Source organism: Leuresthes tenuis, unplaced genomic scaffold (genome assembly GCF_036924035.1).
Source record: "Leuresthes tenuis unplaced genomic scaffold, fLeuTen1.0.hap1 SCAF_23, whole genome shotgun sequence".
Classification (NCBI taxonomy): Eukaryota; Metazoa; Chordata; class Actinopteri; order Atheriniformes; family Atherinopsidae; genus Leuresthes; species Leuresthes tenuis.
In genome coordinates, this window is record NW_027325377.1 from 9,357,248 (window position 1) to 9,469,081 (window position 111,834).

Below are 111,834 nucleotides of genomic sequence, written 5' to 3' on the forward strand. Positions count from 1 at the left end.
AATAAAAGCTGTCACTATGACATGTTTTGTTTTAACCACATTAATAAGTGCTTTACTGTGTTATTTAGCTGTCATCTGTGAGGATGATTTGCATCAGGAGAGAGGAGGTCCCACTGCGTCAGCTAAAGCTGCAGCAGGTCCTCTGTGCAGCATCAGGCCTTCATAATGAGGCTCAAAGGTAAAAACACTCCTGGTTTCCTCTTGAAGGACTGTACCCATCTTTCCAGTGCTGCAGCGAACACTGAGCAGGTACATGGAGGCAGCAGTTCAGCAGCCAGTGAAAATGAAAAAGGTCACATGGTGAGAACACTTTACATCTTCACACTGACTCTGTGCTTCTTTGACTCTTTAGTTCGCACCATCACATTCAGCAAACAGCAACCACATAAAACTGAACTGTGGACAAAATGGAGGACTCTGAGTAACAACACTCATTTATCCTGTCCATCTGTGTAAATGTGTTTATTTCATGTTTCAGAATAACGCACGAGTGTGTTTCCTCATATCTGGTCACTGTTCAGTAGAAAGTTTTACTCCTTCAGATGTCGTGTGCAACTGTACTTGTGAGCACACCAGAGAGAACTGATTCAGTCGTACCTGTAGCAGGAATAAGACAGGAGTCATTATGGAGAGCAATGTGTAATAATTGGTCACCTGATTATATTGTTGATCATGTTGCTATTTAAAAGTTGATCTTTTCTCAACTCTCCACCATATTCTAAACATTAAAAAAAATCTTCTCAATACTAAACAACTTTGAAAATGAAAATGGATGAAAACATAAACTGTTGAAGTCTGACACATGATTGTGTGAATCCTGTCTTAGTGTGGGGTATTAACTGGTATGTTGCTATCAGAAAGGCTTCCCACATTGTGCAGTTAGACCAGGCTAATACAAACCCCACATATATATATATATAAATATATATAAAAATATACAAAACAAATTCCAGTGTAAAGACATTAGTCATATATATAGACTTGAAAACTGAACCTCTTGGTGTTCACAGATGTTTTCAGAATGACCACCAGATCACACAGGCCACATGTAATGATGTGAGTGTTCCTGTGTTTGTCATTTTAGTAAAAAGGTGACTCAGATCTTTGTGAAACACTATAACATGATTAATGCACAGATTGAATCAGACTTTTAGTCAATCTGACCTGGAGTTGGACATATGAACCAGTGTGAACATCAGCCCTGGACTGAGCACCATGTGAAAAGCTTTTAGAGATACGGCTGAACAAAACTGTGAGTCATTGAAATTGTTGTATCTTTGTTTATCAGTGTTCAATAAAACACTGATAAAAAAAACATTTATTTGTGTATTTGGACAATAAGTAATAATGTAAATGATACAGGATGTTGGGGACTGTTCAGCCCTGCCTTTCAATATGATCACAGAAACCAATAATGGGAATTTAGTTTTTGTACTTATTCATTTTTCTATGTTCTTTGTATTATTTGGTTTTTCTTATTTAATATATCCAACAGTTTTAGGGTGAGACGTAAAGATATAATCTAGGAACGTGTTCACATAGAAGTACTTACAATCCAAATAACAACTTTTTATTTTATATATTTAAGTTTGTCCTTTTATATTTTCCACACGAAGAAGATCATTCCATTACTTTGACTGTTGGATACCAAACTTTACCAAATGACAGAGCTTATCCCCTCAACCCACAAACTTCTGTTTTTGTTGAAACTCACATGTTGTCTCATTCACCAAAGCTGCCGGTTTCACCATGTGTGTCTGTACATGTGAGGTTATCACTGACAGTAAGATACTGTGATCCATTCAGCAGTTTTAAATCCGAAATGAGTCATCTTACCTGTTTCACTTTATACTTATGTATGTGACTGTTTTATTTTCATGGATATTTTCTATTTTTAATATCTGTTAAAGCAGAGCATGTTTAGTTCATGTTTCAGAACAGTGTATTAGTCTTCTTTTGTTCTCCATCATTTTTCCAGTATTTTGGTTATCACTGAGAAAATGACATAGTCAAACTAAATAAACTTCTTCAGTGATCACATATAAATGTACACATGAAGTAAGTGGATAGGATGGATTTAGTAGTAATTATAGCAGGAATAAGACAGGACTCACACTCACGTTGTGTTGACTCATTATGGAGAGCATTCCTCACATTTGGGAATGCTCTCCATCATGGCTCCCTGCATTGATGATCAGGTTATTATTTAAGAAGTAAAAAAATTCTCAACTTTCCACCATATGGAAACTAATAATAGCAAAAAAGTTTATAGAACATTTTATTTGGCCATTCTAAAGACCCCAAAAAATTGCAAATGGATGAAGAAACACACTTTTGAAATGGAATTGAGTGAATCCTGTCTTAGTGTGGGGTATCAGCTGGTATTTTGCTTTGGGAATTATTTTCTATTATAATTAATGTTCATAGTAGTAGTTTTGTAAGTTTTCTTTTTTTGTAAAAAGATTAACATAAGAATATACATTTGATTAAAAATATTATTGTTGAAATATAACATAACATATCACATAATAATGGACATTTGAAATCCATAACAGACCCTTTTGTTTGTGAGGTTTTGTAATAATCTAAAAATATATCTTCTGATTAAATAGAAAGGCTGTATTGTTAATATTTTATTAAATATTTTCTTATGCTTTAAAAAACAATTATTGTGTCGCCTTCATAAAAACTGAACAATCATTAATCTTACAGGTTTTGGACTTTTGACTTATTATCTGCTTGAAACCCTTTTGTTGTTTTTAACCCTTCAGCTTTTCTTTGCTGACAGTTACTCCAGCCAACATGGCGGCCCTATTGTAAAAGCTTTATGCCAGCCTGTGTTATGTGTGCTCCTAATACAATGTAACATGACGTTTTCTGTCTCTCAGCACAAACTTCCATTATAAAGAAGCTGCACTTCTCTCCTTTAAACTGACAGTGAGGGATGTGTTAAAACTGCCATAAAACCTGTATTCTACACAGGACCTTGATGGAAATAGCTTAACTGTCTGCAGCATACCTTTCTGCTATTAACAGGTTAAATTGTCTTTCACTATGACTTAGAAATCTATTAAAGCAGCTGATTGTTCTGAAGAAGCACAACCTGTCCTCTGTGTATCTGGCTTAGGACGTCCTTCTGTGTGCTTTCCCTCATACTGGCTTGGTAAAACCTTACTGCTTTAGGCATCATGACTGTCATAGTTCATATCATGTTTCTTCTCTTTTCTGTACTCTTCTGCTTTCATAAAGCTCCATCTCCTTTCCAAAACACATTTCAGGCCTTCTGAAACTACAGCAAATCGTTTTCTGTTAAATGTTCACATTTTTCTTCAGTGTCTCTCTTTGTTCTGAATTTATTCACTTTTTTGTTTAACATTTTCTTCTCTTTCCTGTATTTTTCTGCCTTCATTTAGCTCAAGATGGCTTAAACATTCACATTTTTCTGCATTGTTTCTCATATTTCTGATTTTTTTTCCCTTTTAGTTTAGCATTTTTCTTCTCTTTCCTGTACTTTTCCAACTTTATCTAGCTCCAGGTGACTTAAATATTCACATGTTTCTCTTCTTTTTTAATTAACTTCTTGTTTTGCATTTTTCTTCTCTTTCCTTTAATTTTCTGCCTTCATACAACTCCAGGTCCTTTCAAAAACACCTTTCAAGTGCTTTGAAACTTCAGCTAATAACTTTCTGCTAAATTTTCAGCTTTTTTAGCATGGTCAGCTATCCCCATTCAGCGAATAAGCATTCTCACTGCTGTTTCGCAGGAACAGCTTTTTTCTAGTTTTTCTTTATTCTTAGTTCTTCCGTACATTTATTTATGCTTAACTAGTTCTGCTTACTTTAACAGATTTCAACCATGTTGGTATCAAAACGTTCAGCCCCTTCAGGAGATTATTGCTATGACTTTTGGTGTTTATAAATGTTATACTTTTTAAAAACTATTCAACTTTAATTCAACTTCTGTCCTTATTCAAATGAATGGAAACTGACTTCAAATCTTCAAAAACTTCCTCCTCTTTCCAACCTAACTAGTTGAGCATACATTCAGCTAGAGACACCATTCAAACTTTAAAATGTTCACAAGACAGTCAGCTATTACCAAATGATTCAGCTTTTTCAAATATTAAGCCAATTTTGAAATATGACAGTTTCAAAAACATGAACATTTTTGCTCCTTCTTGATTTTTATGCATGAAAATAGGGCAGTTTGGGGCTTGTTGAGAATGGCTTGTGTTGAGTGCTCTGTCGTGTTCAGTGCTAAATAACAATGTTGAAATTGTCAGAATGTGACTTTTACACAATACGTAGCTTGTGTTTTGTACTAAATGCTGTAAACCAATGCTGCCTTAGCTTTGTAAGCTACACTGCGAGCTCTCAGAGACATACATCAAATGTTCTCAACTGCTAAAGGGCTGGCTGAGGTGGAATCAAAGCTTTGCTAATTTACTTTTTTCCCTGATTAATCTAATTTAAATGAAGTAAGTTGTATTTTGAAATGAGCTTGCAGATTTTAGGAAAGCCATTTTAAGTGGCCTCATGATGATGTTATGTTATATCTGATTAATTAGAAAATGAACTGGCTTCGGCTCTGAAGCTATTTTAGTCTCTTCCTGTGTGGTGAACAGTTCAGGTTTTACTTTCCTCACTGACCTGTATAACGTCTGTCTTCACATTATCCATGTTCCCTCTGCTGATGAACATCTTTTTCTTTTCTTTTTATAGACTGATTTCAGTGTTGTGACGGAGCTTGTCAGATACCCTGTAAGTTGGCAACTATTGGTGAATTTTGTGTTTCCATCAATTATTATTCCTCATTCTCACTTATAGACGCTGGTGTTTGTCCTTTCATGATTTCGATTGCCCAACTGTGGTCCTGCGTCGTGGGCTCGGGCTTGTCCTGCATTAGGCGGCTACCCGTTGAACGCCGTCTGCACTCTACAGGCTCAGGCTACTTTGTGTAGCCTCTTATGGTGCGGCCCGGCTGCATGTCGTAGCGCCAGGGCAGCTGTATTGCCGTTCACCAGTCGCTTGGAAATCTGCTGTGGCCTGACGGGAATGATTTGATTTGTTGAACAACAGAAATCAACTTAGCAGTTGATATTAATATTGTTGATTATTTTGTACGTTCAAGTAATTGGACGTTGATTTATGACTTTTGATCTTTTAACTTTCTTTTGTAATTGGCACAGGGCACGGCCAGCTCCTGGTGGTGGTGGTGGATTTCCAGGGTGGTGGTCTTCTGTTGGTGTGTAGTATAATTTCTCGTCTTTCGTGCTTTTTTTTTGCTTTTTAGATTACTGCCCTGCCTGTCTCTCAACTCTGGGAGTTGAGCCAGAGAAAACTATGTCCCTCTTTCTTTGTATATGTGTGAGTAGCTGCTCGGCTTTTAATAATGATCCTTTTATTTTTATATTGTGGAATAAACTTGTTCCTTCCATGAGTTGTCTCGAGCCTCCTCTGTGGTGAACTTGTGTGCTTAAAGTGTAAACCCAGTTTGGGATGGTGGCAATAGCTTTGCTTCACCTTTTTGTCTGATCTCACTAATCCACATTTATCCCCATACTGGTACCGCCATAGTTTCTTGTTGTTAGATTGTTGTGCTCTTCCCTCCTCTCGTCTTTCTTTTCTTTTGTCTATTTTTCTCTGCAGGATGCCGAGAAAGGGAAGGAGAGCCCAGGCCGCCAAGGACCGCTGGAGGAAGTTCAACGTGCCAGACTCTGCATTTCCGGAGGTATATTTTTCTCAAATTAATTTATATGAATATATTAGACTTGATGAAAATAAATCCCTTTCTGTTTGTGCTTATCAGTCATTTGTAAAATATCCTGAGACTTCAGATTATAGATTGCCCTCACATTTTAGGTTAAATATGCAATTTGACTTAGTTTTAAAACAATATTTTTAATCACAGACCTTGCAGTGCACTGTAGAACCAACAGCTTTGCTTTGCACACATTTAGCTTACACTACTTTCATTCCTTATCTGTGCTGGAATGTAATTTTTACTGTGTCATTTCTCAATCTGTGCTGGATAATTGAAGTTATTCTTTGACCTTCAGGGCAGAGCGGTGCCAGGGACTGAGCTGGTTGCTAGCGCACGTATGTAATCTTTGTTTTTATTTCCACGTTCAGGTTCATCCATGTTGTATGACTGAAGTAAATAGTTACTTTCACTCCGTGTTACACAATTTGTTGACATATAACTAATTATTTTATCAGTAAAGGTTATTGTTTGTTGTGTTTTTCTCTTCATGGCAGATGGGACGGGGTGGCGTCACAAGGTGCGCAGGTGGCCGACCAGTCCTTTCAGCGAGAAGAGCCACAAGCATCCTGATAAGAAGGTATTTATACATATCTAAAGAACACATTTAATATAAGCGCTTATGATTGGTTACTTTCATTCCAGGTGACCTCTCTAGAAGTATTTACTGCCTCCCACTGACTGATGCCTTGGAAAGGCTCCTGCTTCTTCAGCCCTGTGTCCTTGTCCCGTCACCATGCCGGAGGGGCGCTTCTCCTTTGGTGTGATGTTCACTCCGGGGGCGTGTGCCAACCAGCTGAGGAAAGAGGTACTGTCCTGTGCTCTTCCTCAGGTTCCTGACGCAGTATGTGTCCTGGCTCCCAGCAACAACCTGATGGCCAGCAGGACTGTGGAGGAGGCGGGCGCAGCTTTTGGCCGTCACCTGGCCACCGTCTGCACCCGCTGGCCTAAGGTAAGCTCTTCAGGTTTACTTTGACATGAAGCATTGAGTTTCTCCGTTTACATCCTGGCATCATTCCTAATGACCCGTCATTGTTTTTTAAAGGTGTTCGTTGCTGACTTCGTCCTGCGGCTGACGGTGGATGAGGGCTACCAGAAACTCATTCGCCAGGAGTTTCACCGTGTGGCAGCCAGTTACGGTATGTTTTCATAAAATGAATGCATGTTCAGATGGATTTAGGAGGAGTTCTGCTTTATTAAGAAAAAACAAAGAACTTCTTATTTTTATCATATCCATTTTCCTGTTTTGAAATATGAACGAATTCTACATGTTTATCTTTATTGAAACATGTTTTCTCTGTTTGCCTTTAGGCCTTAAAGACTGCCACATGGCGGATGAGTTCCCTCTCAACCGTTTGGAGCTGTGTAAGTTTTTTGAAAATTAAAAAGACTAAAAGACTATTAGCATTTAACAGCTAAATGTGGGACGTGTACAACCCTGTTTAATCTCCTTTTTCTGTCCTGTTCTCCTTGTTTCTATAGGTCCACCTCAGTGACGACGCAGGGATGCCCATCCTTGTGCAGTTGCTGTGGCGGGCTACCTACGAGGCTCTGGAACCACCAGCAGTGAAGCCCCTCGTGCTTCACAGGGTCTCCCCACCATCACCCAGGATGCATCCTCGCATCATTAAAAGGTGAGGTGCCTGCCCCACGTCCACCTCCTTCGGAGTGGACGGTTGTGGGATCAGGTGCCAAGGTAAGAACTTGGACATTGTAGTCATGTTTTTAATGTTTTTATGTTAGATAAATGATGCTCTAATCATTCATCTTTTTTAATGTGGCATCATTTCAGTGGAACCAGGGGAAGCCGAGTTGTCTCTGCTTCACCCGACAGGAGGATGGTTCTGCATCATCTTAGTGATATTTTCTTTCATCACTTTAATCATGTAACTGCATCTGACGTTTATCTAACCTGATCTCTGTTTTCCTCCTTCCAGGTGGATACCAGTTCTGTGGTCTCAGGGGGGGAGTCCTTCTTTCCCCTGAATCCTCAGAAGTTCTCTGCTGAGATCCTGGAAGTCATGGAGCAGCTGGTTCCATCAGCCCTTGGTGCTGGTGTTCCTGCAGGCAAATGGGTACGCTGCTGCCTCCTTGTACATAATGGACGTTGTAATGCTGTGAAATTAGGTTCAGTCCTTAATCCTCAGATTAATGACAAAGTGTGACATCTTCATTAAGAGCCTGTTTCCCTGATGTTTGATCATGTCGTACATTTGCTCTCATTCGGCAGCGCCTGTGGAACATCGGAGGAAGCCCAGCCACAGGTTTGTAATGTCTTTGATCCCTTTGTGTTGCAGTTTGGTCAGACGAGTAACAGTCAAACTGACATGGATTTACTTTCATTCAAGGCTTTGTTCTTGGTTTTCAGGTGTCACCAACACCTACTGTTCCTGTGTCTGCTGGTGTGGAGGAAGGTGTGCGGATGGAGAACGTTGGTGCTGTCTGTGTTCAGAACATCCACTGAATTTTGTGTTTTCTTTTGTTTGGGGACCTCGGTTTCCTGAAGAAGTTCAGTTTGCTCTGCGCCTTCTTGCAGATGGTCTCAGTGTTGCATACGCTGAATCTTTACTAACTTATGTCATGTGTTGGCAGAGAGCTGAACGTCACACCAGACTGTTCAGGGGACACGAGACCAGACCCACCGTCTCTTCAGCTGATGAGGTAAACTTTATTCCTCCACTGAGTAAACGCAGGATATTTATAGTACAAACATGTTAATGGTGACATGTTGCTGATATCACTAAGTTATCACGAGTGTTAAGTTCTGTTTGGAATATCCAGGTTTTCATTTATAACCAAACATTGTGTCAGAATCCCTCCTGCTCCCCTCCTCCCCCTGAAAACGTATTTTCTTTTTACACTCCAGCTTTAGCTGAGTCAGCACAGCAGGCTTCAGTTTCTGATCCCTCTTTTTTTTTTTGTCCTTTTACTGTGTTTAACTGAAAAATGTGCATCTTCATGTGTAGTAATTGTTTCCTGTGTTATCTAACATCCTTTCTTCAAACAGATGGTTCACCCAGCGGCGGCAGCTCCTCCTCCTGCGGCGGCACCTCCCTCGGTGACGGCGGCTCCTTCTCCTCCAGTGGTGGCGGCTCTTCCCTTTGCGGCAGCGGCTCCCCCAGAAGGATCGGTGATGGAGGAAGCACCCTCCTGTTCCCATGTTGCTGCAGAACAGGTGTGTTTTTTTTATTTTCAAATTACACGATGAGCTTTATTTCACTGTGGGATCATGTGATTTTTCTTCAGGCGTCTCCACCTCCAAGACACTTCTGGGCAGACCATGAAGCCCCCCCCGCAGGACATACAGAGACTGAAGCCCAAAGCTCTGTAGAAGACCCAGTGCCAGAGACCAGCACTGGTGAAAATCTGGAATTCAACGTTGGAGACGTACCGAGTCTGACTGCAGAGGCAACAGGAGACGTGTCCAAGTTAAATAAACAACGGCGTCGCAAAGCAATTCGGAAAGTAAGTACACGCCAAACCCAGAAGCAAGAAACATCTGTCTTAAAACGCAAGATGAGAAGCGTGACAAACAACATTATGCCAGCCGTTTAGGATTATGGCGATGAGATCGAAATATGGTAAGGATTCTCGATTTCATAAGCAACAGCTGTCATCTTCCAAAAGCCGTTATCAACAGCTCCAGGAAAAAAAATCATGCTAAATGACCAGATGGAACTACAACAACCATCTGCAGGTGGAAGTGATGAACAGCCACAACCCACAGAGGCAGAAAAGGATGATTTACGTCCTGGTTTGGCCCTGGATTCTTGTATGGAGCCCTCTGACATAGCACAAGAAATTTAGTCCTACGGTCAAGGCATATTCAGCATCGCACAGGCCCAAGGAAACAAACCTGTTGGCTTCTTTTCAACACCCAAACTAGAAGCCAAAACCTTCCCTGTCCAATTTCCTACTGGGGGGGACACCATATGTGAGGCCAGATGTAAGGCTCTTCTCTGCAGACACTCGCTTTGCAGTTGATCAAAGTTATTTATTCTTTGCTCAGTTTGCCACAGAGACACACATAGCCACAAACAGCATGTCCATCCAGATGCGGAAAAGTAAACCCATTACCAGAGATGGACGTGTTGTCTCAAACAGGATGCTTCAGGACAAAGACTAAGTGGAAAAACTCATCAGTGACAGAGACGCAACTCGCTTCATGAGACCACTGAAAGGGACCTCGGCTTACTGGGAGAAAGCACTTAAAGATCTCCATGCCATGGTCAGACAGTTGGGCAAACCAACTTTCTTTCTCACATTTTCAGCTGCTGAAATTAGATGGCCTGAGGTTATAGAGACCATAAAGGCTCAACAAGGAGAACAGGTGGACTTTTCACAGCTGGATACAGGGTAAAGTTTCAGGCCAGAAGAAGTCCTCACATCCACATGTTGGCGTGGATCAAAGATGCCCCCAAATTTGGAGAACACCTGGAGGATCACGTGTCCAAATTTATCGACCGCTATATCACGTGCTGGATGCCTGACCCAGACACTGACCCTGAGCTTCATAAGAATGTGTCTGAGGTCCAAGTCCACAGCAGGAACCACTCCAAGTCATGCAAGAGAGGTAATGTAATCTGCAGATTTGGGTTCCCAAAATGCTTCAGTTGTTTCTTATTGTATCCTGTGTTTAACACAGGAAAATAACATTGGTTGGTTCATTATTCATACTTCATAACTCTACAGATATCCATCTGAATTTTGAGACTCATAACCATCATGTTATGTTATATGTTATGTTGTTTTTGATGTCTTTATATCCTAAGTTTATGCTACATCTTTACCCTTTATATCTTAACAAGTTATGGTGTTTTAGAATCCTCTGAACAAATGTTTATGAGACGGGGGGATGTAGGAGTCGAATTCCTCCTTGCAGGTCGCCTTACAAAATACGCCCAGGCAGACGTCACAACAGTTTCAGGCATACCATTGGCTGAAAGTGTAGCGTAGGCCTACGTCATGCCCTGCCTCCGCGAATCAAACTCCGGAAACCTTGAGGAAAAGTCAGTTATTGAACGGAATATTGACAGTTCTTGAATAGAATATGGACGGAATATTGAAAGAGAATATTGAAGGTCCAGATCAGTAGAGAAGATGAAGAGCAGAGAGCTCTAATTGATGGAATGAGAGTCTGGCGGAGAGTCTTTGAAAATGTCAGGAGAGGAAGATGAGATGGAAGAAGAAGGTCCGAACAAAGACAGAAAGGGAAGAATGTAGTGGAAAGATACGTTTTGCGTTTTTGTTCGTCCGTCATCCTGTCTCCTCTCTATAGCACGTTTTAAACTCTGCTGCTGCAGCTTCCTCACCTATTTTTGATCACCAAAAGGAGCCAGCGTTAAGCTTGTCAACCTTTTTGTCAATCTTTGGGGAATTTAAGTTCACCTCATCAGAGTTGGTCAGCAACCAAAACCAACTCGACCCTTCGGTAGTTTTATCATTATTTGCGGTGAATTCCGACACACTACCCCGTTCGTCTTCAAGTTACCAGAAGGAAGCCATTCTCCGGCGCAGGAAAGTGACCGGTCCAGTCCCTGAAAGTCAACCACAACGAAGGCCGCGAGACGCGGAACTGAGAGAGACCCAGTTGGACCTGTGGTTCGCAGCTGAACCGTAAGATCTGCCCTGTTCTTACATTTAAGACGGTATGCGGTGGGTGTCGAGAGAATTTGCTGTTAAAATGATAAATTAACCCAAGCGGTTAGTCTTTGAATTCAAATAATAACAAACCTAGACTATTTGAATGATTCTTTTCAATTCACTAAGTGTTTCTTATATAATCATCCATATTCAAAGCATTTCTCCTGTTGTCTTAAGGTTCATGTCTTTGGTCATGTCATTTTAATAAATGGTTCATTTATACATATATAAAATCAACCGGCTTTTGTGTTTTTGTGTTCTTTACGTACGTGTGAGTCCAACAAAACGAGAATTCACAAGTAGCGACTATATGAGACTGGAATTTATTAGTTATTAATCAATAATTGATTATTAATTTAACATACCAGAATCGTAAGATTCTGTCTTTTTCCTTCGATTGAAGGTGGTGCCCTAAAACGAGGTTAAATCAGGCTTATTCAGATAGTGAGAACTTTCGGATAAATCCTTATATCTTATCAGCTACGTGTGTCCGCTATAAATATATATTGTTGGTGCCTTGTGTGCTGGCAATATATAATTTGGCTACATAACACTTTAAACCAGCACAAGCTGTGAGCACAATCTGTAAGAGCAGTTATTGTTTGTGTCAAAGATGCAGTGAAAGTTAAAATACCTTAAGGAGTTTAAGTTTAAATACCAAGATTCTGGTCACCTTGCTTCTTTCTGGTACCAAGAAAATCACACCCATCTGCCCATTTTGCCCTCGAGGACTGTTGATCTGTTACCCTAAAAACTAAATCTTGAAAGTCCTGGAGAGGTACTTATTGGCCCACCCTAGATAACAATCTTTCAGGATTCACTGCAGTTTCCTTACCATTCTTGGGTTGGAGTTCATGATGATATAGCACTGGATGATGTTCTCTGATTCCTCCCGTGGGTTTAACACAATTTAGCCAACACTACTATTTTAAAAGCTCCAAAAATAGTGATGGATCCCTCCAAAACTGCATAGATCATTTATTGATAGATAACAGACAATTCTACTTGTAACAATCTCTTTTAGGGCCACTTGCTTACACTCTACACAACAAAGCACATATAATTGTATTTGTCATGCTAATTTTCTCATTTAAATGTTTTGTTTCTCTGGACCAGCTCAGCCAGGTCACATTATGAAAATAGTCTCCATGATCTATGTATCCAGGATCAGCAGGTAAAAACAAAGAATAGTTAGGTAGACAGTAAGGGGAATGTAACTTTATTTTTGAGTTTCAGGGCACTACAAATTATTTAAAAACTAAAACTTTTTTCATGCAGTATTAATTCATGAAAAAAGAAATCCAGTTTCTTGTAATGTTTTTTTTTCCACCATTTTTAAAAAATAGCTTATACATTAATAGCTTGGACATTACTGTGGTTTCAGGCACTATAGGGATTTGAAAATTACTTTGGAATCATTTCACTGGATTGACAAAAAGTAACAGGAAGCTCACAAGATTAACTGTAAAGCAAATGGAAAAATTACAATAAAACATTGACAAAAAAGTGGTGGATGTCTCTCAATAAAAGGCAAAATGTTGAGTTGATCATACTATCTGTGTGACAGGGCAGTCCTCAGGGTTGTCCAAGAACAGTGTCTGGAACATGTGGTTGTAGAAGTCAGGATGGTAGAAGCAAGCCCGCGTGCAGTCTGGGCTGAAGTTCAACTCCAGGATCTGAGGCTGCATGACCCGCTCACCTGACCCAGGATCAGAATTCATGTACATTTGTTAAAAAATAAAATAAAATTAAAAAAAAGTTAATAAATTACTCTCTAGAATGGAGCTGCATTAGAGGGAGCCTGTTGCAGTACTTCTGCAGCTTCTCTCCATTTGTTTATCTTTTTATTTATTTGTGAAACTTTTAAACTAATTTAAAAGACTGTATTGCAATCATTAATTGTTCTTCAAATGGTACCCTTGTGAGGATTAATAAGTTATTTAGAATTTACCACAATGCTACATAGATGAGGTGCGACTAAGTACTAATAGTGATTTTTTAATTTGATTTATGATTGCCTAATGACTTCTTCATGAGTTTGTGAATCAGTATTTTTTTGATTACTTGATCTGAAAAATATTTACCATTGATTACAACTTCACAAATTCTTTCTGAGATACAGTAGCCTATGTATGTTTTACTAAACCAGAATTATCAGCTCTTCACGCAGATAGTTTTGTGATATTTCATCTGTTCTGTCAACAAAATACCTGAATGATTCTCCAAGACTGGTAGTTCCAGTTATTTGCCAGGGGTCTGACATTGAAAAACTGGCAAGTGAAATTAATCTCACCAATTATCTCATTATAACAGATGCTACTTTGGCACCCATCATTCACCTAAACACTGTTGAAAACAAGTGCATCGTCTCAAGGCAGGAAAACTATGATCCCATATTAATACATTTGAACTTTAGAACAAATGCTTACCATTTTGCCCCTTACTCCACTTCAGCATGAGATCTACAGCATAGATTGCCCGGGATGGATGATACGGACAGATTCCATAAGGCGGCGGTCGAGAAGAAGCTGCTTGGAAGAGTTCCTTGAAAACTTCAAACAACTTTGCCTGAGAGAGTGTTTAGGGTAGATAGGTAAAATAAATCTGATTAATACAAGCATTCAACACACCCTAAGTTCATGTTTTGAGTTAGTTTCGGGACATATTTGATGATTTTCAGGGTAGTTAAGATGAGCTCATTCTGATAACACAGCTTTATAGATTAACAAATTATTATTTGCATCTCTAAAGGTCATTAACGCAGTGGTAATTTTGCAACCTGAAAGTATGGACATAGTGGTCTTTGCACGTGGCCCTGTTGCAAATATATTTATGGTTGTTTCCCTTCTAATGCACAATATTCAAGAAGAGGAAGAGCACTGAAATTATTCATAATTTATTTACCAAACTATTTTATCCATCCAGCCATTATCTTTCACTTATATTCTACTTATAAGTCGGGTTGCAGAAGCAATAGGTCCAAGAGGGAAACCCAGACATCCCTCTCCCCAGCGACATTCTTTAGTTCCTCCTGGGAAATCTTGAGGTGTTCCCTAGCTGGATGGGATATAAAACCCCTCCAGGTAGTTCTGGGTCTGCCCTGGGAACTCTCAATAGAACATGCCAAAAAAAACTCCAAAGGGAGGCAACCAGGAGGCATTCTAATCAGATGTCTGTACCACCTCAGCTGACATCATCCAGATGGTCGAGCCCCTCACCCTATCTCTAAACCTGAGCCAAGCCACCCTCTGAAGGAAACTAATTTTAATTGCTTGTATCTGCAACCTCAGTCTTTCAGTCGCTGCCATGATCTCGTCAGCATAGGAGAGGGTTGAAACGTAATTGAGAGCTTTGCCTTCCAGCTCTTCACTATAACGGACTGACATTACCTACTCCCCTCCCCCATAGAATCCCTTACCCTGATTTACTGCAGTAAAATAGCATTAACTTTAGCGCCTATCATGGCTGTTGTTGTTGCTGCGACAAGAAGGTCCTGCTAAATACTGGCATGAGTATAAAGTATTTGAAGGCAGAGATTCCTTGTGTCAAATTGATATTTGGAAAGAGGAAGATGTTAGAGAATACTTGCACTGTTACTCTTTGTTAACTGGGGGAAGTCAAAGATGACCTGAAATATTTGTCAAAAAATGGTAAAAAAAATACTCTGCTTTTTGCAGCTCCTTATATTTTGTTGTTTGTTTTATTTATGTCAGTTTTTTTGCCACACTATAGATTTCAATCAATAGCTCTGAGTGTTTTTGAACTGGTTGATGCCATGTAGATAAGCATAGTTTTGACATGTCACCCACAAAACTCCATAGGAGTTATTTCTGATTTGCAACCACACAGAAATTTGCCCAGGATTGTAAATACAGGCCTTAATGTGTACTATGATAGAATAGACAAATAACTAAAGAATCCTAGATCCTGCAATAGCCTTATTCCATTAAAGCAGCTTTGGTGCTGGTTTGGAGCCAGTACCTAAATGAGAAAAGGTTTTCTATTTTTGTGCAGTTTCACCTAACTTTTCCTGTAAAGAACAACTGCCTATTATACAGGAATACACAGCATTCTTACATTAATTTTACACTGTAAGAATACTGTTCCATATACAGTTTAAATTTTCTGCAGTAGTATTTATATAATGTAACTTGACTTCTGCCGTTTAACTTCAGGGAGTAACCAACTTTTTGAAAATAGCATTTTAATGCTTAAACCTAACAAACCAACCTAAAAAAGGACAAGTATTAGCCAGTGAAAGGATGTAAAGGTCAGCTTATGCCTTTGCTTTTGGCAGCCAAAAAATAGAAAAATAAATAAATGATTGGACGACACTACTGAATGTGAAACACAAAAGAGGGGACTTGAAATTGGGTGTACTTGATGCTGACTGAAAAATGAGTATACTCCACATATCCACGTAGTGTATACCCCACATACCCATGTACTGTATACCCTGAACTACACCACCAGGTTTCCAGGGACAATAACACTTTGAGTGAAGATACACTGTCTTTCTGCACTGTGGTCCTCTAAGGAAATTCTGAATACATTAGATAGACATTAAAATGATATATTGGAAGATATGTTTAAAGAAATGCTTTGGCTCTCAAACCAGTTGTTAGACAGTTCTAAGTAGAACTTGCTCTGAACTGGGTCTTGCACCTACCCGACATCAGCACATGACACATAATAAAAAGTTAAAATGTAATAACTACAAGTAGAGCCATTTTACTGCAGCTGAAACATAAAACTTAAAGTTTATAACTGTTGCTGGCTTAGGTGACCGTCAGCCATCCCTTTAGTTTTCTGTTACTAGTTTAGGAACTCCTCTGTTCTCTCTGTATGGTGTTTGCACATTGGGATAGGCTCAAGCCCCCTTTACCCTGAATTGGACAAAGCACGAAAGAAAGATTGACCGATATTCAAATTCAAAGTTTTTGAAATTGGATGTATTAAAAATGTCCACATTTGATTCTATTAGTCCATACTTACTTCCACCTCTTTCCATGGATACTGTGGATACTGCTTCTCAAACATGGGGATAAACTCATCGTAGTGCACCTATATAAAGTGATTCAAATTCAAATGTTATTACTTGACTTAAAACCATTACCGAAAGCAGCAGGAACTAAAAATCTCCAGAGCTGTTTCCAAAAAAACATTCAATTTCACTTTAGCAAAGTAAGAAATAAAAGACAATAAGGACCAGCCCATGTCACAGGCCAATTACAAAAATGGAAAAGTATGAGAAAATGTTGTGACAGTTTCCCATCACATGGTAAAGCACAGTAGGATTGGACTTGACATGCTTTTTTAATGCCTTGTTTATCATTACATACATTATCCCTTTACTGTGGGTGGGCTCAACTGTTTATCAGCACAGTTTGTGAAACTGTGGCAACACAAACAAGACACAACTTTGCTGTGTTTATCCATTACCTTGCACCGATTTAGCAGATGCTTTAAATCAAATAACAAGTGAGGACTATAGAAGAATACATAGTACTTACTGCACTTTATGAGTTTGCAACAGTCTTAGTCAAGAAGGGCTTAAACGCCTTTTAGAAGAGCTCAAAAATGACTAACCACTACGGACTCAACTCTGTCAGTGAAGAAACAACGATTTATCTCCAAATTCATCTTAAGTGTGTCGATGTGTGTGTACTACTGTAGACATGTTGTTAATGTTCACAAGTGATTCTCTTCTTTGAACAAACAGTGCTTTGTAGTGCTTTCATGTCACCATATAGCCAGTATAGCCACGGTGCACCTGGAACCTCGGCTGAGGTAGTACCAAAAATGTATCAGGTAGTATCAGTTACATGGTACCATCTACAATGGGTAACAGAAAAATAAGTAAGCTGAGCCATATCGTACCCTACAGTACCATATATAATGGGAAAGCAGCACAAATGGCAACAATATAAGAAAAAGCTACCTGTTTAAGCTCCACCCCCTCTGTGTAGTTCATGACAGTGAAGTGCTTTTGGTAATCGTCAAAATGATCCAATGAGAAAGGTCTAAAAAGAGATACAGATCAAGTCCAGGCAGAAAAATTTATTTATTCTCTGACATAAACATGAAACATCTTGATATCACTGCAAATAAAATAGTTCGCACAATTTCATGTTGTTTAAATATGGCAACATCTGTGCTGCTGAGGAATGACATGTTGGTCAGTTAATTACTGTGGTCCAGAGCTTGCCTCAAAACTTCTGGGAACTGATCTGTGGATACGCTGACCGTTGACCTATTTTTTAACCAATTTAAAAGTATAAAACTTACTAAGTGAGCAGGGAGGCACAGAAATCAGCGCTTACTTTGAGCCAATATAAAGCTCCATCAATTTGATTTAGACTATTACAGTAGTTAAAGTCTATCAATAAATAAAGACGAGTAAATAGAGCCCTGTTGAGAGTAAAAGGTATTTTTTTATTTTGTTTTTTATTTTGTAAATACAACAGTAATTTTGTGATGAAATACTTTGTAACTGTGGTTGTTTACATGCAATATTAACTGAAAATCTGTAGAAAGAACCATAAACTAAACTTTTAGTTTAGTTTATAATCTGAGGTGTCATGTCTGAGGTGTCATGTCACGCCTTCAGCGTGGAGAAACTTATGTCGCCCTATGTTGTATAATTTACAAGACACAGTAACTATTATAACTTTTTAAAAAGACAACAAATATAGGGACAAAGTCAATAATTCACAAAAAGTTATAAAGTTCAACCTTTTAAATACTACTTATCGTTGTTTGCAGTTTTTCAATATAATAACATGAAATATTTTAGGAAACACTTAAGTTTTCCAGAAAACCCTTAAGTTTTAGAGGGCTTTTTTAAACAAAAAAAATGGTCCAAATGGATTAATGCATCTATGTATTACTTACCTATTAGCAAAGCGAAGCCAGAATATGTTATAGGCATAGAGATGCAGAGGTTGCACAGAACGTAACATCAGCATGTAGCGAATGTCAAACTTCACCATTCCCACTTCCTCCCTGTTGAATAGCACTGGATCTTCAATGTACTTACAAACCACCTAAAAAAAAGAGAAAAGTTTCTAAATATAGGCATCTTTTTCTAGACCTGATATAAATTTGAAATTGATCAATTTTGACAGAATGCAAAATGAACAGTATCCCAACTTCATTATACCTCTCAGCCACAAGTAGCAAATCCTGACTAAGGACTTCCACAGGAAAGGACTTACGTGATGTTGCCAAAACCTTCTTGAGGCCCACTTTAAGTTACTTTAATTGATTCTTCAAACTCCTCAGACAACTGTGAGATGGAAATCTATATATATATATTTTGCTGTTATAAAGTCAACTTGTTCTGTTTGTGATCATCTCAACCTGAATAACATATCGGATAAATGTTTTTTTTTTTCTTCTAGAATTTGGCTTTTTTTGGAGGCCCAGCAGCAAAGCTGCGAAGGCACCCATTGTGTTAGTAGCTTTTCTTCTTCTTCTTCTTCTTCTTCTTATTATTATTCTACTTTCCGCTGCAATTGAAGTCTATGGCAGGCCCTAGAACACTATGGTAAAAAGTTTTGAAATTTGTCATGTATTCAGGACATTCCCATGGTTAACTTCAAGAATTTTCATGACCAAAATGTGAACTCTCTAGCGCCACCTACATGTCAAAGTTTGAAGTGCATTCAGCTGTATAACTTTGGACTCATTGGTAAAAATTTCACAAATGAGGTACCGTTGGAATCCTTGGATCAAGACGAGTCCTATGACTATGACTTAGAATTAGATTTTCCGCCATTTTGAATTTTATCAAAAACATTCAAAAAGCTTTTCAGGTCACGCAGATTGTCTGATTCCACGGGACTTGACACATAGAATCTTCAGACCAAGCCTCACAAAAGTTTACATGTGCAATTTTTAATTTAGCTTCCATTTGCCCGTAGTAGCTAATCAAACTCGGTGCCAACACACCAAACAGGAAGTGAGGCCATATCTTTGCGATACATTGATGTATTGATGCCAAACTTGGTCATGGACTTACAAAACCTTTTTAGCAGCCGCCCCCATCGCTGCTTGCTGCTATTTTTGTCCTTGATCTAGCCTCTGTGCCCCCACGGGGGTCACACTGTGGAACTGACACTAATAAAACTCCTCAAACATCGTTCAGCTGAAGGACACAAAGCCACCTTGTCAACATTTCAGCTTATGCAGCAACAGGTGACTTTCTGGGAAATCTCATCACACCTGATAGTAAAAAACTCTCAAAAAATATCTCTATCCCCTCTGGGTGTCTCTGATACTTCCAAACCATTAATTACTGAAGAAGGAATGGCAGCTAACTTCTGTTATACTTTTCAACCAAACTTAATCCTGTTGCTGCTGAAAAGCTTCCTGTGACATCACAGGTTAGTCTGATTTGACTCTTCAAGTTCCTGGTGCTGCTGCATGGATTATTTTGAAGAAGAAAAAATACAGGTACAATATAGTCCTACTTGATATACATCAATGAATAGTTGTACAGTTCTGTATCCTGCTATGTTTCTTCCTATTGTAATGTAATTCCTACCATCTGAGGATGATGAGGGGCAGGGCCATGATTGTACACTTGCTCTCTCTGAAGTTGGTCCTCACAGACCTGATCTGATGGATGTGCCTCTTGAAACTTCAGACCTCATTCTTTTGTGGACGGTTCTGTTTCCAGTTGATAAGACTACTGCCTGCTCTACCTGTCTGAAAAGTTTGCTTATTATCATTATATAAATGTCACGGCCAGAGAGGCCATTTCATATCAAAACTTCTCAAGGAGAAGTTGGGAGACAAAGAGAACTGTGTTTTAAGAAGGAATGTTGTCTCCCCACTGATTGTTATCCTTATAGCTCCCCAAATAAGGAGATGCCTCCAAACTCAGGAGATATACGAGACCTGGCCACATGAAAGCACATACAGGATTGTATGTATGTGTCACCAAATAAAAGAGCAAGGGAGGCAACCAGTCGTTGGAGAACTCTTGCTAAGCTGCAGAGTAAGTAAAATACTGAGGCCTCTGAGGGATTTCTTGGTTTCATGCCGTTGTCTGTGAGTGAATTTTTCTAACACTACCTCATCCACGCCCTTGTATGCTGCTAAGGTTTTCAACTTTATGATCATGATTTTGCTAGTTAATTAGTTTCACAGATGATAGGATTTTGTAGGGGACCTCCCAAAAGTCATTCATCTGTGGATTAAACTGAAAATCCAAGGCTGCCTTTCCAGGTAGCCATACTCCCAGCTCCATTCAGTAAAACCCACCTGGCACTGCAATCTCACTCTTTTTCCTGCCAGACCTCTGAGGACAGAGATCCCACAGCGTCTCCCCCTGCAGCCCCTCCTATTTCTCCATGCTGCTATCTACAATTAGGGAGAACAAAAGGTTTGATAACCTCAGTTGAATTTGCTCTCAAAACCTTCAGGGTTGACACGGTCTGTCAGTGGCCCTGATCACTTTCTGTCTCTCTCTTTCAACGTTCACAGTTGAAAAACCTAAGTTGAGTGTACAGCTGAGAGTCCACAGAGAGATGACCCAGATTTAGGGCACTTACACACCAGGATAGTCTGGGGGACTCTGTTCAGTTGGGCAAGTAATGTAAAGAATCTCCCACATTCATTTCATTCACACTTCATTTTTGAAAAAAGTACTGACCAGGAAAGAAAAAAGCATGAAAAAAAGAAAACTTGGCTCATCTATTTACCAGGACCAAAACCAGAAATATTTCCCCTTCAGCTGGCTTGATCTAATTTGCTGACGTTTTGTCCTTGTTTTTCAATTCTTCACACAATGTATACGTGAATCCAACGAGACAGAAGGCAATACCCGGATGCTGAACCTTCCAAACAGGCAGATAAAGGACCGACTGGACCCAGTTCAGACTTGCCATATAAACAGGCCAGTGTGATTTATCCACAAGTTCTTTAAACATACACATACACATGCACATAGTCAGTGGGGTTACATGAGTGCCATCAGACGGATTAATGGCTAAATTACAATAAGACTGAGTTATTCAGTTCATGTAGACACCTTAATGTGGCAAAAAAACGGATCGGATCAGGTTACTCGCGATCGGATTAAGACTCAGCGATAACTTGTTCCAAACGTACACCAAACGTGCATGTAGACTGCAGAAGCACGCTGTGGATTGGATGAGCGTTCTGCGCATGCTCGAGATTTTTCCCGGGATCGTCACCCGGAAGTTGAACGAGACAATATTACTGTTGTTGTCGTCGCTGTCGGAAAGAAATAAACAACGCAATGAAGACTGGGCCGTTGTGCATAGAGTTTGTGCAATAACCTTGCTCATCACAAATGAAATGTAGAGGGACATAGCTTCATCTTGCTCTTTGTTCGCCATCTTTCCCGTACCTCAGTTTGTTGTTGTTGTTGGTGGTGAAGACGTCAACCGGAGGTGACTCTATTAACGATAGTTAAAATGGGTACAGCGTCACCTACCATACCGGAGTATGACATGCTTTGTGCCAGTGATTCGATTCATTCACCACCATATATCCAAAGATAATTACCCTTACTCAGATAAGCAGCATAATCTGACTATAGTTATAATCGAGTTAATCTCATCATGTAGACACACATACACCCACTGCAAGATTAAACCTTTGTGTTAATTCCAGTGACTCTGAGCCACATTGGGAGAATTTTCTTTACAACTGGGTCCTTTGAGCCAAATCTCAACATCTTTTCTGCCGTCCAGGGTTGCAGCTGAAACTGTGCACGGGGGAGTCCAGGGCTTCTAACGAAAGACCTCCAGCTGAATTTCTGTTATTTAGAGGCCAGCTTCCACTGGAAGGGGGAAAAGTGGCAAGATCGTATTTTTGAATCAGTGACCAGACTCACTGGATTCATAGTAAGAAAGATTTTTGAGTTACTAAAAATAGTGTGTATAGTGTGTAAAATAGTGTGTATTTAACTAAGACCTGTAAAACCAGTGAAGTTAAATATTAATGTGTAATATTCAACTAAGATTTGCAAGACCAGTGAAGTCCAATATAAATGTCTGTTACTTAACTAAGACCTGTAAAAAGTCAGTGCAGTTAAATACAAGGGTGTGAATAACTTTTAACTAAGATCTGTAACAAAACCGTGAAGTTAAAATGTTAATGAGTCCATAGTCTGTGTGAGAAGACTACAGGAATAAATTCCCGTGTGCACATTAAAAAGTGAGATGAGAAATCAAGACAAATGTTTTTTTGTTTGTTTGTATGTATATGAATGTTATGTGTGTATAAACTGTGTTGGGTGGTAGTTATTGAGTAGTGTCTCAGTGAAACAACAGACAGGGACAACCTTGTGGTGACAACAAAAGCAGCATTTTAATGCTTGGACCAGTTGCTTGAGTGTTCTCCACACAAACTGGTTGGCTATTTAAGGGATAGAAAATTGGGAATAATTATTTAATAGAAAACAGGGAATTAAGTGGGAATGTTAAATACATGCTTTAACGGGACCCAGATAATATTAAATACTTAGAAAGATGGGAAAAGAAGTCTGGCTTTGAAGGAAATCTCAGTGAAGAAGAATACACAAAATTAGTGAAACCAATGCCTTTCTGAACGGCTGTTTACGACAGATAAGCAGCTTTGTGACCAAGCATATGGTAGATCATCGTACTAACAAGTTATGTAATTTAATAGATTGGTTTAGACATGCAGAGCAGCATTTTAAGAACAAAAAAAAAAAAGAAGAAGAAGGGGACTGCATTCTTTTTTGTACGCTGTGTCCAGACAAGAGATCAAGAGCAATATAAGTGTATATATTAGGACCCCCCAATCTGGGTGGTTAGAGTTAAGCAACAGACTAGAAACCAAAGTTGAAAGGGTGTTTTTAGTAGTAATTAATGGTGTGAAGGCCCTGCCTATAGGCGTACTGTTTAGGTTGTCATGTGTTTGTGACGTAATGGTCTGTTTTTCCGAGGTGATCAGCTGCTTCTATCAACCTGATCGGGAGCACCTGGGTCCGGTGTTCCAGCAGAGGGCTGGTGGCTGCCTGGCGGGGGTTGCTCGGTTCCCTCGCCAGCATCCGCACCTTTGTCATAGTGCACCTCATATTTGCATTACTTTAGGTTGTGTTACTTTATTTAAATAAATATATTTTTCTATCGGCTTTGCACTGCATCTCTCCCGTTTTTGTCATCTCCTTCGAGCCAGGTCATGACAAAATGGGGGCTCCTCCGTTTGTTTTGCGCAATTTAGTTGAATGTGTGTAGATCTGGTTGACATGAGCTTGTGGTTTGGTTAGCCTGGCTGCAGTTGTGTTTTTTCACTACGGCCTTTGTAGTCTGTGCCGGTGGTGCACACGTGGAAAGTTGCTGTGGAGCGTATTTGGCGTGCCTGGTGCTTTTGTTTGTGTTTGCCTTGAGGGTAAAACATTTATTTCTCATTTATGAGTGTTTGTAGTAATTAGGTACACGTGGGCCGACTGATCAGGGAGAGTATCGGTAAGATATCACTACTTTTGAGGATTTGTGCGTTAGTAATTTTGGAGCAGTTTAAAAACATGCTGCCTGGTCAGATTGCGACCTATATTAACGTACAGTAGCCTCTGCTGTAGAAGCGGCTGTGTAAGCAGATGAGTATGTGCTGCTTCATAAGGGCGGTGTGGGAGAGCACATGCCCAGCCGCAATGATGCTGGCTGGTGCTGTAGCGGCTGACCAAACGCGTTCCAGAAAGCCTGGCTTGTTTAGATTTGAGTCGTACTCACAGAGCAATTATGACAGCAGTAGAAGCTATAATTACTTTCATGAGAAGGGGCATTGGAAGATGGATTGTTCTGTGTTGCGGTCTAAACATAGAGGGAGCGATCCTAATGTTAAGCCGCCGGCGGCTGCTGCTCTGGTAGTTACTGGCTGTGTGTCTGAAGTGTGTCCCAGATGTTCTGGAGGCATACACTCGTTTCATCAGAAGTGGTTTTGTTTCGCTTGTGTGTAGCGATGTTAAAGTCCTAGTTACAATCTTGAGGGACACGGGGGCATATGATTCCTATGTGATCCGAGTCTGTCCTGCCTTTGTCCGTGGAGATGGACAGTGGGGACCGTATCCTCAGTCAGGGGGATGGGGTTGACTGTTTTACCTGTGCCTTTGCGTAGGTTGGTTCTTGATTATGAGCAATTGCAGGGGGTGCCTATCGAGGGGGTTCATTTTATTTTGGGCAATGGCTTGGCTGGCGGCTGCATCTGGGCTGATGCTCCTCTCACACCTGGGCTAACACTCCTCCCGCACCTATTGTTACTCTCTGTCTGGTTATTACTACGTCTGACGGGAGGTTCTTTCAGCCTTTGTGGCTACACGCGCAATGAGTAAGGCTGAGCCTGGGTTATCCGATGAAGAGCTTGGTGAGTCACTAGCACAAAGCATGTCACACCCCAGTACGACAGGTGACACTGTACCCATCTCAACTATCGCTAATAGAGCCACTTCCAGTTGAGCTCTTCACCACCACCACCAACAACAACAACAACAAACTCAGGCACAACACAACAACAACAACTCAGTGGGTCTACATGATGAGATTAACTCGATTATAGCTATAGTTGGGTTATGCTCCTTATCTGAGCAAGGGTAATTATCCTTTGTTACATGGCGGTGAATGTATCGAATCACTGGCACAAAGCATGCAATACCACAGTATATAGGTGGCGCTGTACCCATTTCAACTATCGCTAATAGAGCCACTTCCGGTTGACCACCAACAACAACAAAACTAAGGCATTCGAGAAAGATGGCGAACGAAGGGCAAGATGAAGCTACGTCCCTCTACATTTGTGATGAACATGGTTATGGAACAAACACGATGCACAACGGCGCATTCTCCATTACATGAGCTGAATAACTCTTATTGTAATTTAGCCATTAATCCGATCCGATTGCCCGCATGTAACCGCACTGTGTGTAGGGCAGGGATGTCAAAGTTAAATACACAGAGGGCCAAAAAAACCAAATTTGCTAAAAGCCGCGGCCGGACTGGTTGAATGTTTATTAAAACACATTAAACAAGAACTAACACAGTGTACCGTGTATTATTTGATGATTAAATGAATAATCCAAATTTTTTTTGTTCTGTCAGTAATTTCAAGGGAAAACATTTTCAACAGGCAGACAGCAAAAAAGTAAATGTCCTTCAAACACAAAAGATGTTCCTTAATATCAAGATAAATACAAAAATGAAATGGCATGTATTATGAACTGAAAATGAAATATTGTGCTGCTCTATGATCCTACCAATTACTGCTATCAAATAGTAAAATGAGAAAATAAAGAAATAAATTAAACCAGTTGTATTCTTATGGCTCTCATCTGCAAATGCTTATTAACTGAAAAATAAATAAAATATATGGCACAAAGACAAAACAATACTTCCTTCAAAGAAAAATCACTTCTTGTACAAATTTAACTGAATTAAAAACTAAAAATACGCTAATTCTCTGGGATGCTCACTTGTCTGAGACTGTGCCTGATACTTGGTGGTGTCTCATCTTTTGTACAACTTCATGAATGTTCGGGGTCAGGCTCTGAGCTGAGGAAATCCTCAGGACTGAGTGAAGGTATCATCAGTAAGACGGCTCCTGTGTGATGTTTTGTTTAGCTTCATCAAAGAGAACAGTTGTTCACACAGGTATGTGCTGCCAAACATAGAGAGCTTGGATGCGCAGTTTAGGCATTGGGGATGTTTTTCACTTGGTTGTGCCAACTAAATTTCGCCCTCTGGTCCTTAAAGTGACACACGACGAGAGTGGGCATTTTGGTGTTAGGAGAATCTAAACATCTTAAAACATTTATTTTGGCTGCATGTAAAAAAAAGAGATTGCTGTATATATCAAAACATGTCACGTGTGTCAGTTAACGGGTAAGCCGAATCAGTGTGTTAAGTCTTTTCCTCTGCAACCGATCCCTGCCATAAGCCAACCTTTTGAGTATTTGATAGTGGACTGTGTCGGCCTGTTGTCGTACGCTAAATAGTATTTATTGACAGTTATGTGCCAAAGTACCAGGTATCCAGCTGCGTACCTGCTAAGGTCCCTTACAAGTAAAGCCGTGGTGAGGGCACTGACTATTTCAGTTTTTGGCATCCCGAAGGTTATCCAAAGTGACCAAGGGTCAAATTTTTCTTCTCACGTTTGGTGAAGTGTTGAATTCTTTGCGCATAAAACACAAAACGTCTGTTTACCACACGAAAAGTCAGGGTGTGTTGGAGAGATTTCATCGGACTCTCAAGTCTCTCCTGTGAGCTTATTGCACTGAGCTGGATTGAGACGAGTAGTTGGGGCGAGTAGTCGTATTTCAATGGACACAACTTACTCTGTTTGTCCATTCTGGTCACAAAAACGATCCATATGCCTTTGCAAAGCCACCAGCTTCTCCAAGATGTTATCCATATTGCGGTTAATAACCACAGTTTGAGCACCAATAGCTCTGCCCACTGCTTCAATCATGTCAGGTACCTTGGGGCCTTTGACCGCTGTCTCTGACTTCCAAATTTTGCGATACATCAGGGCAATGTCTAATCCAAACAGCAGATAGCCCGTTATCATGGTTCCGAATATGTATAGATCCTCTATGTCCTCAATGGAAAGAACGGCCAGGAACACGACCCTCCACTGCTCCCAGGAGCCTCTCATGTAGCCAGCGGCAAACGTTCCATCAGGAAAAGTGGGTTCCCCTGGGCCCGAGCTTTTCATAGAAAAGATTCTGTCAATTGCGTTGAGAGACCAGTTGACCAATTCCATGATTTTAGTTTTGAGAGCAATGCGGAGAGAGGCACCAAAAGTTTGAGACAGGACAGGACAAGACAAAGAAGAGAAGCAAAGAAGATAAGAGAGACGGAAGATACAGGAGAGCAGAAAAATGCGACCGCATTCGTTGAGAGCCGGAAGACAATAAAATGTCAGGAGAGTAATGAGCTGTGTGGCTGGAAGGAGATCTGTGGGCTGGCTTTACCGTAGCCGAATTTGGTCTAATTACTCAATAGATTTAGCTTATCTAGTCTAAAATAGTTCAAATAATCTGCACATAGGTACGTATATAAGATCTTAGTTCATTTGTTTCATTCTGAAATTGAGGATCTATATACAATTAGGATGTTTACCTATAGATTATGTAGAAAATGAGGCTTTTGTTGGCACAGGTCCACGGATAGGGTTCAGTCACTTGCTATGACATATTTGTGATATAATTTCATTTTTCGGGACACTAAGTAGTCCTGAGGTGAGGAAATATGTAGTATCTGATACAGGGACAGTGTGTGCCCCAGATAAGATGCACATAGTCAAACATAGACATTTTTAGAAAAACATTCCTCAGTTAGTACGTCTAGCAGAGGCTCACCAGATATGTATACATTATATTCTGGCTATGTACCTGTTGACGGGGACGCGCAGCATCTTCAGGGTTACCAAATATGGGAAGGTTTTACCCTACTTAATGGAAGAAGCACCAACAGTGAGACAGAGATTGCAATGAACTTTTGGGCTTTGAAGATCTCTCCAGATTTGATGCATCATTCTGTAATTCTGGTTAGGACTTGGTTGGTAATAAAAGGTTGCTGTGTTCGACCAAGTATGTGTCAGTAGAGTTCAGTATGAGTTCTTTCTGTACCATCTACACATAGGCTGTTTGAAGGTGACCATGCCTCATACACCACATATAGCAAGCTAAGCCCAAAGTATTTATTGCATTGATTGTGTGTATTACCGTCATATGGCACAAGTACGGGTTTTTGCACAAAACGTGCTTTTACTACTTACCTTCAAGCAGTTTCACACTATCCATGGAACTGACTTGCAACAAAGTATAATTATTTTCTAGAACCTTGAAGATGCCAAGATTAATTTTCTAAATGATTTCCGTTTCTCAGACTCCGTCATTTGACGTTGCTCTCAATTTGCAGTTAGTTCCCAAGTTTAATGAAAAGGATCCGGACATTTTTTTTGTGTTGTTTGAGCGTTTGGCAGAGGCTCGAAATTGGTCTGACATGGAACGTACTCTGTTGCTTCAGTGTGTAATTACTGACAAGGCTCAAGAGGTTTTCTCAGCATTAAGTGTTAGAGATAGTGGTAGCTATCATTTGGTTACAGCAGCAGTACTCAAAGCGTACGAGTTAGTACCAGAAGCTTATCGTCAACGACGACGACCACTGCCACTCTGCATACCCGTTTACTTCTGCTTTCTGTTGCAGGTACGGGGAGTGGTTAGAGGGTAGAGTGGGAGGGTCATAATTATACCTGTTCATGTGGGCTGGGCTCTCCAGAGGGCATAAAAGACAGACTTCTGCATAACTTCTCTCTCTCTCAGCAGGCTCCAGACCCGCCATGGTTGCTTCTTTGTTTGGTTTGTTGCACCATACAACACGCATCTCACTATATATAGCCACACACCGCTGACATGACTGACTCCTATCTTACCTACATGCCACCTTCATTTGCAAATAAGTTAATTCAATTATATTAAATAAAATGACTTTCTGAGCTCTATCTGTGTGTGTGCCTCCCTCCTTGTTGCCACCTTAGAGCCAGGTGGTGACAATGAAGATATATTGTCTATACTATATAATATATGTATGCTAGAAATGGTATTTCTAGTGTATCAAATTATTACATTTCCTGGAGCATTTTTGCGTAGAGTGAGGCACATTTTTCAAGGAATTTGGGGGAAAGTAAATTACAAAAATGTTATATGAATTGATACATTTTGATGCTTGTCAGTTATCTTAGTGTGAACATGGAAATCTGATTAGATTGTGTATATATATTTGTCGATACCTTTGGTGTACTCTCCCTCTGCCTGATTATGTAGGCAAGGTTGTTAGTAATGTGTATGTCCAGTCCACGTGCCAAATTCCAGGGCTTACAGATCCAGTGGTTATCTTCTCCCCTAAAGCATACAGAAAACGTTTATGCAGCCTGTACAATCTTAAACTCAAGATACCTCTCTGGGCCTGAGGCAAGAGAACATTGAGTTTAAAGGTTAATGCAACACCACTTGTCGATAGTGTCACAATAACTCTGAATTCTCAAACTAATTCAATTTGGTTTAGTGTTTACTGATCAGATCATTTTTTACACTTTCAAATATTACATAGTAACCTATTCGCAATAATTTTTTTTTAAAAAGTTGCCCCTAACCTGTTTTGCCTCTGCTGATAATGCTTGATGAACTGTGGCAGCTCAGTCTGCAAGTTGAAGGTCTCTGGAAGCCAGTCCGGGGATGTACCGCCTTTCATTCTGCGAGCCACAGAAGCTAGACAGTCCTTGACTGTGACAATGTTCTCACAGGGAAACTGGTTAATCATGACATGAGGTCGCTCCTCGCTCAATGTCCTGCCAGAGAAACCAGAAATGTTTTCAAATGAAAATTCACATCTTTGTCATCAATGAAGCAATTGAAACTTGTTTTTCAAATCAGATGTGTGGTCAGATCAGCTATTAGCATACCGAGAGCTGTATGTGTGCAGGAGGAACAAGTAGTTCTCTTCTTTTTATATGTACTACCTGTAAAACTGTATCTATCTAATTCTTAATTACTAATTTACTCATCCCCCATGCCCCGTGGCTTTTAACTCTACTTGGGGGAATCTATAACATCAACATTCCCGATTGTTCTCTTCTGTACCATGTGCACCATGCACCTAAATCTATACATTCTACTCTACACTGGACTTTAAATCTTTTTGTGTTGTACTGTATTTTCGATCAGCATCTATTACATGCCTTTTTACTCTGAGTTTTGTGGATACTGCTGGAACTTGTGAATTTCCCCCTGGAGATTAATAAAATACCTACCTACCTACCCACCCTGTAAATTTCAGGTAAACATCGGCTACCGCTATTGGTTTACGTTATCCTTTTTGCAGATAGGTCAATTGTAGTCAATAACGTGAATATAAGTCAATACCAATGTTAGACCAATATATCTGTGCATCTCTCATAATTACTTTGACTCTAATATTAAAAGATTAGTGTCACCACACCTCATACATGAGGAGAGCATACAACATTCTTTCAACATTTGTTTTAGTATCTTACTATGCAACACCCCTCTATGCGCTGTCCCCAGATGATCCTTGACATTATGTATGTCCTGACTGGCAGACAGAGGTGAAATCTGCTCCCTAGATGAAGGACTTCCGAAGAAAGCCTAACATGACCTTCTCTCTTTAATCAAATGCCTCTGGCAGCAGGTGCGGCTAACGGGCAAGCCAAACTGTTCACAGAGCAAGTTAATCACTCGGTTGCCGCATGCTACCTTGTGCTGCACAACTATTCTGAGTCTTAGTAGCTGGGCTGTCACCAAACACCAGCTGTTGCAGCTTGCCACCATACTAGCTGATCACTTATTCACTTTTCCACTGGAAAAAATCACCGAGCATGAACCTTCCCTCACCATGGAAATGGACAAGCTTTGTGTCTGGAGCTGCTTGACACTGTTGCTCCACTAACCGACCCCGAACAGCCTGAGTCCGGCTTGTTGGAGCTTGGTGGTGTCACAGGAGTCAAATCTGATTATGGGGACTAGTCCATCAGCCTCGGGTCTGAATAAGAAGAGGTTGGTGAGCCCTTTGTTTTTCCACCAGCTGCAAAGCCAACGGCTACTTGGTCCCAGAGGAATTTAATCTCCACCAAAAATCTCAAGGGAGGGTCAGTGTTGGACTGGGTTAACATTGAGGGATATGGTTTCTGACACCTGCCTCTCCTGGTATCTCACCTCCACCCTACACAGAGGTCAACCATGACTTTGTCAGGCCATGCCTTTCCATCAAAAGTTTTCAATCATCCCTGACTGAAAAAAGCTATAAAGCGGTGGCTATGTTGGTGAGAGCTCTTTGCATACCAGGCAGAATTACAGGGGATATGTCAACCATACTGACATCAGATTTGTGGGACAAGCTGTGTGTGGTGAAAGACCTCTGCCTGCATTACCACAGATGTGCTGTCCAGGCCTCCAGGAGAGCCATGATCCTGACGGTTGACCAAGAGACAGTAAGGTGGCTGAATTTAACTAGTCTATCTCACAAAGTGAAGACTCCACCTCTCAACGTGCCCGTGGAACTGAAAGTCTTATTCGGTTGAGCCGTGGCCACGACTCAGAAACACTGCAAGGTGAAGAAGAGGGAAAGTGAAGCACTACAACTGTGCCTGCCCAGAAAGGTGCCACCTCCTCCCGCCACTGCACCCCATCAGACGTGTCCCCAAGCAATAGCTCGCCCAGCCTACCACATCCCCAAGCGACAATCTCAATTGCAGTCAAGTAACCACGAGAACGGAACACCTCTGAAGTACAAAGGTATGTGAGCTAAGAAACTCTTTGTCCCTAATGTAAGGCCAGGAAACTATTCCATCCCTGCTGTCACCGTGGGTGCCAATAAGAATAGACGTGCTACCTAGGGCCCTTTCACCCAGGCAGGGAGAAGAAGATCGGCCACACACCAGTCCCCTCTCCTCCAAGAAACGTTCTGTTCCTGTCCGGTTAATGAGGGCACAATTCCAGGCCCAAGACGTGCAGAGGTTGTGTCAACAGTCACAGAAAACAGCAGGGATAAGAGGAGGAAGACAATCCTCTGTATAAAGCCTATTTTGTAGGAGGAAATGATCACACTGCAAAACAATTCAGTCAGTACGACCTGAGCGGTTTTTACTGGAGTCCCAAAGAAGGACTGGGGTTGCAGCCAATACTAGATCTGCATTCTCTGTACAGATACTTGAGACAGTACATGTTCAGAATGCCAACACATCTCTAACAGGTGAACTTAATGTGACCTTCTGTAAACGTTTGAATGCACATGTCCAACTGTTCAATGTTTCAATACTTTTTGCACAAGTTGCTGTTCTCTAATTAGGAGCGTAACGGCAAAATTCACAACAGGTGTTTGATCCATGAATCAACCAATACATTTCCAGGTTCAATTAGAATTGGTATTTAAACAGTCCTCCTCATCATGTTGTTCACATTTTGACATCATGAGACCAAGACGATACCAAACAAATTGATCAACAGAATCTCGCCTTTGCGAGGCTTCAAACAGGATGTTCTCAGACGAATATGGCCACTGAGCTTAGAGTGTCACAGAGGGTCATCAGCAGGTTGCAACAGAGATACAGAGAGACTGGAAGAGTCACAGAAAGGCATAGAAGTGGACGTCCTTTGGCCACATCCCACTCTGATGACCGCTTCATTGTGAACAATGTTGCGGAACCCGATGAGGAATGCCACTCAGGGTACCTGACCACACCACATGGGCCAGGAAGCATTCATTCTGGATGAGGGACCAATGGGACTGTCAGCCACTGTTGTCACCAGACGAGCTATTGGTAGTGGTGGTGTTACAGTGTGGGCAGGTGTGTCTAGTCAGTACAGAACTGCCCTACACTTTGTGAATGGTAGAGTGAAAGTCCATACTACCTGAATAACATCATTAATCTAGTCATCATTCATCTTCACGGACAACAATGCTCAAGCTCATCAAGGTCGCATCATTAGGGAACGGCTGCTGGAAACTGGGATACCTCAAATGGAGTACCCTACCATTTGTCCAGGCCTGAATACCACAGAAAACTCTGTACCCAGAACCTTGATGACCTGAGGGCCGCCCTTCAAGAAGGGTGGGATGCCATGCCTGAGTAGATGATAAGTTGACTTGTGAACAGCATAAGACGTCGTTGTCAAGTTGCAATTGATGCTCAAGAGCACATGACATGTTATTGAGACATTGAAAATTTTTGTTATGGTATATCCACCACTGTTGTTGGTTTTTGTTTTTGTTTGAGATGAGGAAATCACCAGTGTATGCTTCTACTTAAATACCCTACCCTACCCTATAATGTCACTGTAGCGTGAACCTTTAACATTTTCCATAAATTTCACCCAAAAGCCAAATATCCTAACTTTCTGTGAGTTGTGTATATACATATAACATGTCATCTGTTCAGTTTGGCACACAGACTGATTGTGTGGAGAAGCTCAGTGCCTGTTTTTTTTAATCCTGGAGCACGCCACTGAGGGCCCTCCAGTACGCTTTTCCCATTAGAGCTGATCATGCCTAATGGGAGGTGTGCTACACTCTGATTCTGATTGCTCTCTGTTGGCTGGGGAAACACTGGCTGGCAGAGATCTCTCAGCTACTGTACAGCCAGGTGTGCTGGCTCCGCAGGGATCTCTTGTCACAGGCTTGCGTAGAGATTTACAACCTTCACCTGGAGCACATGGCTCCATGGACCTGGCCTGTGAGTGGTTAAATCTGGCTGGTACTGGGCTTCAGCAGAATGTCATTGACACTATCCAAAGTGCCAAAGCCCTCTCTATGCATTGCATTGATGTGAATTTGATGCATGGTGGCTCTCCAAAGCCCTTTGCCTGTCATTCTGACGTTTCTACAAGAGTTGTCGGGAAAAGGCTTTGTTTTCTCCACTGTCAAAGGTTGTGTCCGAAATCACTCACTCATTCCCTACTCCCTACATAGGGAAATAAATGTAGTGGACTATATAGTGAGCTCAACAGAAAAATCTTTCGGACACTACTCTTGGTGCCAGTAATTAATTCATCACTGTCGCACAATTAAAACGTACAACATTAATGTTGTCTCACACAATACTTATGCGTTTACTACTGCATTTTTGTTAAATTAGAGGCTTTTTATTACTGTCCTGTAATTTTTATTTTGTATTTTGTTTACTATTTAAGCATATTTTCATATTTTATTCTCTTGGCTCATTAGTAACAGCAAGTTACAGTGTAACCTACTGGAATGTTAAATTATATGCCGTTTGTTTTATACTTTTTTTTCAATGAAAGTAGGATGCCATTTAAATCGCCTTGTTTTGAAATGTGTAATAAAATAAACAATGGAATAAACTGGCTTCATGACTGTTGTACTGCTTTACAACCCATGAATTTGTTGCGCTCCTGTCATCCAACGGCTGACTACGTTTCGTTACCGAAAAAACCCCAACAACTTTTACTCACTCCCAACCGGCTGCAGAGGCGAAACATTGCATGATGGGATCTCTTGCTCCAGTTAGTGACCATTGGATGTTCAATGCATTTAGCGGTGAATTGTGGGATACATTCAGTGCACTACATTGTGAACATTAATAATCACTAAACATAGTGCACTACATAGTGGTTAGGGAGTGATTTCGGACACAGCCAAAGTGTACTTCGCTGCTATATTGGCTTGTCATATTGGTTTTCGGTACAAAACAGTAGGCCAGCGTCCACTTATCAAGGGGCATGACGCATCTGTCAAGTGACGAAGAGCTTGATCACCCCATAGGATTTACCTATGGTGCTTGAAGCACAGTCAAACCCACCCTTCGAGGCTGCTGCAGCGCATTGAGCTTAAAATGTTTTCCTTCAAAGCGGCTGTGTTGCTTGTACTGGTTTTTGTCAAGCGTGTAAGTGACAGTGTATTATAAGTTAACCTGACAAAATTCATCTCCTTTGAAAAGTTATAGCTGATTTCTAATCTTTTTACAATACTCACAACTAACATGCTGTTTAAAATGAAAAAATGTGCATACTAAATAATTCTGTACAACTACCCCCACAGATCGGTGGGGGTATCTGTTTTTGTGCTTGGAGATTTTTCAGCAGTTAAAAAGCCCCTGAGACATGAACATTCCATTCTGGTTGCCCTGACAGATGTAGAGAAAACAATCCTCTTAAATTGGAAAGACAAAAATGAAGTCTCAATATCCCTATGGCACCATATTCTCTCTGAACATATCTCTAAAGAAAGGCAAATAGAATTAAAATAAAAAATAAAAAAAAATCACTAATCAATGCTACTTACTCCTCTGTGAAAAAAAAAAATCCAACAAAATCTCAACTAAACTCTCCTCACCCCCCACTGTCAGTACCTCAAAATCCCCAACCCCTTAGTAAAATAACTGTTAAAGGTCACCCGCTAAATTTTAAAATATCTTTAAACAGTCTTAAGCACTTATTGCCTAACAAGAATGGATCTCATACTTAGCTTGCTATTACAATACGATTCTGGAACGAAGATGGCGCCGTTGTTTGTGGCTGGCCGTCAACCTCTGCTACCTTTTCTGTGTATTGTCCTGTTTTTAAATCGCTTTTATCTCGTGAAGTGGCATCTTTACTGGTGTATGATCGCCTGAGGCTCTTGGGGATCCGCGATTTTGTGGACAATTTGCGATCCAGGACTTTGGCAATCGGGCAAGACCACCGCCTCCTGTTATGGCGTCTGTACCCTCTCACCTATGGCGTCTACCTTACTTACCACGCAACAGCCGTCACAGAAGACGAGGAAAGAGAGGGAGTAATATGCCGGCTCAATTGGCTTCGTACTCCACGTACAACACTCGCCAAATGCTGTTTGGTCTCTCCAGTGATTACGCCGGATACGACATCCGAGGCTCCATGGATTACTCCTACCGATGGTTGCTGCCGGCCGTACCAGACTCCGGGTACCCACGTCCCTGTCGCCGGCCTGTGAGGATCCGCAGGTGGGGCCGATCGCGGGAGAATCTCCGTCCAGTTCATTGTGCCTACCAACAGACGGATCGCCGTTTGGTTCGCATGGCTCTCATCAACACCAGATCCGTTGCAAATAAGACATTTATCCTAAATTACTTTTTTACTTCATATTCCTTGGATTTCCTCCTGTTGACTGAAACCTGGCTTAAACCAGCACAGGATAACAGTGCGTTCTCTGAGCTTCTTCCATCCAACTGTTCTTTGTTCAGCTCCCCGAGTGTGTCGGGGCAGGAGGGGGACTTGCTGCTGTGTTCAATACCAATTTTAAATGTCGGCTTCTTCCCACAGGTACATACTCCTCGTTTGAACTGCAATTGCTTGCGGTAGAGTTTGCAAGTCCTGTGTTGTGTGGAGTTGTCTATCGCCCTCCGAAATATAATAAGGACTTTATTAATGAGTTCTCTGAGTTTCTGGCTGACATTCTCCCAAAATATGACAAGATCCTGATCTGTGGTGATTTCAATGTTCATGTTTGTTGCCCATCTGACCAATTCGCCACAGACTTCAAAAGCCTTTTGGCAACTTTTAATTTGATTCAATTCGTGGATAAACCAACACACCATCTGGGACACACATTGGACCTTGTTATTACTTCTGGACTTTCAGTTTCCTTTAAAGACATTTCTGAGACTGCAATCTCAGATCATCTCCCTATTGTTTTTGAATGGATAGCCCCCCAACCAGTGAACAAACCTCTTGCTCCATCCCATCAGCGGCATATCATCACTCCCTCCACAGCCGATGAATTTACTGCTGCTTTCAATGACTCACACTTTTTTCCCTTGAATGGCTTGGCTTCCCCTATCTGTCCTGATCATTTTCTCTCCTCCTTTCACTCCACCTGTACTGCAAATCTGGACTCTACTGCCCCTTTTAGGCAAAAATCTGTCAAGCCAAGAACAGACCCCTGGTTGAACGACACCACCCACGCTATCAGGCAGCGTTGCAGGCAGGCGGAACGCAGATTGAAGAAGGACAAACTGCATGTGTCTCTGGAAATGTTAAGGGACTGTCTCACTGATTATCAGAGAGCCATACATGAAACAAAATCTCAGTACCTCTCTAATATTATTTCTAGCAGCAGTCATTGTCAATTGCAATCTGTTGGTTTCCTTAGCTAGGATATTAATTTTTGAATTGGCTCTATATGAATTAATTGGATTATGATTACAATGAATTGCATTCCAATTGGCTTGAATTGGACTATATTACTTAAGTGCCTTGAGATGACAATTGTTGTAATCTGGCGCTGTATAAATAAAATTGAATTGAATTGTCCTAAGGTGTTATTCGATACAATTAATGCTGTTATTAACCCATGTACTTCTGCTGTGACTGATGTATCGATAGCCACTTGTGAGAATTTTCTTCTTTATTTTGTTGACAAAGTTGATTCTGTCAGAACAAACACTAATGTTATTTTGAGTACAAATAAGGATCTGCCTGTTGTCCCAACTCATTCTGCTGTGTTTGATCAGTTTGAGCTGGTTTCCCTCTCTTGTCTCTGTGATGTAGTGAAATCTCTGAAACGTACAAATTGCCTATTAGATATTGTCCCTTCCAAAGTGTTGAAAATCGTTTTTAATACTGTGGGGCCCAGTCACCTGGTTCTTATTAACTCCTGCCTTAGATTAGGAACTGTCCCAGCTGCCTTTAAATATGCTGTGGTCAGGCCCCTTCTTAAAAGGCCTAATCTTGACCCCTCAATGTTATCAAATTTTAGACCTGTTTCCAATCTACCCTTTGATTGTTTTTATACAAATACAGTCCTTTCTTGAGGATAACTTTGTTCTTGAGAAGTTCCAATCTGGATTTAGGTCTCGTCACAGCACTGAATCTGCACTGTTAAAGGTGCACAATGATATTGCTCTGTCTGTGGATGCCAAGTGCCCTGTTGCCTTAGTGCTGCTTGATGTCAATGCAGCCTTTGATACGTTGGACCATGCAGTCCTCCTATTACGTCTAAGTAATTATGTTGGCATTCATAGCACTGCATTGAAGTGGTTTACATCTTACTTATCCAGTAGAACCTTCTCCATTATGGTTGGTGACCTGTCCTCTTCCATTGCTCATTATACATGTTACCACGGGTCAATTATAGCCAGGCACAACCTTTCTTTTCACTATTATGCAGACGATTTACAAATCTATCTGCCAGTGAAGCCAAATAGTAACAGTGCACAATGTTCTTTGTTTGATTGTATTGCTGACATTAAGCAATGGTTGGCCCAAAATTTTCTACGTTTAAATGATGACAAAACTGAATGTATTATGTTTGGGGATACTGTGACGGCTGACTTTAGCACCTTGTTTTCAAAGCTCAGTTCAACCGTCAGAAATCTGGGAGTGACCTTTGACAGTCATCTGAAGTTTGACAAACAAATTAACAATGTTGTCAGGACTAGTTTTTTCCAGTTGCGTCTCCTGGCCAAAGTTAAAATGTTTTTAAGCCGTCACGATCTTGAGAAAGCCATCCATGCCCTAATAAGTTCAAGGTTAGACTACTGCAATGGACTTTATGTCGGCGTCTCCCAGACTTCTCTCAGTCGCCTTCAACTTGTGCAAAATGCTGCTGCCCGTCTTTTAACCAACACTAACAGACGTATGCATATCACTCCTGTTCTTAACTCCCTTCATTGGCTTCCTGTCCTTTATAGAATTGATTTTAAACTTTTAATGTTTGTTTTTAAAGCTCTTAACGGCCTCACCCCATCGTATTTATCTGAGCTTTTAACTGTCCGTAATCCTGGTAGAGCTCTGAGGTCAACAAATCAACTTTTGTTGGAAGTGCCCAGGTCAAAATACAAGCACTGGGGTGACCGAGCCTTTCCATTGCTGCCCCCAGGCTCTGGAATATGCTCCCCCCCGAGATGCGTCTTACTTCTGACCTGGACCTCTTTAAATCTAGACTAAAAACATACTTATTTCAGATGGCTTTTAATACCCAGTAGTATGGTGACACTTTTATATTATCTTATTCAATTTTGCTGTATTTTATTGCGTTTACTGTTATTTTATTGTTTTGTACTTATTCTTTTCTTTATTTATTATCTGCTGTAAAGCACTTTGGTACACCGAAATGGATTGTTGTAAAGGGCTGTATAAAGAAATTACATTTACATTTACAAATTGAATTACTCATTAGGATGGTAATATTTACTATTCATATTCTGATTATTACCATTTTCATTAGTTGTATTTTCATTTACATGCATTCATTAGTAATGTTATTATTGCTTAGATTGTTTGTTTATAAAAGTATGGAAGCGAATCTTGACCATAATTCAAATTAAAATGCATTTGCAGAAATGCTTTTTCAATTTAAGAATGTGGCTGCATTATTTGACTCATAAATGAAATTAGTAATCAATCATCCTATTTGCATTTAATTTTCTTCTTCAAGAGTGCTCAATCTTTCACTTAATTAAAATGAAAAAGAAATAGACATTTGAGATTTAATTTTCAAAATATGCCCCAGCAAATAGATACCAAAATTCAATTTGAAATGTCAAATTTGAAAATTAAAATGCATTTGCAGAAATGCTTTTTCATTTTAAGAATGTGGCTGCATTATTGGACTCATAAATAAAATTAGTAATCAATCATTCCATTTGCATTTTTCTTTTTTTTTTCTTTACTGCTTTTTCATTTTCATGGTCTGCCCGCAAAGTCCTGCCCATGATTCGAAATGAAAAAGCATTCTGAGCGGCGCAGCAGAGTGACGTCAGCTCTTCTTCAGCTCCCTGCTGACCGAGCTACCCATCTTGTTCGGTAGGGGGCGGTGTGCACATCTGCATTGCGTTACATCTTTAGAGGACGCATCACAGATCATGGCGCTCCCTCAAATTGTGCAAACACTGAATTAGCTGAGCAGGTAGAATCTAATAATATATCTGAGTCTGATGCCCGTGGCCGAGTAGAACAAGTCAGGGAGCTTGGCTGCATACTCTGCCGTCACAGATTTACACATTAATGAGGTTGCCATAGTAAACCTCTGTTCAGTCCTGGAACGGCTGGATGCTGTGAAGCCTCAAATGGGATGAGGATGACCAACCATCAACATCCGTTCGAGTCCATTGAAAGCTATTTATTAAATGGTTTAAAAATAAAGGAAATAGCGGAGCTGTTCGGCGTAGGCCACCAGACAATCCGTCAGAGGATGCGAAGCAAAGGATTAATGTAACAGACTCCTTATTACTATTATTTGTAAAGGGACCGTGTTCACAACTAATCTTAATTGTTGCCATTTGATGCTTTGTGCCAAAGTTATAACCTGATCATTGTTGATGTGACTGTCACTAAAACTTTTATAACGTAGATCAGCGGCTCCCAAACTAAAGGATCAGCGGCACTCCCTTCTATGTCCCAACCGGGTTGACGCACCCTCAATCCCCCAGACATTAAGAAACAGGGCGGGCGGTTACGTCCGCTGTTCATTCATGGAACGGGGATTTACATCCACTGGGCATCAAGCTGTTTTTTTTCTGCACAAAAAGGCTACGGTCACACTGCAGTTGCAAGTGACCTGAATCCGATTTTTTCACTCATATGTGACCCATATCCGATTTGCTTTTGGCAGTGTGAACAGCACAAGTCGCATTGAATCTGACATTTTCAAATCAGAATCAGGCCACTTTTAAATGTGGTACTGAATCGGATACGTATCTGATTTTTTTTAATGCAACCGCAGTCTGAACAGCCAGGTCGCATTTAATGCGACTTTAACGTCATTCTGACCCGCGCAGCACTGCTCCCGTCGATCGCCCCAGCACTCTGGGGGAAACCCCACCTCTGCCTGAAGCCTTGCAGCACCTCCTAGAGATCGTCTCCCAGGGGTAGTTTAATATAGTCAGGCATGAGGACATGGTGCACAGCTTTGCAGAGGTCATGCACAATAGCGCAAATGGAGGACAGGTCTTTTATTACTTAGATTATTATTAGTGTTGTTGTTCGTGTTGCTCTGCTCAGACTCATGGGAGACTCATGGGAGCTTGTTTCCTGCCGTTTCCATAGCGATAACCAGAGAAATGTATATGATACTTTTTTTTCAGCGTGAGAAATACCATGTATGGCGTGTGAGAACTTGTTGAAATGTGAGACTTGAGAGCCCTGATTTTTAGCATTAAGCCATACAGTCCTGCAGTACCGGGTGCCGTTGCCATACTCGCTTTTGTAAACACCATTTTGGCTTGGTCTATGGTCTATGATCAACTGCGCATGCTGGTCACTTCAGGAACATGAGCTGTTCACACAGCAATCCGTAGACAGGCCACATTTAAAGAGGTATTGTGAACAGCCAAACGAAAAAAAAATCTGATTTGAGCAGTAAATCAGAATTGTGCATTAAGACCTGCAGTGTGAACGTAGCCAAAGTGATTAAAAAAATAATATTTTTTTGTGTTAATTTGTAACTTGTGCTGCTAGAGTGGATTCTCCTTGTATTTTTGACACTTTTAAAAATCTATATGATGAAATGCAATGTAACACAAGAATTGTTTACAAGCGGAAGCAGCACCTGCTACTTTTCAGCAACTTGAAGCTTTTCAAATGTCAACAAAAGCCCAAAAGAAGACTCAAAATCCAAAAACAATTTGAAGAGGAAATGCAGTGGATAAACAAAATGGATGAATTTGTAGCGCTTATGTGCTACAAAGACAATGTGAACAAAGAGACAATAGCAGCAACGTCAAAAGCAAAGGTGGAAGTATCATAGCGCTTCTAAACAACAGATCGTGTAATCCAGGATATGTTACTGTGAAAGAGACATTCTGTGCCTGAGACATTGAACTGCTAGCTGTGAGTATACGAGTTCACCTGTTTTATTCTGGTAGTGGCGCATATATAACCTGGCACCAATGCTGACACCAGCAACTGAGACATCATCAGCTCAGTCATTGCCAGACCAGACTACAAATACAACATCCCAACACATTCACTGTGATTTCTGGAGATGTCAACCAAGTCTCCCAATTAGCTACCATTTCAACCTTTCAATAGTTTGTCGACTGGTCCATTAGAGAAAACAAAAAGTTAAAACTTATTCTATAAAAATGTAAAAAAAAAAAAAAAGCATTCTGTAGATCTTTCCTGCTCACATTAAGAAAATCGGACCACAAACTGGTTCTAGTAATCTCCAACGATACACCCATTGTTAAGTGACAACCTGTCACAGTCCAGTCTTTGAAAAAGTGGTCTCAGGAGGCTGAAAATTACCAGTGGGGATTCTTTGCATCCAAAGACCGGATTACACTCTGTGAGCCACACAGAGATTAAATAAATGCCATGACTGAGTGTGTGACAGGCTACAAAAACTTTTGTGTGGAGAGTATTATACCCACAAGGACAGTGAGGTACTTACAACTAAACTTTGGATCATGAGTGACCAAAAAAAGCTGTTGAACATCAAAAGGAAAGCCTTCACGGAGCGAGATAGTGGGTTAATGAGGACTGTTTAAAACAGCTGAAAAGTAAGATAACAGTAAGCAAGGAGGTGTACAGGGAAAAAAAAAAACTAGAAAGCAAGCTTCAGCAGAATAGCGTCAGAGATGTGTGGTCAAGGATGGAAAACACCACAGACATTAAGGTGAAAGAAGATCAAACTGCAAGCCTAAACCATGGTATGGCCTGGTACGATATGTGGCTCTGTACCCATTTCAACTAGTGGAAATAGAGCCACTTCCAGTTGAGCTCTTCACCACCAACAATAACAACAACAACAAACTCAAACATTCGAGAAAGATGGCGAACGAAGAGCAAGATGAAGCTACGTCTCTCTACATTTCGTATTTGATGAGCATGGTTATTGCTCAAACATGATGCACAACGGCGCTCTTGGTCGCAATGATTATGGAGGACAGACGCCACCGCCAATGGATACACAAGAGTTTAATACGGACCAACAGATTGTTATTGTCTCCTTCGACTTCCGACAACTCCGAGAAAAAATCTCGAGCATACGCAGAATGCAAAGTCCAATTCCCAGTCCAATTCACCGTCTACAAGCACGTTTAGTGTGACTATCAATCGCATTATCTCAGGGTCTTAATCTGTCTGCGAGGAACCCGATCCGGTCCAATTTTTAGTCAAACTGTGTATATATGAACTATATGAAGTCAGTCTTATTGTAATCTAGCCATTAATTAATAATTATAATTAGCCATTAATTAGTAAGTTCCAGGGTTGTGGAAGACATTCTCCCTTTTTCTAGTACCTTAATAAATCTCATGCATCTTCCCTAATTCTGACTACAGACCAGTTACCCTAACATCCCACATCATACAAGTCCTGGAGATACTGTGTTGACTCACCTTGGTAAGCAAGTAAACACCTTTTAGGACTCACAACAGTTTGCCTATTGTCCTGGGGTTGCTGTTGAAGATGCCATTATCTACTTGTTTAAGGAAGCCCCATCTCATCTGGCCAAATCAGGCAGCACATTTTGCAAGACTGAAGGGTTGTGTGTCTGACAAGATGGTCAGCAGCTCAACAAAAAAAACCACATGGGACTGTACTCTCACAGTTTCTCTTCGCTCTGGACACCCTTAGACATCCGGTATGGAGGTGGCTGTAAGTTCAGGAGGAAGTGATACCGGGGAAGCCACATGTTGAAGCGTCCTTGGGCAAGACACTGAACCCCACGTTGCCTACTGTATACTGGACTAAGATGAATGTGATGAATGTGGTATGAAAGTGGTCAGCTCAAAAAGCGCTGTACAAATACAGTCCATTTACAACTCAAGAGCTCATCTCTAGAGATGTTTATGTTTATGTATTTAGCAGACGCTTTTATCCAAAGCGACTTACAAATGAAGATATAACAAGCTATATAAAAAGCTAACAATAAACTACATAGAAGGAAACCACTAGTCTGACTCTGTCAGAGGTGACAGAGTAGAGATAGGGTGCAGGCATAGAAGGAAGTGCAGAAAGATAAAGTGCAGAGATAGAGAGGGTAGGTAAGTACAAGGTAAGTGCTAGGGTAGGAAATGCTCTCTGAAGAGCTGGGTTTTCAAGAGTTTCTTGAAGATAGACAGGGGCGCCCCTGTGTTCAATGAACAGAGGGGTGACGTGTGCTCTTTTAGGCTGATCGAAGAACAGACGCGCCGCCACGTTCTGGACCATCTGTAGAGGTTTCACAGCACAGGCTAGGAGACCAGTTAGGAGAGCATTGCAGTAGTGAAGGCGGGAGATGACCATGGCCTGCACCAGGAGCTGGGTGGCATATTGGGTTAAGTATGGTCTGATCTTTCTTATGTTTAGCAATGCAAAGCGGAATGAATGAGCAACCGAGGTAACCGAAACAGGTCTTTGAAACAGAGGTCTTTGAAGGTTAGTTGGTCATCAATCATGACACCCAAGTTTCAAGCTGCCTTTGATGGAGCAAGAGATAGGGATTCAGTTTGGATGCAGATGCTGTGGCGTATAGTTGGTTTGGCTGGGAAGACAAGCTGTTCAGTTTTTGAGAGGTTAAGTTGGAGGTGATGGGCTTTCATCCATGTTGATATGTCAGAGAGACAGTCAGAGATTCATGCTGAGACCGTGTGGTTGTCAGGTGGGAATGACAGATAGAGCTGGGTATCATCAGAATAACATTGGTATGAGAAGCCATGTGATCGGATGATCTGTCCCAGTGAGGTGGTAGATATGGCAAAGAGAAGAGGTCCCAGTACTGAATCTTGGGGGACCCCTGTGGTGAGGTGGTGCGCTCCAGATGTGTGACCAAGCCAGGATACTTTGAAGGACCGACCAGTGACGTATGATTCAAACCAGGAGTGTGCTCTCCCTGTGATGCCCATGCTAGAGAGTATGGACAAAAGGATACTGTGGTTGACAGTGTCAAATGCAGCCGATAAGTTTAGCGGGATAAGTACAGAGGACTTAGCTGTTGCTCTGGCTTCTTTGAAGGCTTTTGTCACAGCCAACAGAGCCGTTTCGGTGGAGTGTCCACTTTTAAACCCAGATTGGTTTGGATCAAGGAGGTTGTTATGTGAGAGGTAATCAGTGACCTGCTTAAAGACCGTCCTTTCAACGGTGTTAGACAGAAACGGGAGGAGAGAGACCAGCCGACAATTCTCCACATGAGTTGGAGGGAGGGAAGGTTTCTTGAGCAGCGGTGTAACCTTAGCTTGCTTGAATGTGGTAGGAAATGTGCCTGATGTCATTGAAGCATTAATCACGTGTGTGACTGCTGCAGTTACAGTAGGAGCAATGGATTGGAAAAGATTAGTGAGAACGGGGTCCAGCGGGCATGTAGTAGGACGGCTACATGTGAGAAGTTCAGACACACTGCTCTGAGCGAGAGGGTTGAATGAGGAAAATGATGCAGTAGGACTTCTGCATGCAGATTTTGTGGTACATGGTTCGATAAACTGTTTGCTTATTGCTGCCATTTTGTCAGTAAAAAATGAGGCAAAGGTGTCTTCTGTTAGATTGGTAGCAGGTGGCGGAGGCGGAGGATTAAGTCGAGTTTTGAAGGTGGAAAAAAGTTTCCGGGTGTCAGTAGTACTATGAATCTTGTTAATGTAGAAAGACTTTTTTGCATCAGTAACACTGGATGTGAATGATGACAGTAGCGCCTTGAGTTTAGCTAGATTTGCAGGATCTTTTGACTTGTGCCATTTCCTTTCGGCAGCTCTGAGATTGGTGTGCAATGCTCGGAGAGTATCATTAAGCCAGGGGTGAGACTGGGAGGATCGAGCGGGTTTGGTGGATAGAGGACACAGACTATTCAGAGATAAGCTCAGTGTAGAGCAAAGGGACTCTGTGGCATCATTAACCTCAAGGGAGGAGAATGTGCTGGAGGTTGGAAGAGCGGAGGCAACAACGGAGAAGCGGGTGGGCGACAGGTTGCGGAGAAAGGAACCCATAGGGGTAGAGACAGATGGTCTTCTCTGGAGACTCACTCTGAACTGAATGAAACAGTGGTCAGAAAAATGCAGAGGTGTGACAGACTCTGTGGTACACTTTCTTGTGAAAATGAGATCTAGCTCTTTACCAGCTTTATGAGTCGGAGGACTACTGAGCAGTTGTAGCTCAAACGAGTGCATTAGTGTCAGAAAATCTGAAGAGTTAGGACTGTCAAGGTGGATATTCATGTCACCAAGGACAATTATGGGACAGTCATGCTCCGGGATAGAAGAGAGTAAGGTGTCTAGTTCATCTGGAAAGTCACAGAGTTGTCCTGATGGGCGATATACGACAACCGTATAAATTTTGACCGGTGTAGTTACCAAGATGGCATGGTATTCAAAGGTATTGTATTTAGCATTAGGTAGGAGTTGGTTGTATTTCCATTTGTTGGAAATGAGCATGCCTGTTCCACCACCTCTCCCAGATGTGCGAGAGGTGTGGAAGAATGAGTGGTTGGTTGAAAGTGCAGCCGGGGTAGCTTTGTTTTCAGGCTTAATCCAGGTTTCAGTGAGAGCAAGGATGTCAAGAGATACTGAGATGACTATGCAGTTGTTGGATGTATCAGTGATGGACAAGAGGCTGAGTAACGGGAACTAGTCACTCACTGTGTGGCATGGTGTGGGAACAATCACCTTATCTTGAACACTGATTTTAGGAGGACCAGGGGTAAGGCAAGGCTGTCTCCATCCAAGGTGAAGAATTGAAGGTGGTTGAGGAATACATATACCTGGGAATCTAAATGGAAAGCAGGCCGGACTTGAAATAAAACATAAAGAACTTGTACTAAAGAACTGTACTTCTTGAGGAAACTAAGGTTGTTCAATGTCCGCACCAAAATGTTGCATATTTTCTACAAGTCTGTGGTGGATAGGGCAATATGTTTTGCAGCCATTTGTTGGGCCAGCAGCATCAGAGCAAATGACTCAAAAAAGTGAACTAACTGATAAGGAAGACTGACTCTTCACTTGAGACTGCTCTGGAGCCCTGAACCTGATTGTCAAAAGACAAATGCTGCACAAGATATTCAACATGAAAAGCAGCACTGCCCAACCTATTCACAACATTGTGTTAAGTGTGATCGAGGTGAGAATTCTTCAGCTCCACTGTAACAGAGAGAAATGCAGGAGGTTTTTCCTGCCAGCAGCAGTACTCTTCATAATAAAAGCTTATGATGATTGCTTTAAAAAGTACTGTAACATTATGATATTCCTTTGGAAAAAATCATTTTTTTAATTAATTCAATTTATTTAATCTATATTGCTGGTAGCTATTGCCACTGCTGTTGCTATCAGTATACATATCTAATGAATTTTGTGATTCCACATAAAAGCAGATACACATTTTTAGAATTATTAAGATTAGCTGTGTAATGTAGTATATGTTACGAATATAGGATATAATTGTGACAGAGTGCCTGTCCCAAAAATTTCAGGTTTCAAGGACCGCCTTCATTCATCATTGTAATACTGCCAAAATTAAGTAGAAAAACTTGTGGATGCATTCAATACTTCAATATTGGACTACTGTAATTCTTTATTATTGGTCTGTCTGAAAATAAATATCTCAAAAAGCATGCAGCTGATCCAAAATGCTGAGGCCAGAGTTTTGATGAGAATGAGCAAGAAAAATCATATTTCTCCAATTCTGGCTTCTCTTCATTGGCTGGCTCTGTGTTAAATGCAGGATAGAATTTAAAACAGTTCTCCTCACATATAAAGCTCCTGTTGATCAAGCTCTGTACCTTAAATATGTCATAGTTCGATATTTTCCCAACGGTACTTCACTCTCAGACTGCAGATTTTACTTGTGGTTTCTACAAGCAGAATGGGAGAGTAGACTTTAGTTATTGGGTTGCTCTCTTATTGAGCCATCTGCTCTAGTTAGTGATAGCTCAGGTGACAATGAAACATCCCTTAGTTAATCCAGGGGATCTCCCATTATGCACTAACACCTCTTCTCATACTACTCTCACAGTCTGTACTCTCCATATATGTATAACATTTTATTTTTCCCATTAACTTGTGGTTCTCTTTTTCAGCAGGTAGCAATGGCCTGGTGATATGGTGCTTTTGACCCCTCTTTCCTGTCCTCTCAACCCCAACCAGTTAAGGCCGCCCTTACTCAGCCTGGTCCTGCAAGAAGCCTCTTGTTAAAGAGGGAGTTTCCCTCCCCTTTAGATTTTAATTCATTTGAATTTATTGGATTATAATTGGATTCCATTTAATCTGATTATAAATGGCTTGAACGGGACTGTATCTTTAAAGTGCTATGATATTATATTTGTTTCGATTTGGCACTTTATAAAAAAAGTCCTATCCTAGCACTTACCTTGTACTTCCCTACCCCCTCTATCTTTGCACTTTATCTTTCTGCACTTCCTTCTATGCCAAATTATTTCAATGTGTTGTTGATCATGCTTCTATGCTACCACAGAGCTACTTTTTCCATAATTCAAGTAGTCAGAAAAATCTCATCACTTTTTATTTAGAAAGTGCTTAAGATCATTTCTAAAATGGCATGCACAAAATGCTCTTTTTTCACTTCTTGAGATTTTTTAAAAAGAAAATCTTTTTAAACATTTTTCTATGTTCAATTGAATGTTGTGCTGCTGACATTATTTCTGCTCAAAACTTTGGCACTTCTGTAAAACTGTTATGATATATAACCATGGCGACAGGAAAGTTGTCTGCATGTGCGAGCGGCTGACTGAGCTTTCCAACAACTCAAGTAATGCCAGGAATAAGACTGCAAATCCAGATGAGTGAAAGAAGAGTTGTAACGGATGCAGAGCAGGAACAAAATGGATAAAAAGAAGGAGGAAGTTTAAACCATTTCATCCCTTCATCAATGGCAGATAAAATGCAAAGGAAGATACAGCAGAAATATCAGGAAGGTAATAATATTTTCCACCCAACGGTGGCTGCAGGAACCACTCTAAAACCTCTCGACTCACCTTTAAGATTATATGGGCAGAAAAAGACTGCAGACATAGAGGGAACAGTGAAGGAGAAGAAAAAACAGTTATTTTTAACATGGTGAGGACAGATGGTGTCATCCTGGACATGTCACTGAAAAAGAGCACTCCAGATGTTGAACTGTTGGCTGCGAGTTCCCGTTCATGTTGTCGACTGAAATAGTTCACCTGTGTTACTTGTATATTCTGTGTGAGTATTTATAAGCCAAATTGCCAAAGTACAAAGACAACACCCAAATCCATTCATGGCGATTTCAGAAGAACTCTACCATACCTCTCTCTGTGCCACACCTCAACTTTCTAAATGTTTAACAGATTATTTATTTTTTTAAATTTAATTTTCTCATTCAACTAATTACAATAGCATATCTAAAACAATAACTTAGACTGCAGCAATATAATTGCCCTTCCAGGATTAATAAAGTATTATTGAAATTAATTATTGTATTGAATTGAAATGAGTTGAACTGAACTGCCTTGAAACATAGTTTTACTCCTTCACCTGGGCTTTAGTTTTTGCTGTAAAGTTCAGATACAGCCATTTCTGTGAAGTCACTTTGTGAAGGGAACTTATACATTATACAAGGCATTAAGGAATCTTAGTTGGCAAACCCAGGGGTTCTCTTGCACCACGTAAGGCCTTAGATTAGAGGGCAAAATTTTCATATTAAATATAATTATTACTGTTACTAGTTACGTCATAAAATAAAAAATGTGACCAGATCTCCTCTAAGCAGCAGAAATGTACACAGTTACACTAAATAAAAAGAAAAACTCCCAAAAACGCGGTTTCAAACCTGTAGTCTTTGATGTGGTTATAACTCCAAATGATATCAGCCTCCTCCTTGTCTTCTGTCAGCTGAAAACGTGGATGTGTCAGATTATTTGTTACTTGTGACATTTCTGAGAAGACTCTGAAAAGAAAAACATAAGAAAAATTCTAAAATCTTCAGACAACACTGAAAATAATTTAAATATATCATTGTATAAACCCAAAACACTTGATTGTCTCCCATGGCAAATTGGTCTCAAGGGAGGGGTCAGATTAAGAGCAAAGACCTCGAACCAACAATTAAAGTCACCTCGCCCAGAAAAGCGAAACCAGGACACCCAGGCCTGGGGGGACAGCTTGCCGACAAGCACCTGATGGCCGAGCCTTGGCCTCTGGGGCGCAGCCCAAAGAAGGGTCAGGTAGCCACCTCTACATGGGCCCGCCACAAACAGGGAGGAGAATATATATATATATATATATCTCTAGCAATAATATACAGAGGTTATACTTACTTGAAAATTTTATCCTTTGCAAAAATGTAGGGTTGGATTTCCAAAGGAAGCTCTTCCTTGTTCTCACATGCAATAATCTGAAAATATTGAGATAGAGAACAGCACATTATTGATTGAGAAATTGAAACGTGCTCACACATAGACAAACATACATGTATATACACATATATCAGAATACTTTACTGATCCCCAGGGGGAAATGTCTTTTGTTACCGCTGCCTCCATTTAAAGAGCATGAAAAGGAATAATAATAATATAACTAATTAAGCATATAAAAGACAAATATATATATATTTAGCAAATATAAATAAAAAGTAAGTAATGCTCTTATGTAAATATTTAGTTATTTCACATATCCACCATAGAAGGTGTCAAATTTTAAGGAAGGAGTTGTGGAGTCCAATTGGAAGTCATTCCTTCCTGTGGTGCTCTGTGGTGCGTTTTCAGTCTTAAACTAAATGTGCTCCTGTGTTTAACCAATGTGTCATGGAGTGGGTGGGAGACATCGTCCAAGATGTCGTGCAGCTTCGACAGCATCCTCCTCTCTGACACTGCCATCAGAGAGTCTAGCTCCACTCCCACCACATCACTGGCCTTGCGGATCAGTTTGTTGAGTCTGTTGGCATCCGCTACCCTCAGCCTGCTGCCCCAGCATGCAACAGCAAAGAGGATTGCACTAGCCACCACAGACTCATAAAAGATCCTGCGCATAGTCCGGCAGATGTTGAAGGACCTCAGTGTTCTTTGTCCAGTCCAGTTTATTGTCAGTGTGTACTCCCAGATATTTGTAGTCCTGTACAATGTCCACATTGTTCCTCTGGCTGGAGACAGTGGTCACTGGTGCCTTGATCCTCCTCAGTTCCACAACCGGTTCCTTCGTCTTTGCCTCGTTGAGCTGCAGATTCTTCTGCTTACACCATGTGACAAAGTTGTCCACAACAGACATCCAACTATGGCAGAGTGATGCAAGCACATGTACTGTGGTCTGCCAGTCAAGTATTTCACAATCCAGGACATGAGGGGAGCATCTACCTGCATCGCAGTGAGCTTGTCACCCAGGAGAGCTGGACAGATGGTGTTCAATGCACTGGAGAAGTCAAAGAACATGACCCTCACAATACTCGCTGGCTTATCCAGGTGAGCATATATCTGGTTGAGCGGGTAAGATGAGAAGTATAAACTACGCTTTAGTCTCCCTGACTTTCACCTTTGAGGGTAACACTTTCACCTTTAGTTACCCTCAAATTGTTCTCATCTCCTCCTGGTTACCAGCTTTGAAGGCCCTTTTCTTGTCGTTGAGGATGGCTTTGATGTCCTTTGTCAGCCCACAACTTGTTGTTTGGGTTACAATAAACAGTCCTGGTTGGGAAAGTGGAGTCCACACAGGAGATGTAGTCTGTTATGCACTCTGTAAGCCCATCCTCTCTGTGCGGCTCACAGAATGCCTGCCAGTCTGTCACCTCAAAGCAGCCCTATAGTGTCTCATGACTCTCCTCTGACCATCTCCTCACTGCCTTTGTGGTCACAGGCTGACTCTTCACCAGAGGAAGATAACAGGGGCTGAGGAGCACCAGGTTGTGGTCTGACCTACCCAGAGGGGGGAATAGGGAGCAGCTGTATGCCTTATTAACATTAGCATACAATAAGTCCAGTGTTCTCTGGTAAGACAGTCCACAAACTCAGTGAGGTTACATGACACTGTAAAGAATCGGATTAAAGGCTAAATTACAATAGGACAGTTATTACTGTGGAGAACAGGGACATTGGTCCAGAGATTGTCCAAAGAAAAAACAAGATAATTACAAAGGAGGAAGAGGAGACAGAGGAAGGTATAACTCCTAACTAGACATCAAAAACCTCTGACTCCTCTAATCCTACAGATGAGATGGTTGTTGATGTCCACGCAGCTTGGGACGTTTTGAATGCACTCAAAGAGAAACCCTATGTAGTGTTAAAAATAAATGGTAAACCTACCGAGTTTCTATGTGACAGTGGTGCATGCAAAACAGTTCTTAAAACACATGTCCCAGGTTTAAAACAGTCTCAAAATAGCATTTGGGTTAAATCAGCAGATGGACAAACACACAAAGAATATTCTTTTTAAAGCTTTGACTGTTGCAGATGAAGAAGCTAAACTCACTATTTCAGCCTCTGTAGTGATTTCACCAAAATGCCCTGTTAACCTGTTGGGAAGAGACTTGATGACCCGGCTGGGCATCGCCATCGTCCCAATTAAAAACGGAATGAAAGCTTGCAGAGTCAGAGATGTTGACGTTTATGCATCCTGCACAGATGACAACAGTGTGTATTGTTCGTATGATTTGAGCCCAAAGTTTGATCCTCACCTTCCTAGCAGAATGCTACGAGAAGCACGTGAACAACTACTAAATCCAGAGACAGAAATGACGCATAGTCAATTACATGTAACCATGAATGTTTTGACTGATCCCCATGACACATACGTCAAAGAATTTGCCAAAATGTCTCCTGTTGTAGTGGGATTGCTTCACATGTACACTGACCGAAGGTCATTTGCTGCTGTGACTGTACTCCTCCCTGTGGATCGAGCATCCGGCTACAAGTTATCAGCTACCCCTCATATCTCTCTGTTCAGGCCTGAGAACATAACTTGGACAGATGCTGGCCTGAGAACAAAAATGGCAACAGTTGCAAATGATTATGAGAGCAGTGATGAAAACTGGAATTACAGTCCCAGCTGTGACATGTGGAGACAACCTTTCGGTGGTGCAGCAACGTGCGAAGCACAAGTGCACCCCCTCCCATGACAAACTGACGTTTTTCTAACTGCCAAAGAAGAAGCTGAATTGGCAGAGATCCCAGAAAAACTGTGGTCAAAGGGTCCTTCTGATGTTGGACTTTTAACATCCATACCTCCAGTACAAATTAAACCTCGATCAGACTGGAGGCCCAGAGTAAAACAATACCCTCTGAAACATGAGGCAGTGAAGGGCATCTCACCAGTGGTAACAGACCTTAACAAAGGGGAAATAATCAGACCATGCCCAGATTCCCCATGTAATACACCAATCTTTCCAGTGCAAAAAGCAAATGGTAAAGACTGGCGTATGATTCAAGATCTACGTGCTGTAAATGAAGCAGTTGAAACAAGAGCTCCAAATGTACCTGATCCACACACATTGTTGAACTCTCTAAAGCCTGATAAAAAGTTCTTTACTGTAGTTGACCTCAGTAACGCCTTTTTCTCAGTCCCAATTCACCCAGACTCTCAGTTCTGGTTTGCATTCACATATGAGGGTCAAGGATACACCTACACCAGATTGCCACAAGGGTTTGCTGACAGCCCCACCGTCTTTACCCAAGCAATAATGGCCCGTTTGGCAGATTTTCACATGCCCGAGCGAAGCCAGTTGCTTGTGTATGTGGATGACATTTTGGTGGCATCAGAAACAGAGGAAGCATGCAGAGAAGACTCTCTTGCTCTGTTGCAGCACCTCTACAAAACTGGAAACAAAGTATCAAAAGATAAGCTCCAGTGGGTGAGAAAAGAGGTGAACTATTTGGGCCACACACTGTCAGCCGCAGGCAGACAGATACAAACAGCTAGAAAACAAACTATAGCTGACGTGCCTAAACCAGAGACAAAGAAACAAATTATGTCCTTCCTAGGACTTTGTAACTACTGCAGAGCGTGGATTCCACATTATGCAGAAAAAACTCACACTTTGCAGAATCTCATTTACGGTGTCCCCATGACAATGTCTGATAAAATCAAGTGGACCCCTGAAACTGAGACAGCATTTGTAGTTTTAAAACAAGCCTTGATGGAAACCACAACTCTCGTGTTACCAGACTACAGTAAAACCTTTGTTCAGACAGTGGACTGCAAAAATGGCTACATGACTTCAGTGTTGTTGCAGAACCATGGTGGCAGATTGAAACCTGTAGCTTTCTACTCAAAGAAGTTGGACCCAGTGGCCCAAGCTTTAACTGAGTGTGTCCAAGCTGTTTGTGCAGCTGCTCTTGCAGTCAACCAATCAGCAGATGTCGTGTTGTTTCATAAAATGGAACTTTTGGTCCCACATGCTGTGGACGTGCTGTTGTTGCAAAGCAAAATTAATTTCCTTTCACCAGCCAGACATCTATCATACACAGCCACACTGCTGTCTCAGCCCCACCTGGTGGTGAAAAGATGTACCGTCTTAAACCCTGCAACATTGATTCCATTACCTGAAGATGGTACACCACACAACTGTCTGGAAACAACAGAACATTTGCAGTTACCAAGACCAGACCTCAGTGATACACCTCTCACTGTAGGAGAAAAATGGTTTGTTGATGGGTCATGTTCCAAAGACCCACAAGGTAACAATCGAAGTGGCTATGCAATAGTCCAACTGCCCTCCAGAGTGGTAGAGGCAGCCAAACTCCCTAGCCAAATGTCAGCACAAGCTGCTGAGCTTATTGCACTGACTAGAGCATGCAAATTAGCAGAAGGACATGAGGTAACAATCTACACTGACAGCCAATATGCTTTCTCAACCTTGTTTTATTTTGCAAAACAATGGGAACGCAGAGGCATGACAACATCCACAGGTAAACCTGCAACACATGTCTCCCTTCTGACTGATCTCCTTCAAGCTATACAGTTGCCAGCCAAATTAGCAGTGTGCAAGTGTGCTGCACACACTACAGGCAAAGATGAAGTCTCCAATGGCAACAGATTTGCAGACCAAGTAGCAAAAGAAGCAGCTACAGGAAAACATGGACATGACAAATGTTTATCACACACCGATGATAAACAACTTATTGACCAAACTGTACTAACAGATATGCAACAGAATGCATCAGTACAAGAAAAACAGATGTGGACCACAAAAGGTGCCACACAAAACTCTGATGGGATTTTTCAAGTGAATGAAAAACCAGTTCTGCCTAAATCCCTTTTCAAAGCAGCAGCAATTGTGACACATGGGCCTTGCCATGTGTCAACAGGAGGGATGAGTGCTATCATACAACAACACTTTACAACGTACGGATTAAATTCCTACTTAAAAATTTTTTGTAAAGCATGTCTTGTGTGTGTGAAGCATAACCCCCAAGGAAACATGAGACCAAAAAGAGGCTCTTTTCCAAAACCCTCTTACCCGTTTCAAACAATGCACGTGGACTTCATTGAACTTGCACAAAGTGGACCTCACAAGTACTGTTTAGTGATGGTCGATGCTTTTTCCAAATGGGTTGAGATAGTTCCATCAAAGCTAGCTGATGCACTAGCAGTAGCTAAGGCTATTTGCAAAACTATCATCCCAGCCCACGGCATCCCACAAACCATTTACAGTGACAATGGACCACACTTCGTGAATAAAGTAGTTCAGAAAATGGCAGAGCATTTGGGAATGGATTTGAAAAATCATTGTGCCTACCACCCTCAAAGTGCAGGCCTTGTGGAAAGAACAAACGGCACTATCAAAAGCAGATTGAAAAAGTGCATGGAAACTACTGGCCGTCCATGGCCAGAATGCTTGGACCTGGTGAAACTCTATATGAGAATCACTCCCACATCAGAAGGATTAACTCCGTTTGAGATAGTCCATGGGAGACCATATAGGTTACCAGTGTTTTCATCAGACTTACAGAAAGCAGATGAAGAACAGACTCTGGCAGATTATATGATCAGGACACTAAACCAGAAAGACGTGTCCAATGCAAATTTACTGCCTTCTGATTCCTCTCTTCCACAGGTTGACCGTCCCATCAAAGCAGGTGACTGGGTGTACATCAAAGTCATCAAAAGGAAGAACTGGGCCAGCCCACGGTGGGAAGGACCATACCAAGTGCTCCTGACCACACCTACTGCAGTGAAGATTGCTGAAAGGCCCAGCTGGATCCACCTCAGCCACTGTAAGTTACAGAGAGTGTTGGACCCCTAATTTCAGAGTGGTGGGGAAGCCTGACTACAAAGGGACCTCATTATTTAGAGTGAGGTGTCTCAACGTCAGTGAAGAAACCAACTGATCCTCACTCTGATAGGCCGAGGGTGCAATGGGAACACAAAAGGTGTTACTCAGCTGCGCTGCGGCTGTAGCGTGTGTATTGTCTGTATTCATCCTAGGTGTCCAAAGTGATCCCAAACCAAACCGGGAAAAGAGATGGACCCATGATGTGGACTACAAGGACTGGACATGGGACCCGAAACACCCATTCGACACAAATACATGGTACAGGTATGTGAAATCCACAGTGGGACAACCTGACGGAGCTGAGGGATGTTATGTGTGTTCCAAGCTTCCCCCTTCCTCTATGTAGACCCATCTTGCAGCCAAGTGTGTGAATGAAACTGAAGCGAAATGTATGGCCTCAATGGCAGGTATTGGGATCAATGACATGCAGTACATTGTTCTGGGCTAAAATGAACATCACAATCAGAGGGAAACCCACACCACAAGTAGCATATCTCCACATTCCCAAAGGGCAGAACTTCACTTGCTTCACTCAAGGAAATGAGACGCATCTGTGCAAAAGCAAGGGCTGCCCACAGGGAGGAGCCTGGATGGGAGCTCTAAACATCACTTCTGAGTGCCAAGACGGGATTGCCACAGCAACTGGAGAAGGCTCCCCAACCAACATGTCCGCACCATCGAACGGGACGTACCTCATCCAGAACGGCTGGTGGTTATGCGGACATAATGTATATCCGATGTTGCCCATCAACTGGACGGGAGTCTGTGCACCGGTGTGGGTCACCGACCACACCTATAAGATCTACCGTGGCCAACTACCCTCCCTTCATAAGCGACAACAGAGAAGTGTCGCAATCTTCAAACCACACAATCCTATCTGGGGCTCAGATGTCCCATTCGAACATAAGGTTTGGAGCACAGGCTCAAAAGTTATACATTCCCTTTTCCCTTGGGATGGTATTGGAAAACATGCACTGTATATTGAGGCTTGATCCGTGAGGAATTTGACCAAATAATTTCACTGACATGTCATTAAGGTGCCTGGGATCTGTGTGAACTGGTGGAAAAGGAGTATAATTGTTCTTATTTAATATCCTGGTGAGACACGGGGTGAAAGTAGACTTTATGGACATACAATCTCTCAAATGTCTATTTTCTTTTTATCTGTCAACTCACAATATTTAATATCCACAATATAAGAAAATGTGCATTGAAAAGGGATCTGAAATCTTTCTGTAAATATCTTATCAGCTCTGCTTACTCAAGCTTTTCCAATCCAGTTCAACACAACGATCAATCTAGTTTGCACCAATCATAATCTTTATGTTTGTATGTTTTACGCTAGTTTCGCTGGCTACTCTCTCTCTGTGTGCTGGGACCAGGATAACCTGAACCGCTAGCAGGCCTCCAAGGAGCTCCCACCACCACCAGGCTAACAGGCCTCAGCTCCCACTACCACCAGTCTAGCAGGCCTCCAACGAACTCCCACCACCATCATCTGGCTATCAGGCCTTCAGGGAGTTACCACCAAGGAAGCTACCATTCATCCTTCCACAATGCCTCCCAAAAAAAGCCACTTAGTAAGCCAATGACTTAGTATCACTCAAAGTTCTTCATGAACTGCTTGACCAACAAAAACCTTTCTACAAAGACCTGTTGGAACAGCAGGAAAAGTAATTCAAATAATTTGCTCAGATGATCCTGGACTCCACCAACAAATGACTGGACAGTCTGAGCAGTGATGTTGGCAGGATTACACAGAGTCTGGAATTTTCTCAAGCTGAACTTGAGGATTTAAAAATTGGATATAAAACCTCTCTGGGCTGTCATAAAACAGCGAGTAAAGATTTGGATAATATGCAATCTTCTCTAAGTAATCTGTCAGCTAAATGTGATTATTTAGAAAACCAAACCAGACACAACAACCTACTATTTCATGGCATCCCTGATTCCAAAACTGAAACATGGCATGAATCTGAGGTCAAGGTAAATAAAAAATAATTGGAGATCATCTAAAGATGGACCCCTCTCATATTGAGTTAGAAAGAGCCCACAGGGCCGGTAAGTTTGATGCTGAAGGTGGACCAAGATCTGTGGTGGAGAAACTTCTTCGGTTTAAAGACAAAGAGGACATTCTAAAAAGAACCAAATATCTGAATGGTTCTAAGTTCTATATTAATGAGGACTTTTCAGAAAAGGTCCGGCCTAGAAGGCAAGAACTTCTCCCCCAGCTTAGGGAGGCACGCAACCAAGGTAACGTGGCCTACCTGAAATATGACCAGCTAGTTGTGCATCCCCCTCGCACTGCTCCAGGCCCATCCTAACTAAGCTGAATATTTAATTATTTTATGGTCATGAACACTTCACTCCGACCCCTATCTATAAGTACTAGCTGCTCTCATGAAGATAACAGTATCTTCTTCCCCTCTCAGATGCTGACCCTGATGCTAACTGCAATGTTTTTAAACAAGGCCCTTTACCCTGTTCTTATTTTTCTGAGGACTCCTTTAAGTCTCTCTGTGTTGATAAAAAGATTGCTAATGACAATTGTTTTTCCTTGTTTCACCTTAATATTCGTAATTTACCTAAACATTTTGACAATTTCATTGATTATCTTGGTTTGCTGCCAATTGAGTTTTCAGTTATAGGCTTGACCGAAACATGGCTGAAAAGCCAAACAAGTTTCTGTTTCCCATGACTAATTATAATCACTATCCCTGTTTCAGACTTGTGCATTGTGGAGGAGCTGTGTCTCTCTTTATGAAGGAGAACATCAAATCCTCCCTTCGAAATGATCTTGTTATGATGGTGGGAGATGAAGCAGAGACTGTTTTTATAGAGCTTGTTGAGCCTTCCTCTAACAAGGCCTTTATTATTGACTGCATTTATAGACCACCTAATTCCAATATCAATCGTTTTATTGACAGCTTTTATTCTACCCTCAGTAAGATCACCACTGAAAAAAAACCCTGCTATATTACAGGTGACTTTAATATTAATCCCCTAAATAATCAGTCATCTCAATTTATTAACCATCTCAATGCCACGTCCTTCTTCTCCCTCATAATAAGCTATTAGAAACACTGCCTCAAACGAAACACTGATTTACAATATATTTACTCATTTCTATTGTGCTGCGGGGTTACCCGGCATTTCATTCTGTGACTTATCTGACCACCTTCCTGTGTTTTATCTTGAGCCCACAAATGGGCTCAAATTCATCTACTACACCTGGTGACATTTTCCTTCGTAAATCTAATAATAGTAATATGAGTAGGTCCATTAATGAATTATCCATTGTTAGCTGGTCTGCAGTTGTATCTAAAAATTAAACTCAAATGGCTTATGACATCTTCCATGCTATATATTTTAAGACCTTTGCTGATGCCTTTCCACTTCAAAGAATTAAAAGGAAATTAACTAATCCAAGTAAATCCTGGTTAACCAATGGGCTAGAAGCCAAGAAGCATAAACTCTAACGTGACTATCTCACCAATCCCACGCCATTATTTCTGAATCGGTATACAATTCATAGAAATAAATTGAATCACTTGATGAGAATATCAAAATCACTGAAATAAATTCACTGAATCTCAGAATAATATGAAAAACACATGGAGGACTATCAATGAACTTATTCATAAAAAAATTACAGGATTGTACAAAGGGAGTTTTAAGGAGTTAATAAAGCTCCATCAGATTCCCTCGATATAGCTAGTGAATTCAATAATTTATTTGGCCCTATTGGTCCTTCACTCGCAGACAAGATACCACAGACCCCGCTATCCACTGGAGGGATTAAGTGCCCCCCTTCTTCTTTTACATTTTGCCCCATCACTGAGATTGAACTCATTGACGTTGTTAACAAAATGAAACTATCTGCACCAGGTCATGATGAATTGAAATCCTCAATACTTAAAACAAACCTTCCATATATCATCTAACCTCTCCTTCATGTTTTTAATCTCTCCCTTGAAATTGGTATATTTCCTGCTCAGTTTAAATGGGCTGTTAGAAAATTTATATAGTCATATAGTTATACTATGAGAAAAGCTGCAAGCAAAATAGTTTTTGACTGTCTAAGTCGTTTTCCCATAACACTGAATGGCTAGTGCCATAACATTGTGTGGCTAGCAATGTCCTTTTCCCATAACATTGTGTGGCCAGCAAACAGAAACAATATAAATAGCAATAGTACCATTTTGTTAGTCAGACAACTCTGAGCCAGCTTCCTGACAGGTTGTGCGGACTTGTCTCTTTCTTGCAAGAAATAAATGTTTTGTGTTAATCGTATCCAGCGACTCTGAGCCTAATTTTGAGAGAATTTTTCTGACATGGGCTAAAGTCATTCCTCTCTTCAAATCTGATGATCCCTCGTTATTCTCTAATTATAGACCGATTTCCATCCTACTAAGTATTAGAAAACTAGTTTTTAATCGTTTGTCTAGATACCTTAATGACAATAACATTTTATACTACCATCAGTATGGGTTCAGAGAGAATCATTCCACCTCTATGGCCCTCACTCGACTTGGCTACCGATAATAACATTACTCAGGCTACAGATACTAAAGTATTTCTAGATCCATCGAAAGCATTCGATACGGTCAATCATGACATTTTATTACAGAAACAATACCTCACTGCTTTAAAGTTGTTTTCATGTGGTTTGCCCCAAGGATCAATTTTGGGCCCTTTACTGTTTTTTATTTATGTAAATGACCTATATATGTCAACAACTAAAGCATAATTTATTTTGTTTGCAGATGACTCCAATATTTTTTTATCTGGTAAGAATGGACCTAAATTAATATCAGAAATGAACACAGAATTGTGCAAAGTTGACTTTGACTGGTTTAAAGCAAACAAATTGTCACTTAATATAATGTTTATATTGACAATAATATCTTGGAAAGGGTCACGGTAACAAAATTCTTAGATACTTCAATTGGTGAAAGTCTTACTTGGAAAAATCATATTCTGTCTATTTCTAATAATATTGCAAAGAAAATTGGAGTAATCAGAAGAATACACCATCTATTGCCTGGTAAAAATCTTGATTAATCTATATTGTACTATGATCTATCCTTTCATTTCATATTGTAATATTAATTGGGCAAGTACTTTCAAGAGCTCCCTCAACCGGAACGAAAAACGATTCATCAAAATGATAACATTTTCTAACAGATTCACAAGATCCACACCCCTGTTTCAATCAAGTATTCTTCCTATTTTTGCCTTAAATATGTTTCAAATATGTATTTTTGTTTATCAATCCATTCACGAGTTACTTCCTGTCTGTTTCCAGACTGTATTTCTGTTAAATTTCCAGATTCATAATTTCAACACTAGGTCAGCAAATAATCTCCATCCCATTTTTTTCAAGTCTACTTTTTCTCAGTTCTCAATTAGATTTAGAGGTCCTCAATTTTGGAATTCATTACCAATTCACCTCAGAAATTGTACAAGCATAAATTAATTAAAGAAACAATGAATTAACTTTCTATTGGCCCACTTGAGCAGTGCATAACCCACATATTTTCTTTACATCACCACACAATATTGCTTTTCTTTCTCTCTTTTCTAATTGTTGTATGTTGTTGTTCACATTACTGTAAATTAAGTTTACGCTGAATGTTTATCTTTAACACTTGACAAGCCCTTAGGGTTTTTTTTGGTATCTGCTGCACATTTGCTTTATCTACTGGATACTTTGTATGTTTTTTTCTTGTTGTTTTACTTTTTTATTATGCTGTTTTATATATCTTTCATGTGCTAATAAATAAATAAAATTTTTTAAAAACTACCCACTTAATCGGGGTAACAGGGGGCTGGAGCCTATCCCAGTGGGCGAGAGGCGGAGTACCTGGACAGGTCACCAGTCCATCACAGGGCCACACAGACAAACAACCACACACACGCTCACTCCTAAGGACAATTTCAGAGACACCAATTAACCTAACATGCATGTTTTTGGACAGTGGAAGGAAGCCAGAGTACCTGGAGAGAACCCACGCATACACTGGGAGAACATCCAAACTCCACACAGAAAGGCCCAAGCTGGGAGTTGAACCTGGAACCCTCTAACTGTGAGGCGACAGTGCTAACCAATGTATACGTAAATTAAAGAGATGATCCTTACCTCATAATATGAGTCCGGGGGCTCTGTAATGATGCTGCTAACCCTTTCGAGATTATCTGGTATCCAGGGTAGTAGACGACATCGTCTCACCAGTGAGTTCGTCTCTCCATATGCATAATCACGGGATACTTCATCTGTGGAAATCGTCAAGATTCAAGATTCAAAATTCAATAATGTCTGCAGTCCGTGTCTGCCCATATAGTCTTAAAGGTAAGTAGAGAAGTGTTAGTGATGTTCCTGCTGCCATGTCAAAAATAATACTGCTTTCCTGATATCACTGCTGAGTGCTTGTCAGCACTCCAAGCTCATCCATTTTATCTGCCAGCAATCATGCACTTTCCAAGATGATTGGGGATGAAATGGTTTAAAGTTCCTGCTCTTTTTTAAAAATTTTGTTCCTCCTCTGTCATCAAGACATCTCCTATTCAATTGATCTGGATTTAGAGTCTTATTCCAGGCATTACTTGGGCTTTGAAAATCTCAATCAACTGATCCAACACATTAGCAATTTTAGTTTATCTTTATTTTATTTTAGCTATCTGCAGAAATCCTCCCAGCAGCACAGCACCTTAAGCAATATAGAAAATTGTTTTAGAATATCTGTGTTTTCACAGAAAGAAAATGCATTACTTTTTTTTTAAGATTTAAAGAAAGAAATAAGATGTCCAGAGGTACTGCAACAGGTTGCCACTAGTGTGGTGCCATTTTAGAACCGTGATAATGAAACCAGATGGAACATGCATGTTAAAGATAATCAAGGTCACAACAGCAGCAATAGTAGAAATAAAATTCCAAGCTACCAGGACACAGCAACAGCAGCATTAGTAGCCAAGGGACCAGGCTTAGCTTAGCTGTAGGTCAGCTATAAGAAGAATTGAACTGAAATAAACCAGCATTTCCCTCTGGCCCTGTATTGACTTTTATGTGATTATCTGTGGTTTCACAGCATTGAGTCTCACTGGTTATGCTGTTCACAATCTTGAAGCAGCTCATCAACAGGTCGTCAGGAAAATCAAAATAATGGTCCGTTTCTTGCATATGAATATTGAATATCATCCAACGATCTTAGTCAGTTTTACTGCCTGTGGGTTCTGCTATTTAAAAAAAAAAAATCATAGGTCATATCTACTCGGTCCAACTGCTACAATATCAATAGCTGTTAGTTTGTTTTCTTGTGCAAGTTTCACATAGTTGTTATGCTTTTAATACTGTCTGGTATCCAGCCTGATTCCAGTCCTTTCACTGCATGTAATACAATAGCTGATTTTAGGAGCATGACTGGTGTACATATTCTACATATAAAGGTTTGCAGCTTGCTTCCAAAAATAAGCTTGCTGCAAATCTAGTGGTTGTTATTTTTGAGACTTGCCAAGACTGTCAAAGGAAGGGCAGTGGTGTGGAAAAAAGTTAGATACAGTGCTACCTCCCAAGGATCAGAGTTTATACAAGTTTCCAAGCACAGTTTGGTATATATAAATGAAATGATGAATACTCACAATTATGTAAGTGGATACACAATTAGTCGGATAATCTATTAAGATTTAGTCTCACATAAAAAGTCAAAATGTACCTGGCATTTTTTTTTTCATCTACATTATCTATAACTTGACTTATTGAGCGTATTGAAAACCAGCTGAATAAAACATCCTTCTCCTGACATCTTGATTTACCAAAACCATAATTGTCAATAAACTTGACAGTTTACTTGATATAAAGAGGAATCGTCGTGGATGTTGAGCAGGGGAAAGACAGAGGAACAGGTGGAGGAAACTCAGTCCAGGTCTTTCTCGATACTGATTGGGTCGGTTAGATTGCTACCAAACAAAATGGATGAGCTTGGAGCTCTCAGAAAGACAGAGAAATCAGTTTTATGTGTCTCAATCAGACATGGTTGCAGGAGCGTATTCTGGACTCCCAACACCCCTCTACAAAACTTTAAGGCAATATGAGCTCATAGAGACATTAAGAGCAGCAGCAAAAACAAAGATGGAGGTATCACAGTGCTTGCTAACAACAGATGACGTAATCCTGGATATGTCACTGTGATGGAGAAGACCTCTACCAGTGACACTGAACTGCCAGCTGTGACCACATTATCTACTGAGAGACTTTATCTATGTTATTCTAGGAACAGTGTATATATTACCTGGTGCCACTGCATGTGACATCATGAGCTAAATTGTTCCCATGCTCCAAACAAAACATCCCAATGCATTTATGGTGATTTCAAGAGATTTCAACCAAGTCTCCGTTTCTGCTACACCCCCAACCAACAGTTTGTCAAATGCTCCACTAAAGGCAATAAAAAGTAAGATTTATTCTAAATATTAAAGATGCAAACAGCTCCTCTCCCTATACTCCATAAGTAAAATCAGACCACAATCAGGTTGTCCTCACTTCCAACTGTTCTTCTTAAGCGACAACTTGTCATCAGACAGACTCTAAAAATGGTCTAAGGAGGCTTAAGATGATCTGTGGGGATGCTTTGAGTGAAAAAACAAAATGCCCTCGGTGAGCAACATGGTGACAATATCAATGCCATGAGTGTTTGACAAAATTAACACTTTAACTTCTTTGTGGAGAATATTTTTCCAGTGACCTTAAAAAGATGCTAAACATCAAAGAGAAAGTCTTCACAAAGGGGGGCAGGTTGTTATTGACAACTGTTCCAAACAGCTGAAAACAAATATAAAAGAAGATAACAGAGAGCCAGTTGGTGTACAAAAAAAAAAATAGAAAGCAAGCACCAGCAAAACAATGTGATGTGTCATCAGGAATGAAAAAAATCCAGGCTTTAAGGTGAAAGAGGATGAAACTGATGGAAGCCTGGACAGAGCTAATGATCTGAACATGCATTTCAATAAGTTCAGATCAGATCAACACTAACACCCTCCTTGTCACACTTCCATAATGTCACTCTCACTAGATATCTAATTATAGTGTACACTCTATAATAGTGTGAAGTAAATAGATACTGTCTACTTACTAAGTAACTTGTTTCAATGTTATTTTTAAGATTAAAAAATTTTTAAATTTTATGGATTATCAAAAATAAACACACAATAATAGAATAAAATAGACTTTATTGTCATTGCAAACCAGGGTACAATGGCATTGTGGGTGATCCACATACGCTTGTGCACCGAATAAACTAAATTAAATTACATAAAATAAAATAAAAGGGGTAAGGTATGAAAGAATTATACAAATTTTCCAGATGCGTATACATACACTACTCACAAAAAAGTTGACTCTAAAATGCATGATAACCTTTACAGGTGAACGTAATGTGACCTTCTGTAAACTTTTGAATGCACATGCTCAGCTGTTCAAGTTGCTGTTCTCAAACAAGGAGCTTAATGGCAAAATTCCCAACAGATGTTTGATCTATGAATCAACCAATACATTTACTGGTTCAATTAGAATTGGTATTTAAATAAATAATACTCATCATGCTGTTCACATTTTGACAACATGAGACCAAAACGACGCCAAACAATTCATAGTACCTCGCACTTGCGAGGCTTCAAACAGGATGTTCTCAGATGAACATGGCCACTGAGCTTAAGTGTCACAGAGTGTTACCAGCAGCTTGCACCAGAGATACAGAGAGACTGGAAAAGTCACAGAAAGGCAGAAGTGGACGTCCTTTGGCCACATCCCACACTGATGAACGCTTCATTGTGAACAGTGCCCTGCAGAACTGGATGATGAATGTCACTCAACTCCAGGCACACTTAAGGGAGGCGAGAGGCACCCAAGTGTTGCATCAGACCATTCAAAACTGTTTACGTCTTCAGTGGTCTGTGGTGCTAGACTACCTGCAAGGGTACCTAACCACACCACCAGGCACAGGTGTCATCGTCTAGCATGGGCCAGGGAGCATTTACGCTGGACGATGGATCAGTGTTAATTGTTATTGTTAATCCCTATGGATTATGCATATTCCCTATGGATTAACAATAGGATGTCACTTAAATTCATAAGCATGTAAAGGCAGATGAGAGAATACTTTTGGCAGTCTAGTGTATTCACATATGGACCTGTATCACATCTGTACACACACACAAGAATAAAAAACTGTGTGGGGCTGTGGGTGAGAGTGGGCATGTCATTGATTATTTGTAGTCGGTATGGCCCAGTGGAAGAAGCTGTTTGTCAGTCTGCTGGTGTGACACTTGATTGACCTGAAGTGCCGTCCAGAGCGCAGCCAGTCAAACTAGTGATGGGCAGGGTGGGAGGGGTTTCCTGCGATGGCCCTAGTTTTCCTGAAGCAGCAGGATCTGGACAAGTCATCCAGGGAGGGCATAGGGCAACTGACTTTCTGTCCTCAGCTTTGGAGCCAATGTGCCACACACCCAGACAGTATGTATATGCACTTTTCACAGAGTGATAGAAGGCCAGCAGCAGCTTCTTGCCCAGGTTGTTCTTCCTGAAGATGTGCAGGATGTGCAGCCACTCCTAAGCCTTCTTCACCAGGGCCTTGTTGTGGTGAGTCCAGGAGAGATCGCCAGAGATGTGGGTGCCCAGAAACCTGAAGATGCTGACAGTTTCCACACGTTCTCCATTTATGAAAAGGGGACTGTGGTCTTGCCTGTGCTTCCTGAAGTCCATGATAAGTTTTATGGACAGTCAGAATCAGGTTAAATCAGGCTGCACCAGAAGGACAGTTCCTCTACCTCAGCCCTGTATGCCGACTCATCCCTAACTGAGATGAGTTCGACCACAGTGGTATTATCAGCATATTTGATGATGCTGTTGGTTGGGTGGGTTGGAGTACAGTCATAGGTATACAGGGCGTACAGTAGAGGTATTGGCACACAGCCCTGGGGGGAGCCAGTTCAAGTGTAATTGGGGAGGAGAGGTGGGGGCTGAATCTGTATCTAGATACAGGTGGGGGGTGGGATCTGCAGGTCAAGCAATATGGTGGTTAAGATGTCCGGAATCACTGTATTGAACGCTGAGCTGCAGTCCACAAAGAGCATCCTCACGTAGCTCTGCCAGTTGTCCAGATGACTCAGCGCTTTGTGCAGGGTCATGGCGACGCATCCTTTGTTCGCTCTATATGCGAACTGGTGAGATGAAATAGAGCTTTTTAAAAATGCAGTAGGATTTGGCCCAAACCACAATGATGAGGGGAGAAGACTTGGGTGTGATCTAATTGTTGCAGAGCAGAGGAAAGTTTTTTTTTAAGAGAAGGCAGGGCTTTGGTAGAAATTAAAAGAATGAAAATTGATTTTCCTGTGGGACATTCAGGTTTATTCAACTTTATTGAACTTTCTTCATCTCCAGTGTCTTTTTGCTTTCAATGTTTTAAGATTTGATGCTTTGATTCCAGTAACTCTGAAGGTGAAAAGAGTTGATAAGTCAAATTCTGGACCAGACCAGGACTATGTTTACCCAACAATCTTAACCGAGCCTCACCAACATCTCAACACACATCAGTACATCATTGAGACTCCTTTTAAGTTAGCAAGTGAACATCTTTCAGGACCCACGACAGTTATCCTGGGGTTAGTGCTGAAGATGCCATCATCTACCTGCTTCAGTGAGCCCTCTTTCATCTGGACAAAGCAGGCAGCACGATGAGGATTTCTCCAGTTCTTTAAATTAAATCAGCCAGCATTGTTATGCAAAAAGCTCCAGAAATGTCTGATGGATACCTCCACAGGTATTGACTACCTGTTAAAAAGACCGCAACTTTATAAGACCGAAGGGTTGTATGTGTCTCACAATGCGGTCAGCAGCTAAGAAAAACCTCTTAACCTGTGAGAGTAAAAAGCTTTACTCTCACAGTTTCTCCTCTCTCCTCACACGTCATACTTTTAGTACAACTCAAGAACCCTGCCATCTCCAGAACTACTCAAGATGAATCTGCAGTGAGGGAACAATCCCCTCATCTTGAACACAAAACAAAATTGAGTAGTGAGGATTTTAGGAGGACCAGGATAAAGCCAAACACTGTCTCCAACCTAGGAAAAGAGGTGGATGTGGTAAAGGAATACAGATGCCTGGAAGTTTAACTGGATAGAAGACTTGACTGGAAATACAACACTGTGGCTGTTTATAAGAAGGTTTAACAGCTTCTTAAGGAAGCTTAGGTCCTTTAATGTCTGCACCAAGATGTTGCATATCACATACAAGTATGTGTTGGAGAGTGCAGTCTGCTGCGCAGTCATCTGCTTAGGTGGCAGCAACAGAGCCAGAGACTCAAGGGAACCTCACAAACTGATAATAAAGGTTGGCTTTGCACAGGGGACTGCTCTGGAGCCCCTGGATCTGATTGTATCAAAGAAGAATCAAAGAAGAATTACGCACAAGTTAATGAACATAAAGAACAACACTGCCAACACTTTGCACAATACAATGTTGAAATACCAGAGTGTGATCAGATAGAGGCTTCTTAAGATATGCTTACAGATGGTTATTCCTGTCAGCAGCAATAACAATACCTGATGAAGTTTATAATGACTTTTGGGGTAAAAAAAAATACTGCCACAATATAATTTCCCTTTGGGGTGCATTAGTATTAGTACATTTAATTTAATCTTATTTTTGTTTTATTTGATATCATGTTGCTCTGCCACATTTGTTACTGATCCGAAGGACAACCACATGGATGTAACAAATCAAAGCAAAGCTAAAAGAGGCATTGTGATAGGAGAAACACACTAGTAGATCTACCCATAGTGTGGTCATTTTAGTAAGACAATATGTCAGCTTGGTTCATGTTTCTTTGTTTCACCTCTTGAGAAGAGTGTGGTTAAATTTAAATATTAATCTTTTCATAGACCTTTCGTTTTCCTCCTAGAGTGGAGAGACTGTTTCTTTTGATTAAGTTTTATACCGGCCTCTGACGCTTCTATAGTTATAGTGATCAGAGCCTTAGTAATTTTCATAAGTGTTTATTTCTCTGTCCGGAGACTTGATAAGAAAGTTTATATAATAAACTGTCTTACTTTGAAATTGATCATGCACCTGTGTCCTGTGTCCTGCCGGTATCTGACATGAACAAGGTTAAAAACTGGGTTTTCTTTGAAAGGATATTCTAATAGTGGTGCTCTAAAGCCCAGCTGAAAAAGACAAAGAGCATACGAAAACTACTAAAATCATTATAGCTCTTTTCAGACTTTTCAGATTATGGATATTCAACATTAACCGTGTCATTCATCTGTTACAGAATTCAGGCATTCCATCTTTGGTCACATTTGATGGTCTTTTCAACCCTCAATGTCATTGGGCAAGAGGCAGGGTACACCCTGGACAGGTCACCTGTCCATCACGGGGCCCCACATTATGCCGTCAGAATAGTTTCATATTGAGTGTGCAACTATCAACTGAACGTGTCAGTCGTGCGCCTGTGCAGCAAACTGTCCCTGAAGTGTAATGTAGTTTCCTCATTGACTTATAATTGTCCCCTGTTCATGCGTGATCACTGCTGCACGCCTGTAATCACATGACGCGTAGTGACTACGCGTAACATTCATGCGTTTTTTTGGCTAACGCACGCATTAACGCTTCCATGAAGATAATAGAACATTTTTCTCACATGCTCACCCTTATGCAGAGCTGATGTGCACAAACTCTGTCACGCGTGATATCAGGTGATATCGATGTCAAAACATCCATAGAGATGCCCAGCAACGTGTATGTGGACGCATGATTATTTTGTTATGTGTGTGTTGTTACGTGCCGATTGTATTTCACACGTGACAAAAATGTTCAATTATCTTCATGCGAGCGTTAATGAGTGCGTTCGCCAGAAAAAGCATGAATGTTACACGTAGTCACTACGCGGCGTGTGATTACAGGCATGCAGCAGTGCTCACGCATGAATGTGCGCGTGAGCAGGGACCATTATAAGTCAATGAGGAAACTATATTACTCGTCAGGCGTGGTTTGCTGCATAGGTGTCAAAGCACACGCGAGTGACACGTTCAGTTAATAGTTGCGCACGATTCTGATGGCATATGCGTGACAAGAAACCGCGTACGTATGAAGCAGCGCATGCACGTCTGTCTATCACTGTTTGACACATGTTGTTATGCAGTGATCACACGTGCGTTCGCAGATTCTGATGCTACGCAACGAAAGTTGATCTTTTATGATCTGTTATGCCAGTGCACTATACTAAAAAAAAAAGGTTAACACCAAAACGCCTTAACCGTGTCGCAGACACCTGCATAAAGACTGAAAAACGTGCGTACAGACACATGCCACGTTAGAACGCAACGGATGACTGTATATTTCATCATCATCATCTGCCGCTTATCCGGGGGTCGGGTCACGGGGGCAGCAGCTTGAGCAGAGAAACCCAGACGTCTCTGTCCCCGGCCACTTCCTCCAGCTCTTCCGGGGGGACCCCGAGGCGTTCCCAGGCCAGCCGAGAGACATAGTCTCTCCAGCGTGTCCTGGGTCTTCCCCGGGGTCTCCTCCCAGTGGGACGTGCCCGGAACACCTCCCCAGGGAGGCGCCCAGGGGGCATCCTAACCAGATGCCCGAGCCACCTCATCTGACTCCTCTCAATGCGGAGGAGCAGCGGTTCTACTCCGAGCCCCTCCCGGATGACTGAGCTTCTCACCCTATCTCTAAGGGAGAGCCCAGACACCCTGCGGAGGAAACCCATTTCGGCCGCTTGTATTCGCGATCTTGTTCTTTCGGTCACTACCCACAACTCGTGACCATAGGTGAGGATGGGAACGTAGATTGACCAGTAAGTAGAGAGCTTCGCCTTCTGGCTCAGCTCCCTCTTCACAACGACGGGTCGGTGCAGAGCCCGCAACACTGCAGACGCCGCACCGATCCGCCCGTCAATCTCCCGCTCCATTCGTCCCTCACTCGTGAACAAGACCCCGAGATACTTGAACTCCTCCACTTGGGGAAGGATCTCATTCCCGACCCGGAGAGAGCATTCCACCCTTTTCCGGCTGAGAACCATAGTCTCGGATTTGGAGGTGCTGATTCTCATCCCAGCCGCTTCACACTCGGCTGCGAATCGCTCCAGTGAGAGCTGAAGGTCACGGCCTGACGACGCTAACAGAACCACATCATCTGCAAAAAGCAGAGACCCGATTCTGAGGTCGCCAAATCGGACACCCTCAACGCCCTGGCTGCGCCTAGAAATTCTGTCCATAAAAGTTAGGAACAGAATCGGTGACAAAGGGCAGCCCTGACGGAGTCCAACTCTCACCGGAAACGTATCCGACTTACTGCCGGCAATGCGGACCAAACTCTGGCACCGGTCATACAGAGACCGAACGGACCCTATCAAGGGGTCCGGCACTCCATATTCCCGGAGCACCCCCCACAGGACTCCACGAGGGACACGGTCGAACGCTTTCTCCAAGTCCACAAAACACATGTAGACTGGTTGGGCGAACTCCCATGCACCCTCCAGGATCCTGCCGAGGGTATAGAGCTGGTCCACTGTTCCACGGCCAGGACGAAAGCCACACTGCATCTCCTGAATCCGAGGCTCGATTATCCGACGGATCCTCCTCTCCAATACCCCCGAATAGACCTTACCAGGGAGGCTGAGGAGTGTGATACCTCTATAGTTGGAACACACCCTCCGGTCCCCCTTTTTAAAGAGGGGGACCACCACCCCAATCTGCCAGTCCAGAGGCACTGTCCCCGATGTCCACGCGATGCTGCAGAGGCGTGTCAGCCAAGACAGCCCTACAACATCCAGAGCCTTGAGAAACTCAGGACGGACCTCATCCACCCCCGGGGCCTTGCCACCGAGGAGCTTTTTGACCACCTCGGCAACCTCAGCCCCAGAAATGGGAGGCCCCGTCTCCGAGCTCTCCGACTCTGCCTCTTCCAAGCACGTGTTGGTAGGATTGAGGAGTTCCTCGAAGTACTCCCCCCACCGACTCACAACATCCCTAGTTGAGGTCAGCAAAGCCCCGTCCCCACTGTAAACAGTGTTGACTGTGAGCCGCTTCCCCCCCCTGAGACGCCGGATGGTGGACCAGAATCTCTTCGAGGCCGTCCGGAAATCGTTCTCCATGGTCTCACCGAACTCCTCCCAGGCCCGAGTTTTTGCCTCAGCAACCGCCGAAGCCGCAGCCCGTCTGGCCCGTCGGTACCTATCAGCTGCTTCCAGGGTCCCACTGGCCAAAAAGGCCCGATAGGACTCCTTCTTCAGCTTGACGGCTTCCCTCACCACTGGTGTCCACCAGCAGGTTCGAGGGTTGCCGCCACGACAGGCACCGACCACCTTACGGCCACAACTCCGATCAGCTGCCTCGGCAATGGAGTCACGGAACATGGCCCATTCGACTGTATATTTGTATGTACAAATAACCCAGACAACAAAAAAACGATAAAATTATTTCAGCTACTTAAAAATAAAAATATCCTGACAACTACAATTGGTATGTTCTGCACTGTAGTACAAATAAACATATTGTCACGACAATTAAAACGAACACTAGAATTTTATTATTATTATTGTTATAATTAAGTGATGTGTAGTTATGGTGTGTATGGCTGCTTATGTATTCTGTTTGTATATCACAAAGTACCGATTGTGGTGCTGCAATATGATAATTAAGGAATAACGAAATGATGATAATTATATAGAATTCTAAGACAATCCTGAATGCTCACTAAATAAAACAGGAGCAGCTGTACAGTCATTTCTTTAAAAATGACTGATATTGAAGTAAATACAAAATTAGGCTTCTGACTTGTTATGCCGAGAAGTGCCTGACTGCTAAGAACTGCATGTCCATCGCGTCACACAACTAATAAAAAAAAAAAAAAAAAAAAAAAAAAAAAAAAAAAAAAAAAAAAAAAAAAAAAACAGTATCAAGGTTACTACGTTTCTGCCCTTGTTTTCCCATTTAGGCTACATCTAATAATATATATACAATTAGCCTCTCATCGGCCGGGAGTGTGTTGCAGCTATTTAGGTGCACAAACCTAACGCACCTCTCCAGCAGTACTCAATGAAATGATTACCTGTGGAGGCGTGGTTAACTTACAAATGTTTATCTTTGATTTTGTGTCTTATGTGAGAAAGCATAAAAAAAAAAAAAACAGAAACAGAGCTCTTTCTCTGTCGTCATTGAACAAATGAGTCATGTCATGCAAAAGCCTATATGTCTGTATCTCGTATTGGATCGATTCCACCATCTACTGAATGAAAATGAAACGCAGAACAAGTATGTGACGCATTCCTGTATGCGGAGTGGTGCGCACGGTGCAGATCAACTTCCGGTCGCATAGCATCAGAATCTGCGACCACACGTGTGTGTGAACGCGTAACAACATTTGTCAACTTCATACTTCATACGTACGCAGGTTTTTGTAAATAACTAAAAAACATTGAGCTACTTAACTTATTTGAATTTCCCCCACCGGGGAATGAATAAATTATTTTTCCATTCTATTATATTCTACATGTCTGAAAGAGGCTTTTGTGTATGGATTAGTGTTTGCTTTCACCTCCTTCCTGCAGGTCATGCAGAGGCCAGAGTACAGTGTAGGCCAGCTGGCCATTGATGAAAAAGAAGGGAACCATGCCACAGCTAGGCTGGTCAGAGTGCTGTACTTGGGAGCCAAACTCATCCATGATGTACCACACTGGAATCTTTTCCTCTGCTGACTGCATATGAAAAAAAGCAGAAGGAGAGGAATTAAGTGCATTACATTTGCTCTAAGTTAGCAAGAAAAAGTAAAGTAAAAAGTAAGACCTCAGTTACAAAGTGCTTCAAAAGAAGATCATTTAGTATATCAGTAATATCATCGAAGGAAAATCATGAGGAGTAGAAGTCCACTCAGGGGGTGGTGTAACATACCCCCTGTGAAAGGCGATAAGTCTGGTTGTACTTCCACATGTGCTCCAATATCGCCTCCACTGTGCCTGGACATGGGGTCTCATCATGAAAGTCCACTCCCATGAGGGCAGCCATTCTGGGTAAAAGTCTGGGGATCTGCTCGAGCTGCTGACGGGCATGCTCCACACGGTATGTCCAAGCATGATCAACCAGGAAAACACTGCATGAACATGGAAGAGGAGTGCACAATAAAGTCTAATTTTAGAATTTTTTTTAGAATTTTACATTCCAGATTTTAAAAAAGAAAAAAGAAATACAATAATCCTCTATCTTTAATATAGCTAAGTATTTATGAACCTGATAGCGTAAAATAGGTCAATTCCCTTGGTAGGTAAAATGGACGGCATCTTGCCACTAAAAACTCCAGCTGTAATGAGCCGTAGGTATCGACGACCGAAACATAGACTGCACACCAGTCTATGTTGACACAAACTCAGAGCCCGCCACTGTGGGTCTTACTGGAGTTCTAACTGTTGCCCTCCACAGTAAACGGTGATAGTTTCTAGCTGAGGAGCTGTGTCGAGCACATTGACTGACTGGAGCCACGTTTCAGTGAAAATAAACACAGCAATTACACATTCAGGCTGTGTAGTCAGTTGGAGTCTGAGGTAGTCTAGTTTATTGTTCAGAGAGTGTATGTTGGCCAGTAGTACTTAGGGGAGAACTGGTCAGCTAGGGTTAGCCTTCAGTCCACAACATACACCTGGCTGCTAGCCCCGCTTCTGCGTCCTCTTGTGATGCTCCTCTCTTCGACAGCTCAGGTGACACAGGTGACACCAAGGATGGCATTTGTCTGTGCAGTGATCCCAGACCACATAGCTTCTCCGATAGTGGTGTCGGCATTCATTTCTCATTGTTGAGCAAAAAAAAAAATTACCCAATACTACTCCAATAAACCCTATTTTGAAATATACAGATATATATTTTTATAAATACAGTTATACATGATTTGAGGAAGATCAATGCAGCAGCAATTCCAGCAGACTCCAAGTGGTACACAGTGATTGATCTTTGTTCTGCTTATTTTTCTATCCTGGTACACAAGAATACACAGGATATGTTTGCATTTACATACAAACATGAGCAATATATTTTTAACCAGACTTCCAATGAGTTTGGTTGATTTGGCAACATTATATGCCACACCAGTTATAGTTTACTCTACCAGGGCCATATCACCTACATTGATGATATTGTTCTGGCGAGTCCCACGTGACAAGACTGTTTGTAGGACAGCTTAGTTCTTCTGAACTACCTTGCTGAAGGAGGACATAAAGCCTTCCTAGCAAAGATTAAATTTTATCAGTCAAGTGTGCATTATCTGGAATGTGTTTTGGAAGAAGGATGTCGGCATTTGTCACCAGAAAGAGCGAAAGCCATCATGAACTCAGATGCTGTCAGTCTTGGACCTTGTGAACTATTGCAGAGCGCGGCTGGTAGAATATGTTGTGTATGTTTTGCATGCAGCAACACTGAAAGAGAAACTTGATGCTGTGTAATGGGATGAGGACATGAGACATACCTTTCATCATCAACTATCATTTGTGCACTCCTCCCACACTCGGCCTCTCAGATTATAAACTGTCCTTTCCCCTCTATGTTACGAAGGATGGATTTCTTGTTTCGGCTGTTTTGGTGCAGATGTGTGGGGGTGCTATGAATGGATATAATATCGACTTAAATATGTGCCTGGAATAAAGCCAACTCTAGGCATACCTCTCAGTTAGGGCAACAACTCCCAGCACTCCAAAGCTGCATGGACAATGTCTCCACTCTCCTCCAGACAGATAAATGGACATCCAGGCTCCTGAAAAGGCTTGGATCAAGCCAGCCAAGTCATGCAACCTCTCAATCCAAAAGGGCCCAGGCCAAATAGGACATAGGTGGCATGCAGTGCACACTTCAAAATATGCCTAAAATAATGGACAACTTTGCACAACCTCTACATAACATAGTGATCAACATCGTGTGTGTTCAGCTGCAACATAGAATGTCTACCCATAGCAATAACTACCCACACAATTACTGATTTTTTTAAATTACTAATAATTGTTTTTCGTTAATTTTTCTGCAAAATAATTTCCTAATTTCCACTTTATTGATAGTTAGTTACATGCCTTTTGGCTGTAGACGCTAATTAAGTTGATTTCATCAGGGGTAACTGAATGGTTTTGAAAGGACCACTGTTTTCTGTTCATGAGAAGTTGGGTCGCAGAGGCAACAGGTTCAGGAGAGAAACCCAGACATTCCTCCCTTCAGCGACATTTCAACTTCTCCTGGGGGATCCCAAGGCGTTCCCAGGCAAGAAGGGATACGTAATCCTTCCAGCAAGTTTCGGATGTGCCTCCTCCCAGTTGGACATGCCCGGAAAACCTCTAAAGGGAGATGGCCAGGAGGCATTCTAACAAGAAGCCTGAACCATCTCAGCTGCCTCTTTTCAATGCAGAGGAGCAGCAGCTCTACTACAAACTATCAGAGGTTTCTAACTGTTCACAGGGAGTTTTCTCTTTCCACAGGCACCTTGTGCATGCTCAGGATGGTGGATTGGATCGGAGAGAAGTTTCAGCACAATCTGGTAGTTTCCTTAGCGCGACAATTATTTTATTATTGGATCTGTATGAAATGGACCATTTTGAAATTAATCAATTTGATTTGATGGGACCATGATTGTAGTAGAATGAATCGGATTCCGATTGGCTTCAACTGGAATGTATCTTTAAAGTGCGTTGAGATGACATTGTTGCAATTTGCCGCTATATCAATAAAACTGAATTGAATTGAGGGCTGCACAGTGGTTAGCACCTTTGCCTGTTTTGTTTGTTTCTATGTGGCCCTGTGATGGATTGGCAGCCTGTTCAGGATGTACCCCGCCTTTTGCCCAATGATAGCTCCAGCCCTTCACAATCCTGAATGGGATTAAGTGGGTATAGAAAATGGATGAAAGGATGAATTGAATTGAATTTAAATCATCAACAAAAAAATAAAATAACAAAATAAAACAGTACTCAACTAAAAACTATTGCATTGAAGTTTTATGGGGTTTTTTTTCCCCTCAGGCAGTCATCCGAATATATTTAATTGGAACAGCAATCCATGACTGCTTCTTTTTCACCCACTGACTTTGTTTTCTTCTCTTTAGGTGGTAGTGATGGTTCATGTGTGACTTTCCTGTACATAAATACCATTTGCTTCAACAGGTTTCTTACATTTCAGTCACAAACATTGACTCCTGTTTTTGTTTTTCATGTCTTTCTTCAGCCACTATCTTTAAACTGTAGAAATCATTTGTAAATTACACTTTTGCATGCATTTGTTTTAGAAATACAAAATACAAAGTGATTCCATCATTTACTTCATACGATTGAGTGATCATGCTTAATCTATTCCATCTGAAAAAAAAAAGCCAAAATTCATAACGATTGTATTAAATATTTTCAAGGTTTTATAAAGCCAGAATGTTCACTTATACAATTAAATCGTTTTGTGTCATGCTGTTGTCATTTTTTCTTTTTGGAAAAAAAAATAAAAATAACAACCTCAATGAGGTCCATCGAGTGTGGGGATTCCATTATTTTTACCAGGGATTTTACTATCCATTATAACCCCAACTTTAAAATAGTTGTATTCTACAGTGCTGACTAGAATCTTATTCGAACATCCATTTTTAAGGTTTAAAAAAAAAATACAAACAAAGGACATCAGTGTCAAACACACAATTGTTTCTGTCCTTTGCCAAAGACAAATATAATCTATTATCCTAAAATAAGACTATCTGGCTTTGGGTTACACAGAGTAAGGTATTCAGTTCTACAAGAACACAAGTAAAAAAAATACTATTCAACAGGACCTTCTTACCAACATGCATTGCTTCAGGACCATCAAACATCACATCAATTCAGCATTGCATAGCACCACATTAACTGAATACACCTTCGCTCTCTTCCTCTCTCTTTCTTAAAACATCTCTGCAGCAGCAAATATACGCACACAAATATACACACTTCCTTTTTCTGTGATGTTGGTTGAAGGTCCGTCACATTGTTTAAGACATAACGCCCGGATGTGCACAGATCACATTTTTGGGCTCATGACTAATGAATATATAAACATTTTTATAAACAACAGAATGAATTTAAGTATGAAAGATTTTCCTGAGTACTAAATATAACTCACAAATGTTCAAAATGAAGGCAGCCAAAAGGCAAAATGAGCTAGGGCAATTGAACCACATTCGACAATCTCATGGAATGGAAAAAACACTAGGGGCACCACTTTTGGCAACTTTTGGCATTTAGTGCCCTTACCTGTTCGGTTCAGAGACTTGCAGCCCACTCTCCCGGGTAACCACAGCTTTGCAACTGATCACAGTTCCAGGATTGTCCATCTTACTCTCCTCATTTTCTCCATTTTCCTCTTCCTGTTGGACCTGCATTATTCCAAAAACCTCCCCCGCATCATATATCTACGACAGAGAGAATGGTATCATGAGCATCCTTGTGCCATTACCAGATAGGATAGAACAATTTGTGTACCTCATCTTTGTACTCAATCCAATGTGCCAGATGAACACTTGAACGCAGTATATATCAAATACACTTGGTAGCACTAGTGTTAACATAATACTATAATGTTCCTGTGATTCTAGATAGTTTGCTCACTGTCAATTTTATGCACATCTTTGTAACAACGCTGAAGTTGGCTTCCGATTCACAGCTTGACTAGGTCCAGTATGAAAACCACAACAGTAAGACAGAACAAACCTGGATTGAATTATACTAAAGAGGGGATAGATTATTTATAACACAATTTGTGATTTGAAAAATTTTCCTTGTAAAAAAACAAAAACAAAAAACACTACATAGGAAAACGAAAAACATTCATGCATTTGACTTTATAATTACATACAAGATTATTCATTGCATGGTGGTTTTGTTCATCTTCATCTCTCTCTTACTTTTCATCAAGCCATTTTTCTTACTACTCTCAGAGCCTTTATTGTTGCTTATATTAGATATGTCATAATTCAACTATTAGCATATCCTATTTTGCACTGTTGAGAAATGTCTTCATTTTAAAGTTGTGCTTTCATAATCTAGAAAAGCTGTGTACATACACATACATGTCTGTAATTTTGATCTTACATTTTATCACTCTACTCTGGAGCTACTAGAATACTACACATTTCTAATTGGTGATATTAAACATAGTATCTATGTTACAACATCTTAAAAGGAAGTGTCATTCTCAACAATAACCACTTGAAAATATGACGTAATACTCAACCCCCCCAGGACAACTTCAACATTCCAGAAAGATAGAATCGTGAATGTAATACTTGAAACTAATTTGGTTTTATGTCATATTTGTCTGGCCAGGTATAGGGCTACTTCCAGCCCTATACAGAGCCTTATAGCCCAGGAAAATTTGATGGATTATATTCAAATCAATGTCTTTACTTTTGAAGAGCTGAAATAGCACACAAAGGCAAAATACTAAGGGTTAGTACAAGAGTAGTTTAGATGACAAGAGTAGTGAACTGGAATATAACCAAGAAATTCGTTAAAAAAATTGGTCAGAAAAGGCAAAACAAAAAAGGAAAAAAATAATTGAAATATATCATGAATAAAGACAGACAAACATAAATATGGGGTAATTTCATAGAATTTTTGCACTGAACAGAAATTATATAGTTGGATTTAGATTGCCTTTTTTAGCCAAAAATTGTTAATCATTTACTTTAATCTTGATAGGTGTGATAAGTCGATGGACTGAGAAATAATACATTTGACCCAAATGTTAATTAAAACTTCGAGCAAATCAAAGTACTTTGGAATCAGTTTACTTTGTTAGCAGGGATAATCTAGGACACTGAAAGGTTTACCAAATTATGGATTATGGAGGGAGCGGGAAAAAAACACTTGGACCAAAAAGGAAAATATTTTTTTATCTTCCATCCATCCATTTTCTATACCCGCTTAATTCGTCGGTCGGGTCGTGAAGGAGGCTGGAGCGAGAGGCGGGGTACACCCTGGTCAGGTCGCCAGTCCATCACAGGGCCACACGGAGACAAACAACCACACACACACACACACACCTAAGGACAATTTTAGAGACACCAATTCAATTCAATTCAGTTTTATTTATATAGTGCCAAATTACAACAATTGTCATCCCAAGGCACTTAAATAATATAGTCCAATTCAAGCCAATTGGAATTCAATTCATTGTAATCATAATCCAATGAAATGGAAAGTGTTAAATATGGTGTTAAAACGGTTTGGTCAGCTATACTAGAAATGCACTGTACAAGCAGGCTAATGTCTATTTACTGCTTTTTAGATAAAAGAACATGAGAACAAAATCAAATGGTGAAGAATCTTGTAAGTAATACCAAAGTAAAATGTTCTATGTTGTGTGACGCATTAGATCCTCATGCAAATAAAGACATTGAGAGACGAGGACTTCTGCAATTAATTTATTTTTTAAACAAGAAAAGGTTTCACAAAATGTCACAGTTTTTTAATAATCTATACCCTCTGTAGAATAGTCCAATCTCTAACTTTTTTCATACAGGACTTAATGTACAGTGATCAGGGTCTCTGGAGGTTTCAACAAGTCAAATTTAAGACTTTAATTATGATTATTTTATTTTTTTTTCTTTATTAAACCTTTATTTCATCAGGCAAGCAATTTAAGAACAAGTTTTTATTTACAAATACGGCCTGAGGCCAAAGAGTAAAGGCTCTTTGAAGGGAAAAGGGAGAGGGGGTCCTACAACATAAAACAAATTACAATAACAGACAACAATTAAAAGTAAACACAATACAATAAAACATTAAACGATGAGGCACAGCAAGTAGGCATGTTCAACAGGTGCAGGAGTCGGCTATTATGTCTGATACATTTTGTTTGAAATCAGTGAAAGAGGTGAAGATAGTGAGCTTAAGAGTGTTTTGTAAATTGTTCCAGTCATTGGCTGCAGCAAAATGGAAGGCGCTACGTCCGAAGCTGGTACAGACTTTAGGGACAGCAAGTTTGACAAATTTGCTAGACCGTAGGTTGAAAACAGAGTGAGAGATGTGCAGAAGGGAAGAAAGAGGGTGTTAAGCCAAGTATGGATTTGTAGAGAAATTGAAACCAGTGATGGAGACGTCTGGTGTGGGGGGGGGGGTGTCCAGTTCACTAATTTATACAGGTCGCAGTGGTGGGTTGTGAAAGGAGCACCTGAAGCAAAACGGATGGCTGAATGGTGGAGAGTGTCCAGTTTACTGAGGATGAATTGTGGTGCCATCCTGTAGATGGTGTCGCCATAGTCAAATATGGGCAGGATGGTCATTTTGACAAGTATGTGTTTGGCAGTACGGGTGAAAGAAGCCTTGTTCCGATACAGGAAGCTCAGACGAGCTTTGACTTTTGACTGCAGGTGCTTTATATGGGTAGTGAAGGAAAGTGACGAGTCCAACCAGAGGCCAAGGTATTTGTAGCAGGTCACAAACTCAAGTTCAGACCCAGCACAGAGGATTTTTGGAGCAGTGCTGGGGTCATTTTTCTGGTCGAAAATGATGCATTTAGTTTTCTTAGTATTAGGAAGGAGAAGGAGGCTATGAAAATACTGCTCAATCGAGGTGAGACTGAGCTTTAGTGTGGATGCCGCAGAGTGGAGAGAAGGGCCCTCAGAATATAGGATGGTATCATCTGTGTATAGGTGAATTTTGGATTTGCCAGCGTTCTTGTCTATGTCATTGATGTAAATGGAGAATAGCATTGGGCCTAGTATGGATACTTGGGGCACTCCTTTAGTGATGGTGAGAGGGTCAGATATAATGTTTTTAGTCTAGACTCTGTTTTTTTAAGTAGCTGGCAAACCATTCACAGGAGTGCAGTGACAGGCCAATGCCATGGAGCCTCTGCAGGAGTATGGAGTGGTTGACAGAATCAAACACTTTAGTGAGATCAATGAAAGCAGTGATACAGAACTTCTTGGAGTCTAATGAGGTGACAATATCATCCAGAACCTTCAGAGTAGCTGTGGTGCACCCATGGCCTGGCCGGAACCCAGACTGCACATCGGACAGGATGTTATTTGAGGCCATGAAGTGGCTTAGCTGTTTATGCGCCAATTTTTCTAAGACCTTTGCCAAACACGGCAAGATGGAAATAGGTCTGTAGCAATTGGGATCAGAGCCAGAGTGGGATGACTTGTGCAGATTTCCAGTCTTGAGGGAAAACAGACAGCCCCAGAGACATATTGAACAGCCTTGAGATGGGGACAGCAATGAAAGGAGCAGCAACCTATAGAAACATAGAATTGAGTTTATCAGAGCCAGCTGACTTGTTAAAATCCAGGTTGGTGAGCTCCTTTAAAACCTCAGAGATTAAGATGGGTCTGAAGGAAAAGATGTCAGCTATAGAGTTCATTGGTGGATGTGATGGACCAGCAGTAAAGGGCTTAACAGTAGAGACATGAGCCGAGCCAACAAAGTGTTGATTGAAAAGTGAGGCCATGCGAGACTTCTTGGTGACAACAGAGTCACCCAAAGTCATTATACTGGGGAATTGGGGAGTAGTGACTTTGGTCTCCATGGATTTGAAAGTTTTCCAAAACTTCTTAGCATCAGAGCCACAGGATGCAAATTTGTCCAGGAAATGAGTGATTTTGGCTTTTCTGACAGCCTGAGTGCATTTGTTTCTACATTGCCGAAAGGCAAGCCAATCAGCAGGAGTTTGGGAAGAACGGGCTTTTTTCCATAAGATGTATTTCTGGCAAATTAGTGTAGCCAAATCACGACAAAACCAGGGACTGAAGCGGTCCTTGATCCTGGATTTTCTGAGTGGGACATGTTTATTGATAATCTGGTTAAAAGGTTGACTTGAGGTAAGACCAGGCTGCCTCCATAGTAGTGAAGGAGTTAATTCTGTCCCACTTCACTGCAGCATTATCATGGAGAAAGGCTTCCAAGTTGAAATTCTTCAGGGAGCGTTGAAAAACAGTCCGAGGTGGGCGTTTAATTGGGGGGCCAGTGCGTATGCAGGCTAACACAGTGATCACTCAAGTCTTGACTAAAGACACCAGATTTGTAATTAGAGAGGGCATTAGTGAGGATGACATCTGTGAGTGTAGCAGATGAAGAAGATTTCAGATTATGTCTGGTGGGTTCAGATATAATTTGGAAGAGATTTAGGGCATCAAACTGTTGAGTGACTGTATCTGGGGGGGTTAAGCATGTCCCAATTAAGATCACCCAGGAGAATGAACTCTGAGGAGATATGCGGTGCCAGGAGTTCACTGAGTAGAGTAAGAGAACAGAGTGGAGCAGAGGCTGCAGATGTTAATGTGTAGGAAGCCCATAGACCTACGATCAGAGAAATCATTAAACGATAGCTTATGAACAGACTGATTAACAATAACCGGGCCTGGATTGGGATGAATGTTACCTGAGATAAAAAAAGTATGAGAATAATTAAAATATGCTTAAAAACAAAGTTAGAATGCATTTTTAAAATATATCCAGATTCTTTCATAGAGAATTTGGAAGGTATTGAAAATGGAGAGTCAATGAGTTGTTGCAGTAATATAAAGGAGTGCAGTGGGGAGTTTAACACAAACAGACTGGGAATTCCAATATTTTTAGATATCCAAAAAGTGTGATAATCCCTAGTCAATAGTCCTTTTCTTTACAGCTCTTTCACATTGGAATACAAAATGCTTCACCTAACTAAAAACACCAGAAGCCTCTATTGTTTAACTTTTTTTTTTTTTTGCTGCCGGTGATCCCCCTGCTTCATCAAAACACCGCAACGGAGCAATAACAGAAAAAAAGATGTCGTATGCCAACACACCGGGGCGCACGCACAACACACTAACTAGTTGTGCTCGATAAATTCTGATCGGGGTGCACAGGTACTTTAGTTCCATTTTGTTGTTATGTTATAGTGTCCTCAAAAATCGAAATAATTAAAAGCAAGACTGAAGTTTATGCATTTGTTTTAAATAAAAGGAACGTTAATACATTTTTAAGACCTTTCAAAATCTTATTTAAGACATTTTAAGATCATTTTAGACTATTTATGGCCTTAAATTCAAATGATTATATTTTAGACATTTTAAGACTTATTAATACCCCACGGATACCCTGAGTGTTGAGCAGTCCCGGTGCCAGAAAATAGTAACTGGCCAGGCAATTCATTGTTGTGGGCATAAACTATATATTAAATTAACTGAGACTTTTTTCATGAGAGAACAAATTCCTTTTTCCTTGGGCTATGTTGAAATAGACCGTGTATAGAATACTATAAAACAGTATTTCCTTTGACAGATTTAAAAAAAATTAAAAAAATTTTTAAAAAAACTTACGCACACTTAAAATTTGATTCTGATATTAGTTGTTACCTGACAAATTTGACAGGACATTTAATTTCCGAATAGTAAAGTTAGTCTTGTAATCTCAACCAACAATTACAACCTAGCACACATTAATAGAATAGATTTGTTTCATTCAAGACCTTAGGGTGTTTATCAGTGAAAACAAGCAGTGAACTGGCCCTTTTCACAAATCCCAAATAAGCCTATTGATAATTCTATACCCTTAGTAGAATAATTTAGTTCAAAATTGACTACTTAACCTAACTATTGTGTTTATCATACAGGACATATTCTGGTTTGATCTGCATGCAGAAAAAAAGCAGATATATGCATATGCCTTGCCTCCGATTCGGCACTTAAGGGGAAAGTTAAGGGGAAATTAACTTATCGTGCAGTGCGACTGTTTGTCCACCGATTGACTGTTTTTTGTGTAACTTCTTGCTGTGAAAACCTTTTAGACATTTTAGGCAAGACATCAGCTTTGCCTGACACGTACTACTGTATCTGTGTAACTTTTATTCTATTTATGAAAATGCTAAAGGAGAGATTTCACCGTTTTTGTTTTATACAAAGACCACATTAGACTAGGTACACATCCAAAACCACTGTATCCAGACTTCTCAAATCTGGACTAGATTATCATACAAAGGCTACACATTCTTTAAAACTCTTAGATTCAAAACAGTCTCAGATTTTTTAAACTTCTATATTTGTGAAAATGCAATAAAGACACATTTCAGCGTTTTTTCAGCATATTGGCCACACCATTGCCGAATCGGAGGATGGCGAATCGGAAGCCAAATTCAACGTCGTATCTACGGGTTAACTGGCAAGCGTAGCACCAATAGAAATGTCATGTAGTCCAAGTGAAGAGGCTACGGGGAAAGAATGACGCAAATAAAGCAGTTTTTCGGCAAGCAGTGTTTTTGGCACTACACCGCCACACAAACAGACCTCGTTGGTGATTTTGTGATGTAGGTTCCTCCAATACATCTGGGGAATCCCCGAGGACTGAAGGGCTCCGGCGTGAAGCGCCACGAAGGTCTGGAACTCCGCATCTTCGGCCTCACTCAAAATTTCCGGGTTTGTTGACATAGCTATGTCAAAATATTACTCATGTGTTAGCCACATCAGAAAAGACACGCTCAGTTAGCTGCTGCTGTAGTATTCTTCTTCTTCTTATTCTGTGGAGATTTACGGCAGCTGGCGTCCTAATAGTTGCACTACTGCCATCTTCTGGAGTTACTTCTCTATTCCTGCCGCTGTGTCCCCTCCTCTGCATGCTCATTGGTGCTCCATTGGGCACGTGAAGCTACGTTTACTTGTCGTCCTGATGTAAGCAGAATCATCCTTTTCTTGAATCATAACTTCTGATGTCCTTCATTGGAAAAGGATGTAAGAGAATATGTAGCAGCCTGCAGAGTGTGTTTGTGCCGTTTGCAAACCCGACCAGTTATGATGAGACCTTGTTCACTTATAGCCTTGGATTTTGTTACAGGCTTGCCTCCTTAACAGGATAAAACAACCATGCTTTCCATTGTAAATTATCTAAGTCTGCACATTTTATCACTCTAGAGTAACTACAGAAATTGCCAACCTTCAAGTGGAGTGCACTTTCAGATTACATGGAATTCTCATCAAAATAGTTTGACCACAGTTCACTTCTTCAGTATGGAATGTGGCTCTTTCATCCTTCTGCTGCAGCTCCCTGTAGCTTGTTTAAAATTTTTGTTACTCAAAATGTGCTTTGCAACCATCAATGTGTGACACCCACCAGCACGCTGTAATGACTGCACTTTGACAAATCCCACACTGATCGCACTGGTTGTGTTTTGAGTTCCAGGTGGGGCTGAGCAAGTGTAGTGTCTGATACTTAACAGACATTCAAAAGAGCGTCGGGGACAGTGTGTCCCAGGTAAGAGATGCATATAGTCAAACATGAGCATTTTGAGACTATCTTCAATCTCAGTATGCAAATAATATAACTTGCCATACACATTCATTTTGAACACGGTACCGTCTTTATGTGTCAACATATCCTGTCCTTGTTTAAATGTGACTGTTGCTCCAAAAGCGGTGGCTGATTTCACCGAAAAAAATGTCTTGAGGGTAAGATGTTATGAACAATGTGTCTCTCAGTGTTGCTCTGCATCGTTGTCCAGTATTGTCTATCAGGAACACCTCTGCATTTCCCTTTCGTTGAGCCACACCCCTACACAGGGTGCCATCTGCCAGCTTTACACAGTGCGTCTCCAGCTTGAAATTGTCATCAAAACTTTTAAACTTGGCTATATCAGTAATGATGTGGGAAGTAGCTCCAGTGTCAACCATCAAACCCTTTTCTATGATGCTGTGCACTGGCTGCTGTTGGACCCCGATGTCTGCGTCCTTGATCTTGAAGGCGTAATCCGCTACTGCTGCTCCAGATCCGTTGCCGCTCTCATCTGCGACCTTCCTTGCTCCATCTTGTTTATCTTTACTTCTACAAGTGGCATCATTGTGGGTGTCACTCTTACTGCACCGCGTCTTTCGCTGACATGTTTTTGCTCGGTGACCCTTTATGCCACACTTGAAGCATAATGTCAACATCTTCATTTCTCCTGTCTCATGCACTTGACTTGGTGGGTCTCGCCACAGTGTTCATCACATCAGCGCTGGACGCCGCTGCAGTTAGCTTTTCAGTGGCTTCAAAAATACATAGCTTTGTTTTGAACTCTGCAAATGTTATATTGTCGTCATTATGAGCTAAATGTATTACAAATGGCTTAAAACTTTCAGGCAGCCCTTTCAAAACCATAGCAATCAGCAGCCCATCTCCTAAAGTTTCACCTGCGTTCCGCAGCGCTGTAATGGTGGTCTCCGCCCTAATGACATAGTCTATAACCGTCTCGCTGCTCGTCTTCTGAAGCGATGTCAGCATGGTGTATAGGTTGATAATGCGGGGTTTTCCCCTCCGGCATAATAATCCCGTAATATTTTCAGTGCGTTTCTTCCACTGTCTGGCACATCTCTCATAATTAATGAGAGGCTTTTATCATCCAAAAACTGAATCATCTCGGCATAGGCGTCAGCGTTCTTCTTAACGTCTGCCGCCCTCTCTTCTTGGCTGTTGGGTTCTCCCAGCACCGTATTCTTTAATCCTAATAAATGCAAACGTCCCAGCACTTTAGTCTCCCACAGTTCATACTTGGTCTCATCTCCGTCGAACATGAGCCGAGGCAGCCTGCTTGCTCTTCGCCATTCCATGATGCTATCTGTTAGTCGTTAGCACGCTGTTCGCGATTAAACATCCAAAACTTTTCTTCGAGTTGCTCCTGGGCCCATAACCTGTTGAGCTTCGCAGCTTTTACCGGGGGCTCACACCAAAAGCGTCGTGAGCGTCGTGAGCGTCATGAGCTTCAAGAGTTGAGAAAGGCTCAACTTTATGCAAATGAGCAGTGACGCTACGTGACGACAGCCAATTACGGCCGATCTGGATTCCGAAGGCAGAAAAAAGGCGGGAAAAAAAGGCGAAAAAAAGGTGGAAAAAAGCGGAAAACGGCAGAGCGCAAACACAAAGAAGGCTGCCAAGAGTACGATCCATGGTGAAAGAAGAAACCGATGTATGGATGGATTATTATATATATATGCTAGTTGCTATACATATAAGCCCCGCCCCTTTGGCCGCTTCCGGCTTCTCTGGCCGCTTCCGGCGGCAGAAGAAGTACAAGCGGCGGGTTGTGAGCGTCATGAGCGGCTGTGGTCGGTTCCTCTCGCTGAACTCGGAGAATAAGCCGACGGAGGCAAAGATATTATTTAGCTTCTTTTAGCATATTTGTTTGACACTAGCACACACCCATTTCTTGTGTCATGAAGGAATGAACTTGCAACTTACGCCATATAGAAAAAATAAAAAAATAAAACTGGGCGTGGCTTAAACAAAACGTGATGACACAGCATGAGCTTCTGGTCTTTACGCTTAAGACCCACTGTAGTGAAAACAAGATATTACATCTACATAAACAGCAGTACAATCACATCACCACACATTAACACAGTCTTATGTTGTGTGTCTCATAACAACTGAGTACACTAAATAAAAGAATGTTTCTTAACATCTGTTTTACCAAATAGGTGAAGGTTTTACCCTACTTAATAGGAGAACCACCCACAGTGCGGGAGAGATTGCATTGGACTTATAGGCTTTGAAGATCTCTCCAGATTTGATGCATCATTCTGGAATTCTGAAACTGACCTGGTTGGCAAAAAAAGTTTTCTGCGTTCAACCAAGTCTGTGTCAACAGAGTTCTTCCTGTACCATCTACACATCGGCTGGTTGACGATTGCGGGAAAAAATCTCGAGCATGCGCAGAACGCTCGATCCTACTGTCGTCTCCAGGCACGTTAAGTGGGCAATCGGATCGAGTTATCCCAGGGTCTTAATTCGATCGCAAGTAACCCGATCCAATTTCTTGTTGAATTAAGCTTGTTACATGAGGTGAATAACTAAATTTTATTGTAATTTAGCCATTAATCCGATCTGATCCGAGTGTTTCAGGTTGAAGACCCTTGAACAAGACTAATAAAAACAGGAGTTCCTGATTAAAAACAAATAATCCCAGAACACAAACCATAATTCCAACCAAAATGCCAGCAATTTAAAACAGTACTATGCTGAGAATACGCTGATGTTGACTTCCGATTTACAGCTTCTAATTTGTTAAAGGGATTGTCACAGTCTGCTCTTTCAGTCTATGTTTTATCGGTCACAGTTTGTTTAATCATGGTTTCAGTTATGTTCTAGTCCTGTTTTTCCCCTGCCACCTCGGTTCACTCAAGTCACCTGGCTCATTGTTCACCCGTTTTGTAAATAAACCTTTTGATTTTGGAAAAGAACTGCATCTGGGTCCTACCTCTCCGAACCGTGACAGGGATGGGCATGAAGGGCCATTTCACTGCATTTTGATCACCCTAAACTTGGTCCTGTATGGAAACTACAATAGTTACACTGCTCAAATCTGGATGGAATTATTCTAAAGAGGCTGTAGATTAATTAATACCTTGTTTAGGATTTGTGAAAATGCAGAACAGGGCCATTTTACTGCTTTTTTTGTATTCTGATCACTCTAAACTAGGTCCTGTATGAAACTACAGCCCTTTAGACTGTCTGAATGTGATTACCTGCCATTGTAATAAGATTCAAAATTGTCTATTCAGCTCAAGTTTATTTCCATTTGCCATTTTACTAGTCACGTCAAGAAAATAAATAAATAAATCACCTTCACTTGCATTGGTCAGATAACTTAAAGGTTCTCTGAGAAACCAACAATGCTTCAAGAAAATAGACACCTGGTTGCATCGGAACAGGGAAGTAATTACAAAGAAAAGCTGAGCCATATACAAAATTATTTTTTGAAAAAGATAATAAAACCTGGTGTTATGTTTCAGGGAACTTGATTATTGTCAAATCTGGAAAATTTCAGATCCACACATCACATTTTGCCTTGGATGATTTAAACTTTTCGTTCTAAAATTACAGACGGCTATTGTCAGCACTTGGTAGAATATCTAAAGAAAATTAAAAAGGTCTAAAACATGAGAAAAGGTAACTTGAAGGGACAGAGACATAATTTGGAGACAGTTATTCTGCAGTACCTTGCACAGGCAGAACACAAGTCTGGGATGGATGTAAGCAGCATAAAATGGCCATCCACAGCCTGTTCAAGACCCATAACCAGACCATTAACATGTGAGAATCTGCAATGCCATGTCACAAACTTCTGTCGGTGTGTTTCCAAAACTCACCCAAACCACCAGTCAGTGTTTTACTATGCACTTTGCATTTCATGTCAGTCTACAACCAAAACTGTGGGTCTTGTTGCTGAAATGCTTTCATCTGATCAAACGACATCTACAATCCTGCACTGGTTAACTTGCTTGCATCGCAACTGCAACAAGATATTTCAAAAAGACTTGAAACCCCAAAAAGTTGAAACTGATTTAATCTGGGCCATGATACATGCAGTAGTTCAGGTGTTTAACTAACTGAGTCTTCAGGAATATCTGAAGCTTCCAGTTGTGCCAGGGGAAAGAGAGTTCAGTTGACAGTTAGACATCTCTGTGCTGCTCACATGCTGAAGCTGGTAAGCATGACGTTGTCAAAAATGCAAAGCAAAAAGAATACAAAACATTTTTTTCCAATCCCATTTTGCCCTCCTTCAAAATGTCACATTTGATCAGATTGTTACTATTACAAAGGATGTGGTATATGTATTTTTATCAAGAAATGACACAAAGGGGTAAAATAAACATCTCTCAGTATTGAAGCATGCCATTCAGACACAGAAAACAGACAAAATCAAAGTGGAGAATACAGATGAGGACCGAAGCCCAGGGGACTTTGGTGACTGGCAAAAATCTCTCAAAATCATCCCCATTCTTTGCTCCTATCGAAAGAGTTGTCAGGCAGGCGCAGCAAGAACCTGAGAAGGAGAACCACTCAGATGCAATTGGCCCACTAAGTCCTTTTTACTGTGAATCACATCAATGTGATTATGCTGGTACTGTTCCTCTTTGGACAGGTCTTATGTTGACAGCTCTTGGAAAAACTCGAGACAGTAATGCTGTTGTTGAGAACTGGTTCCGCACTACAAAAACAGTCACTTTCAAAGCAAAATCCCATAGAAGAGCAGGCGATTTTCTCCAGGTTCAGCATGAGTTTGTGGTGGGAAGACTGAAGAGAATTACACTTATGAAAAAAAAAGGTGCCTCCATTGGACTCTAACCCTGAAGACACGCAGAACATTTAGGGTCCTCTTATGGAAGTTTTCAGTCGCTTCCTTCCTAATACCTCTGATGAGCAATGAAATCGAGAACTGAATTAACACCATTCAGCGGCAATAGTATGAAAAGATACAAACAAAAGGAACCCAGAGCATTTATACCTGAGGAGGGGGCTTTGTTCTTTAGGTGTGTAACCACACCTCCAGGAGGGGCTGGATGCAGTCTTGATGATAATTAAGAAACAGGAGGTTAAAACAATTATCTTGTCGGAGTGTTAATTAAGAGGTATATAGTTTAAAATAATTAGCATGTCTGGGTAATACAAATGGTTAATGTGGATTAGAGAGTTTGTTAGTCCTGAGACATAAAATTTACCATCACAGTCCACAGGAGCATCCCCTGACACAAGAGGAGCAATGAAGAGAGTGTACATCTCGTAAGAGAAAATCAAAGTACTACAGTTCTCCAATTTGGAGTACCCCTCCAACAAAAAAAAAAAGGCAGACTATCTGCCCAAAAACAAAAGCAAGGAAATATTTAACACTCTGCACCACAAATACAACAGGGATGCTGTCCACAGTGGGGGGAACGTCGAACATCAGACAAGCAGTAACAATGACTAACACTTGTACAGTTGACAACCTCCTCTACACAATGCATTTGGCGATTAAAAGACCAGGCATTGAAAACGAACTTCAGCAAAATTCAAGTATAGACTTGTGGATATCCATCTTGCTTCAGGTCCATGAGCTTTTTGAGAAAAAGGAGTGGGATCAGGGAAAATTATTGGGGAATGCATCGGCCTTACCTGACCCCTGGATAAGCGGTAGATGATGGATGGATGGAAATAAATACAAAATGATTCATTTGGCCAATATACGTCACTGTACCCGGGTACTTAGAATACGTAACTTAAATAAAATCACTTCCACTGCAAAGTGGAATCTTTCCCACAAAAGAAAATTGGTTGTTCATTCATGTCATTTCAAGTTCAATTCAGTCCAGTCAAACGTTTTAATGTCTCCTTTTCAGTTAGTTTAGTCTCAGTTCAGTTATGTAGGGACCCCCTTTTATTTACTGGTTTGTCAAATCTTATCTGGAATCCAATTAAAGCTCTCCTGTTGCATCCCAATCCACGGAGTGGCTCCACTTGAAGCTGTAGTAGCGGCCGGACTGCCGTTCTCCTGCTGAAACCACTGCGAGTCGCCGTTGTCTCCTCTCAGAAGTCAACCAAAAAAATTTTTTTTTTAAAAACCAACCTGCATAGTATACAATTTAACCTTAGTTAAAGTCCATATTGATTATTTAAACTATGCAGCATTAGTAGTTCTTGGCAGCTCATTTTTATATCTTTCATCTTTAATTTTCTCACACAGTCATGTCACAAATACACGTCTTTAAGACAATAAAACTCAAAAAGCTATTGTTTCTGCTAGCAGTATCTCATAAACTACAGCGATAAGCATTTTTTACGATTTTTTAAATCATTCACGTCCGTGAAATGAGCTTGAGCTAACAAGGTTGAAGCTAGCCCTGAAAACATAACACACTTGCCGGAGAATAGTCATCAAAACACATTAGTTAGTCATCGTCCGTGACCCGTCAGTGAGTGCAATGCACCATCTTGTGGCGGAACATACGCTACTACATACAATATCACAACGCTTCATATCAATATATGTTAAATTTATGGGGGCTACAAATTCATTGTCACACATTCTATTTGGAGTCAGCTGATCATATCTATTATGCAATGGGACTTCAGGTGGTGAGGTGAGTGCTGGAAGTTTAGGTTTCGTGCTTGTCCTCTGCGACGGACAACATGAGACCAGGTCCTGGCTGGGGTTGATGACTTTGGTTTGGCACAAACACTGTTCCAGTAGGAGATGTCAGTCGGACGGTCCGGTTTGGGAGCCTCAACAGATATTCCAGTGTCATTTGGACACATCCAGGGAAGTGTGTCAGCCAGGTCTGCATCGTGAGGCTCCACATCAGCTGTTATCCCGTGTAGAAAGATCTGAGTTAGTCCTTTAGCACATGAAGGCTCCACAGCCTGCACAGGAGCTATAATAGAGTTAATAAATTCCTTGTTCGCATGAATGTCTTGCAGCGTTTCAATCCTCTTCTCGAGCTGTGTTATCTTCACAGAGAGTCGCTCACACTCTGTGCAGCTCGCTGATACTGCAGGGTGAGGAAACATTGTTCTGTCCGATTCTCTTTGAAAACAGGATGGCTAATATACACTTAAAAGAAAAGGAATAAAATAATAAAAATAATACAATTATATCCCAGACTTGTGGAAAGAAGTAAAATGATTTAAAAGCAGTAAGCAGCAGGAGGAAGCAGAGACACGTCTGCACTCTTCAGAAGCAGGAAGTAAACAATGGCAACCGAGGTAGAGGAGCTGTATTTGCATCAATATTGAAGAACAAATGCTTATATGGCAAATGTTGAAGCGCAGGCAACAGAGAAGACGTTTGCGGAGGTGGTCTAATTTACAACACTGGTCCACCACTGAGGGACCTAGATGAACAAATGCACTTTCAATACTTTCGAATGTCAACAGGCCGATTTGACGAGCTTCTTCACCATATACAGCCATTAAGACTGGAAAAAGCAACTGCCGGAAATTACGTTCTGAGTGGACCAATCACAACCCTTGCGGTCCGCGTCAACTCGACGCGTAGTTAGGAGTTTTTGGAGGTGCACATCAGGCTACGGCATTGGGGTCCACGACTTGATGCAGAAGCATAAACTAGGCTTAAGGGTTAAGTGAAACAAAATTTTGTTTTGTATTTCTGCCAATTTAGCAACAGAAGAAGAAAAAGAAAAATTATCTATATATTATAAGATTATCTAATGCTCTATCCAAACATTCCACTTTCAACTCCCCCATCTCTTATGATTTCCAGTGTGATGGTGGGCTGAGTGGCAGCTACTTCTTAGTCTTTGGGAAGAGAGTCCCAAATTCTGATATATTTTATGTTAAACTCAAATGAAAATAGTACTTGAAAGCTTGGTCTGAAGATGTCAAATTTAGAGAGTGTGGTTAGAGATGAAATGCTGCATGATAAAAGCCTCTTTAATAATGAAGACCATGACTATGCCACACTGATGGAGAATGCTAGCTTAAACAAGTCTGACAGGAGTAACTTATCGTCAATGAACACCCACGAGAAAACTCGTTAATACCTCCGATAACTTAGTTTTTGCAAGCTATCGAAGCTTTGGGGAAGCACGTGGATTAATGTCTGGAAGAGCATGGCGCCGACATGAAACAGTACAGTGTGTTGTTATCAACAATAGTTAAAACGCTGCAGTTAAAGATAAGAGCTAAAGGAATGTAAAGAGAGAATTTCAAAGTTTTGAAGAACAAGTGGTGGTGCGCAAGAAAAATATTGACAGCCTAAATGAAAAGGTGAGGGAGCAAGAAAGATACAAAAGGCACTGGGGTCTCCGTATCAAAGGGAGAAAAAAAAAGAAGTTGAATGAAAACACACTCAGGAAGTGGTGGAGCTGCTCTGTAAGATTGCACCAGATCAAGCTGCGAAAATTAATGATATGGTGGACGTACACAGAGTGGGGAAGATGGCAGAGAACAGATAACATCAAATTATCGGCCTCTTTGCCACTAGAACCATGAGAGACGACATCTGGAAATGCCCCAAAACCTCGCCGGTCTACAAGGAGGAAGGGATCCGGTTTGCAGAAGATATGACAAAGGAATACTTGATGCAAAGGCAAGCACTATGGCCCAGAATTGAGCAGGTGATACAGAAGGGAAAGCAGCAGGCGTCAGAGGACCGTACGGATACATCAATGGCAAACGCATCACGAAAGAGATGGAGAGTTGAGGATGATCACATGCAGTTCAGAGATGTTCTGATAATGGCCAGTGGCGTATCCAGGACATTTTTACTGGGGTGGCCAAGATGGGACACAAAGCAAGTGTGGGGTGGCCATGGGATAGTGAAGTTTAATGCCATATACACAGCCAAGCACGGTTCGAATCCCAGCTGGAGGTCCTTTGCTGCATGTCACATCCCCTCTCTAATTCAATCACTTAATTGATCAATCTATCAATCAATCAATCATTCAGTCAATCAATTAATTTTTAAATAAAAGCCTAAATTCTTTCTATTTATAGTATCTACAAATCTCTTTTAATAACACAATTAACATGTATTGCATCTCAAACATTTGTGGCATTTGAATTCAGTTTACTCTGTCTCTACCTATTTAATCATCTAAAAATATGTGAACTGTGAAGATGAACTAATTTATACAAACAAAAGGTCTTTTATCTCAAAGAGAAGAAAAGCCTTTAAACAGCCCTCAAATCAGAGAGAAAATAAATAAACCACAGCTTGTTCTCTACTTAAATCTAGTCTGTCACACTATATTTCACACACTGGTTGGTCAAAAATTTAACAATAGCTATATTGAACACACACATCTGCAAAAACACCCTCAGTCCAGAAACGTTTATATTTAATGGCGGTATCCAAATAACAATAAAAAAAAAAACAAGCGACTGTTGAAAATGCTTAACTCATACCTGCCAATACTGGGCTATGAAAAAGAGGGAGATTTTCTGGGATAGCGGTTGGAATACTCCACCAGCCCCCCACCCCACCTGAAAAAAAGGCCTGACACAGTTTATAAAATGCATTTGACTTTAAATTCGGGGATAGCGCCAAATCACAAATTGCGGAGTTAGTGTTGTGTAGTTCGTCTTTTAGCTGCTACTTTATGCAATATAAAATATTCCTACACATTCACAGGAAACTACAACATAACCAAACATTAAATAACCATATCTCTCAATTGACAGATTTTATCCATATTTATCCAGCGGCAGGTGACGCTGTCTGTAAAGGCCCCAGTATGGTTCCCGCCACCGCCGGACTTTCGCAGGGGCTTACCAGGGCTCTAGCCCAGGGCCCTGCCGCTTTGGGGGCCCCAGATGCTGTTTGGTATTTTTGTGAATGGTAAATGGACTGTACTTGTATAGCACTTTTCTAGTCTAGCTGACCACTCAAAGCGCTTCTAACACTACATGCCAGATTCACCCATTCACACACACTCATACAGCACGTCTTAAGTCTATACATAACTACGTGCTTTCTAACCATTCATACACACATTCATACATCGATGGATGCATCGGTAGGCAACGTGGGGTTCAGTGTCTTGCCCAAGGACGCTTCCACATGTCGCCCGAAGAAGCCGGAGTCGAACCACCATGGGCGACTCTTCCTCCTGAGCTACAGCCACCCAATTAATAGGGTTAATGTTAATCACTGGCTACGAGGATTTGGACGTTGATGGCGGACAATAGAAAATATATCAGCAGAGCGCTGAAAAGAAAGAAAAAGATGACCGCGACAAAGAAGTGATGAAGAAAATGCCCAAGCTGACAGGCTTTTTTAAACCTCTTAGCGGAGATGGAACAGAACCATCATTCCTCTCCGCTCCTTAAAATGTTAGTTTTGCTAACACCGGCACGGGTGGCAACACCCATTCCGAAATCCCGCCATTCCGACATCCCGCTATTCTGACATCCCACCATTCCGACATCCCACCATTCCGACATCCCGCTATTCCGACATCCCACCATTCCGACATGCAAACGTCCCACCATTCCGACAAGGCTTTCCATATAAGGAAATGTGCGTTACTCAACAGGTGAGTCCCTTCTTTCTGTTCTTGCAATTTATATGTTTAACACGTGTTTACAGGTAAGCGTTATTAAAAACACAAAGTCTCGGCAACTGGAGGAGGAGAAGCAGACCGTGGTGGTTTTCAATCACACACTCCAATGCCATTTGTTTCAACTTCCGAAAATTTAATCCAGGAAAAAAAGGCTTACAAACATGGACCGAAATAGCTCCATAATACGCACAATAATCCAAAAGAAACGAAAGTTAACTAAAAGAAAGCAAATAAACAGCATGAAGTGGTCAAAATTGGTTTTACGCATGCCTATGTGCGTCTGGCACATGTGTCTTCGGGCTCTCCCACGTTGGTTTGCGGATGAAAGCTATATGTTCAGCTGTAATGCCATGTAAAAACAATCTCTACATGACATTTACTCCCAGGTGTGACCAGCTAGGTCCTTAAGATATAAACAGGCTGTATAAAGCCTTGCGCAACGGCTGTGTGTTTGTGCCAAATGCGCAAAGCCCATCTGCGCTTCCCAAAATTGGAGCGAGTACTCATAAATCACGTGAATAACATGAATAAATGTTTTTACTGCATTTTGTTGTGTTTTATACGTTCTATGCTGTCATTTCTCTCCTCTCCTATTGGCAAGGCAAGGCAGAGTGCTCGCAACTGTGTCCTGTGCAGTAGCCGTGATATCTGTAATTGCAATTATTACTTTTGCATATGATGACAGCGTGAAAAAGACGCATGGGCTCTGTGGAGAGCTCCGCTCCAGCTGGCTGCTTTGAACAACACTGTATTTCTGCTTAATCAGTTTCAGTCTCGCCAGAGTTACATTAATATCTGTATTTTTATATTTGAAATTTCAGGGGATTTTGATAATAGATTATTAAAGTTTGTTTGCGAGGCTGTGGCCTCTGCATGTGCAGAGTTTGTGCGCCAAACTTTAGGGCGTATTTGCGCCTGCATATCATTAGTGCAAAATGTTTTGGGTAAAACATAGGCTATTAAAAGGAACTGTCGGAATATGACCATACATGAGAAGTAGCCCGGGCTAAGTCTGAAGTCTCTTCTAAAAGTTTCCATCTTTTATACAATTTGGGGCCTGAGGCTGCTCCTCCCCAGGCCCCTCCTTTCATATGGCGTATTTTCCCCATCCTTCCACCATTATGTCTTATTTACTAATTTTATCCGAGGCTGGGTCTGTTGTCCTGTCTTTTTTAAAAACCCATTTATTCATATAATAGTCCCTCCTACTCCTGACTTTTCCCCTACATCCAGATCTCCTTTGATCATCTTTGGCTGCAATTAGCGTGGAGACCATGTCTGTTAATTAGCTCCAGTGATCATCATTTCGACTGTCATAAGCGTGGGGGCCATACATTATAGTCCTAACTACAAGACAGAGATTGTGTCTGGCTTTGTAAGGTCCTTTCTGGACATGGCACCCCATTGTCGCACATGCATTCATTAATGATAGACTCAGAGCTACACATTGGCGTTTTATAACCATGATAAAGCAGGGGCCCGCACATTGGCTCAAGCCCAGGGGCCCACATCCTCCTAAATCCGGCCCTGGTTGCCGCAATGGCTCACGATGGCTCGATGACATTACAATGTCGTGCCGGACATATATAGTGGCGCAAGTCGATGCGCCAGCAGTTGCAATCTTCACCGTCACAGAGGTGTCGCTGCTACGTGAAGGTTACCGACTACTCTACAACGACGAAAGTTGAGAACAAAACAATGCCCCCGTCAAGAGCAGGAAGAGTAGCACTGTCATCAATGATCAGCTACATAATAGAGCCTACAGAAATGATAATTTCAATAGGCATGATGATGCCCATCTCACCTCCAAATTCCTGAGCATTCTCACTTCTACTTACATATCAGCTGTTGAGCCTGCAGAAGTTGAAATTTCAATAGGTGTATTATCACCATTATAATCTGATATAGTACTTAGAATATTGTTATAGGACTTTTAAGTGTATTGTGTTACCTTTTCTTTTTAAGTAGCTCAAATTTTTTTAAAAAAATTATAAATATTTACAATGATTGTATATTCAACAGCAACAACAATAATAATAATAATACTGCTACTACTACTACTAATAATAATCAATGACTAAATAAATACATTTTAGAAGAACATCTCCGCAGTCACTGTTAAAAAGCCTTTTGGCTGTGGGGACAAAGGACCTCCTAAACCTCTAAGTCACATCTGCACAGTCTGCAGAGATGAGCCTCTCACTGCAGCTGCTCCTCTGTCCTGCCAGGATGCTGTGGAGAGGATGTTTATTATTCTCCAAAACAGAATGTAATTTCTTCCTCATCCATTGCTCCACCACAGCACTGAGAGGGTCTAGCCTTCTGCCTACAACAGAACTGGCCTTTTTCACCAGTTTATCCAGGCGCCTACAGTTTTTGTCTGTAGTGCAACTCCCCCAGCAGACAACAGCATAGAACAGCGCACTCTCAATGATAGTGCGATGAAACGTGCATATCATATCACTACAGATATTGAAGGACCTGAGCCATCTCAGGAAGAAGAGACGATTCTGGCCCCTCCTGTACACTGTTTCTTTGTTGGCAGACCACTCCAGTTTATTATCCAGCACCACCCCCAGGTATTTGCAGGTCTGAACTGTCTCTATCTCCCCTCCATCAATGCAGACTGACTGGTATGGAGTTTTAGATCTCCTGAAGTCCACCACCAGCTCTTTTGTTTTGGTAGTGTTCAGGAGCAAACAGTTATTTTTGTTTCAGCCATAGAAGGACTCCACAAGGTCCCTGTACTCCTTCTCCTGTCCACCACGCACACATGCCCCAACAGCCGTATCATCAGAATACTTCGGTGGAAACTGCCAAAGAGGTGGAGGTACAGCTGGACAGAAGAAGCCTGTTGGTGAGAGTTGCTGCAGAGGTGGAGGTGCAGTCAGGCGGAGGAGGAGGCTTGGCAAAGCGAGTCGCCATTGAGGTGGAAGTACAGCTGGACAGTGGACGCAGTAGAGAGGAAGCAACTGTGGGGGTGGAGGGAGAAGCAGCAGAGGTGGAAAAAGCCACACTATCAAACCTGTTGTAATCACATGATACAATAACATCTTTCCATACAAATTAGAATCAAAGACAAAGGTTTATTCTATTTTTTTATTTGTCTTAATTCATCATTTATTTATTTTTAAAAAAAAAAAATTTTTGAGACGAGCCTCGTGGCCTTGTGCTGCTAACTTTTTCCTTAGCAGTGCCACAGCATCGTGCTTGTGTTGTTTAGACATCAGATCTTTAGTTGGTTATTGATCACTGTTACCTTGCATGCATGCTTTGACTAAGGGCCCAGATTCTTGATATTATTTTGTAATATCTTTCTTTGCTCATAGCAGTTTTGGAATGTTAGCTAAATTGTTCAGGATCCTTCTTGTTTTTCCTTGACATGAATTAGGCCTTGAACGTGTACGTGTATGCAAGGAATAAATGAATAAATGTTTTAATATTTCTTAATGGTATTGTGTGTATGTGGCCCCCAACCCAATCTCTGTGTAGAATCTTAGTTAATTTTGGCCCAAAACCATATGTGGTTTGAGCAGTGTCAAGGACCTGCTAACCCATAAGTACCATCACAACACATAACAATAATTAACTAAGCTACAACAATTCATAAAATATTGAAACTCAAAAAGTGCTTAAGGTAATTAACATTACCATCAGGATCGTCCACTGTTCGCAGCAAATAGGAGCGAAAAACCCGATGGCTGATATCCGGGAAAATTATCCTATGGCCTTGGCGACCGACCACTTAATTACCTTTCAGTGCCTAAGGTCCCGCTCCGAAACAGCCGATTCATACCAATGGCAATGGACATATGTATGATTGGCTACGATTAGTAATTGGTTTACTTAAAATCATTAAACTAAAGAGGAACATCACAGAACATCATCGTGGCCTTGTGCTTCTAACTTTTTCCTTAGCAGTGCCACAGCATCGTGCTTGTGTTGTTTAGACATCAGATCTTTGGTTGGTTATTGATCACTGTTACCTTGCATGCATGCTTTGACCTAAGGGCCCAGATTCTTGATATTATTTTGTAATATCTTTCTTTTCTCATAGCAGTTTTGGAATGTTAGCTAAATTGTTCAGGATCCTTCTTGTTTTTCCTTGACATGAATTAGGCCTTGAATGTGTACGTGTATGCAAGGAATAAATGAATAAATGTTTTAATATTTCTTAATGGTATTGTGTGTATGTGGCCCCCAACCCAATCTCTGTGTAGAATCTTAGTTAATTTTGGCCCAAAACCATATGTGGTTTGAGCAGTGTCAAGGACCTGCTAACCCATAAGTACCATCACAACACATAACAATAATTAACTAAGCTACAACAATTCATAAAATATTGAAACTCAAAAAGTGCTTAAGGTAATTAACATTACCATCAGGATCGTCCACTGTTCGCAGCAAATAGGAGCGAAAAACCCGATGGCTGATATCCGGGAAAATTATCCTATGGCCTTGGCGACCGACCACTTAATTACCTTTCAGTGCCTAAGGTCCCGCTCCGAAACAGCCGATTCATACCAATGGCAATGGACATATGTATGATTGGCTACGATTAGTAATTGGTTTACTTAAAATCATTAAACTAAAGAGGAACATCACAGAACATCATCGTGGCCTTGTGCTTCTAACTTTTTCCTTAGCAGTGCCACAGCATCGTGCTTGTGTTGTTTAGACATCAGATCTTTGGTTGGTTATTGATCACTGTTACCTTGCATGCATGCTTTGACCTAAGGGCCCAGATTCTTGATATTATTTTGTAATATCTTTCTTTTCTCATAGCAGTTTTGGAATGTTAGCTAAATTGTTCAGGATCCTTCTTGTTTTTCCTTGACATGAATTAGGCCTTGAATGTGTACGTGTATGCATTTGGGTTTCACATGGAGTAACACTAGAGAACTGCGACTACATCCTTTTAAAAGACAGCAGATACCACTAAAAGTGTTCTGATTGGAGATAGATCATCAGTGCATCACATAAGTACAGTAGCACTGATTCAGGCTGAATCAAAGTTATCAAAGTAACATATGGAGCAGAATTGAATAAAATGAACCTGTGGTGTAAATTGTAATAAAAACAACTTACAAAGCATGTCTTGAAGAAGTCTGTGTTCTCATCTCCAAGGATCACAGGAAGGCCACGGAGGACTGCTGTTCGCTTCCCAGTCATATCTGTACTCTGAAAAATCATGTCAAACACACATCACTCCTGTGATAAAGAGCAATCAATTAATAGCTCTGCACACACAATGGGGTTGTGTATTTTGTTCCCCACATGATAAAAAAAAAAAAAAAACGTACCTCTGGTCTGACTTGTTCCAGATACTTCTGAAGTTTCTGGCCAACACTTCCCCCCCTTGCTCTTGAATATCTCAAAGAAGCGAGGGATGTATTTGTCAAGTTCTTTGACGAATTCTGTATCCAGGTTTTTGCTTGACAAGCGACAGAACTCTGCCAGAATCTGAAGGAAAAGTATGACAAATTAATATTTAAGATACAGTATAAGCTAATTCTGTAAGTTAATAAAAGATGTGACAAACAATGAATTATATGAGAACTAAAAAACTTAATGCATAAAAGATAGGAAGAGTTTTAAATTACCTGACCCTCTGTAAAGAGTGCTGGCCACCTTTCCATTATGTCCTTCACTGGAGGCTCCAAGTTCACCAACTCTTGTCTTCTCAAGGCAAAAGTAGAGTCCATGTTTTTGGTTATCAGAGCAGCAATTGGATGCCGTTTCCTCATCTCCTCTACAAATTCCTTTCGTTTGGACTCTATACTGATCTCATTTTCACCATCAGGAAAATTGGGTAGAAAATTGATTTCAAACCGTTTGGGTCTTTTGATGCTTGTGTGAGGAGCTTGGCCTTTTCTTTTCCTTTCATTTACGGCCACATCTGTACATCCAGCTCGACGCAGTTTAGTCCGGTAGTTGCCCATTTTGAACTTAAGACTATTTTTCCATCCGTTACATCCATTGGCAGAACCTGGTTCAATGAGGCATGGATGTTTTTGAATCAGTGCAGTTGCAACATCATTGAATTCTTGATCGCTGGGATATGCCTTGAAGCTGTAAATTGCCTCGGCAAGCTTTTCAAGTATCTCGTGCTTCATGTCCCTGGGTACTTGTATGTCTTGTCTCTCATATACAGAAGATTTCCCTGGCGTAATCTGTACTCGATGTCCACAGGAAAATAAGGAATTTCGAAAGTGTCTGGCCATGGGGTCCGAGCAAAAGATGACCGACTTTCAGGGGAGGAAATAGAGAGGATCTCTGTGTCATCCGTGCTGGCTGTGGGGGTTGGAACCAGAGTGATTATCTTAAGGGTGGGTTTGTCGGGCAGGTCAGTAATGTCAGTGAGGTTGACGAGGGCATTATTGAAATCGGGATCCTCATACTGGATGGAGAATTTATACTGGAGCCCCAGTTTCTCCTCAAGTTGTTCAACAAGAGAGTCAAGTGTGTGTGGTTTCGTAGAGAGTGTAACTCTCCTTATGTCATTGTCATTGACAATTATCCTCAGTGTAGTCCTCATCTCTATTGTTGGTTGCGATTTTACAGAGGATAAAATAAACAAAAAAAACAAAAAAAAAAATCAGTTAAGTTACTTCATGACACTTGACATCAAAATCTTCAGCATCCAATCAGCACAAAATATAGTGTCTAAGGGTAACAAACGTTCTGCCCCTGATTCTGTAGGCTGCTAGAGGAAAGGGGTCATTCAGATCAGAGAGCATGTTGACTGACATTGATGATACATGACTGCATAGCTCATAAGAACGCAGATGCTCATTATACCATGATGTCATGTGTTTGCACAGAAACAAAACATCACTGTTAATGACAAGGATGTTGTGAATTTGCCTAAAATCAGGTAGGCATGAACAAGCACCAACAGACACAATCATATCTGAACTGTATTTGATGCCATCAACGCTCACAGATGATGCTACAAGGACAGTGTTCTCAGATGCGTACCTCTGTTTCAACAAGTTCTGAATATTCTCAGGTAAAGATGAAACCAAAGAAAGTGACACCTGGTCCATTTGGATGGATGGCTTGAAAAATGAGGAAGAGTCCACACGGTACGCCATCATTCTTTGATGTCGGACAGCCAGAGTTTGTGAGACGTTTTTGGAGTTTTTTGTGTTGCGAATGACTTGTTTGAAGAATTCATGCTTTCCTTCAAAGCGCATTGTCCACATATCTCTGAGTGGCCCATACATCCTCATCAACTGTGGATAATGTTCCACAAAGTGGTGCTTTGGGCGCAATGTGAAGTGAGGAAATACTGTTAAAAGTAAACCTCCGTGCTCTGAGATCTTTGCATCAAGGAAATCAAGAGAATCTTCTTCTCTTGAACCTTCAAAAGCATTAAAATTTCCCATGTCGGATCATTCTCTAGGACATCAAAACCAATCATGAGTGGGAGAAGTCTTGTGAGGGTCCAGTTTTCGTGGCCAACCGCCAATCGTACCACTAGAGGCAAATGTGGCAGGGACAATCTGGGGCTGATCAGTTCTGTCTGTGAATTTGTAAGGAAAATGTTTGATGACTTTGTTCAAGGACTCAAGGGTGATGTTCTTCTTGGAGATCAAGTCATTAATGCACAGAGACATCTCAACAGGGATGATACCTTCCAAGAGGTCATGCATTATGTCAGGTGGAAACCCACTGAAAGTGTGGAAATGTTCCAAATTGTCGCTTAAAACACAAGTATCTTTCACGCCATACTCTTTCACCAGATTTGGATTCTCTAAAACTTCAGAAACTTGCCTGTCATGATCCTGGCTGGTTCTACACTCAAACGCTCCTGATCGGACCTCTCTTTTTTCTGGATGTCACTCTTCTTTGCCATGCAAAATCGACAGGGGTGCTGCACTGTGAAACTCTCCTGGAAACCAGCAAAAGAATGAGCACCTAGGTTATCAGCTGACACATAGAGCACAGTTCCTTTCACACACTCGCCTAACTGCTCAACATAGACACCGTGTTTTTCAAGAGTGACCAGGTCTTGAAGAAGTAGGTGAAGGACAGCTGCATAGCCATGTTGTTTGATTGCACTTGCTCTGCATAATATTGCTAGCTGGATAGCATGAAGACAGGAGCGATGTTTTGAGGGAAGATTGGCAAGAACCCAATAAATACCACACAGTTTGTGTTTCTTTTTGGAAGTGCCCAGAGGATTGGCTATCTCAAACTCATCAATGTAAAGGCCAAGCACAATCCTTAAGGTCTCAGTCTTAAAAAATCATTCCCACAATAGTGAGTGCCATCTCTGTAAGTGTTGTATCCATCAACAGTGCACTCATGTGTAAGAATTTTATCTAGAACATCAGTTCTGTTTAATAGTTTTTGTAACATTTTCAGAATTGGCACATAAGAGAGTGATTGTAAGTCTTTTTTGAGCTTGTATTCAACTGGCATGACCGTAGGAAATTCTCTCTGAAAATACGATGCTCTTCTACTGGCTGTGGAGAGTGACTGGCCAGCATCAGTCATTTTCAAGAACAAGTTATTCTCTTTGACAGCATTTATAATCTTTCTCACGACTGAATCGTCACTGACACCATGTTCATTGAGAATTTGCTGAACGGCATTACGCAAAAGGGGCTCTGAGAGAAGAACAAGCTGATTTAGTTGCTGAATTATCTCCTGTACTGCCATGTCAGATAAATGCAAGACTGCCTGCAGTTTAAGAAAGAGTGAAGCTAAATTATGCTCAAGTTGATGCTGTAAATGATCCAAATTTTCCATTTGAGCTTCTGCCATTTTGTCTTGGTCTGTCAGATCACTAGAAAAATCCTCAGCTTCTTGCACACGCCTGGATCTGAATCAGGAGGTGTGCTGCGCATAGCAATGTCAGGCTTCAACCACTTCTGATTGGGAAGCTGATGGTCTTTGCATTTATGAGCATCAAATGTTGAGAAGACATTGCTCTCAAAAATGCAGTTTTCATATGGACACTTCACAGTTTCCTTATTTTTAAGATGTTGGCGCAAATGGGATAAAAAAATTTGTTCTGTGCAGGGTTCTTTAAAATTGCAAAGAGGACAATTGAAAATCACAGGGATTTCATCAGCTCCACTAGTCTGTCCATCATGTACTTCGTGGGAGTGATTTCTTGTTAAATGCACTTTAAGGGCATTAAATGATTTAAATGAACACAGACAATCTGTGTGGAGGCATGGAATTGGAGTAGTTCTTGCATAGCTTCCATGTTTTAAGCGGTAGTGCTTGAATAGTTGAGCCCTCTTTTCAGCCCTCTTTTCATTTTTGGCTTTCATGAAAATTGTTGATAGTTGCATCTCTACTCTCTTTCATTTATATATATTTTTGTTTTCTACTGTTATGAGAAATAAGAACTCAATTTCCCATGATTTGATCGCCTGGATTACTATTTTTTCAATGAAAAAGTTTCCAAACTTGACAAGCAAGAGAGGATTGATGACTGATGAGATCTTGAATTTCTTAAGAGTGACACAGGAGAGAGTGATGCTGTAGTGTCGCAAGATTGTGTGAGACTATCGGTAGATTCTGTCACAGTTTAGTCATCCAACCATCAGTAATTTTCCATCGATCCTGCTTCTGCCCCACTCAGCCTGTCAGTCACACACACCTCATCAGTTAACTCCACTCACCTGTGCACACAGCTGCCTCTCATCACATGCAAATAGCCCAGCATATAGTCACCAGCTCCACACTCTATTCTTTGCCATGCAAGTCTTTCCAGCGTTCTCCTGCCAGCTTTACCGGTACCGACCTCACCTGTCCCTGACCAAGAACTTTGCCTCTCCTCTCCTGATTCCTGTTTGCCGGTTTCTAAACCGTCCGTCTGTCTGCCAGAGTTTCAGTAAAGCCTTGAACTTTTTACCACTGTCTTCTGACTCCTTTGTACTGCAATTGGCTCCATACACCACCCGTTACAGTACAATCTGGCCAGACATGGACCCAGCAGGACCGACCTCACCACAGGATCGGTTTGAGAGGATTGAGCACGCGCTCATGCAACAGCAGCAGAGAATGGAAGAGGCTGATGCATACGCCAGACGAGCTACAGAGGCCAACACCAATGCCTTTGCAGCCCTCTCTGCCCAGTTGCAACAGCTGATGTCCACTCGCCCTCCTGCAGTTCCAGTCCCCACACTGGAGACTCCTGCTCCAGCTCTGCCACAGCCCAGAATGATCTCCGAGCCCAGAGTGGGAACCCCTGAGCGATATGATGGAAACCCTGAACTCTGCAGTTCATTCCTGACCTCCTGCTCCTTACTCTTCGGCCTGCAGCCATACACGTTCGCCACTGAGGATGCCAGGGTGGCATACGTAATTAGCAACCTGACCGGCAGAGCCCTCCTCTGGGGAACAGCAGAGTGGGAGAGGCGGACTTCCGCTTGTGCATCATTCCAGGCCTTCTCTGAGGAACTACGCAAGGTGTTCGGGTTGGGCACTTCCGGATCTGATGCCGCCCGTGATCTGCTCTCCCTGCGCCAAGGGAACCAGTCAGTGGCTGACTTCTCCATCGACTTCCGGACCAGGGCCCGTTGAAGCGACTGGAACACTGCGGCTCTGCGCGATGCTTTTCTGCATGGTTTGGCAGACTACATCAAAGATGAACTGGTTTCCTATCCTCTACCTTCCACACTGGACAGTCTCATTGAACTTACTGTTCGGCTGAACCTCCGCATACAGTCCCGGAGAAGGGAGAGGAGACAGAACACTCCTGGTCATCTCGACCCAGCCCGCTGGCCAGGTTACTCATCTGCTTCCGGTTCCTCTTTACCCGCTATGGATATTGGCGTAGAGTCTGAGCCCATGCAGGTGGGCCGCACCAAGCTTACACCCGAAGAGCGAGAGCGCCGCCGTAAGGGGAATCTGTGTATGTACTGTGAGGAAGTCCTGGTGAGTCACACGGCAGCAAAGTCTTCCTCCTCAAGCTTGCGCCCGCTCTTCCAAGTCAAGCTCCTCCTTCCTGGTGGTGCACACACCCTGCCCACTTTTATAGACTCTGGTGCAGATGCCAACATTATGGCTGAGAGCTTAGCTATACAACTCGGACTTAAGAAGATTCCACTTGACACCCCAATTCCTGCCAAAGCCCTTGATGGCCATCTTCTGGAGACTGTCACTCACCAGACTTCTCCTGTCCACATGCTACTTTCCGGTAACCACCATGAGACCATCCAGTTTCACCTCCTGTCATCTTCCAACATTCCACTGATCTTAGGCTACCCTTGGCTACGTCGACACAGCCCCCACATCGACTGGGCCACAGGGGGCATCCTCGGTTGGAAGAACTCCTGCCACCAGGTCTGCCTTAAAGAGGCCTCTGTACCCCAGCAGACAACGCACTCCAGTTCCTGACCTGACTTGTCCAGAGTTCCTGCCGAGTATCATGACTTCCGGGAGGTGTTCAGTAAAACTAAGGCGACTTCATTGCCCCCTCATCGGCCTTATGACTGTTCCATTGACCTGATGCCTGGCACTTCACCTCCCAAGGGGCGTCTGTACTCCCTGTCTGGTCCTGAACGGGAGTTCATGGAGTCTTACATCAATGACTCCCTTGCTGCCGGTATTATCCGACCCTCGTCGTCTCCTGCTGGGGCAGGATTTTTCTTTGTCGAGAAGAAGGACAAGACCCTGCGCCCCTGCATTGATTACAGGGGACTTAATGACATCACCATAAAGAACCGGTACCCTCTTCCCCTCATCTCCTCAGCCTTTGAGTTACTTCAAGGAGCCAGGATCTTCACCAAGCTCGACCTCCGTAATGCCTACCACCTTGTCCGCATCCGAGAGGGGGATGAATGGAAGACTGCTTTTAACACGCCCACCGGACATTATGAATATTTGGTGATGCCATTTGGCCTCACCAATGCCCCGGCAGTTTTCCAGGCCTTGGTCAACGACCTCCTCAGAGACATGATCGACAAATATGTTTTCGTCTATTTGGACGACATCCTCATTTTTTCTAAGTCCCGCGAAGAACATATCCACCATGTCCAGACGGTCCTCCAACACTTGCTGGAGAACTCCCTTTTCGTGAAGGCCGAAAAGTGTGAGTTTCACTCACAGACTGTGTCATTCCTGGGCTACATTGTGACTCAAGGTCACCTGGAGATGGATCCTGCCAAAGTGGACGCAGTTAGGTGCTGGCCAGTCCCTGAAACCCGTAAGAAGCTGCAGCAGTTCCTGGGCTTTTGCCAATTTTTACAGGCGCTTCATCCGGAACTACAGCTCCATCGCTGCCCCTCTCACAGCCCTGACATCCTCCAAGACTTCCTTCCGATGGTCCCATTCTGCAGATACCGCCTTTCAGACCCTGAGGGACCGCTTCAGTTCTGCACCCATCCTCCAAGTTCCTGATGCCGAACGGCAGTTCATCGTAGAGGTGGATGCATCTGACATGGGTGTAGGGGCTGTGCTGTCCCAGCGAGCAGCCAGTGACCAGAAGATCCACCCATGTGCCTTTTTCTCTCGGCGTCTTTCCCCAGCCGAGAGAAATTATGACATTGGTAACCGGGAACTCCTTGCTGTTAAACTGGCCCTGGAGGAGTGGCGGCACTGGCTCGAGGGAACCAAGCAGCCCTTCCTGGTGTGGACGGACCACAAGAACCTGGAGTACATTCGAACCACAATGAGACTCAATTCTCGACAGGCACGATGGGCCCTCTTCTTCACTAGGTTCAATTTCACCCTCTCCTACAGACCCGGCTCCCGCAACGTCAAACCAACGTTTCTGGTGGGCCACGTTACAGGAGGACACCCGGGAGTATGTCAAAGCCTGCCAGATCTGCAATCGGAATAAAACATTGCGTCAAGCACCATCCGGCCTCCTGCAGCCTCTCCCAGTGCCACATCGCCCCTGGTCCCACATTTCAGTGGACTTCGTGACAGGCCTGCCACCATCGAATGAGAAGACGGCTATTCTTACCATTGTGGACCGCTTCTCTAAGATGGCACACTTTGTGTCCTTGCCTAAGCTCCCGTCAGCTAAAGAGACAGCCCAGCTGCTCCTCAACCACGTCTTCCGCCTTCATGGGATTCCGGTTGATGTGGTCTTGGACAGAGGGCCCCAGTTTTCATCAGTGTTCTGGCGGGAGTTCTGCAGCCTCTTGGGAGCCACGGCCAGTTTGTCATCCGGGTACCACCCGCAATCTAATGGCCAGACTGAGAGGAAGAACCAAGAAATGGAGACGGCCCTCCGGTGTATGGTGTCACAGAACTCATCCTCTTGGTCCCAGCATCTGTTGTGGGTGGAATATGCCCACAACACCCTTACCAGCTCCGCCAACGGTTTGTCTCCTTTCCAGTGTGCCTACGGTTACCAGCCTCCTCTCTTCCCAGCCCTGGAAGGGGAGGCCTCTTGCCTTTCAGTTCAAGCCTTCATCCGTCGCTGTCGTCGGACCTGGAGCCATGCTAGGGCCTCCCTCCTGAAGGCGGCAGACCGGTACTCCTCAGCAGCCAACCGTCATCGCTCTCAAACTCCACAATACCAGGTGGGCCAGAAGGTTTGGCTCTCCACCCGTGACCTTCCTCTGCGTGTGGAATCCAACAAGCTTGCTCCCAAGTTTGTTGGGCCCTTCACTATCGAGAAGGTCATCAATCCTGTGGCAGTCCGGCTCAAACTCCCTCGGTCTATGCGGGTGCACCCGACATTCCATGTGTCCAAGGTCAAACCGGTCAACGAGAGCCCGCTGGTGCCTGCTGCTCCACCCCCACCCCCCCTCGTCTCATTGAAGGGGGACTCACATATGAAGTGCGCCGCATCATTTGCTCTCGCCGACGTGGAAGGGGCTGCCAGTACCTCGTCGACTAGGAGGGCTACGGTCCGGAGGAAAGATCCTGGGTTCCTGCTCAACACATTTTGGACCGGGGTCTCATCCAAGTCTTTCACCAGCAACATCCGGACCAGCCCTCCCCCAGCAACATCGGCAGGGGCCCTCGCCATAGGACGCCTGCTGCTGGCCCTTCCACTGCCCCGGACCAGTGGGAGGACTCCCTGTCGGAGGAGGAGGCAGTGGACCCACCGGCGAACTCGCCTTCCTCACAACCTGAGGATGGGGAGTTCTCGGGTTCTCCCGAGTTTTAGCCCGCCTTCATGTTCCCCCTCCTCCCACCCTGGTTCCTTGGACTTGTTTTGGGGACGTCAGGGGCCGTCCCTTGAAGGGGGGGGTTCTGTCACAGTTTAGTCATCCAACCATCAGTAATTTTCCATCGATCCTGCTTCTGCCCCACTCAGCCTGTCAGTCACACACACCTCATCAGTTAACTCCACTCACCTGTGCACATAGCTGCCTCTCATCACATGCAATCAGCCCAGCATATAGTCACCAGCTCCACACTCTATTCTTTGCCATGCAAGTCTTTCCAGCGTTCTCCTGCCAGCTTTACCGGTACCGACCTCGCCTGTCCCTGACCAAGAACTTTGCCTCTCCTCTCCTGATTCCTGTTTGCCGGTTTCTAAACCGTTTGTCTGTCTGCTAGAGTTTCAGTAAAGCCTTGAACTTTTTACCACTGTCTTCTGACTCCTTTGTACTGCAATTGGGTCCATACACCACCCGTTACAGATTCAAACAAGGCGCGCCTCAAATAGAGCAAACAATATAGTAAGATTATAATTACGCCAATAACTACTGTTTAAATAAACATATTATCGGGTGAAACAAAAACAAAACACTGGAGTACAGTGAAGAAAGCCTGGAGAGCCTCACGGATTTCATCGACGAGTGTTTTGACAGGATCGTCATGGGGAAAACTAACCAAACCCCATCTGCTAGTAGCAAGGCTTCAACCTCAAAGAGAAGTCGTAATGAAGAGTCACCCGGAGCGACATCTCCAGCTGGTAATGATTCGACGGACATTTTAACATCGATCGATAACAAATTATCCAGCTTCGACGCCCGTATGTCTCTGTTAGAAATTCTACACAGAGAGTTCCAGGCATTACGGGAGTCGTTGGAGTTCAGCC

At 41.7% G+C, this 111,834-nt stretch overlaps 1 protein-coding gene across 1 annotated transcript; it reads right to left on the reverse strand.

Annotated features, from left to right (window-relative positions):
• Window positions 1-12,498: 12,498 nt before the first annotated feature.
• ttll12 (tubulin tyrosine ligase-like family, member 12) lies at window positions 12,499-85,617 on the reverse strand. Its single transcript, XM_072377212.1, has 14 exons — window positions 85,341-85,617; window positions 78,328-78,485; window positions 73,985-74,183; window positions 73,632-73,791; window positions 62,178-62,311; window positions 50,094-50,170; window positions 49,607-49,723; window positions 29,554-29,748; window positions 29,191-29,302; window positions 18,298-18,449; window positions 17,345-17,426; window positions 16,399-16,467; window positions 13,833-13,971; window positions 12,499-13,102 (listed from the first exon to the last, which is right to left on the reverse strand). Exons 1-14 carry the CDS (start codon window positions 85,479-85,481, stop codon window positions 12,951-12,953), a joined length of 1,887 nt encoding a protein of 628 aa, XP_072233313.1. The 5' UTR covers window positions 85,482-85,617; the 3' UTR covers window positions 12,499-12,950.
• Window positions 85,618-111,834: the final 26,217 nt, after the last annotated feature.

Excerpts from the sequence above, each read along its gene's own strand:
- ttll12 (XM_072377212.1), bottom strand. The coding sequence starts at position 85,481 with ATGTCAACAAACCCGGAAATTTTGAGTGAGGCCGAAGATGCGGAGTTC. Across the intron at positions 18,450-29,190 it reads AGAGGGAGAGTACACCAAAG|GTGGTTTGTAAGTACATTGA; the intron begins GTATCGACAAAT and ends TCTTTTTTTTAG. Across the intron at positions 13,103-13,832 it reads GTGGAGTAAGGGGCAAAATG|GTGAGCGGGTCATGCAGCCT; the intron begins GTAAGCATTTGT and ends ATCCTGGGTCAG.